Source organism: Pinus tabuliformis, chromosome 7, assembly GCF_031772625.1.
Source record: "Pinus tabuliformis cultivar Carrire ecotype Pingquan chromosome 7, CPIR1, whole genome shotgun sequence".
In the NCBI taxonomy this organism is placed as follows: Eukaryota; Viridiplantae; Streptophyta; class Pinopsida; order Pinales; family Pinaceae; genus Pinus; species Pinus tabuliformis.
Window position 1 is genome coordinate 2,059,719,412 of NC_142293.1, and position 144,179 is coordinate 2,059,863,590.

Genomic DNA, 144,179 nt, shown 5'->3' on the forward strand with positions numbered 1-144,179 from the left:
ACACACATGACATTTTTGGCTTTTTGTACTTATCATTTTTGCCGATCATAAGGTGTTTTTCAACCTATGATCGAGGACGATGTATATTTTTGACACACTCCTATCTATATATATATATCATTATTACTGGCTCATTTTGTTTAACATATGTGATGAAATGTTTTTTAAATTTACTTGCATGATTATCGTAAATGTCTGTCCAACATTCGAGAAGCAATTGCATCTGCTAATGTATTTAAAGACCTTGGAATATGCTGATATTCAATGTAATCAAATTCACGTTCCAAAAGACGCACTCTCAAAAAAAACCTTAATAACACAGGATTTCTAATGGCATATACTCTATTAAGCTGTAATACAACGAGTTTAGAATCTAACCTGACTATCAAACGTCGAATTCCAAATGAAATAGATTCAGACAATAATTCAACCACTGCACTGTATTCTGCAATGTTGTTCGTCGTTTGACCGAGGCTCACCCCATGCATAGAAACTAACTCGTCAGAGGGCGAATAGATAACCCAAGCTGCGGAAGAGATATTCCGTGTACTACGACAAGCACCATCGGCAAATCCAATGTACGTTTGGAGAGGCGTCGACATCTGCAATATCAAGAGTAAAACCAAGATAAGCCAGAATAACGACGAAAAACACACTTTCTAAGCTAAGCACACTATCTAAACTAACAAACATACTAGCTAGAACCTAACCTAACTAAAAATCTCCATACCGACCATTTAAGCATAATACTTCTTTAGGTAAAGTCCATTTCTGGGTTTACCCAAAGAGTCCCCATCAAAATCTACCAGCTCATAGGCCCCTTTTGCTAGCTTTTGCTTTACAATATAGGGTCCATGCCACATAGGAACGAATTTTCCAGCACCTAGCTTATCGTTAGCTTGATCATATAACAACACTAGGTTTCCCTCCGAAAAACTCCGAGGGGTCACATTTCTATCATACTGAGCTTTCATTCGCTTCGCGTGAGTCTCGATTGCCAATGCAGCGTCACGTCGAGTCTCATCTAATTGAGCTAAGTATAATAAACGTTTATCCTCTTCAGAAGTAGCTGGGAGTAATTCGACAACCATTTGAAGTGATGGGATTTTGCATTCAATGGGTAACACAGCTTCCAAGCCATAAACTAGCTGGAAAGGAGTGAACCCTGTTGAAGTTTTCACTGAAGTTCGGTATGCCCATAGCGTTGAAAATAACATGTTGTGCCAATTCGACCGATGAATACCAATGGTTCGTCGGATCATGATAACCAGAACTTTGTTGATAGACTCAACCAAACCGTTGGCTTGCGGATAATAAGGAGTAGAGCTATCGTGGCGCAAACCAAGCTGGCTTGTAAGCTCAGTCATCATGATGTTTCGAAAATGGCTCCCATGGTCAGTGATGATTGCTTGTGGGACACCAAACCTAGTTATAATGTGATTGAATACGAAAACTGCAGCTGTTTTGCCGCTTGCGTCGAATGTAGGCATCGCCTCGGCCCATTTAGTAAAATAATCAACCGCGAGGATGATATACGCATGCCCCTCGGCAGAGTGAGGGTTACAAGTAATAAAATCGATACCCCATTTGGCGAAAGGACCAACGGAAATTATAGGATGGAGAGGAGCAGGTGGTGCGCGCATCTTGCGATCAAACACTTGACAGGTGTGGCACTTTCGGACCGCAATGATACAATCTTTAAACATGGACGGCCAGAAATAGCCAGCGCGCAACACCTTCTAAGCCGTGGCATACCCAGACATATGACCGCCACATGCTCCAGAGTGACAATCATTCAAAATCCTCTTAGCCTCTTTGTGAGTTAAACAACGTCGAAAAACTGAGTCTGCCCCCGGCGATAAAGTGTATCTCCAATAATTCTGTATTGCTGGGATTGAAACCGAATTTTTTGACGTTCCGACTTTGAAGCTTCAGGCCGAAAGGTTTGGGTTTGGAGATAGATGATTATATCCCCGTACCACGGATCTAAAGTACTGATAAGAAACAAATATTCCTCCGCAATAGACTCCTCTGCCACAGTTTCTGTGTCAGCATGCGGGAAATCACACATCAATTCCGCAAAAACTAAGGATTTCTTAGACTTGGACTTCTCGAACTCCAAGTCGAACTCTTGCAGGATAACGATCCATTTAGAGTACTTGCCCCCTAGTAATTGTTTTGTCAAAATATAAATCATAGGGTTGCAATCCGAAATAACTGTAGTTTTACGGAGAAGAATGTATTGACGAAAACGCTGGACAACTTGAACAACTGCCAGGGCCAATTTCTCCACATGCGAATATTTTAGCTCAATGGGGTTTAATGTCCTACTAAGATAATATATCACATGTTCCGCTCCGAATTCATCTTCTTGAACTAACACCATTCCAATGGTGGAATGCGAAGCTGCGAGGTATAAGAAGTAGTCCTGGTTGTAATTGGGAGGATGCAACAACGGTGCATGGGTCAACGCGTGCTTAAGTGCATCAAAAGATTGTTGGGCAATCTCGTCCCAAAAGAATTGAGCGTTCTGTTTCAACAACCGTGTAAAACCTTTAGTGACCTCGGCGTAGTTAGGGATGAATCGGCGTAAAACGTTCGCTTTCCCTTGCAAACTTTGGAGTTGGCGCAAACTCGAAGGAGGAGGAAATTTGATGATAGCTTCGACCTTCGAGGGATTGACGCGAATGCCGGCTTTTGAAACAACAAATCCCAACAATCGACCTGTCTCTATACAGAATACACACTTGTGGGGATTCAACCGAATTCGATAATGCCTACACCTCATAAAGATTGCTTGTAAGTGGACAAGGTGATCAGCTCGATGTAAGGAATGAGCAGGCAAATCATCGAGGTACGGTTGCACAATGTGCTTGATGTCATGAAATGCGTAAGACATCGCCCGTTGAAAAGTGGCTCGGCATTCTTAAGCCCAAAAGGTAATTTGCAATAAGCAAATGTCCCCCATGGACAAATGAATGCCGTTTTTGGTTGATCGGCAGGTAGAATATTGATTTGATTATAGCCCGAAAAACCATCCATAAAGGAAAACATTTCACTTCTGGCACAATCATCAATAATTTGATCGATATAAGGCATAGGAAAGTTGTCTTTTGGACAAGCTTGATTTATATCCCTATAGTCGATACAGATTCTTATTGTTCCTTGTTTCTTGTTAACCGGAACAATATTCGAGACCCAATCTGTTAACGGGATTGGATAAATGAAACCTCCTTTCAACAGCTTCTCGACTTCTGCTTTAATCACAGCCGCTTTCCGAGGGTGAATCTGACGCAACCGTTGCCGGACGGGTTTAGCATCGGGTAGGTCTTTATTTCATGAACAACAATGGCAGGGTCGATTCCTGGCATTTTCTCGTAAGACCAGGCAAACACATCGCGGAATTCTTGGAATAGGGCCTTGTAAGTTTGAATTTCATCTTCTGTACATGAGGCACCTATATGAATGTTTTCCTCAATTCCGGGCTTCACTGAAATGTCAATGGGAATATTGCGAGAAATATTCCCTAAATTCAGCTCTGAATCAGAATGTTTCGTTGGAGTTTGAGCATCTTTGACATATTCAACGGTAAATATAGATCAAAAGTCATTTTCAAAAGAATCATGCTTAGGTAAAAACGAAGATCTATGATGGAGATCTTCCCATGGTAGATCGTCTACAGTTAGGATTTCGCGAAGTTGCTCGTCAGATGACACGACTTCGGGAAACGCTATCCGTTCTAAGGTTGATGTGAAAAGTGATTCTTCACTGACCACAATCATTTGGTCGATTTGGGTTGAACGCGAGTCGGTAAAAGACATGACGACTTCATAAGCAATTTCATATGGACTCAAAGGCATATCATCACCGAATGAGTCTATCTCAGATTCAGATGGGACAATCCAAGGATCGTCGTATATAATGGTGTCTGATGTAATCATATGAATTGATGCAAATGAAGGGTCTGCGTTGATTGGAGGGAAAGGAAAAGTTCCCAGTAAACCAGAATCTTTAACTAAACCTATGCCAACGTCCCTATAAGGGATTGTCGTCTTACCGACATGCTGGATAGTCTCTGAAGAGGCTGGGTCGGATGAAAAGTATGTCAGCTGATCAATGGTCACGATCTTACCGTTATGTGGAAACTTTATTACTCTGAAGACCGATGAAACGACCGCTGTCATAGCATATGACCAACTTCGACCCAAAAGAAGGTTGTAGTCTAGAGGGGCATCAACCACCTCCACATCCAGACTAACGGTTTTACCTTCTACCCCTATAGGCAATTCCTGTAGAATACCAAACGGACGGAACCCACGGCCATCAAAGGCCTTAAGGATGGTCGGGGATTGGTTCAGTGAAGGAGAACCAAGTGATCTCCAACATTGAATTGACATAATACACGTAGAAGCTCCCTCATCAATCACAGTTCAATGAATAGGCCTGTTTTTCACTATCACTGGAATTTGGAAAGCCATTTGATGGGGTAGACGCGGTGTACTATTTTCTAGATCGAATATTATCAGATTCGGGTCCTGAACATCAACAGCTCCGATAGCCGACAAAAGTAATTTTCGTTGTGCTGGGCATGATTGCAGCACTTCTAAAGCCGACATTGCTGAGGGTGAAACAACTAAGTCCTCAACAATGTTGTAATTCTGGGCCGCTCTCGCATGTGGATTGAAAGTAGACCTTCGAAGTACACCCTTGGTGGGCGGTTTGATTACTAAGTCCGGGTTAGGTTTTTCGATCTGTAGTGGATCGGAACCAGGAGCTGAGGTTGATGGATTAGAATGAGAAGATTCTACTTCCTTACCATCAACATGATTCTTACTACCATAATCTTGCGACCGAGTCGCAATCCTCACATGAGACATCATCAAAATGGGTTCTTCACTGGTAGTTGAGGAAGAACCTATCATCTTACTCTCCTGCTTTGGAAATGAATTTGTTAACACAGCAGGAGTGGGAGAACCTTTGACTATTTTCACAACCTCGGCCCGATGAGGGCAATCTCTTGTAAAATGATCCTCTTCACAAATAAGAAAAGGATATCGAGGTTTGCGCTTTTCGTCATTGGTTTCCGACTTTTCCGTTTTCTCCTTCGGAGCTTTGTCTGCTTTAGCCTTCTTCTTTCCTTTCTTATTTCCACCGTTTTTTGATTTGGCCGTAGATGACTCTACAGCATGAATATCGGCGGAAAGTTCAGGAGAAGACTCTCATGTCGGGGAATCAGGCAAGGTGATTATAGGAGTAGTAGAAGTCTTGGAAGATTTCTTCTTGCTCTTTGTATTCACGATGCCAATCATACCATCAGTGGCATGAGATCCCGAAGGAGCAGCAGCGATTTGATTCGATTTTGGAAGATTTGGAATCTTCTCGTGTAACGTACCTGAATGAGTATAAACTAAGTCAAGGTACTGCGCCTGAGCAATGACTTGCTCCTCAGTAACTACTCCGGCCTTAGTTACATCTTCAGTAATCTTCGGTAATAATTATTTAACAAACCATTCAGATAAGATTTGGTCCGGAATAAAAACTTTCACTAACCTTCTTCAACGTCTCCACTCATGAATGTGATCAGAAATATACGTGGACGTCGATTGTTTTAGTGAAGTTAATAACTCCGTGCCGTTATCGTATCTGACCGGCAAGTGAAAGTGAGTTAAGAACGAGGTAGCTAACTGGCTGAAATTGTAAAAAGAGGCCCGTGGTAACTCAATGTACCACTTGGCCGCGAGACCAATGAGTGTATGCTGGAAAAGACGTAAGCGGATCGAATCATCCGAGATATAATTCGAAGCACACCAGAGGTGGTAAGTCATCACATGATTGGACGGATCCTCTCCAGACTTACCTTCGAACTTGGGTATATCACTGGGCAACTTATTTGGCATTGGCGGCTAGAACGGAAGATATTGAATTGGATCGTTCGTTAGGCACGTCAAGTCTGGTAAATCCAAAGTTGCGATAAACAGTAATTGCCGGTTAGGATCTATAAAACTCTGGGTCACAAGACCCGTCCCAGGAGGACGATATCCAGGATAACTAGGAACAGGAATCGCATTAGGGATATTATATCCTCCTGGAAAACCAGGATTAACCGGACCGTACTGGGGTTGTTGAGGTTGTTGATAAGTGTACCCAGGATACGGTTGATACTGGTAAACCGGCTGTTGGACAACTTGCCCAGGTTGGTACTGTCCCTGGTATGGTTGATGAACAAATTGAGGTTGAGTAGTGACAACCTTACTTATACCAGGTTGACCTATAGGCATCTGGACCGTGGTTTGAATCGTAGATCCAGACAACGGTAAAGATGTCTGAGGAGTGGTTGCAGAGACAGTAGAAACCGGAGCTGTCGATACTCCAGAAGTAAGTGCGGCAGATGTAGCGGTAGTTGCAGCAGCCATTTGAGATGGAGTACTAGGTGCAATTGGTGGCTGAGTAACTACCGAAGTTACAGAAGTTTGAACATTTGACTGGACAGGTTGCGGTTGCTGGGGTGGACCAGAAACTACGGGTTGTCCAGCTTGAGGTACCAACTGTATACTTAGCTGCAACACCTGTTGACCCTGTGATGGATCCCACACCATCATTCCGGGGAATTGACTCGTAACAGGTTGAGAATACTGAGATCCATAACCGGATTGAGGATAGGATTGATAACTGAAAGGTACAGCTCCCATACCTGGAACATATGACTGACCTTGAGGTGGTTGATAACCTTGACTCGAGTATTGACCTTGAGGTTGATAACCTTGAGGTAAATACGGATACTGGGGTTGACCTTGACCTTGAGGTTGATACCCTTGGGGTTGATACCCTTGGGGTTGATACCCTTGAGGTAAATATTGATTCTGAGGTTGACCCTGGGGTACATATTGAGGCTGGGGTTGACCTTGAGGCATGTATTGCACCATAGGTACATACTGACCTTGAGGTTTCCCCCAGACACAATTTGTGTACCTTGAGGTTGCCCTCCAGGGGTTAATTGAGGCTGCCCCCCAGGTGGTAATTGGCCACCTTTAGGTTGAGAAACAGGAACTGAACCTGACATCATGTAAATGTCTCCTACTCCCAATGGTATGTTACCATTGTTTCCAGCTAATAACCCATGATCAATGGGTTGAGGAGATGCCCCCGCAAAGGTACCAGAAAGTGATTGATACCCGGTGGGAACAGAAGGACCGCCGTGTAAGAAAGATTCAGGAGTTTGAGTAAACACGGACGACTGACCAGACATATTAACAGGAGTATAAATACCTCCAGGTGGAAAAGGAGTACGAGGTGTAGAAAAACCTATCCCTGAGTTGTCTAAATAATTGGTTAACGAAAGGTACCAAGTAGTACTTCTAGGAGGACTGTAAAAGATAGATTCACGCTCCCTGAGCTCAATAGTAAGTTGATCTTCAAGGTTAGAGACGCCTATTTCTTCCTCTGGAGAAAGTTCTTCAATAGCAATCAGACCAGTAAGAAGATTTTCGGTGATAACTCGTTCTACTCTTGGTGAATCTAGAACACTAGAAGTCGAAGTAACAGGTTCAGATATTTCAGGTTCTTCGCCTGTATCACTAGTAGACGAAAAACTACCAGCAAGCTCAGAAACTGTAACAGCTTCGGGATTATAACCTGTCTCTAGACTTTGGTAATCTGGATGGAATACCAAGGAAGATTCTCCTTCTTCAGGTGAACCTACTTTACTGCCACTAGGAGGAGTTACAAGGACCTTCAATCCTTTGTACTGACCCGGGACGTTTTCAGGAGATCCACCCCGTGATCTACGGAGCTTCCTCAACAAATCAGTTCCAGTAACAATCTCAGGTGACTTGCCCCGAAGTCTACGGGACTGTCTCGGTAATTCCGCCACAGCTAAAAACTTTTAACTACCACACACGAAAACAAAGTAAAATCTCAAATCAAACCACCTAAAGTCGCTAAAGAACCAAACAAATTTGAATCACACGCCTAAAGAATCTAGGGCGTCAAACCAAGCACAAACAGTAGCCTTCCAGACCGAAAACGCTAGTTGGAGATGAAACCCAACATCGCCGGATTCAGTACAGAAGTGGCGGGTGGAACAGTTACCCCAAAAACCTGCTTAATGAATAGACCAGCACAAGTTCCTCCACTTTAACCGTCTCGAGTGAAGTGAACCCACCGGAAAATCCAAGTGAGTCTAGCTGACGTCTGCTCCAGGTACAGTGGGATCTTCCCTCCACCATCACCTCGGTAGAATCCTAAAGATAATGGTCACTAAGGTTACCAAACGCAACAAATGCAGCTGGGGGAAGAGTCTACACTCCGACAGCACGCAAGGGCAGAGTATCACGCTCAATCCCCTTGCCGGTTCCTTGACAATAATCCAAGGTTCACCGACAAGTGACCCCTGGCACCTCGACAATGGTTAATCCTAGGTTTACCGTTTGTAATACGTGCGTGTCTGGCGTCGTTATCAACGAGGGAGGATTGATCCCCTCACTGGTTCGGACACGAGCTCGTGCTTCTCCTTTAAGAGGAGCTTTCCCAGAGTACAAATGAGACAATCGGATTTATTCTATCACAAGATAAGCTACTTGTTTGGTTTTGTTGTCTTGGAGAGTTAATTACTCTCCTACTCCAAGACACTAGCCTGATCTAAATTGGTGTTTCAGAGCCCTAGTAAATAAAAGCTACTAAATTGATTTTACTTTAAGCGTTAATTTTATGGTTTTTCTTAAAGAAAAAAGGTAGCGGAAATGAAACCAATGGTGTGTAGACTCGACTCAAACCACTACAAAGATGAATCTAAGATGATTTATGCTACTTTTCTCTTTCAATGAAACTCCTAACTAAGAGAGTTGGAAAATGAAAATTTTATAGAAAACAACTTTCTTAGTAAAGACAATCAAAGAAACAATTCTCTTTATCTTTCCAAGCATACAAACATGACCACTCCTTATGTGCATGAAAAACTCTTTTTCTTTCAAAATCCCTCAAAGCTACTTGAAACAAAACTTTTCAAAGGAGATGTTTTTGTATTTTCTCTTATTTAATAAAGCATATAAATCTATTTTAACAAAAATCAATCTCAAAAGCTATAAAATCTATGAAAACTTGACTCACAAAAAAATTAAAAAAGAAATTTACTCTAAGCAAACCTAACGAGGAAAAAGCCTACAAAGATGATTCTAGGTTGTTTTACTTGACCACAATCAAGCCAAGGACCAGCTAATGCAGAATCAAAAGACCAGTCAAAACAAAACTCAAATCTTGTTGTTCTTTTTGTAAAATGGAATTCAATACTCAATCAACAAGCACTTCGAAATTTGCCAAAGAGACAACTCAAAGGTAAGTTGCTCTCACAGGTAGACTTTACGACAGGTCTGACTTCTAAGAAGGCTAACAAAACCAGAGAGATCTAAGGCTTGACAACTTCTACCGCCAAAGTCACTATAGGACCTACTCAAAAATCAAACCCTAGGGCTTAAACTTCTATGAAATCCACTAAAACACTCAATGCTATCGAAACAAGTTCAGGTGAAGATCTTTGACAAGAGACTAATGGATCTGGGCAGTAAAAACTAAGAAAAAGCAAAATCTAAGAGAAAAAATATAAAAAAGGGAAATTTCTTGATTTTTAACAGGGTACGTAGGAAACCTGTTAAGACAGGTGCGGGCCCGCTCTGTGCACACAACAACAGTGTGTACAGGTACGCACTGTGCAATACTCAGAGGGTGTGTACTACTCAAAAAGCCAAGAAAAACAAATTTCAATCTAACTCTAAGCTAACCCACCCAAATACAAAGTCACAGAGCCAAAAACCAGAAAATAAATGACTTTTCTCAGATCAAAGTTGCATACAAAGGAAAAAACTTTCACATCAATGGATTCCCCAGCGGAGTCGCCATTTTGTCAGGCGGAAAGAGTTGATAGTGCGGACACAACCAACCTCCCTAGGAGCCTAAGACTCTCTAGTGACAAACAAGACAAACAAGAGCAATCCTTCTCTAAACATGCATTTACTATACGAGAAATCAAGTGTTTAGATCCTACCTGTAGTCCAACGCCATTGTAGCAGTCCAGCCTCGCTGATCCGGATGAGCTCCTCCTTCACTTCGAAACGTGCATTCACTAACAATCAAACGATTAAATAACACTTGATAATCTCATAAAATAAAACATATTTAACACATAGACCAAGGAGTACATGAAACAACTCATAAATAACAAGTTATTGAGAAGAATGGACTCATTTGCATTAATAGGAAACAAAAGGAACAATTACAACCTGAGCCTTGGTGTTGTGCAAGTCCCTCCCAGGGTCCATCAAAATTTCCCCTTTACTTTGACAAAGCTCACCCACTTCCAAATAGAACAAGCAAAAATGGCAATCTCTCCTCACAAGCTTCTAAATGGGAGTCCTAATTCCTGCAACATCTACCCTTATAAATGTTTAGCTTTCAACCTCCCCTCCTTCTGGCCCAATGCCTGTATTTATAGTGCTCAAGAGGAAGTTAATCAGGTCCACCATCAATGGGATAATCCCCTCTTTGGATGGGATAGCTCCCTTATTGATAGGATAAGTTCCTCTTTGGTAAGGGTACATGAACCATCTGGAGGCGCTTCATACACGTCAAACATACTTCTAGAATGCTCTAGAAATGACCACAAGTAACTTTTTAAAGATGAAACTTGCGCATTTTGACCTTTACAGGGGTACGCACCCGCCCCTTTACATACAGAGCGTACAAGTATGCAGCTTTTGTGAACATTGGGTGCATACCCACAGGTAAGGTTGAGAGAACCTGCGTACTCAGAGATAAATACATTTATAAAGACTTTCTCTCTCTTTTGGAGTTTGACATGGAAAGCAGAGGCATAAGACTTGCCCAAGAGGATAGCATGACTGTTGATGGAGCCATACTAACTGTAAATAGCCATGGTGACATTTTTTAGTGTAACAGGAGAGTGTGCCACTTGAGTGGTTTTGCAGTTATGTAGCCAAGGCTACCAACAATGTTGACTCTGTGCCTACTATCTATGAGGAGGCTACCAACCAGGAGGTATGGAGAGAGGCTATGGTGGAGGAGTATGCCTCTATCATTAAGAACAATGTCTGGGAAGTGGTGCCTAGGGTTGAGAAGTTCAAGGTGAGGTTTGTGGCTAGAGGGTTTTCACAGATAGTGGGAGTTGACTATGATGAGACCTTCTTTCCCGTAGATCAATACACTTCTATCTGGTCCCTTATTTCTATTGCTGCAGAAATGGGTTGGCAGATCCATCAGATGGATGTGAAGACCACATTTCTCAATGAAGTTATCTAGGAGGAGGTGTATGTTGAGCAACCATAGGGCTTTGAGGTACTTGGGTGGGAGACCCATGTATGTTGATTGAGGAAAGCACTCTACAGACTTAAGCAAGCTCTAAGAGCTTGGTATTCGAGGATTGATACTTACTTGCAACAGATGGGTTTCACGAAGAGTGATGTAGATCTGAACCTATACTACATTGTTGTAGGGGATGATCCGCTCACTCTTGTGTTGTAAGTTGATGACTTGTTCATTATTGGGGCAAAGAAACTCATTAGTGGTTGCTAGGAGGATCTTTCTATGGATTTCGAGATGAAGGACATTGGGCTAATGCATTACTTTTTGCGGCTTGAGGCGTGGCAGGAGGAGGGGCATATCTTTCTGGGGAAGGGGAAGTATGTTGTGGATGTGTTGAGCAGATTTCACATGGTAGACTGTAGACCTATATCTACACCTATGATCAACAACTGGAAGAAGCTTCATGCTTCAGATTCTACTTTGGTGGTGTTGTGCCCTACAACAACCCCCCATTTCATATCATTTTTATTTTCAAAAAACTAACATATGGAATGGGTCCCTTTTAAAATTTTGGCATCAATGCTTGCATGTTCTAAAAAGGCCGCATAATCAAATGAGTTTTCATATATTTAAGCCTTTTTGGGACATTAATGTTTCAAATAATAATAATCTTTTATTATTGCGATAAAGCGATCGCAAGATCGCAAATCGCAACAACGTAAGAGATGCATCCAAATGGCATTTTGGTTTCCGCCGATGCGATATCCATATCGGCGATTGAAAATGATAAAAACACACCAATTTACGGCACATAACTTATGCCCCGACGCGACGCTATATCGGCGATAATCTATCGGCGATATCTCATGCGAAACCACTTTATGATTTAAATCCCTGACCCGATGCGATATCGCTATAGGCCGTCGGCAGAATTCCTTACATTTCGGTAAGACACCCGGTTCCTACCCCCGATGCGATGCGATATCGCAATCGGTAAGCCCCCAAACCATTTTATACGCCTACCTCTGTTCTCATGCGCTACCCCCGATGCGATATCGCTTATCGGTTGTCGGCAATCTAAAAAGCCATCACTTAAAGCTTCAATTTTATATTCATATCCGGTTGATAAAGCGCGAATCCCAAAATGCCGTTAATGCAAGGGATAAGGTAAGGCGTGTGTATTTAAAAGATTTTACCCCTTCGATTAATGAACACCTGCATTTAACCGTCAGAATATCTGTTGCACGCTTAAGTGAGTCATTCACCCGGATAACGGTGTAATCATCACATTTAATGGGTAGAAAGGCCTCAAATCACCATTAATTGCATCTGCAATATCCTCTCAGCAATTGGATCCGCAGCCACTTTTGGAAATCAATCTTGGCACGCTTCAAATGATATATCTATCCCACTGAGAAACTTCATTGTTATTATGTCGTTACGATTTCTCTTGCAATTGTGTAGAATTCGTCTTTTGAGAGAAGCTTAAGCATGATGGGTAAAAGATCCAAGAGGGCTACGGGCTCTACTGTTACACCTGTAGCAGGTCAAGCTACTGCAAATAGAAAGAAAGGCCTCGTTTCAGACACTACATGCACTGGTCTTAACAAGACTACATGGAAAGGCACATATAATTTACTAGAAGCTGAGCAACCACAAGTTTCAGGGACAGTGGCTACTGCGGACCCACTCAAAAAGTCCGATTCAACTCTTAAAGAGTTGGCCGATTCCTTTCTTCATAGAATTGCGGCCAGAGAGAAAGTCCTTCCCTACACTGATGTAGTGCGATGGGCAATTGAGGAAATTCCAATCATTGACAGAACGTTCCACACAAGATACGGACGAATTTTCGGGTCGTTCAAATCAGAGCACCTGAAGGAAATGTATCATTTGCCAGAGCCAGAGAAAATCTACAACAAAGACTTCGTGGAGAAGTTTGCAGCTGAAAATGAAGTACCATCCGAGCCCATTTGGGATTGGAGGCAGAACCCGGCCAAACACAAGCACGACAGCTCGGGTAAGTACTCCGTCGATTCCTTAGCTTCTCCCTATTGCTATGCAGGAATTATGATGTGTAGGCTATGGGGATTACATGATTCTGCCAATTTCGATATAGAAATGGTTCCCCTGATGGAGGCCGCTGTTAATGGTTTTATCATGGATTGGGCCACCATTCTTTCTGATAAATTGACTCTAGCTGTTCGGGATTTTAGAGCTAAATCTGTAGTCACCGAAAGGAAAATTACCCCATTTTATTATAGTTCCTACATTATGGACACATTGTGTTTTAACTCTGAGTTTCCCATCCTCGGTTGGAGATGGACCGCCCAAGACCCTTTGCCCATTCATTTGTATCATCGGAAATTGTGGAAGTCCTCTTACAAGGACCATTTGTATCAAATTTGTAATGGTTTTATGGTTCCCATTTATTATTCCATTTTTGATCGACCTATTCCCAAAATTTCCTATCTCGCTACCTTCGACTTACCAGCTGTAGCAGGTTGGTTTGGAGAAGAGCATTTTACCTATATTAGGGTTTATGGAAGCCAAGCCAAACCGCATGTTCTCCCTCTATATGTTCCAGACAAACTGTTAGCCCGAGAGATATCTTACCAAATTATGGCCGAGAGTGTAACCCAAACACTCAAGAAAGAGAAGAAGAGGGGCTGGCCCCCTTTTCCCTTGAGGATGGGTGTTTTTACTCTGCATAATATTCAGCATGCAGAAAAGGAGGCAACAAAGATGCAAGCCTTATCCCTTCCCACTATGCCAGCCAGACTCTATGATCCACATAAAAGTGCTTACAATGCCCTAGAATAGGCCAAATTGACCAAGATTGACCATCAAGAGGATGAGTTTGATGACCTGTTTGTAGCTACCGATTCAATAGGCCAAACCAAGCAGCTTGCCATGATGAGATACAATGATGTGAATTTGACTGAGTTCAATAAACTTAGAGAGCAGAGGTTGCAAACTCTGCCTCTAGATTTATCGTCATTAACCTCAGCGTCCTCCTCAAGCGAGCCCGGTCGGAAACAGACAAGCCAGCCTCCTGTTATAAATAAAGAACAAAAGAAACAACAGGAGGAAAGGCAAGAGAAGCAGCAGGCAGAAAAGCAGAGAAAGGAGCAAATGGATAAGCAACAGAAAGAACAAGAGCAGAGAAAGTAGAAGCAGATGGAGGAACAACGAAAGAAGGAAGAATTGGACCCCTCCGATGATCTAACCAAGCTATCGCAGTATGCGGGAGCTTATTCTGCAGCGACTATTGATAAAGCATTGGAGGTAAGTCTTTTGTTAAAGACCAAGGACCAGGAGATTTGTGCATTGCAAGCAGAAGTAGCCGAGGCACGAAACAAGGTAGCACAGGTGGAAGAGCAGTTGCTGGCACAACAGCAAGCAAACAATGTATTAACCCAGCAACTGCAGACTGAAAAACAGAAGGTTGACCAGAGCGCAATCCAGAAGCAAAAAGAAAGTCAAGGGCACCAAGGGCACCAAGAAAGTCGAGGATATCAAGGGCACAGCTCGAAGATATCACAGGGCACCAAGAAAGTCGAGGATTTCAGAGCAGAGGCAGTTCAAATAAATAATGCATTAATCTCTCATGTTAGACTCTTGTGCCAACAACTAACTAAGGCTGAGCCATTATGTGAAGCATCTACAGCAGTATGTCAGCGAATTGAAAAGTCCAGAACTGAGCTAGATCAGACCGAAGATACCATAGCCTCATATCTTGATTGGCAAGATACTGATGTGGGGAAAGAAGCAAACTTGCCTAGGATCTATGAGCCATTCAAAGACACACTCTTCACGGAATAGAACACTCAAATGATGAAAGTGGAAAGGGCAGCTTCAAGGTGCAAAACGATTGCCAACAATATGGTTGATTTGGTCAACAATACACTCTATTTGGCCAACATGATCTCTTAGTGCACACCTAGAAGCATAACCACGGCGAACATGATTGAACAAACAAGTTATCATGGACTGGAGGAAAAGAGAAAGTTAATCACTGGAATGAATACTTTAACCTTCGACGCCTATTGGCTCTTTCTAATCAAGCCGCACACTCAAAGGTTGGATCTTAAGTGTTTAACAGATGCTCTCAAGTGCCTGATCCCCGACTTTCAAGATGCCACATATGATGCCCAGCTCACGTCGCGCCTCAACACTCCACCGGAAGTAGAGCCAATGCTGGAAATATGTCAATTGAGGTTTAAAGACAAAGATCCCACCGAATGAAGCATTGCTGCCGACTGCCAGATCACCAAAAAAGATGGGAAATATTTATTGATGCCAATTTCATAGCTGTTCAGTTTTTTTTAGATATTTAGATTAGACTAGTATTTATAGACCCTTTCATTGTTTTGGAAAGGGTCGTAAAATTTTGTAATAGACTTAAAGGCTGAAGTTTGCACTATTGTGCTTCAGCCTATATTCTTTTGTGAAACTTGACCGATAGTCCTTAATTTGACGAGAAGGCTGTTTTATGCATTTGTGCACTATTGTCTCTTGTTTGGAATGCTTTCTGGTTTGGAGAAAGGACTGCGATGTAGCGATTTATAGAATGGATTTTTGAGCAGCTTACATGGTATTTTTATTTGCATCTGTCCTCTTTCTTTTCATATGAATTGCTGTGTTATTATTTTTCCTATTGTTGAATACATGTATGCGCTGTAACAACAAATCTTCATTTCATTCCACTATTGGATGCTTTGCGGTATGCCTTTCTTTTAATCATGCATGTAGCAATGATATGAATGACAATGTGTAGTAATTCGCTATTATCGCTCTGCATAACTAATTATGCAGAGCAATCTTAAATGGTTTAAATGTCTATGCTTTAGTGTTAGAGTCATCTATATGCCTACCTTAAAGCACAGATTATCAAACGCTACGCTTTGAAAGATTGATAAGTCCCGGGATTAGATTATAGTTATTATATATTTCACTGATAGTTTTAGTTATTCGCTTATCACAATCATACTTCACAAGTTATTCGTCCATCCCACTTTTATCCATTATTAGGAAACTGGTCCCATTATCCCCAGTCGGAGCCACTATTCCAAACGGAAAAGGAGCTGCTTTCAAGGTCTGGACCGGGTGGTTTTCCCCTTTGTTGTGGCAGCGATTTTCGAGGCCTCAACAAAATTGGCGCTAGAAGGAGGGCCTCAGCTGTGAATGGAACATAAGTCCAAACCTATAAGCCATTCCAAGATTACTTCGCCCTCCGAATCCCCTCGATCTTCCCATTTGTATGCTGGTTCGCCGGTACCTGAAAAAGAGGAAGAGGAATCAACTACCACTGCTCATACCCATCATACCACAGAACAATTAAGTCTTGAATCACCTGAAGTTTAGTCTCTAATCCACAAACTTCAGAGCTTCACGATTTCACCACAGAAATCTGAGGTATCAGAAAGCAGTGCGACTTCGCAGTTCAACCTCACTCACCCTCTCACCAGACTTCAGAGCGAAAAACTTGGTATTGAACCCATTGAGTTTCCTTTACCTAAAAGGAAAAGGGCAAAGAAAATTACTGAAGGATCCGATAGTGAAGGGCTTTCATCCACGTCCTCTATTTCATTTTCTCCACTGCGAGGTCAACCATCCACTCCCCCATTACAAATTGTTGTTCACCAGGGATCAGAAGCCTCAATATCCCAACACACTCACTCCTCACCTTTAATCCCTTCCCATACATCCGGAATCCCAACAGTGGTCTCAACCATTGTTGCTATCATAATGGCAGATCCATGGACCACGCTAGGAGCAGTCAATATGCCTGCACCCTTGCATAATCTACCCGACTATCCCGAAAAATGGATGCCTAAATTCAATCCAGATGATGGGACCCCGGCTGAAGAACACATCAACAACTTTATGTTAGCAGTTAACCTAAAAGGAGTGACAGAGCAAGATGTTGTTGTAAGACTTTTCCCTTACACTTTACAAGGATCAGCAGGATCCTGGTATTTTTCCTTACCTTCTGGTTCAATTACCAGTTGGAACATATTCCAAGATCCGTTTCTCACCAAATATGGAGATGATAGGTTCCTAGCAACTTTAATAAACGACCTCTCCAATTTGAGAATAGAGCACAGGGAACCAATAAAAGAGTTCAATGCTAGATTTAATAAATTACTGAATAAAATCCCCACCGCTTCTAAAACAAGTGAACAAATCCGAATCGAATGGTATATCACTGCCTTACCCGCCAACATAGCGATTTTTGTAGACAGGGCTGGCAAACCTACCTTAGCTGAAAATATGAGAGAGGCACTTGCTGTTGAAAAGCGCATCAATGCTCTAGAAAAGAAAGCTGCTTTGGAAGATAGAAAAGCTAAAAAAGTCTCATTTAAAGAAGATTCCAAGAAGAAAACCCCGAAGGACCCGTATGACATGGAAGGTTTACAAAAGGTCCTTAAAACAATGTCTAACGAAATGGTTGAAATAAAAAAGCAGGTGGCTGAAACTTCAAACAAAAGACCATTTAGAACTTTTAAGAAAACCGAATCAAAGCCGCCCAATGTTATATCTAACGCTGATTCAGACCAAGAAGAAGAGGAAGAGGAAACATCTTCACAGACCGATGATGAAGAAGAAGTAGCTGAATGCCATGGAATGTGGGATTTTATACTCCCAAACTCCGATATCGAAAATGAAGAAGAAGCCTTTCCGGTTACTACAAGAAGTAAAAGCACTCCTGAACCCGCCCAGGCAACTTCAAAAAAGAGGAGAGCAGGCACTGCTACGACGAGGGAAAAGGTTCCTCCAAAGAAGTCACCTGTAGTAGTTCCCCAAAACCAGCCTTCAACTTCTAGTTCTCCTACAACACCCAAGACTCTAGTGGTATCCGATTCAATGGAATATAACATTGTTGATGACATGAAGAAAACCAAGGCAAATATAACCATGTTTGAACTTAGCAAACTAAAGCATCAACAAAAGTTACTTCTCAAAGAATTAAATGCTGTTCCCTCTACTCCCCTTCCCAATGCAAGAGCTGCCAATGATTCAGGTCAGCCTCCTGCAGGTATGGTTGAAATTACCGATTCAGTCTTAATCGGAGATAAATCAAATTCTCATACTCCACCCTTCCTGCTGACTTATGAGATTTATAATAGAAACCTGCACAACTGTTTAATTTATTCAGGGGCCTCATCTAATATAATGCCAGCTTCAGTTTGCTCTAAGCTGAACATTGAACCCCAGAAGTCTGCCATTCATATTGTACAGTTGGATAGGACTAAGGTGCAGGTTGTGGGAGAAATTAATTCTGTAACCATCAGGTTGTCATCCGACCCCAGAATTGTCCAAAGGATTGACATCTTAATTGCTGACATACCTGAATTTTATGGTTTGATTTTAAGCAGAGATTGGTCCGAAAAACTGCACGGATATATTTCCACAGATTGGTCACATATGTGGCTTCCCTATAAGGGAAAGCCGAATCAAATAAGGATCGATCGGGAGAAGCATATGACCCACACAGTTACTGAATTTGAGCAAGAAAACCAACCTGTGGCATTCAACAACAATATTTTGGGGAACTATTCGTCTGAATCATTCTTTGGCAACTTTGTTGCCCAACCATCTCCTTTCTCAGTCAATCATTGTACATCTCAAATTGAAAATTTTTCACAAACAGATAAGTCCAGATGTTTTAATGATGCTGAAAAGCATATAGATATTTTTGATAATACTCCTTTATTTTGGTCTTTATATTTTGATGGCTCTAAGTCCAGCGAAGGCTCAGGAGCAGGTTGCATTTTGGTTAGCCCGCAAGGAGAAAAGACAATGTTGTCTTGTAGGTTAGAATTTGAGTGTACTAATAACACGGCCGAATATGAAGCTCTGGTCCAGGGTTTATATAAAGCGATCGGCCTTGAAGTGTGATACCTAAAAGTGTTCGGCGATTCGGAAATCATTGTTAAACAAGTTAGAAATGCAATTCATTGTCTTTCGACTCACCTCAAGCATTATCAATCACTATTGTAGGATCTTACCTCACACTTTTCAGCTTTCAACATTTCTTCTATTCCTAGGTCACAAAATTCAGCAGTCGACCTACTAGCCAATGTAGCCTCCAAACTTCTACCTTCCGATGACTACAACCTTGATAGATTTTCTATAGAATTACATTTTAGGCCTTCAATTCCTGACAATGTCACTAACTGGAGAGTATTTAACCATGATGAAGATATCTTGCAGTTTCTAACTTCGGAAAGATCCTATGACAATCAAGTCATTGAGGAAGATGATCATGATCTACAGATGAAACAAGCGCCTCAAGAAAATTCAATTCCCAAACCCGTGGTGAAGCTTGAAGACCTTTATGATATCAAAGACAGGTTTAAACCTGTGATTAATGCAAAACTTCAAAGTTCCACCCTTAGGTTTGAATTAATAAATCTAGGCACTGAAGATGCTCCTCAAAACATCAACTTAGGAATAGGACTTTCCCAAGAAGAAAAGGAAGCGTTTATTAAACTATTGAGAAAAAACAAACAGGTCTTTGCTTGGAAATATGATGGCTTAAAGACATATGATACATCTATTATCCAACATACCATCCCTATGCTTCCCGATCAGAATCCAATTCAGCAAAAGTTAAGGAAAATACATCCAAATTTGGAGACCCAGATAAAGTCAGAGCTTAATAAGCTTTTGAAAGCCAAAATTATCTTTTCGGTCCGACATTCCAATTGGGTCTCTAATATGGTGCCAGTCAGAAAGAAGAATGGCGGCATTCGAATCTGTATTGATTTCAGGAACCTGAATAAAGCAAGCTTGAAAGATAATTTCCCGTTACCTACTATGGAACAAATTCTTCAATCGATAACAGGTTCTGAATTGATGTCCTTTCTTGATGGATTCTCCGGATACAACCAAGCTTTGGTTCATCCTGATGACCAACTTAAAACCACATTCAGAACGAAATGGGGAACTTATGCATATCAGAAAATGCCTTTTGGACTCATAAATGCAGGAGCGACATTCCAGAGAGCCATGGATATAGCCTTCAAAGGGTTGATTAATCGATTGGTAGTCGTCTATCTAGATGATATTACTGTTTATTCAAAAAAGAGATATAATCATTTGCATGACTTAAATCAAATCTTTCAGCGATGCAAAAGATATGGCATTTCTCTAAACCCAAAGAAGTCTTTCTTTGCTCTTGACCAAGGAAAACTCTTAGGCTTTATAGTGTCCAAAGATGGCATCTACATTGATCCTGATCGGATTAAGGAAATTTATGAAATCCCTTTCCCACACAATAAAAAATCGATGCAGTCATTTTTAGGTCAGATTAATTTTGTCAAACGATTTGTTCCAGATTTCTCTCAAATTGTATTACCACTTCAGACGATGATCAAGAAGAATTCAGTCTTCAAGTGGGGACCAGAAGAAAAGCAAGCTTTTGATGTTATCAAGCAATCAATAATCAATGCCCCAGCCTTGAATACTCCCAATTTTTCTAATCATTTTACATTATATACCGTTGCATCCGATGTTTCCTATGCTGCAGTTCTCACGCAGCCAAATGCTCACAATTTGGAAGCACCCATTTCATTTTTTAGCTCAAATCTTCAGGGTGCCGAACTAAATTATTCCGATGTCGAGAAACAAGCCTTTGCTGTGTTCAAAGCAGTTAAACATTACAGGCCCTTTCTTTTGAAAACTCACACGAAAGTTATAGTCCCTTTCCCAGCGGTAAGGAAACTATTAATTCAAAAAGAACTAGGTGAAAGAAGAGCCAATTGGGTTACAGCACTTCAAGAATATGACCTAGAAATAAAGCCAGCAAAGATTGTTAGGGGCCAAGGTTTTTGCAGGATATTGGCAGGAGCATCAAGCATTCCTGAATCAAGCGACATGGATAAGAATCAATCAATCAATCAGATAAGTGTCACCGATTCTCAATCTCAATATGCAGATTTAATATTTTATTTGAAGAATGGTTATGCTCCTCCAAATTTATCTTACAAAAATAAAATGGCCATTAGATTAAAAGCGAAGAATTTCACTCTCGTTGATGATGTGCTTTTTAGACAAAATTATGATTCTATCCTGTTAAGATGTCTTGAGAAACCTGAAGCTCAAAAGGTTTTACAGGAGCTACATGATGGGCCAGCGGGAGGACATTTTGGAGCAGACACAACAGCCCACAAAGTTATTCATGCTGGATATTATTGGCCTACATTATTTAGAGATGCTCATGAATACGTAAGAAAATGCTTCAATTGCCAAACCACTACTGGAAGACAATGGAAATCAGCTTTCCCTCTGCAACCTGTCAACATTGAACAACCATTTGAACAATGGGGATTAGACATCATTGGAGAGATTACTCCACCATCTTCCAAACAACACAGGTATATCCTCACTGCTACTGATTATTTTACCAAATGGGTGGAGGCTATTCCTTTGAAGGCAGCCAATTCAGAGGCAATCATCGAGTTCATAGACCAATTCATCATTACCAGGTTTGGTATTCCAAACGCTCTCGTATTTGATAATGCTTCCTATTTCTCCGGAAATGCTATATATGCTTTTGCTATTAAGAGAGGATTTAAACTGAAGTATTCTGCTAATTATTATCCCCAAGGAAATGGTTTAGCCGAATCTACTAATAAGAATCTCATCAAAATCATTAAGCGAACTGTTGAACAGAATCATAGAAACTGGCATAAAGCTCTAGTGTTTGCATTATGGGCTGATAGGGTTACACAAAAGGCTTCTATAGGTTCCTCCCCATTTAATCTAGTATATGGAAAAGAAGCAATATTGCCTACCAATCTTGTTCTACCCTCTTTAGCCCTAGTACAGTACATCGAAGAGATTCCTTCTTCCTCTATCCAACTTAGACATGGCCAAATTCTTAAATTAGAAGAAGAAAGGGAGAAAGCCAGAATCACTCACGCCAAACATCAACAAATGATCAAAGCATCCTTTGACTTAACATCATCCGATTCCAAACACTTCCAAGTTGGTGACTTAGTTCTCAAATGGGACAAGGCCCATGAAGATAAAGGTAAGCATACCAAATTTCAGAAAATGTGGCTTGGACCATTTCAGATCTGTGAGAAGATAGGCCATTCAACCTTTGTATTGCAAGATTTATCAGGGTTGAGAGATTCTCTCCCTGTTAATGGCCTGAACCTCAAGAAATTCTTTAATTGAGAAGGTAATCCCTTCTCCTCTTTGTAGGTTTGCGTAGTTTGTAGTATCAATAGGAAATAAAATTGTAGAGTATTTCCATTGACCTTTGGCTTGGTATGAAAAAGCTGTCTCACAAAATAATACAAATATTTGTTTTTGGATAGTAGAAGCCTCAACCAAAAGGAATAATTTCTAAAGAACTAGATATCTGTTTGTTATGAAATCACCACCTAACGTTTTGAAGACTCTTCTCGAAAGGTAAAAGTTCTGTAAATCATTCTCGGGTTTTAAAAACTGGTCTCCAAAGGTTATCCATTTTAAGATGAAAACTAACCCATTTTCAGCATCTTCAACTCTTCACCTGTCATCCATTTGTTCTTAAGGAGAAAATTGTTCACCCTATTCACTAAAGTTTATGGTTACTCAGAGTGTAATTCTAAAATATAGAAGATTAAAGATAAGAGGTCTTATTGCAAGCCTGTTTACCATGTTCATAGGAAAGTAGTTTGACTGACATTACCAATACTGCCTATCATAACAGGGTAATGGCTTGAAATTTCAAGACAAGAGGTCTCATCACGAGCCGGCTTGTTCAGTTAAATTATTACCAGTGAATGGCATTGTCAATAGCTGGCCACCAAACCAGGACAATGGCTTTTTATCTTATCAATGACAAAGAAGAAAAAACAGATAAAAAATAAAATATGGGAACATATTTTAGTTTCATTCTGTTAACTACAATCTTATGTGAATGGAAAAGTGAATAATACTATGGTTAAAAGGTATCCCTGTCGAGACTATAAACGTTTGCTGGAAATAGAGGCTCTACCTATGACAGAGGGGTTATAAAAGCTGATTTGGGAAAGTTTTTGTTTTATCATTATCAACCAATAAAGACCTATTTTAAGACTTAGAATGTATTTATTTTTCTTGAAACCAAAAGGAGAGAAGTTAACAGAATTCACTTGGTTCAGAACGCGCGAATATCCAGTTAAATTAGAAGTTTTCCCTTCTGATTGAGTTTCTAGTTTTCAAAAGCTTAAGTGTTTGTTTTAGTTTCAGAGATAACTGGTTCTTCCAGCGAATCGCCAATTGTTGTGCCCTACAACAACCCCCCATTTCATATCTTTTTTATTTTCAAAAAACTAACATATGGAATGGGTCCGTTTTAAAATTTTGGCATCAATGCTTGCATGTTCTAAAAAGGCCGCATAATCGAATGAGTTTTCATATATTTAAGCCTTTTTGGGACATTAATGTTTCAAATAATAATAATCTTTTATTATTGCGATAAAGCGATCGCAAGATCGCATATCGCAACAACATAAGAGATGCATCCAAATGGCATTTTGGTTTCCGCCGATGCGATATCCATATCGGCGATCGGCAATGATAAAAACACACCAATTTACGGCACATAACTTATGCCCCGACGCGACGCTATATCGGCGATATCTCATGCGAAACCACTTTATGATTTAAATCCCCGACCCGATGCAATATCGCTATCGGCCGTCGGCAGAATTCCTTACATTTCGGTAAGACACCCGGTTCCTACTCCCGATGCGATGCGATATCGCAATCGGTAACCCCCCAAACCATTTTATACGCCTACCTCTGTTCTCATGTGCTACCCCTGATGCGATATCTCTTATCGGCTGTCGGCAGTCTAAAAAGCCATCACTTAAAGCTTCAATTTTATATTCATATCCGGTTGATAAAGCGCGAATCCCAAAATGCCGTTAATGCAAGGGATAAGGTAAGGCGTGTGTATTTAAAATATTTTACCCCTTCGATTAATGAACACCTGCATTTAACCGTCAGAATATCTGTTGCACGCTTAAGTGAGTCATTCACCCGGATAACGGTGTAATCATCACATTTAATGGGTAGAAAGGCCTCAAATCACCATTAATTGCATCTGCAATATCCTCTCAGCAATTGGATCCACAGCCACTTTTGGAAATCAATCTTGGCACGCTTCAAATGATATATCTATCCCACTGAGAAACTTCATTGTTATTATGTCGTTACGATTTCTCTTGCAATTGTGTAGAATTCGTCTTTTGAGAGAAGATTAAGCATGATGGGTAAAAGATCCAAGAGGGCTACGGGCTCTACTGTTACACCTGTAGTAGGTCAAGCTGCTGCAAATAGCAAGAAAGGCCTCGTTTCAGACACTACATGCACTGGTCTTAACAAGACTACATGGCAAGGCACATATAATTTACTAGAAGCTGAGCAACCAGAAGTTTCAGGGACAGTGGCTACTGCGGACCCACTCAAAAAGTCCGATGCAACTCTTAAAGAGTTGGCCGATTCCTTTCTTCACAGAATTGCGGCCAGAGAGCAAGTCCTTCCCTACACTGATGTAGTGCGATGGGCAATTGAGGAAATTCCAATCATTGACAGAACGTTCCACACAAGAGACGGACGAATTTTCGGGTCGTTCAAATCAGAGCACCTGAAGGAAATGTATCATTTGCCAGAGCCAGAGAAAATCTACAACAAAGACTTCGTGGAGAAGTTTGCAGCTGAAAATGAAGTACCATCCGAGCCCATTCGGGATTGGAGGCAGAACCCGGCCAAACACAAGCACGACAACTCGGGTAAGTACTACGTCGATTCCTTGGCTTCTCCCTATTGCTATGCAGGAATTATGATGTGTAGGCTATGGGGATTACATGATTCTGCCAATTTCGATATAGAAATGGTTCCCCTGATGGAGGCCGCTGTTAATGGTTTTATCATGGATTGGGCCACCATTCTTTCTGATAAATTGACTCTAGCTGTTCGGGATTTTAGAGCTAAATCTGTAGTCACCGAAAGGAAAATTCCCCCATTTTATTATAGTGCCTACATTATGGACACATTGTGTTTTAACTCTGAGTTTCCCATCCTCGGTTGGAGATGGACCGCCCAAGACCCTTTGCCCATTCATTTGTATCATCGGAAATTGTGGAAGTCCTCTTACAAGGACCATTTGTATCAAATTTGCAATGGTTTTATGGTTCCCATTTATTATTCCATTTTTGATCGACCTATTCCCAAAATTTCCTATCTCACTACCTTCGACTTACCAGCTGTAGCAGGTTGGTTTGGAGAAGAGAATTTTACCTATATTAGGGTTTATGGAAGCCAAGCCAAACCGCATGTTCTCCCTCTATATGTTCCAGACAAACTATTAGCCCGAGAGATATCTTACCAAATTATGGCCGAGAGTGTAACCCAAACACTCAAGAAAGAGAAGAAGAGGGGCTGGCCCCCTTTTCCCTTGAGGATGCGTGTTTTTACTCTGCATAATATTCAGCATGCAGAAAAGGAGGCAAAAAAGACGCAAGCTTTATCCCTGCCCACTATGCCAACCATACTCTGTGATCCACATAAAACTGCTTACAATGCCCTAGAACAGGCCAAATTGACCAAGATTGACCATCAAGAGGATGAGTTTGATGACCTGTTTGTAGCTGCCGATTCAATAGGCCAAACCAAGCAGCTTGCCATGATGAGATACAATGATGTGAATTTGACTGAGTTCAATAAACTTAGAGAGCAGAGGTTGCAAACTCTGCCTCTAGATTTATCGTCATTAACCTCAGCGTCCTCCTCAAGCGAGCCCAGTCGGAAACAGGCAAGCCAGCCTCCTGTTATAAATAAAGAACAAAAGAAACAACAGGAGGAAAGGCAAGAGAAGCAGCAGGCAGAAAAGCAGAGAAATGAGCAAATGGATAAGCAGCAGAAAGAGCAGAAAGAACAAGAGCAGAGAAAGCAGAAGCAGATGGAGGAACAACGAAAGAAGGAAGAATTGGACCCCTCCGATGATCTAACCAAGCTATCGCAGTATGCGGGAGCTTATTCTGCAGCGACTATTGATAAAGCATCGGAGGTAAGTCTTTTGTTAAAGACTAAGGACCAGGAGATTTGTGCATTGCAAGCAGAAGTAGCCGAGGCGTGAAACAAGGTAGCACAGGTGGAAGAGCAGTTGCTGGCACAACAACAAGCAAACAATGTATTAACCCAGCAACTGCAGACTGAAAAACAGAAGGTTGACCAGAGCGCAATCCAGAAGCAAAAAGAATTAACAGAGGCATTGGCACAATTGAGAGCAGCAAACGAGAAAATGATGAAGTCAATGGATGAGAAAATCGCTCAACTGTTAGCACAGCTCGAAGATATCAAGGGCACCGAGAACGTCGAGGATTTCAGAGCAGAGGCAGTTCAAATAAATAATGCATTAATCTCTCAGGTTAGACTCTTGTGCCAACAACTAACTAAGGCTGAGCCATTATGTGAAGCATCTACAACAGTATGTCAGCGAATTGAAAAGGCCAGAACTGAGCTAGATCAGACCGAAGATACCATAGCCTCATATCTTGATTGGCAAGATACTGATGTGGGGAAAGAAGCAAACTTGCCTAGGATCTATGAGCCATTCAAAGACATACTCTTCACGGAATGGAACACTCAAATGATGAAAGCAGAAAGGGCAGCTTCAAGGTGGAAAATGATTGCCAACAATATGGTTGATTTGGTCAACAATACACTCTATTTGGCCAACATGATCTCTTAGTGCACACCTAGAAGCATAACCACGGCGAACATGATTGAACAAACAAGTTATCATGGACTGGAGGAAAAGAGAAAGTTAATCACTGGAATAAATACTTTAACCTCCGACGCCTATTGGCTCTTTCTAATCAAGCCGCACACTCAAAGGTTGGCTCTTAAGTGTTTAACAGATGCTCTCAAGTGCCTGATCCCCGACTTTCAGGATGCCACATATGATGCCTAGCTCACGTCGCGCCTCAACACTCCACCGGAAGTAGAGCCAATGCTGGCGATATGTCAGTTGAGGTTTAAAGACAAAGAGCCCACCGAATGAAGCATTGCTGCCGACTGCCAGATCACCAAAAAAGATGGGAAATATTTATTGATGCCAATTTCATAGTTGTTAAGTTTTTTTTAGATATTTAGATTAGACTAGTATTTATAGACCCTTTCATTGTTTTGGAAAGGGTCGTAAAATTTTGTAATAGACTTAAAGGATGAAGTTTGCACTATTGTGCTTCAGCCTATATTCTTTTGTGAAACTCGACTGATAGTCCTTAATTTGACGAGAAGGCTGTTTTATGCATTTGTGCACTATTGTCTCTTGTTTGGAATGCTTTCTGGTTTGGAGAAAGGACTGCGACGTAGCGATTTATAGAATGGATTGTTGAGCAGCTTACATGGTATTTTTATCTGCATCTGTCCTCTTTCTTTTCATATGAATTGCTGTGTTATTATTTTTTCTATTGTTGAATACATGTATGCGCTGTAACAACAAATCTTCATTTCATTCTACTATTGGATGCTTTGCGGTATGCCTTTCTTTTAATCATGCATGTAGCAATGATATGAATGACAATGTGTAGTAATTCGCTATTATCGCTCTGCATAACTAATTATGCAGAGCAATCTTAAATGGTTTAAATGTCTATGCTTTAGTGTTAGAGTCATCTATATGCCTGCCTTAAAGCACAGATTATCAAACGCTACGCTTTGAAAGATTGATAAGTCCCGGGATTAGATTATAGTTATTATATATTTCGCTGATAGTTTTAGTTATTCGCTTATCACAATCATACTTCACAAGTTATTCGTCCATCCCACTTTTATCCATTATTGGGAAACTGGTCCCATTATCCCCAGTCGGAGCCACTATTCCAAACGAAAAAGGAGCTGCTTTCAAGGTCCAGACCGGGTGGTTTTCCCCTTTGTTGTGGCAGCGATTTTTGAGGCCTCAACAGGTGGATCCCACATTGTATAGGTAGCTTATTGGGTCCTTGATGTATCTGGTCAAAACTAGTCCAGATATATGCTTTGCAGTGAACACACTTAGCTAGTTCATGGTTGAGCCCAGGAAGTTGCATTGGGTAGCTGCAAAGCACATTGTTCACTATGTGCAGGGGACTGTTGATTATGGTCCGGACTATAGTCAGGGAGATGGAGTGAGGTTGGCAGGTTACACGGATTCAGATTGGGCAAGTTGTGCTTTTGATAGGAAAAGCACTTCAGGGTGTTGCTTCGGATTGGGTTTGGTAGTTGTGTCGTGGTTCAGTTGAAAGAAAAAGTTAGTTCCTTTGAGTTCTTCTGAGGCTTAGTATATGGATGCTATCCAGGCTAGTTGTGAAGCCATTTGGCTTCACAAGTTGTTGTATGGCCTATTTGATCAGGAGTTGAGACCGACGATTATTCACTATGATAATCAGAGTTGCATTAAACTCATGGAGAATGTTTCATGACAAGTCAAAACACATTGACTTCAGATATCATTTCATCAGGGACTATGTTCAGAAGGGGGCAGTGAAGCTAGAGTATATGTCAACAGATGAGAAAGTGGCCAATGTTCTCACGAAGTCCTTGCCAAGAGGTAAGCGTGTCCATTTTAGGGACAAAATGGGTGTGGTGAGAAACACTTTCCTCAGTAAGAGGGAGTGTTGATTTTTAATGTACCTTGGACAAGTGGTTTGCCATGGGTTAGTCTCTACCTAGGGAAAAGTGTCCAAAATAATTCTTTTCCTAAGTGTGATTTTATAAAGTGAAAGTGACTTTATAAGTGGTAAAGTCAATGTTAAATTATAAAGTGAAAAGTGAATTTAGACATAAAGTACAATGTGGGTACTTTATTTAATGGGTGAGTTAAAAAAAAGAAACTGATAATTAAATGCACATTTATTCTCATTCCTTGATCTAAATTAATCCGAGCCATTAGATCTTAGGGTTGCCCAAAAGCCATTTAGGGAAACAAAAGGGGGAAAAGAAAAGAGAGACTACATTCATTCTTCATGAGCAGATTTGGGAAAGGAGTCCGAGAGTTGGAGAAAACTTCTAAAGGAGAAATTTGTTGCAGCAAGCTGAACGAGTGATGTCTGGGCATGGAAATCAAGGTTTAGAAGATAACAGAAGGTACAATACGAACATCATTGAATGTTGTGAATTGCATGCCGTTCAAGAGAAGTTTTTGAAAAAAATTCGTACAACAGTATGGAAGTTTGTACAGTCGTATCTGTACAGTACATATTTTCAGCTTCAAGTGGGCATGAAAATTGAGGCAAAGTGGGCATGGTTTTCAAGGAGTTTTGGGCTGAAGAGATAAGTTGTATTTTGATGTTTTGTTTTTTCTGGAAATGTATTTTTCTTGAACCTGAAAGATAAATAAATTTGAATAACTCTCTAACAGGTCTTCCCCGGAGAAGATTGAAGGGGTTTTGCCTGGGTCTAAGTTGACCAAAAATCTGTGCATATTTTTATGTGTGTTGTTGGTCTGGTTATGTCCATATTTATTTTCAGCATGTGTTGATAGTCCCATGTGTTTTAATATGAAAATTTCATTTCTAGAATTCTATATGTTGAATGTATGTTTATGGGAAAGGGAATTTAACTAAATGGGAGTGATAAGGTGAAATTAAAACTCGATTGGGATTGTTGGAAACTTTTTTTTGTCATCAAATTTCAACATTAGTTATTGGCCGCCAAATTTAACAACTTCTACCAAATTTAGTTGGACTTTCGAGTTTAGCGAACCTCCAACTTTAGCTGGTGCTCTGCTAAATTTAGCCCGTGGGGCCAAGTTGACCAAAACGTTAACTGTAAATATCTTGAGCATATGAAGTTAGATTTGAGTGTTTGTTATGAATATAATTCATATAGAAATAATAATAAATATAAATATAAATATAATAATAAATAATAAGTAATTATCTAATGGTTAGTTAGTTAGTAATGCAAAGGCATGCCTTTGAGACATGACCATTCATGGAAGGGCACCTGCCTAGGGTATATAAGCAGGCCCTCATTCTCGTTTGTACTCATCCTATATCAATTCTTTTATATAATATACAATTTACAATTACTATCCTACGATGGATGTATTTGTCTTCGAATTAGTTTAAATATTTCCACTGCGTATACGACTTTTGGTCGTCACATTGGTATCAGAGAAATGACTGATCCGGCCCTTGGCCATCAACCTATCCTCAACCTTGTTGTCGTCGTGATTTAGGTGTTTCGCTACACCAGTCTTGGAGATTCTCCATTCCACTGGCTTCACCATTATGCCTTTGGTCATAAATAAAATAAACAATAGTAAAATAAAAATAAGAAACCTTACCTGAAGTTGTCGACGATTCTCCCGCTGCTTGTAGCCCACACAACGATGACACCAACCACTACTGCATGTTGCAATGGAATGCACATTGCAGCCCAACCCTATGCAACACCTCCGCCGCACCCACCATCTGCAACAATTTCATCCCAGTTTCAATGAGAACCCTCGTGCTACACAATCATACCCGTGTTCAGCTCTTCCGGTTCAACGTCAAATTAAGGCATCATCAATCTCAGACGATTTTAGGTTGCTCCACCCACCTGAAATCCAAGTTTCCGTTTCAATCTAGGGCAAGCTCAATTTTTTTTTTTTTTTTTTAATTTTTTTTTTTAATTTTAATTTATTTATTTTTATTTTAATTTATTTATTTATTTATTTTTTTTTAAATTTGCTCTAGCCATAGCTAGGTGTGGGACTGGGCACGCATTCCCTGTACATGCATGCAGAAGGCAAGGGTGAACCTTCGTTTTTACAATTTTGGGTAACCTAATACCACTATTATCGCATCCCTTTGTGTTCTCTATCCTCGATCCGCAAAACTATCGTTGTTCCTCGACCACTTGCGTCGTGGGAGATTCGTTGTCCACAACGTCTGCTACCACTACCGGCCACGATTTCTGTCAAACCACAGGATCCACAGTTGTTGTTCCAATTGCCATCCGCCACAGTCCAGTCATCGACTACCTGCCATAAAAAATCCACGTAAATCCCTACTGACAGGTCTTGTATGTCACGCTGTTTAAAGGAAAAGGATTCGTGGTGGTAAATACTTTATAATTACAATTAATCAATTTATATATATGTTAATTAATTTAATTATTTTGATTATATAAATTAATTAAGTTATATACATTAAGTTATATTATATAAATTAATTAAGTTATTATTATATATTATTAATAATAATAATAATAATAATAATGTTATTATTATTATTTAAATAAATAAATATATATGTATATTAAAAAAAAAGTTCATAATTAAAAAAGAGAAGGAAGGAAGAAACATATTAGTGTCGCTAACGAAAAATTATCGACAAGCAAAAATGGAGCCTAATTTGAAAATGATGAAGGAAGGATGGTTTTCCTATAAAGGTCTTTCAGTTATGGATTACAAATTAATTACATTGGCAGGAAGTATCTAAGAAAAAGAATTTAATATCACTATCATCACAAGCAACGAGGAGAATTATATCAATATTAATTTGGTCAATCAACTATTAATTCTAGAGCCAAACATTGGTGAAAGGACAAATATTTTTGGCCAAAAAGAGTATAAAATTAGTGATTTACAAGTGACAATAGATCATTATGAGTACATATCTACATTTCGTGTTGTAACTATGGATAATATAAAGATTGACATCATTCTCGGTCAACCTTGGTTTAAGGATTTGGGTGCATTCATGTTAAACATAGAGAAACAAATTTTGATGTTTCCTTATAAGGGAAAGATGATCACATTTTGGGACATGACAATGAAGTCAAAATAAATAAAGTCCTCATCAGGAGACTTACAAGATGTTACGAAATTAATACTTCAAAATAATGAAAACTCAATATCAGAGAAGCAAAAAGAGCTTGAAGAGGCCATATCCAATAAAAACGATGAAAATTCTCGTTTAAAAGATCATATTGAGAAAATACTTGCACAAGTCAGAAAGCGTAAAACTAAGAAGCAAAAGTTTGAACAAGAAAAAGAAAGTTTTGACAAGAAGCTCAAGGAAAGTTTATCAGAAAAGGAAGAGGAAAATTTACACTTAGAGAACCTTAATAAAAATTTATTAGAACAAGTCAAGTGTTTAAAAGATGAGAAGCTTGAATGCTAAAATAAAGTTGACTCAGAAAATGTGGAACTCTTACGACTCAAAAATCATAATCAGAGTTTACTCACTCAAATTAAGAAACTTAAAAATGATAAGAAATCATTACACAACAAATTAGAAGAATTTCTCACAAAGGAAGTATTGAAGTCGTCAGATGTAATAATTCAAGTTGAAAATAAAGGAACAAATAAAGATTCCATCAATATCATAACTCAAGAAGATGAGAAACCAAAGAAAGTTAAAACTTATGCAGATGTTGCAGTTCAAATAATGGGAATTCCAAAAATGATGACAACTCAACAATGGCAGGACCTGAAGAAAATCAGGAAGTTGCCAAAATGATAAAGGAAAGTCCAACCAGAAGAACTATTTATCGATATCTAAATCAAAAGAGCAGACTTTCCAATCAATCTACGTACCAGTATCATTCAGAACACAAACAAAAAATGTATGTTCCAAATAATACTAAAGTTTGCAGAATCCAGTCATAACTATTCACCACATATCTCCAAAGATCAGAAGATTTCCTAGAAGATTAATCTAGGATGGTCTGTTCTATTCTCAGTACGACAATTTTGTCTATCACTCAGAGTGTCATATTGTCTTGTATCAACGAAGATGAAAGTTCGGAGACGAGAAGATGTTCTTAGTATATAAGTAGGTCCTCATTCTCATTTGTACTCATCCTATACCAATTATTTTATAAAATATATAATTTACAATTACTATCCTACGATGGATGTCTTTCTCTTCGAAGTATTTTAAATATTTTCGTTGTGTATACGACTTTTGGTCATTACAGTGTCATTTGCACCTTTGGAATCAATATGATGAGCTCTATGTTCTCGCCTTGGCTTCGATGAAATACACAGGCATCGATTTTTCAACCTCTTCAGAGCCATCTGGAACAACCAAGTATCATATACGAAATCCAAAAAACTAAAGCAAAAGGATTGTATTTCTATTTCAAAGTATTTGAACCATTCCACAATGAAATCCTTGTACGAGATCTTGAATAAGAACAAGTTTTTTGGTACAATGATTGTTGAAAAGGTTGAGTTGATTGGTCGAAATAACCTTAGGCCTAGTTCAAGGGATCGAAAAGTCTCATAGGCCAAGAAGTCTCAAGTTCATAATGAAGCATGGATCTACGCTTTTACTCAAACTTATCAAACTAAAAAAAGATCTGATTGATGGCTTGTGTGGTGATCTATGTAATTATGAGAGGGATTTGAGTTAAGTATCATCTTCAATGTGGTACAATAAAATAAGAAGATATCAAATATTTGTATGTAGAACTAATCAATGTGACAACTTGTTACATGCCATTTTGTCACCATGACACTTGACTGTTAAAATGGATCTCTCGCCATCGATAAACATGTTCCATTACACTCCCTTATAATTCAAACAATAAAAAACCCTTGAAGAAGATGTGAATTTTGGGTAAAATGGATTTATAACTTGTTAAGTATGACTTGCGTGCTTTTCCTAGTCAGTTCCATGCATTTGCAGTTTATCTCCTTGAAACTTGTGCATAACTGCGCTCTGTCTTCCACTATTGACCGCGCACATAACTCAAAGAAAAGTAAAAATAAAAAGTGAATTCCAGAAGCCTTGTTGGGTGAATATATCCCAACTAAAAGATTCTGGGTCATATCTATTTGAGCCATACCCCTCATATCATGGAGCTAATTCCCTCTCATCAAGGAACCCTAATCCCCCAATTAGAGGATTTCATCCTTCTCTTTTGGATCTGAAACTTCTTCCTCTTGGCCTATAAATTGACTACAGGCTAGACAGATGAGGACATTCAGAAAAGATAGACTTATGTTGTTGGATTTAGATTGGAAGGCTTATTATCTAAGGAGAGGATTGGATGCATTTGGGAGGAACCTCATGACATTAAGGAAAAGGTTGCAAGGCTCTTCTTTATCCTTAAATTAATACAAATGAATCCATTTTTCCATTGTATTGTTTTATTGAAATGATGAATGATTTATGTCTCTTTTGATATTCGTTAAGATGATTTCAATTTCTAATCTCCTTGATCATTAGATTAAGATTGTTTGAATTGTTATATTTCATATGCCTTTGATCTTTCTTATGTCTATGATTGCAGGTCCTTTTGAGCATTGGGAAGTTGCATTAGGACGGTGCAAGGATCTGCATGAAGCATTTCAAAAATAGGAAAGAGGCTTATTCTCCTTCTCTCGTATTTACAATTCAAACGAAGTAAGCTTAGGAAGAGAGTTATTAAATTGTCTATTTATTTCTAGTTTCCTTTAGGATCTAGGGTGATCACTCTTGTCAGTAAGAGGGATTTATCCGCCTAACAAATTGGCGACTCCACTAGGGAATGTTACTGTTCTATTCTCCTTCCTTGGTTTTGCTTTCAGATCTTTTTTTTAGCTAGACCTGATTGTTAGCAAATTTATGATCTTTCAAATCTTCTGGTTTGGTTCCTTTATTTTTTATTTTTTCTTGGATTTCCCATATCTACACAATTTCTGTTCATCAACGGAGTGCAGATCTGTGCAGCTTTTGTTGGAAATACTTGGGGGGGGGGGGGGGGGTGAATCAGTATTCCTTTCAATTAGTATTATTTTTAATCTTTCAAAGCATTAGTTAATCTTGAATTATTATTAGTGTTTGTACAATGATAGCAGTAAACAAAAGGAACACAAATGCACATAGTTTTTAAGGTGGAAACCCCCTTCGGGACAAAAACCACCTGAACGCTTTTATAATAATTCTTTAATCTTCAACTCCAATTGAAAATAAAGCTCCAACTTCCTAGAATCTAGAAAAGCATTCTTCTCCAGCTCCCATTGGATGGACGCTCCAACGCCCGAGATTCTTCAGTAGTCAACTGAACAGATTCCCTAACACCCAATGAGCTACAATTAACCCTAGCACCATCCTACCACCCTAAATTTTTCATAGGCTTGAACCTGTTGGTGAATTCATGCACTAGCCTAGCACCACCCTACCACCCTATAGAAGAATAAAATAAGAATGGAGTCCCATACCAGGGAAAATGGTCCACTTTACAATGATATAGAATGATGTAGAAGAAGAAGACACACTAAAGCATAACCCCAACTATGACACAACCACCTAATGATGATCCTATACCTCCCGACATTGCCCCTTCAACTCTTGGCAGATAGACACTTGTACAACTTTTACAATGATGCTTTTACAATGACTCTGTACAATGATACTTTTACAATGATTGTATGCAGTGCTGCCCACTTGAAGACTTCATGTGGTGAACTTCTTGCTGCAGTTCTGCACCTTGATTGCTTCTCTTGTCATGCTACCCTTTCTCACTCTTCAGAACATTAGATTATGCATTGAGTCTTCTCTTGATGAATATATAATACCTGAAAAAAGTCTTCAAGGAAATACCCATGACATGATAATAGGAAAACTTACCTCATCCTGTAGAGCATATGTCAGTACTAAAAAAAAACAATAAATTAGAATACAAAGAACCTAATGCAATTAAGAGATGAAAATGCATATACAAAATATACTTACCTAGAGCTTAGCTTTGCTACATCATTTTGTTGCACCTTGCTCTTTGCTGCCCTAGAAAGTTTGGTCCTTTGCACCCCTTGACAACACTTGATCTAGTTTTTCTTTCCTTCTAGGAGCACGATATTGAATCTGATGTATCTCTGTGATTTTAGATCCCTAATATTTGATCTTTGGTCCTGTAGTATCCCTCAGAGTCTTCTTTCCAATGCCACAGGTCTGACCCGATTTGGATTCTTCAAGGAAAAGTTATGCCCAATCTCTCACAATGACCTAATTATGGACTAGTTCAATAGATCAAACTTGTACAGTGTGCCACGTGTCACTGTTTAATCCTTCAGCTATGAAATTGATACATAGAAAACTAAATTTTGTGCACTATCTACCACTTTTTACAGCATTCCAATCCGCTTCTCAGAGAGAGAGTTATGACGATTTTCCGAAGATCACCTCTTTGAGATGAAATTCGGGAGACTGCAAAAACCCTAACTTTCACAGATCATATCTCTGAAAATATAGTGAACCAAGATCTGAAATTCGGTCACAACGTTCATTAGGATTTATTCTCAAATGGGCTTTAATTTCATCATCTAGGACTTTGTAGAAATAAAGTTATAGCGAAAATTCCACGATCGCTACTTTTGGAGGATATATGAGATTTCTTTTTATAGAGTTGAGAGGGGCTTCTATAGAGAATGTTAGAGGGATTTTAGGAGCTTAAAATATAATTAATTATTGACTATTAAATGACAAAAATCAATGATAAATTCCATGCCACAACCCCATGGGGTTTTAGCCCACTAATTGGGGTTACTAACTTCAATCTTGAATAACTTACAAACCGTGAGGAATTACGAGGAGAGATACATACCGATAGAAAGATATTTTTGTGTAGAGTATTCCTATAATTGTTATGAGACGTGAAACAATGAATTATGACGCCCATAGTTCCATGGAAGTTTAGGGTCATCCTTGGTGATGCTTGGGTTGAGAAGGCACCTCTTCCTACTGCCTTCTCTCCCCCTTTAACATCAATGGAAAAGGGTAACTCCCCCTGACACACAACCATTCTACAGACCTTTACACACTTCCAGTCCCCCTTTATTTTCTGAATAAGGAAAATATAATGAGAACTTGGGAGAAGCCAAAGCTTCTGTCGAAGATATTCAAATGTTTCATGAGGTAAAGGTTTAGCGAAGATATCAACAATTTGTTCTTTTGTACCAACATATTCAAGTTTGATATTCTTTTCAGCAACTTGTTCTCTAACAAAATGATATTTGATCGGAATGTGTTTTGTTTTTGAATGCATGACAGGATTCTTGGAGATGCTGATGGCACTGGTGTTATCACAGAATATGGGAATAGGCTCATTGAATTGTACTTGAAGATCTTGCAAAGTTTGTTTCATCCAAAAGAATTGAGTACAACAAGCTGTCGTTGCAATGTATTCTTCTTCCGCTGTAGATAACGAGATTGAGGTTTTCTTTTTTCTCAACCATGATACGAGACAACCACCTAGATAGAATGCTACTCCACTAGTACTCTTATGATCATCAATGCTTCCTAACCAATTTGCATCTGTAAAGGCTTGAATACTGATATTGTTGCCTTTGGGATACCACAAGCCATATTCTGTTGTGCCCTTTAGATATCGAAGAATTATTTTGACGACAATAATATGTGATTCTTTTGGTGCTGCTTGGAATCTTGCTACTTGTCCAACTACTTGCATAACATCTGGTCGGGAGGTTGTTACATATAAAAGACTACTAGGTTGTTACATATAAAAGACTACCAATCATAGATCTACACAACCTTTGATCCACATCCTTAGATGAGTCATCTATGCTTAATTTGCAATCTGTTACCATCGGAGTAAGGACGGGTTTGCAATCTTCGATTTTGAATTTCTTGAGCATTTCCTTGATGTACTTGGCTTGACATATAAATATTCCTTTCTCTTGCTGAGATATTTGAAGCCCTAAGAAGTATGTCAACTCACCAAGTAAAGACATCTCGAAATCACTTTGCATCTTTGTCGCAAAGTTCTTACTTAGTCAATCATCATTGCTACCAAAGATTATATCATCCACATATACCACAACGATTGTTAAATTATCTTTATCTATTTGTACGTAAAGATTGCTATCAACAATACCTTTCTTGAACCCTTGTTGATGTAGATATCCATCAAGATGAGCATACCATGCTTTGGGAGCCTGCTTGAGACCATACAGAGCCTTCTTTAACCTGCAAACATAGTCTTATTTTTTTGATAGTATAAAACCTTCAGGTTGTTCGATGTAAACTTCTTTTTCTAATTTTCCATTCAGAAATGATGACTTAACAACCATTTGGTAGAATTTTATTTCTCTTGAACATGCATAGGCAAGAAATATCCGGATGGCTTCCATTCTAGCAACTGGTGCAAATGTTTCATCGAAATCAATTACTTCCACTTGTGCATAGCCTTTGCAAACCAATCTTTCTTTGTTTATGGTAACCTGTCCATCTTCATTCAATTTGTTCTTGAACACCCATTTATTCCCAATGACATTTTTATCTTTTGGTCACGGAACTAATTCCCAGGTGTTATTATTCTCGATTTGATCCAATTCTTCATTCATAGCTACTACCTAATGTTCATTCTAGTTGGCTTCCTCAAAACTACTAGGCTGAAAGGTTTCTATAAAAGCAATGTGAGATTTTTGTGATGAACAAAGCTGTCGACCTTTTCTTGTTCCAATTCCTTCATTTATGTCACCAATGATTTGATTTGATGGATGGTTCTTTTGAATCCATTCTTTTGTTCTCTTTGGAGGAGCTTCTTGTTGTTTTTCCTATATATCTTGTTGATCATTATTTACTTCTTCCTGGTTGACAGTTGCTTCTTGTTCTAGAATTTTCTCTGTATCTTTTTCAGCCTCTGTCTCAAGTTTCAAAGATTCTAGATCCTCATTATTATTCGTTAGAACATCATCTTCGTCAAATGTAACATTTGTGCTCTCCAATATCTATTTTCGTCTTACATTATAACATTTATAGGCCTTTCTTTTGCGTGAGTAACCAACAAATATACCTTCGTCAACACATGATTCAAACTTACCCAAATTTTGATCTTCTCTTTTGATATAACATTTGCTTCCGAAGATCATGAAATATTTTACATTAGTCGTTTTCCTTTCCATAATTCATATTGGGTCTTGTTGCAATTATTTTTGAGAAGACTTCTATTGATAATGAAGACTTCTATATCAATTGCTTGAACCCAAATTTTTTCGATCCAATTTTGAGTCCTTCAACATTATTCTAACCATTTCTTGTACGGTTCTGTTCTTTCTTTCAACAACTCCATTTTGCTAAGGTGTTCGTGCTGTTGAAAATTGTCTTTTTATTCCATTTTCATCACAGTACTACTGAAATAATTTGGAAGTGAATTCTCCACCATTATATGATATTAGACACTTTATTTTTCAAATCAGTTTCATTTTCGACCAACTCCTTGTAGATCTTAAAGCACTCAAATGCTTCAGATTTTTTCTTTAGGAAACTTACGACTGTCATCTATCATTAACATGAAATATAATTCTCCATCTAAGCTTTTTGTTATCATAGGACCACATAGATCAGTATGTATGAATTCCAATGGATGTGATGCAAAGTGTTCTTTTGTTTTAAATCCGAATTTTGTCTGCTTGCCGTGCTGACATGCCTATAATAGTGTGTTGGAAGGTTTTGATATTTTCAGCATTTCTCGTACTGCTTCCTTTTTTCTTATCTTGACAAGATTGTCAAAGTTTATGTGACCCATTCGTTTGTGCCATAACCAACTTTCATCTTCTGTAGCTAGTAGACATGCTTTAGTTGCTTCATCCAGAACATATATGTCGTTTGGAGCTCGACTTGCTATAGCCATAATTTTACCATACATGCCTTTCCTGATTTCACATTTTGTGGAGTTGAATAGCATTGTGTGTCCCTGATCACACATTTTTCCAACACTAAGTAGATTGCAATTCATGTTTTCAACCAATAGAACATTCTTGGCTAGGTCATCTTTGCTTCCGAGACTGACGGTACTGATCCTATAACATTTGAAGATTCACCATTTCCAAAGGATACGGTTCCATCCTTCTTCTCTTTCAGAGATACAAATTTCTTTCTATCTCTAGTCACATGCGTTGAGCAACGCTATCAACATACCACACATCTTTGTTGTTTTGAGCCTTGAGGGCGAGAGCACAATTATCAGTCTTCTTCTTCTTCCACGTTTGTTTGTTCTGTGGCTTCAAAGATTCTTTTGGAGGATTTTCAAGTCTACAGTCTCTGTCTATGTGTCCAAAGTTTCAACATTTGTAACATTCAATATTATTTCTTAAATGTTCAAATCTATTGATGTTTCGTTGAGCCCTCGGAGGTTCATATTTGACAAATCTCCTGGAATTGTATTGGCTCCTAGGGTACGTGCGACATTCTACAGCTTTATGACCAAATTTTCCACATGAATAACAATAGCCATGAAAAATATGTTGGTACCTGGATGGAAACCTTTGTCAGGGAATTTTCTTCCAAGGATATTCTTGCGAATCTTGTCCAATGAAGTCTACATGCCTGTAAGATCTCATAGGTTCATTGTATTTTGTTATAGAAGGTCATGCTTCTGCTTTGTAATCAAGGCCAGTTCTATCGTTGTAAGATCGTTGATTGTTGATGAGTTCTTCCAACGTCCTTGAGCTGTTGGCATAGTTTTGGACAATGTTTCCCTTCGTCACATCCTTACGCAACGAGACTACTTCGGCTTCTAATGCTTCCCTTTCTCGGTTGCTTTCTTCCAACTTCTTTTTAAGTGACTCTTAAATACATTTGTGTTCTTCAGCTTCAATTTTGAGACCTTGAACTTGTCCTTCAAGAGTAATTGAACGGATCTTCTCAACCTTGAGCTCTTTTATAAGATTGATTTCCTCCCTAGAAAATTCTTCTATGGTCAACCCTTATTCTTCGTTGTTTGATACCTCTTGTTTATTGTGCTTAGCCATAAACATTACTCTCTCATTGGCTTCTTCTTCACTGTCACTATCTTCATCAGATGATGAGCTATCTTCTTTAGAGAGAAAGTTCCTTTTGAATCCTTTCTTCTTGCCTTGCTTGTTGAATTTCTTAAAGCCTTTCTTTCCTTTTGAGTTTCCATCACTTCTGTTCAGACATTTTCTTGCGAAATACCCAACCTCACCACAACCGAAACATATCAATGGAAGTTTATCTTTGAATTTTCCCTTACCAATTTTTATTTTTCTCGTAAAGTAAGCATATTCTCCATTTGAAAAACCTTCTTCATCATCTTCCTTTTCTTCACACTTGCAGGTGCAGGTCTTTGCCTTTGAAGGTTGTTTATCCTTATTGGTTTTCTTAGATGCGAAGTACCCTCTTCTTCATCAATTCTCATTTCATATGCTATGAAAACTCCATGTAATTCCTCTTTGCTGAGTTTGGCCATATTTTCACTGTATTCTAAGACTGATACCTTTGGGTTGAATCTTCCTAGTAACATTCTAAGAATCTTTCGTATAATAGTCTTCTCATCAACAGACTCTCCCAATCCCGCTAGAGTGTTGTTTATTTCATCAACATGTTGGAAGTATGCAACAATGTTGTCATCTTCTTTCATTCTGAGTTGCTCAAATGTTGCTCTCTATATTTGAAGCTTTTCTTCTTTGAAATTTGAGTCACCTACATATATATTCTCAAGCTTGTCCCATACCATTTTCGCAGTTTTACAACCCAACACCTTATGATAAGCAGATTCAATAATTCCATTGATAACAATATTCTTTGCTTTTGCATCATTTACCAAATTCTTCTTACTTTGTTCATCCGTAGTTGGTGTAACGCTATTTTTAACAGTGTCCCATACTTCGTAACCTTGTGCCAAGAGATAGACCTCCATTCTTCCTTTCTAGAGTGCATATTATTTTGATTGAACAGAGGTACACCATTCTTGGTATGCTCCATGATCTCCTTCCAGTTGTTAAACTGCTATTGAAGGAACCAAGCTCTAATACCAATTGTTGGAAATACTGGGGGGGGGTGAATCAATATTACTTTCAATTAGTATTATTATTAATCTCTCAGAGCATTAGTTAATCTTCAATTATTATCAGTATTTCTACAATGATAGTAGTAAACAAAAGGAACACAAATGCACACAGTTTTTTAGGTGAAAACCCCCTCTGGGACAAAAACCACCTGAACGCTTTTCTAATAATTCTTTAATCTTCAATTCCAATTGAAAAGAAAGCTCCAACTTCCTAGAATCTAGAAAAGAATTCTTCTCTAGCTTCCACTAGATGGACGCTCCAACTCCTGAGATTCTTCAGTAGTCAACTGAATGGATGCCCCAACACCCAATGAGCTACAATTAACCCAAGCACCATCCTACCACCCTAAAGTTTTCAGAGGCTTGAACCTGTTGGTGACTTCATGCATTAGCCTAGCACCACCCTACCACCTTATAGAAGAATAAAAGAAGAATGCACTCTCGTACCAGGGAAAATGGTCCACTTTACAATGATATAGAATGATGTAGAAGAAGAAGACACACTAGACCATAACCCAAACTATGGAACAACCACCTATTGATGATCCTAGACCTTCCGACACTACCTCTTCAACTCTTGGTAGATAGACACTTGTAAAACTTTTACAATGACTCTGTACAATGATACTTTTACAATGACTGTATGCAATGCTGCCCACTTGAAGACTTCATGTGGTGAACTTCTTGCTACAGTTCTGCACCTTGATTGCTTCTCTTGTCATGCTGCCCTTTATCACTATTTAGAACATTAGATTATGCATTGAGTCTTCTCTTGATGAATGTATAATACCTGAAAAAGTCTTAAAGGAGATACCCATGACATGATAATAGCAAAACTTACCTCATCCTGTAGAGCATATGTCAGTGCTAAACAGAAACAATAAATTAGAATACAAAGAAACTAATGAAATTAAGAGATGAAAATGCATATACAGAATATAATTACCTGGAGCTTACCTTTGCTGCATCATTTTTTTGCACCTTTCTCTTTGCTGCCCTAGAAAGTTTGGTCCTTTGCACCCCTTGACAACACTGATCTAGTTTTTCTTTCCTTCTAGGAGCACGATATTGAATCTGATGTATCTCTGTGATTTTAGATCCCCAATATTTGATCTTTGGTCCTGTAGTATCCCTCAGAGTCTTCTTTCCAATGCCACAGGTCTGACCCAATTTGGATTCTTCAAGGCAAAGTTATGCCTAATCTCTCACAATGACCTAATTATGGACTAGTTCAGTAGAGTGAACTTGTACGACATGCCACAGGTCACTGTTTCCTCCTTCGGCTATGAAATTGTTACACAAAAAACTTCAGTCCGTGCATTATCTGCCACTTTTTACATAATTCTAATCTGGTTCTCAGAGAGAGAGTTATGACGATTTTCCCAAGGTCACCTCTTTGAGATGAAATTCGGGAGCCTGCAAAAATCCTAACTTCCACAGATCATATCTCCGAACATATAGCGAACCAAGATCTTAAATTCGGTCACAATGTTCATCAGGATTTTGTCTCAAATGGGTTTTAATTCCAACATCTAAGACATCGCAGAAATAAAGTTATAGTGAAAATGCCATGATCGCTACTTTTGGAGGATATATGAGGTTTCTTTTTATAGAGCTGAGAGGGGCTTCTATAGAGAATGTTGGAGGGATTTTAGGAGCTTAAAAAATGATTCATTATTGACTATTCAAAGACCAAAATCAATGATAAATTCCATGCCACGACCCCATGGGGTTTTAGCTCACTAATTGGGGTTACTAACTTCAGTATTGAACAACTTACAAACCATGAGGAATTACGAGGAGAACTATATACCGATAGAAATATATTTTTGAGTAGAGTATTCCTATAATGGCCATGAGACAAGAAACCATGAATGATGATGCCCAATGTGCCATGGAAGTGTAGAGTATTCCTATAATGGTTATGAGATGAGAAACCATGAATGATGATGCCCAATGTGCCATGGAAGTTCAGGGTCATCCTTGGTGCTACTTGGGTCGACATCAATGACAACCTCAGATCATCTTTAGATCAACAGTTTTGCCCTAGAAACTACACGTATGCGCACTGGACTATGTTTCTCGCTTGCGCAGTTCCTAGAAATTTTTGAAAATTTAGGTTTTCTCTTAGCCAAAGCCTAAATTTTGTTTTCTGAATGTGTCATCATATTTTTTTCTACTGTCAAATACCTTTTCTGAACTTTTTTGAGTGCTTTGGTGAAGTTTTTTTTGGGAATCAATCCCTTTTGTAAAATTGATTAAGGTTTTGTCTGGCTTGTTTGCTGATTGGTCAAAAAGAGATAGGTTGTTCTCAAGATCACTGTATTCCTGTCTTTTTCTGTGAATTACACCAGATCCATTATTAATCTTTCCTTTTTGTGATGAAATTCTTTGTTTAATCACAAATTAGGGTTTCTTAGAAATTGGTGTGTTTTGTGAAGAATTGCTTTCATTGCTGAATGGTAAAAAGGAAATCATTTCTTTTTAGTTTTGAAGTATTTCATAATTACACTTTTGACATTATTAAGCTAAAGCATTCATTAGGAAAATTTCATTTTTTCCAAACTCTTGATTGATTTTTGTGTGTTTTAAAATTTTGAGTGATTAATGATAAAGTACATTTTGAGTTTGTTTGATCTCTTAGGAAAATTTGAAATCTTAGTTTATTTCTGCATCTGGATTGCATCAAAGTGAAATTGGTTGTCTTGTGAAAAAGAATTTTAGTGAAGTTTCGAGTTTTGCATTTTATTTGAAGAAAATCAAGAAACTCTTACCTTCCCTTAATTATGATTTCATTGAACAATAGATTACAAATTGCATGTTCGATTTCATTACAATTTCAAGTTGATTCATAATATCACAAGTTTCACTCTCGACATTTAATGAGTAAATAACTTCCTAATCACACAACGTTAATTAAAATCAATGAGAATTTTATATATATTTAAGGGCTTTTACCACCTATAGTATGTTAACTTGTAGGGCTTTTTAATAGGAAAGTGAGTAAACTTTCCAAAGCTACAGAAAAAATAGAATCTTACGATAGAGAGATAGATCCAATTATTTCAGTTTTTTTCTAACACATGAGTTAAGCACGAGATCATGTCAGACTTGGTGAAGTGATGATATCCACTTCATTGGTTATGATAGAGCTATTTGCACATATTACAATGGTGCCAAAACATGCTTGGGGTCACTTGAAAGTAAACCTACAATTAACCATGTTGAGGAGCTTTGAAGGGGATTGAGATTTGTTACTCTGCCCTTGCGTGTACGTATGATTTATGAATGTCCCCCCAGGAAAAATTGTTGTAGTTGGTAACCTTAGTGACCATAATCCTAGTGCTATTACCCGAGGTGATGACAGAGGGAAGGTCTTGTTGTACTTGGAACAAATGTTGGCTAGACTCACTTGGAATTTTTGGAGTGTAATCTTCGCTCGAGATGGCATAAGTGAAGTTACTTGATCTATCCGATGTTGGATTTCTTCACCAACTAGGGATTTCACTATGAAAAGTCACTTTGCATGGATTGAATCCATAGATTTATTAGTGCATGTTACTTTGTTTGTTTTTTTTACATTTTAGAGACTTTAGGTGTGACTTTGATATTGTGTGAATTATTAATTTAAGAATTCATCGTGGCTGAATTACTGAGACAATCACGTAGAATGCTAGGTCAACACCATGAATATATGCCAAGTGAGCTAGAAAAGATTAAAAATTAAAAATCAAAATCAAAAGGATCCAAGAATACAAATGAACCTAAAACATCTACTATTTCAGAATTTGATATAACATGAATTGAATTAAATCAACCAGAAGCATCTACTATTCTAGGACCTAAAGTAACAAAATATGAATGTGATCAACCTCAAACAATAGAATCAGATTTAGAAGTAATTGATCCAATAATTACTGAACTTATTCAAACATAATCATATACTGGAGAGATTTCAGACTCACAATTGACCGAACCAGATATCGAAGAACTTGGATCTGATGTTTCTGAACCTCAGTCACCTTCAACTGCTTTAGCCCCTATTCCTAATCCACGTTCACCATGAGTAAAACTTCTTATTACCGATAGTCTACCTCCTCGTCTTATTAGCATTGAAGAAATTATCTTAGACGAAGAGGAAGAATTGCCACATACACCAGTTTCTGCTGGTGATTAGACAAATATTCCAAAAATTCTCTTTTATGCCTTTTGACCTGACCCTTGGTACTTTACGCCCTTGAATATTTTAGGTCAAGGAATTTCATGATACACTAATCCTTATTCTACTATACCAGACTTTGATTTGTCTAGAATGACTTCTAAAGGTATGTCATCAGATACTTCTATGTTGTTTACTTCTCCAAATTCAACTTTATATGGTGGCCTATCAGTCCCTCTTGGATATCAGTCTCTTTTTGGGACTTATTCAGGAGCTTCTCCTTCAATTCAACCTTCAACTATGTCAACTAGTTTAAATGATTCTACTGTCCAAGGCTTGACATCTGATCAATATGTAAATATGATTTCTGATAATGTAGGTAATCCTCAAGCTAACCCAACTTGAATTTATTACCTGCCTGGGGGGCAACCATCATATCCTCCTCCTGGAGGACAACCTTTAGTTGGATCTTATCCTACGGTTGGAGGGAAACCTCCTACCAGAAATTATCCAGGTTATGGTGAGATACCTCAAGTCAGTTTAGGTCAACCTGTCGTATCTCAACCCGTTATTGGTACTTTGTATCCTGGGATGAACATAATCTGGAATCCTTCATATAATCAGCAACCAATGCAAGTTTCTCCTCAAGTGCCAATTTATCAACCTATTAGATAACCTATTCAACATATGCATGTTCAAGTTATTCCTATACAAGTCCAACATCCTATCTAGAGTAACCCATCAACACCTATTCAACAACCACTCCAGTAGACTGTCCCAAGTACTCCACAAACCTCGGTTCAATCTGTTGTGAAAACGATTGTTCAAAATCTAGTTCCGATTTCACCACAAACTCCCATCCCAAGAGTATCACAAGTAACTTTTCCAATTACTCCTCAAGTAATGATGCAACTAACTACTCAGGCTATTCCTTAGGCATTTGCTTATCAAACTATTTGTACGATTCAGTCTATACCCCAAATCCCTGTGGTACAACCTAGTATACCATATATGCAGACGTCATTTTAGGCACAGGCTTTTCAAGATCAATGCCAAAGTCATTTTTTTCAAGGCCAGCCTTTTCAAAGTCAATTCTTCCAAGGTCAACCTTTGCAGAGTCAACCCTATCGGGGAAAGTATATCTAGGTTCAAATGGGTCAGGTTCCTCCTTTCCAGAATCAACCATACCCCAGTCATAATTTTCAAGTACCACTTCAAGCGCAATTTGGTATGGCTCATCCAAGATATTCTAGAGGTATGCAAATTCCAAATGCTCAGGCTATTCTAGGATATCCTGGGTATCACCCTCGAGGAAGAGGACTTGTCCCTCAAGATTATCAATACCCGCAGCATGATCCTAACCGTAATTTACCATTTATTGCAACTTTGGATTTACCAGATCTATCTCGGTTAACAAATGATCCCATTTTCTATCTACCGTTTCGGCCAACAATCCCTACGAAGTTGCCCAGTGACATTCAGAAATTTGAAGGTAAATCAAGAGAGGAACCATAAAATCACGTCATGACTTATCATCTTTGGTGTGCATTGAACTCATTAATCGATGATTCCATTAGGTTATGAATTTTCCAGTGGACCTTAACCGGTTCGACAACCAAGTGGTATGTTGAATTACCGTGAGCTTCATGCAGTACTTTCAATGCCAGTGCCACTTCTTTTTTGACGCATTTTCAGATACCCATCTGATATGATAATGGTATTGAACTTTTAACTTCTCTAAAACAATCGATGTCTACCAATATTTCATATCATATTCATGAATGGAGATGAAGACGTAGTTTAGGTGAACTTTATATCCCAGATCAGATTTTAGCCAAATGGTTTATAAAATCACTTTTGCTGGTAATTGCTGAAGATGTTTCCAAAGGTGGTGTTGTAACTGAAGAGAAAGTTATCGCTTGTACCTAGCACTTAGATTTTTTTAATACTCAATTTGGCACTTTGTATGAAAAAATTCCAGATTTGCCTAGTCTAGGTCAAAGCAACCCAACTCTTACAAACACGCTGTTGATGGTGTGATTGGTTTTGTTAGCCAACAATCTAAGACTAAAAAGAAAAATTCTAAAAAGACTCAAATTTTGGCCTTACTAGATTTTCCTGAAGAAAATACTTCTCTTGAAATTACTTCTAAAATAAATACCATAGATTCATTTATTGGAAAGAACAAGCAAACCAGAGGTAAAAAGAAAGGAAAAGGAAAAACAAAGAAAAACACCGCTCCCAAGAATGAACCATCTAAAGAAAAGAAGAAACCTCACTATCCTTTTTTTAATCTGTGATGATGATAATTACACCAAGGAATTCCCTCATCGTGCTGAAGTTTCTAAATTTGTTAAAGGTTCACCTACTCCCGTTGTTTTGAAGGATCCATTTCCTTCTCAAGATAGTAAGATGGTTTCCCATAACCCATCTTCTTCTTCTACATCGGCGGACATCATGCTGATGTATTCACAAGTTATGGTGGCTACGATGTCTAAAGACTATAGATGTAAAAGTCCTAATGTAGATGGAAACGATTTCAGTTCACCTGTCATTCTTCCATATCAGGTCCTCCTCTTTCTGAACCTTTAAAAATTAAAAAATCCTAATCTTGATATGGTAATTCGACCGCCTCCTAAGGGTGTTCTTTGAAAGTCAACTTTTAATCCTCATGCTAGAGATGCTTAGAATTACAACATTGTTGAAGATCTGGCTATGTCACCTTCATCGATGTTGGCTCTCGAAGTGCCGCAGACTTGTCTAACACAAAGGAAATTATTGTTATCATCCATAGGAGTAGTTGATCCCTAGGACTCTAATCTAATCATTTTTATCTCGAAAATCATGTACCTAGACTCCCACATCAACTGGACCTCCAAATACTAGTTTTTGTCAAGACAAAACGAGTTTTTCAAACAATAATTGATGAATGAGCGTCTACATGCATTATGTCTATTTCTTGTTGGAGAGCTTGAGGTTCTCCAACTATCAATGAGTCTCCTATGACTTTGAAAGGTTTTTATGGAAGAGGTTTTCGACCTTATGGAATTTTTAACAACCCGCTTATAGAATTAGAAGGTAAAACAATTGCAATTGAAGTTGAGGTTGTTGACACTCAGCTTGATTATAACTTATTACTGGGATGAAGTTGGACTTATGCCATGGCTGTAGTGGTCTAATCATTTTTTTGAATGATCATGTTTCCTCATAAAGAAAAAATTATGAAAGTAGGCCAACTATCCTATTATATTTCAGACCCTAACTCTACTGGTAGCATTCCTTTTGTTGGAAAATTGATTATTGCATATGAGGATGTTGGTGTTGGTCTTCTAAAAGACTCATCTCTTATGGGAACTTTCATGTTCCCTACACCAAATCTTCCTCATAATGTTTCCCAGGTCAATATGATTACATCAAGCACTTTTGAATCTTGTGATCCTTGGAAAGTGCCTTCAGAGTCAGAATTAGCGTCGTACGGCAATTAGATGCCTCTTAGCCCTTTTTAATTGGCTTACTAGGCAGTTCAATCCTTTTCCAACCCATCACCATCTGAAAATGATCGTGAATATGGTCATTGATGATTATTCTCATTTGTCATGTTTAGAACCAATATCAATACCTTATCCTTTTGATAAAAAAGTTTATAACTGATGAAGGCATCATGGAGGTAATGACTTTGAATGAAATGCCATGGGATGATTAGCATCATCGCTCATATTTCTTACCCTACCTTGAAAAAATCGAGAACATTTTTTGTCTATATTTTCACTTGAGATTGCGAATGATCCTGAATGCCCGATGTCTATCCTTCATTCTAAATCTGAAAAGAATTTAGGAAACATATCAACAACTGTGCCAATTAACATCTCAGTGAAACCAGGAATTACTGAAAATATTCATATAGGTGCTTCTTATTCTTTTGAAGAAATTCAAACATATAAAGCCCTATTCCAAGAATTCCGTGACATTTTTGCCTGGTCTTATGAAGAAATGCCAGGAATCGATCCTAGTATTGTAGTGCATGAAATTAAGACTTATTCAGATGCCAAACTTATTAGACAAAGATTGTGTCCATTGCATCCGCAAAAAGTCGCTGCTATAAAAATTGAAGTTGAAAAACTATTAAAAGTAGGATTTATTTACCCCATTCCTTTGACTGATTGGGTATCCAATATTCTACCAGTCAATAATAAACAATGAACCATTATACTATGCGTCAATTACCAAGAAATTAACAAAGATTGTCCAAAGGATAATTACCCAACCCCGTATATCAATCAAATTGTTGATGATTGTGCCAGAAACAAGATTTTCTCTTTAATGTAGAAGAGTGTTTTGCTCTGTTGTAAGCATGCTACACATAACACAAGTGTTCATCCCAAAGCTTAGGATGTTTGCTGCAATATCCTCTCAGTAACTGGATCACTATCCTTTTAACTACTTCTGTCTGGCCATCTGTTTGTGGATGAAACGTTGTGCTTTTCTTTAATTTGGTGTCCATCAGTTCCCACAGACTCGACCAAAACTTCCCCACAAATTGGGTGTCTCAATCAGGTATAATGGAGGTGGGTAATCCAAAATGAACCCATACATGTTCAAAGAACAATTTTGTAGTTTGTTCAGCTGTAATCTATTTACTACAAGGTATCAAAATACACATTTTGCTGAACCTATCCATAATAACATATAGATAATCATGACCTTTCCTAGATTTAGGCAGTCCTCCAACAAAATCCATGGAAACAATTTCCCAAGGGTGAGAAGGAACTGGCAATGGAGTGTACAAGGCTAGTTTTCTATTGCTGGGCTTGCTTTTGGCATACATGGCACACCCTCTTACATATCTAGAAACTGTCTCATTCATTTTCGGCCAATAATAGAACCTTTGCAGCTGTGCAACTGTTTTACCTACCCCAAAGTGACCTGATATCAAAGAAGTGTGTGCTTCCCTAATTATCTTTACCCTCTCAGTTTGTGGAATGTAGAGTTTCCCACAATGGTATAAGAGTCGGTCCTTCACATGATAGTCTAATTCTTCTACTCTTTTGCCTTGACTCAAAGTTGCATATACATCTTTAAAGTCCATATCTTAAGCATATTGTTATATGTAGCTTTCATGTAACACAGAATTATGCTTAAGTATGGTACATGCATTTATAATGGGTATAGATAACATGTCTGCAACCTTGTTATGTATGCCCTTTTTATATCTGATGACTAAATGAAACTGTTGTAGAAAACCCATCCATATGTAATACCTTGATTGCTGCAACTTAGTTTGGGAGTGTAGGTATTGAAGTGGTTGATGATCATTATGTATTACTGTCTCTTTTCCCATTAAGTAATGTTTCCACTTTTTCACACTCTAAACTAATGCATATAATTCTTTATCATATGTAGGATAGTTAACTACTGCAGGATTAAAAGTCTTAGAATGATAACATATGGGTTTACCGTGCTGTGTCAACATTGCTCTGATGGCATAGTCACCGACATCAGTTTGGATCTCAAATGGTCTTTGTAGATCTAGTAGTGCTAATACAGGTGCTGTACTAATCTTTTCTTTCAAGGTGTTGAAGGCTTTCTGATGTTTGCCTCCCCACTGAAACACCTTATTCAATCCTGTTAAAGCATGTAAGGGAGCTGCAATTGAGGAAAAGTTAGAAATGAACTTCCTCCAATATTGTGTTGGTCCTAAGAAGCTTCTCACTTCTGTAGCAGACTTGGGTTTAGGTCAGTTTACAATGACTGCCACTTTAGAGGGATCTATTTTCAATTCACCTCCCCCTACTATATGACCCAAGTAGTTTAGAGATGTTTTGCCAAATTCACATTTTGAGAGTTTAACATAAAGTTTTTCTCTTTTCAAAACATCTAATGTCTGCTTAACATGCTTTAAATGTTCTTCCCACATTTGACTAAAAATCAGAATGTCATCCAGATACACAATAACAAAATCATCAAGAAAAGGTCTGAGTACATCATTCATTAATCTCATGAAAGTAGAAGGAGCATTAGTTAAGCCAAAAGGCATAACCAACCATTCATACAATCCCTGCTTTGTTTTGAAAGCAGTCCTCCATGCATCTTGCTCTGAAACTCTGACCTGATGGTATCCACTGTGCAAATCTAGCTTGGTGAAATAAACAACTTCTTTTAGTTGATCTAAAAGATCATCTATGCGAGGAAGGGGATAACGATTTTTAATTGTTATCTTATTCAGTGCTCGATAGTCAATGCACATTCTCCATGAGCCATCTTTCTTTCTCACCAAAATGATTGGTGACCCACATGATGATGAGCTAGGCCTGATGAACCCTTTCTCGAGCAAATCCTGCACCTGCTTCTTGATTTCAGCATTCTCTAAAGCAGACAACCTATACATCCTAATGTTAGGAAATGGAACATCTTGCTGCAAAACAATATCATGTACTATTTCCTTTTTGGGTGGTAGACCTTTAGGACCTAGGTTCTTGAAACAAGACATCATACTCTGAAACAACCTTTTCTATATCAGCTTGCTGATCAACATTACAATCCTCAAATACATTGGTTTTATCAGGTTTCTTTTCCTTTACAACCATCAGTAAGAATTGTTTGCATGAATTTATCATTCTTTTCATCTGTCCTGAGTTTATGAGAGTATAATTATTCTTGAGCTTATGAGCTCTTACAAAGTATTCGATTCCATATTTAACAAGTAGATACTTGTTCTCAGCTCTATAGAAAATAGCCTTTCTATCATACAAGTAAGGGCTTCCTAAAACAATTCCACATATATCCAAAGGAATTATGTCTAACTCAACCTCATCTACAAATCCTGACCCAAAAGAAAACTTGAGTTTGCACTGTCTAGTCACTTGTAGTTGTGCTTTATCATTCAACCATCCTAATGGGTATGGTTTCTTATGAGGTGTAGTTGCTAATCCCAATTTCTTTACAATTGTTTCAGAAATTAGATTTACTTGTGAGCCACTATCAAGAAAAGTATCAATCTTTTGATTTTTGGAAATAACTTGAATATGGAAAAGCTCATGTCTTTTTCTCTCATTTTCTTCATCAATAACAGATTGAGAAGTTACTAGTAGATGATTCAGAATTCTTACCTTTTATACCTGTGGTTGCTATAGTTGTTTCATCTCCTGAGTCTGACCCCAAATCTTTCTGCTGCCCTCAGACTTCTTAGGTCTCAACTCTGGATACAGAATCCAACAGTGCTCATCATCATGCCCCTCCTTTTTACAGTGAGTGCATGAAGCTTTACCTTTTTGTGCAGTGTTAGCCTTCCTTGCTTTCTACTTCTGCTTTCTTTTCTCCTTGCTCTTGCTTGTAGTGGGTTAGGATGGTCCCCCAACTTCTGGATTTCCATTCTTTCCTCTAGCTTCTAGATGAGTAGCTTGTACAGATACCTCATCTATACTAGTGGGATTAAACATGAGGATGGTATACCTCATGTAGCTGTGTAGACCACCAATGTACTTCAAAAGAGTCTCTGGTGAGTCTAATGAGATACCCAACATCAATGCTCTCTTTCTGAACTCTTGAGTATACCCTTGCACACTTTGCCCTTTCAACTACCGAAGAGTTTGCCAACTCATCTTGGCTTGTTGCATGTAGGCCAATGGATAGAACTGCTTTTTGATTGTAGCAAAAAATTCACTCCAGACAGAGATGGTCTTACCATGTCTTTTCATATCAGCTTGGGTTCTGCCTTCCCACCAAACCAAGGCAATGCCTCCTAGGCATAGGCTTGCCAGCTGAATCTTACTCTTGTCTGAGTCTATGTTCTGTACCCTGCAATGCACATGAATTTGTCTAATCCAATTGTCCAACTTTTCAGCATTTAGCTCTCCATCATATATAGGCAAATCAAATTTAACATCTAGTTTAATCAAAGATGATTTCTTATTATGCACAGGGCTATTAGGAGGTGTGAGAAAGCTTTCCTCTTTCCCTTTTCCTTTTGAGTGGTCATGGGAATGAGACTCATTTTCTTCTTTATCTTGTTTAGAACTTGATGAATCTTCATCCTTGTGCTTTCTAAAGTCCCTATACATTTCTTCTACCATAGAATTTATATGCAGGAAACTCTTTCTGAATTGAGGGTCTGGCCCCATAGAACCTTCCTCTGACATTGTCTTCCGAGAATAGACTCTGCCAATTTCAGGATGAGTTTCCACCAAAACTCTCCTTCTCGTAATTTGAGCTTTGATCTAGTGAGCATTCACAGCTAAACCAACACAAGCTTGTCTAACCTTACAGCCTAAAGCTCTGATACCACTTGATATGATAATCACCCTATGAGTGACATCAGTTGAAGATTTATTAAACAAAGGTATTACAGACTCATGTGCTGGTGTGTGTTCTGTGTTATTTAAGCAACAGATCGATCAGATTGCCAACACATAGACATTTAAATGGAAAGACAACAGAGAAATACAGTAAGCAAATACAAAGACACAAGAATTTTAATAAGGAGTTCACCCTATTCTCCAGGGCTACATCTTCGGTCCAGCTTTCAGTGGTGGCCTTGTTTTATTGTGTCTTTAAGCAGAGAATTACAATGTAGGGACTCAATGTGAGTTCTCCTGAAGTAGTTTTGCTTGGCAGGGTGGTTCTTGGATTCCCCAAGCCACTTGAGTACACAGACTTCTTCTTCCTACCAGCTCTGTGACCTTATGGTCTACAGTGGAGAGCCAAATATGGTTATCAGCCCGGACAGATCCTCTATGGGATGGCTCAGATCTCTCAAGCCTCTGGTGCTCGATGTTGCCTTTGGTTAGCTCGGCCCTCTATCCTCTTTCTGCTCTTGCTTCACTGTCTTCTTTCTCTGTGTATTCCATCCTCCTCTCAGGATTCTGGTCTCTCTGTCTTCTTTCTTCGTCTCTCAGACTGTTCTCCGACTTGACTGTCTATTTTTTCCGCTGTTCATGGCTTTGAAGCCATTCGAACTCATGCCTGTTCGGTTCCTCTTCTGCCTCTGTCGATTCACCTTCTGCAGCTGCGCTTGGAGTTCCCTGTTTGACGTTATCATGAATGCTCAGGGAGTGGCCACATGTCCTCCTCTAAATGGCGCCACCCTGCTTCATCGATTCATTTCTTCAGTTACGTCATGGATACGTTCTTCCTCCACCGTGGCGGTCAAACGGATTCCAAATCCTTCTAAAAGGTGACGTGTTCCTTCGTCGATTTCGCTTCCTCCAACATGCACGATCTCAGCTGTCCGATCTAGGTCCCCCAGATCCAACATCATACGCACGTTCTGCACGGGTTACTTGCTCGACCGATAACGCGCGATCAACGACGGTTTTCTCTCACCTCCACTTGCCATGCGTCGATCGATGTATGGGATTGCTCCAACTTCTCCAGAGCCGTTTATCGTTTGAGGGCACCCCATCAATACCACCGATTTTTCAGAGCGTGGGTCCCGCCTTGTCATTTAGCGCTTTTTCGTTTTTCGCCCGCAGTTCTCCGGCTCCCGACGCGACCAAGTGCTCAGGCTTCCTCCATTTCGGCCCTACTCGCTCAGCAATGCATGATTAGCATCAAAGACCTCCTTATTTCCCCGATCTAGGGCTCCTAGGGGCTACTTTGACCTCTTGTGCAGTCTCCATGGGCCTCGGTTAGCGCGCTTTGACCAAGGTCCTCGTCGTTCCACGCTGGCTGCCACTGCCACTGGTTCAGGGGTGTTTTTGATCGCAGTTCTGAATTCTTTAGAGATTTGTCCTGACCTGATACAGTCATGGTTCTTTGACAGTCTTGTATGGATCCCATTCAGATCGTAGGGGTCCGCGCACTCAGCTGCGGACTACTAGGCCTCTGCGCACTCAGCTGCAGAGCCTTCTCCTACTCTATAACCCAAAGACACACTTTACACTTCGACTCAACCCCTTAAACTCGTCATGGTTCTATTCTATTAGCTATCTTCTACACTTAGAGCCTCACTTTATTTATACAATCCCATGGTCCATGGACCATGGGTAGGTCTATCAAGCCGACATTACATTACAAAAACAAGGGCAGACAACCCGATGACTCTATTATGACTTCGCGCTCCGTGCCCAGAAATCGGAGCATTTACAAAGGACTTGGTCAAAGCTTGAGCTTTAAGCCCCAAAACATGCCTTGTGGGTATTCCATGACCAATAGGCCCCCAACATAAACATCATGACTCACCCTCGAGTCACTCTATCAGTGTGGAGATCTTCACGTGGAGTCTCTCCAACTCTGCTCGAACAGTGGCATGGTTGGCAATGCACTTAGTAGCTTCCTGCTGGATCTCCTGTACTTGTTGTTCGAAGACCGCGGTGTGGGAGCTGCTTCCCTAGACCTGTTCTTGCGTCCCCTGCATGGTGAAGGCCTCGTCAATCCAAGGTTGAATGTGCGCCTTCAGGACTGCTTCTTTGTGTCGTGTTGCATCCACCTGCTCTTTCAACACTTTGGCCTATTGCATTCATGCAAGCCTCTAAGTGAGGGCCACCGTCTGCGTGGTCCCTTTGACGTTGTCGTACTGCTACTAGAGTTCATTCGCCTCTATCTCTAAGTGATGGATGTTGGGATCCTCCTGCAGATTCGTGAGGACCTTAAATGACTCCTCCAACATTCTGGTGCAATCCCTTACTGCGCTACCAATCTTGTCTAGCCCTGATGTAATAGTGCTGGTGCGCTGTTCTCTTACTTCCGAAGGGGTGGACAACTACACCTTCAACCGCAGCTCTGTTATCTGAAGGTTCAGCTCCAGCTGAACCTTGGTCATTTCTTCCCACGCCTCGTGCGCCCTTGCTGCTAGTCTATGGATGCACGCCTCTGTTGGTGCGTCTGCTGGGATGGCCAACTCAGGGATCATCTGACAGGCTTCTTCTAGTACCTGTACCATCTGCCTATTCTGTGACAACACTTCGTCGCACTGCAAGCTCAATTGCTCCATGTTGATCTTTTTCTCGCTTAGTACTTGCAGCGCGCAGCTCTCCCTAGCCCGCAGTTCTGCAGTAATCCCATCCTGCAGAACATATAGCGTCTCCCACGCGAGTGCAACCATGTTGATGCTGATACCCTTCAGTGCACTAATCGTAGGCCTGTCGGCCTCATTGGTTGCCACCAGTGCCCCTTCTGGCAGCACTAGTGTATTTTTTGTCCGAGCGCACATATGTTCTGCTACAGTTGGCCCTACTATGAGGCTAATCGAAAGGGTACCAGCCCAAGGAGTGCGCACTTGCAACTCCTGTAGCCACGCTCAGAGGGCCCCCAACACAATCTAGTTCTCTTGCGCAAAGTTCTGGAGGACCTCGGAGGTAACATCACGCACATTCTCGCCGATATCGTGCAGATCACCCTTAGTAAGGGTGATCAGGTCAATAGACAACTTTGATGCCTTGACCTTCTTGTGTGGCACCGTGTGCTCGGTTGGGTGTTGGTGCTTCAGTTGTGTTGACATAGTTTGTGGGTTTGTGCCGCCCTCCTCTTCCTCTACTTCTAGCCCATGAGAAGGTGACTTTTGGCCCTCGCGCGCCTCTCAGCTACCTCCTGTGTGGCTGCTACTGCTGCGGCCTTTTTCTACTCTGCTACTGTCTGTGCAATGTCCCGTGCCTCCTGCGCTTTTTCCGCTGCTGCCTCTTGCCTTCTCTTCTCTACCAACTACGTCATGTGCAGTTTGGCCTCCTCTTTCTTCTTTTGCGCCGCAGAATTCTCCATTGTCACGATGTCTGGGGCACACCACTCCAGTGACCATGTCTCCAGTACATCAAATATTACGTCGTCCGTGGCTACAAAGGGTAGTTCTCTCCATTTCTTGGTCAGATCCTTGCGCGCTCTGATATAGATACTGTGGATGTCCGCCTTCAATTCTGCAATCTTTGCAGGCTATTGTAGACAGTGGGTGATAACCGCGGCTTGCGGTTAATCCCCATTCTGATGTTCATTTCCATGAACACCCAGAATATCTTGTTGTCGCAGATCCAGTTTGCATCCTTTGTGGCCCAAAGCGAAGTGTACTTCGCGGCCTCCGATAGATCCCTGTTAAGTGTGGGGAACTGACTATCCCCCGGTAATTCCCTTGCCATGAGCGCTATGGACAACAGAAGCCATGCATAGTGGAATGTTTTTCCTTGTTCCTAAGCCTCGCGGCAATTTTCCAGGAACTCCTTGCAGAGGAACTCGGACCAGTTAAACTGGACCCCCTCTGTGCACTGCTCAGCAAGTGCCACCACCGGCGCAGGTACCTCGTCTGCGCGACACTTGCACATAACTTTACTTGCCAATATTTGGGTCACCACTTTAACTGCTTTGTTGTTGACGCTGGATATGACGTAGCCCCATTTTTTCTTCTCCAGCTTGTACTTCTTCTTCATGGCCTCCGTGATGGCCAAGTCACTGCTCTTCCCCTCCGATATGTCTGTGTGGTCCTCTCCTTTGCATGGGAGTTGGGTAATTCAGTGGATTAGGTGGTCCGTGATGGGGATGGGCTCCTCCAGCCACAAACACCCACCATGCACCAGGCAGACAAGCTACCTGATGCTGAAAATTGTTATTGGGATGCGATGGAAATGCGGTACCCAAAGTAGGTTTAGTAACCCAACCTTTTCCACTCTATGTAACCACTTTCGTGGCTCCAATTCGGTAACCCCCACCGCGGTGTTCTGTTTGGGCTTCATGAGCTGTGCGGTCTCTAGGTGAGGGAACTTCTCATGGTCAGCGAGATCCCAATCTTCAAATTTCAAGCTAGGCACCCATCCCAGGTGCATGCCCTAAAAAATGATGTCGTCCAGGAGGAGCGGGGTCTAGAGAGAGCTCTTTCTCTCATCGAGATCCTTGGGTACTTTTGCCTTCCCCTTCCATGGGGGGATATAGGCGGGCAGCTTTGTTGGAGGGTATGCAGGTTTAGTTTCTTCCTCCATGCCTTCGTCCTCATCTTCTTCGATGATAAGGTCCTCCAGATCTTCCTCCTCCTCGTCAGTTTCCACATTAACGACTTTCCCTTTCTCCTCCATCGTTAGCCTGGTATGCAACGGGTTTCGTGGGGACACATGTACGGGAACAATCGACTGTTTGTCTTTCTTTGGCCTTGGCGTGCACGGTGATTTAGGGATTTCTGCCATAATCTTGGCACCTGCAGGGGCATCCCTAATAGTCAGGGGCTGTGCAGCCTCTTCGGCGGTCATCTCTGCAATTTCCATAACTTCCTTAGATGATGCCATCGTGTCCGACCAAAAATCTATCACTCACATAATCAGGGGCTCAATCAACGCTCTGCACAGGTCAAACAGGGCTCCGCTCAAAATACGTGGGGTATAAAACAGCTCAATTCACAAATGACCAAGTGTTTTTTGCTGGGCAGTCTTTTGTAATTTATAGTGCCTTTTGACTTTGAATTTGACTGTTCCCCCCAAATCAAATTCAATAATGCTCCCTTGGCAGCAAATTTTCCCAAATCTTGCCCATAAATTGCATCTTAAATGCCTGCCGTCCACTCCATTTGGTATCAAGTAGAGTATCACATCGTGAATAATGACTTCAATGGTCACCTTCCAGCCAACCTGCGTGGCAGCGCAACCCCCCTTGTGTGGTCACTGACCTTGTGAATCTTTGCTTCTGCGCGCAGCTCCAACACCGCACAGCTCCTGGGTAGAGTAGTTTATAGTCATGTGCCTCCTTTCAACTGCCTAGATCGCTAAGACTATACTTCCCACGGTTAGTCAGGTGGATGCGTTTCCTGTATAGGGTTTCATCCAGTCATTCATCTGTTTTCTTGGAAAATATCCACCTTTTATTGTTATTGGCTGCATCGCGCACTTTATCATTGGCACCGCGCCACCATGGTTGATCCGTTTGGTAATATGTGGTCCAATCCAAGGCATCAGGCTGATCAATTCTCTATGATAGTCCCCAAATTCGTCGATGTGATTGTTCACACCTTGCTTTGTCATCCTAGGTTCTTTATCAAGAAAATCCTTCTTGATCCCATCCTCCAGCTTCTTGGCTTCTGCTTCCAGCAGAGCACTTTTCTCCCTTAACTGCACCCTATCGTTCACAAGTTCTTGGAGCCTAAGGTCACCCTGTCAGATTTCCTCGTCAGGTCCCAAGTGTTATTCTTCGTTTAGCTGCACGATCCCTTCTTCCAAGGCTTTGCGAATTGTCGTATCTACCGGGCCTGCCATGCGCGGACTAGGCGTTTTATGCTCTATGGAGATTACAACGCACTCCATACTCTAGCTGCAGAGGTGCCTGCACCATCAGTTTCTTGCACGTGGTCCTATAAGCCCATAGAACCACTGGTACACGCAGGTCCCAATTAGTCTGTCGTGCACTGTGTACCTTGTTCAACGCTTCGCATACTTCGTTAAAGGCTTCTATGCGGATAACCTTCGACGCACTTGGTCTTTCCATACTCCATGGTTCCAACCAGAGGGGCCGTTCGCGCCATTGCCTCGCCCGCACATGCTTACTGACCGTGTCTCCTAACACAAAGACTGTGTGCATCCATGCAGGTTTCGTACCATATTCCTGTATCCATCTGGACAGGTGGGCATGAGGACTGTTTTGTCTGGAAATATTGTATGTTAATCGCATCTACGGCTTCCCAAACCGCATGTGCATCATCCTCCTACATTCACACCAGTCCTCAAAGCTTCTTTGGTGCGTACCCCACCACCTCGCAGGTGTAGCGCGTAGTACCCATTTCAAAGCTTCGAAACATTGTTGTTCTGGCACTTCTCTTTCAAATTTGTTCAGGAAGTCATCCACCTCACTTAACCCATCATACATAGGCAGATCCCTTACCTCCATTGATATGCAACACAACGATCTTGTCATCATGTTATAGTTCAACGTGGTTACCTCGTGTAACCGGTTCTGCCATCATTCTATCTCCTCGTCAGAATCCGATGTGCAAGAGCTTTCGTGCTCCCATGAGATTCATCCATCCACAGTTGGGTTTACCTAGTCTTGCTCTCACGCAGTTATCTTGTAGATGCAGTCCAAATCATTGTTGTTGTCATAGTCACGCACTGGCTCCGTGTAGCGTGATCCTTCTGTAGGGTCCAAAGGTACAACTACATGTAGAGACTTTTTCTCAAAGATCATCTTGTGCTTCTTTAGATTTATCACCCCATTCATGTGAGTGGCCCAATCTATTCCTAATAGCGTGGGGTAGGGATTGTTGTCATCAATAATCTCTATCACTTTGAAATCTTCTAGCACGCTTGCTCCTTCGATATCCACTGTGATTCCCTGCAATCTTCCCATAGGTAGGATCTTTTGTTGGTTCACCATTCGCAGTTGGATAGGAGACCATTGTAGTGTAGGCCTTCCCATGCACTCCCATGTTTTCTTCGGTAGAACGTTCGCGTCTGATTCTAGGTCCAGAATCACATGGTCCATCTCATATTCTCCAATCTACGTGGTCAATCTCATATCCCTTCCTGTCCTCGTTGTGTGCTTTTCGAGCTTCCGGACTACGCATGGTTCTCCTCGCATGGTCCCAGTGCATTTATTTATGAGTTCCTGCAGCCCCTTTACAACCTTGCTGTCACGCAGTAGCTTCATGCATGTTTTTAAGAACATCGTAAGCATTGATGGGTCCATTTCTGGCTCCAGTTTGTCTTTGATTCTTGAAGTGGAGGCATCAGTGAAGCTCTTCCGGGTTTCCATGAAGGTTTCCTTAGCGCGCTCCAAATCAAACTCTGGTTCTTTTGTCAGAGCCTTGTGAACCCAAGTACTCTCTTCAGGTTGCTTTCCTTTGTCATCCCCTATCGTAATTCCACTTCGGAGCACAATATTCACATGAGGGTCTTCCTTGTGCAGCTCAGACCTCATCATTTGCAGGTTCTGAGTCGGGGGAGGTTAGAGTGCTCCTTTATCACGCAACCTCGCTATCAGTGTGGAACAATCCTCCGTCTCAAGATCAAACAATGTACAATACAAACATGATGGCCGCATTGGATTCGTACAATCGCGGGCATAATGTCCTGGCCCTCCACAATTGTAACATATCAGTTTTCTGCGACCTCTTCCAGGTCCTCCTCCACCTCGGCCTCATTCGCACCCCTGAAATTCGGTTCACGCCATCCCTACGATCTGGTCAAGGGGCCACGTTTCGGCCTGAACTCTGTAGGTAGGAGTCTGATCCATCATCAGCTCATAACTTTTACAGGTGCACTCATCATGTCCCACTGATCTACAGAAATTACAGAACAACTTCTGTGAATTCTGCATGTACTTCTGCAATAAATGGCAGTTATCTGTAGCATGCTTTCCTCCTATTTGACAAATCACGCACCATAATGCAGGCATCGTGCTCGGTCTTGCTTGTGCCTCTGGTCTCAATGGAATTGGTCCTCCTCTTGCGAGGTAATTCGTGAACACCGGGCAGTGGTCCTTGTTGTGTCCCTGACCCTTGCACTTTATGCACCATACCTTGTCGCACACTTCTGGGTGAGCCGTCCTTTCTTGCTTCAGACTCTGCAGCTCAAGGCACAAGTTTTTCAACTGTGCGTGAATCTGCTGAACTCCTAGGTTGGGATCCTGTATCGGGGTCTTGTGCAATCTCATTATGACCTCCAAGGCCTTGGCTTGAGTTGTTAGCCTCTGTTGTGACACTGTTTTCCTTAGATTTGGCGTTAACAATGCTACAAACCATTCGCGGTGTTATCCATCTGTCAACATCATGTTAGCTTCATGAATTGTGCACTTCAGTCTCTGATCCAACTCCCAAGGGGTCTTGCCTGGTAGCATTGTGATTTCCTTAAACCTAATGATTGACTGCGCCTCTGACTTTGGCCTGCTAAATTCTTTGTTTAATGCAGTTTGGATATCCACGATCCCCGCATTTGGATTGTCATTGGAATGCTTAATGTACTAGGTCTGATTTGAAAATCACCCTTTGAGTGATCTCAGTTAAAGATTTTTTGAATGAAGGTATTACAGACTCATGTGCTGGTGTGTGTCTATGTTATTTTAGGCAATGGATCGATCAGATTGCAAAATACACAAACATTGGAAAATGGAAAACAACAAAGAAACACAGTAAGAAAATACAAGAACACAACAAGTTAATAAGAAGTTCACCCTATCCTCCAGGGCTACATCTCCGGTCCAGATTTTATTGGTGGCCTTCTTTTATTGTGTCTTAAAGCAGAGAATTACAATGAAGGAGCTCAATATGAGTCTCATGAAACACAATTTGCTTGGCAGGGTGGTTTTTGGATTCCCCACGCCACTAGAGTGCACAGACTCTTTTCCTTACCAGCTCTTGACCTTTCTGGTCTTTAATGGAAGGATCCCAATGTGGTGCTTAGTCCTGATAGATCCTCTCAGGGATGGCTTGAACCTCTCAAGCTCTCTGGTGCTCGAAATTTCCTGTGGTTAGCTTGGTCCTCTGTCTTTCTGCTTTTGCTTCACTGTCTCTTCTTTTCTCTGTGTTGTCTTCTTCTCTCTGATTCTTCCTCTCGGCGTCCTCTCTCGGTGTGTTTTTCATTCTCTATTCATGGCTTTAAAGCCAATCAATCTCATGACTATTTGATTCCCCTTCTTCCTCTGTCGGATCACCTGCTGCTGTTTGCTTGGAATTCCCTATCTCTGCGTCATGGTCATCGGCTTACAGGGAGTGGCCACTTGTCCTCTTGCGAACTGTACCAACTCATCCTCGTCAGTTCAGTTCTTTGGTTACATCACGGAATGAGTCATCCGCCACCTCGATGGTCAAATTGGATCTCAAATCCTCATAGATCTTGGCTTAATCCCTTGTCAAATCCGGTTCTTTCATCGGGCATGTTTTCAACCGTTAGATCTGGAGCCCCCAGATCCAATGTCATTCGCACATTTCGTGCGGTTGACTTACTCGATCATTGGCATGCGATGAGTGGTGGTTTTCTCTATCCTCCGCTTGCCACGCATTGGGTGCTGAATGGAATCGCTAGGTTTAAGCCAAATCTGCTTACCGCCCAAGGGTGCCGCTGATAAATATCGCCAGTTTCTGGAGCGTGGGTCCTGCCTTTAGCCTTTTGCGCTTTTTCCCATGGTTTCCCTGGCTTCCATGTGACCGAGCACTTCGGGGCCTTTCCATTTTGAGGGGTTTTGCCTAGTGATGCACGATTAGTGCTAAGTGCTAATCGCACATCAGAATCTGCCTCCTTTTCCCGATCCGGGTTTCCAAGGTGCTAGTTTCGCCTCGTGCGCAATCTCCATGGGCCTCGATAAATGCACTTTGACCGAGGTCCTCGTCGTTCCACGCTGGCTGCCAACTACGACCATCTAGAGTTTTTTTTGATCGCTCTGTGCTCTTGAATTTGAGGTTTGTCCTGATCTGATACAGTCATGGTACTTTATTATTCTTCATGGATCCAATTCGGATCATGGCCTTCCCACTGAAAAAGCTTTTGGACCACCAAAAGTTGGTTTTCAAGCATCGACTAAGTGAGGGTATTGTTGTCTCACATGTCCAATCTCAATCTTCTTTGGACTACTCGGCTTTGAACCCTTGAGCCCTACTCTGAGGTACTCAACATCTCCTCTGTGCGTCATCCTCACCTTCCTGTTGAGAACTATATCTTCCTACAATTCATTAAGATATTCAGGTAGCAGGTCATCAATAGAAGGCAATTGAATTTGCTCTTCGGGATCCTCAATTAGAGAGGGTTCAAACAATCTCAAGAAATCTGCATTTACAACTGAGTAGATGTGCATGTAAGTTGGTATATCAAGGTGAAAAGCAGTTTCACCAATCTTCTCAAGTATTTTAAAAGGTCCATACCTGATGGGCTTTAGCTTTTTACCTTCACCTTGCATCCTGTCCTTGCTGATATACAGCCAGATTTGGTCACCAACTTGGAAACTATGCTCCATCTGATACTTGTCATGCCTAGCCTTGTATTTGGCTTGGCTCTTTTCCAGCTATTCCTGTACTGCCTGGTGGATCTCCTGGATTTGTTCAATGAACCTCATTGCCCTGTCCACATCACTGTGTCCTTCAACTGTGGTATCTTTACCAAAGACAAAATCCAAAGGAGTCCTTGGGGTGAAACCAAAACAGGTCTCAAAAGGAGATCTCTGTGTAGAAGAATGTTTTGCTCTGTTGTAAGCATGCTGCACATAAAACAAATGTTCATCCCAAAGCTTAGGATGTTTGTTGCAATATACTCTGAGTAACTGGATCACTATCCTATTAACTATTTCTGTCTGGCCATCAGTTTGTGGATGAAAAGCGGTGCTTTTCTTCAGTTTGGTTTCCATCAGTTCCCACAGAATTGACCAAAACTTCCCGAAAAATCGAGTGTCTCGATCAGATACAATGGAAGTGGGTAATCCAAAATGAACCCATACATGTTCAAAGAACAATTTTGCAGTTTGTTCAGCTGTAATCTATTTATTACATGGTATCAAGATACACATTTTGCTGAACCTATCCACGACAACATATAGATAATCATGACCTTTCCTAGATTTAGGTAGTCCTTTAACAAAATCCATGGAAACACTTTCCCAAGGGTGAGAAGGTACTGGTAATGGAGTGTACAAGCCTAGTTTTTTGTTGCTGGGCTTGCTTTTAGCACACATAGTACACCCTCTTACATATCTAGAAACTGTCTCATTCATTTTTGGCCAATAACAAAATCTTTGTAGCTGTGCAATTGTTTTACTTACCCCAAAGTGACCTGATATCAGAGAAGTGTGTGCTTCTCTAATTATCTTTACTCTCTCAGTTTGTGGAATGCAGAGTTTCCCACAATGGTATAAGAGTCGGTCCTTTACATGATAATCCAATTCTTCTACCCGTTTGCCTTGACTCAAAGTTGCATATACATCTTTGAAATCTATATCTTGAGCATATTGTTCAATGTAGCTTTCATGTAGCACAGAATTATGCTTAAGTATAGTAGATGCATTTATAATGGGTCTAGATGACATATATGCAACTTTATTGCGTATGCCCTTTTTATATCTGATGACTAAATGAAACTGTTGTAGAAAACCCATCCATCTATAGTGTCTTGATTGCTGCAACTTAGTTTGGGAGTGTAGGTATTGAAGTGGTTGATGATCAGTATGTATTACTGTCTCTTTGCCCATTAAGTAATGTTTCCACTTTTTCACACTCTGAACTAATGCATCCAATTCTTTATCATATGTAGGATAGTTAACTACTGCAGGATTAAAAGTCTCAGAATGATAACATATGGGTTTATCGTGCTGTGTCAACACTACACCCATGGCATAGTCACTTGGCATCTGTTTGGATCTCAAATGGTCTTTGCAGATTAGGCAGTGCTAGTACAGGTGTTGTACTGATCTTTTCTTTCAAGGTGTTGAAGGCTTTTTGATGTTTGCCTCCCCACTGAAACACCTTGTTCAATCTTGTTAAAGCATGTAAGGGAGCTGCAATTGAGGAAAAGTTAGAAATGAACTTCCTCCAATATTGTGGTGCCCCTAAGAAGCTTCTCACTTTTGTAGCAGACCTGGGTTTATGCCAGTTGACAATGACTACCACTTTAGAGGGATCTATCTTCAATTCACCACCCCCTACTATATGACCCAAATAATTCAGAGATGTTTTGCCAAATTCACATTTTGAGAGTTTAACATGAAGTTTTTATCTTTTCAAAACATATAATGTCTGCTTAACATTCTTTAAGTGTTCTTCCCACGTTTTACTAAAAATCAGAATGTTATCCAGATACACAATAACAAAATCATCAAGAAAAGGTCTGAGTACATCATTCATTAATCTCATTAAAGTAGCAGGAGCATTAGTTAAGCCAAAAGGCATAACCAGCCACTCATACAATCCCTGCTTTGTTTTGAAAGCAGTATTCCATGCATCTTGTTCTGCAACTCTGACCTGATGGTATCCACTGTGCAAGTTTAGCTTGGTGAAATAAACAACTTCTTTCAATTGATCTAAAATATCATCTATGCGAGGAAGGGGATAACGATTTTTGATTGTTATCTTATTCAGTGCTCGGTAGTCAATGCACATTCTCCACAAGCCATCTTTCTTTCTCACCAAGACGATTGGTGACCCACATGGTGATGTGCTAGGCCTGATGAACCCTTTCTCGAGCAACTCCTGCACCTGCTTCTTGATTTCAGCATTCTCTAAATCAGACAACCTTTTATACCTGTGGCTGCAATGGTTGTTTCGTCTCCTGAGTCTGACCCCAAATATTTTTGAATAGCTGCAGCAATCTTCTTCTTCTCGCCCTCGAATTTCTTAGGTCTTAGCTCTGGATGCAAAATCCAACAATGCTCATCATCATGCCCATCCTTTTTTATAGTGAGTGCATGAAGCCTTGCTTTTCTGTGCAGTGTTAGCCTTCCTTGCTTTCCACTTCTGCTTTCTTTTCTCCTTGATCTTGCTTGCAGTGGGTTGGGATGGTCCCCCAATGTTTGGATTTCCATTATTTCCTCTAGCTTCTAGATGAGTAGCTTGTACAAATACCTCATCTATACTAGTGGGATTGAACATGAGGATGGTATGCCTCATGTAGCTGTGTAGAACACCAATGTAATTCAACAGATTCTCTAGTGAGTCTAATGAGATTCCTAGAATCAATGCTCTCTTTCTAAATTCTTGAGTGTACCCTTGCACACTTTGCCCTTTCAACTGCCGAAGAGTTTTCCAACTCATCATGGCTTGTTGCATGTAGGCCAATGGATAGAACTGCTTTTTGATTGCAGAAACAAATTCACTCCAGACATAGATAGTCTTACCATGTCTTTTCAGGTCAGCTTGGGTTCTACCTTCCCACCAAACTAAGGCAGTGCCTCCTAGGTGTAGGCTTGCCAGCTGAATCTTGCTCTTATCTGAGTCAATGTTCTGTACTTTGCAATAAACATCAATTTGTCTAATCCAATTGTCCAACTTTTCTGCATTTAGCTCTCCATCATATATAGGCAAATCAAATTTAACATCTAGCTTGATCAAAGATGCTTTCTTGTTATGTACAGGGCTATTAGGAGGTGTGAGAAAGCTTTCCTCTTTCCTTTTCCTTTTGAGTGGTCATGGAAATGTGATTCATCTTCTTCTTTGTCTTGTTTAAAGCCTGATGAATCTTCATCCTTATGTTTTCTAAAGTCCTTATACATTTCTTCTACCATGGACTTTATGGCTAGGAAACTTTCTATGAATTGAGGGTCTGGACCCATAGTACCTTCCTCTGGCATTGTCTTCCAAGGATAGACTCTCCCAATTTCAGGATTAGTTTCAACTAACTCTCCTTCTCCTAATTTGAGCTTTGATCTAGTGAGCATTCACAGCTAAACCAACACAAGCTTGTCTAACCTTACAACCTAAAGCTCTGATACGACTTGATCTAAAAATCACCCTTTGAGTGATCTCAGTTAAATATTTATTGAATGAAGGTATTACAGACTCATGTGCTGGTGTGTGTCTATGTTATTTTAGGCAACAGATCGATCAGATTGCAAAATACATAGACACTGGAAAATGGAAAACAACAAAGAAACACAGTAAGAAAATACAAGAACACAACAAGTTAATAAGGAGTTCACCGTATCCTCCAGGACTATGTCTCTGGTCTAACTTTCAATGGTGGCCTTCTTTTATTGTGTCTTAAAGCAGATAATTACAATGAAGTAGTTCAATATGAGTCTCCCGAAACATAATTTGCTTTAAAGCCAATCGATCTCACAACTGTTTGATTCCCCTTCTTCCTCCGTCGAATCGCCTGCTGCTATTCGCTTGGTATTCCCTGTCTCTGCGTTATGGTCATCGGCTCACAGGGAGTGGCCACTTGTCCTCTTGCGAACTGCGCCAGCTCTTCCTCGTCAGTTCGGTTCTTCAATTACATCGTGGAATGAGTCATCCGCCACCTCGGCGGTCAAATCAGATCTCAAATCCTCGTAGATCTCGGCTTAATCCCCTGTCAAATCTGGTTCTTTCATCGGGCGTGTTTTCAGCCGTTAGATCTGGAGCCCCCAGATCCAACATCATTCACACATTTCACGCGGTTGACTTGCTCGACCGTTAGCATGTGATGAGCAACGATTTTCTCTTTCCTCCGCTTGCCATGCGTTGGGCGCTGAATGGAATCGCTAGGTTTTAGCCAAATCCTCTTACCGCCCAAAGGTTCCCCTGATAAATACCGCCAGTTTCTGGAGCGCAGGTCCCGCCTTTAGCCTTTTGCGCTTTTTCCCACGGTTTCCCTGGCTTCCATGTGACTGAGCGCTTCGGGGCCTTTCCATTTCGAGGGGTTTTTCCCAACGATTAGAAACTGCCTCCTTTTCCCGATCTGGGCTTCCTAGGTGCTAGTTTCACCTCCTGCGCAGTCTCCATGGGCCTCGTTCATCGCGCTTTGACTAAGGTCCTCATCATTCCACGCTGGCTGCCAACTACCACCGTTCAGAGGTTTTTCTGATCGCTTTGTGCTCTTGAATTCGAGGTTTGTCCTGATTTGATACAGTCATGGTACTTTGATTATTCTTCATGGATCCAATTCAGATCAAGGTCAGTGCGAGATCCTGCAGAGCACTAACCAACATTACTTTCTTTATATTGTCATCCGTAACTCCCTACACTTCCCATACAACTTTTATCACGAACCAAAATTGGTCTAGATCTTCATTCCCTACACCCTTGAATACTGGAAACTTTGTCGCGCTCGCCATATTGACTTGCATTGGTGGTGGAGGTGGTATTCGCAAAGATGGGGGTTGTTACACAATAATTTGTCATTGTCTTCACTCCAGTCCTCCTACTGTGTCATGTGTCCAAGTCAAACATGCTCACATTAGACAAATGCTGTCTGATTTTGCCAAATGACCCACTTTTCCTAAGTTATCTGCTTCATCGCGTCTGTTGGCTAAATAAACGCGCTGAAGGGCGCTCATAAACGGTCGAAAAGTGATGCCATCGCAAAAGTACACCTGATTCCCACGATGGTCCGATTTTATGTCCCAGCGCGAGGTTACTTGTAATCTTCGACAATGACCTGACTAACTACGTTATTCAATAGTGATGTCAGCACTCTAGATAAGTTATGCCCCTGCGATGATCCAGATTGGGCAAATTTGTTCCAACATTCGACCTTCCAGATGACTCCAGACCTGGTTGTTGGCATAGTTTGTATCACCGGCGTGGTTGTTTCGTCATTTGTGCTACCTTCCTTGGAGATAAGCTCACCCTTACACCTTTCATGGAGACTCCTTCTCCTATTTAAACTCTCACCATTGCTATGCATTGCTGGTTTTGGATAGTTTCTGATAGTTGGCTAGTTGAGCAGTGTTATTAGTGTTTGTGAGTTTGCTAGATAGCTGGTGTGAGTGTGACAACAGTGGGATTGTTGATAGCTTGTGGAAGGTTGTGAAGTTCCCTTAATCTTGTGTAAAAATTGTGAGTGAGAGAGACTCGTGTGTTGGGAGACCCATCTTCAAAGAGTGAATGCTTGAGGAACATGCTGGCTGGATCCCTCTGAGAAGGCTTGTGACGTCAAGACTTTGGTTGTAAGCTTACTCTTATTTCATTATTAATACAATCAATGATGTTTTCCTATGTCTTGTATGTAATTTACTTGATAGCTCATGACTTCTTGATTTTGTGAGTAAATAGATCATTGTTGTTTTCTGGTTACGTGCTTTGTTGTATTTCCTTTGCATTGTTTCAGGTTGATCATTCGTTAGGAGAAGGAAGCGGAAGCTGGAGCAGCGCAATGGAACTCCATCGACCATCGGTTAAGGTAGGCCTCCAACTATGACTGTTTAAGGAAAGCTATTGTTGATCTGTCCTTGTTTGTGACTAGACCCACTCTAGGGCTAGAGGGGTTGCCTCTGTCCGTAAAGGGAACACTTTCCTGCATCACAAATTGGCGACTCCACTGGGGATATTTGGCCTTTTTTCTTTTCTTGTTTACTCTTGTCTTGATTATTTTTTTATTTGGTCTCTTTTGAAGTTTTGGGGATTAGTTATCGGTCTTCTGAGTTTCCTGGGTTGATCTGGGAATACCCCTATTTGATTGAAGGATTGACTGTTTTTGATTTGGGAGTTTTGGTTCGCCTGTTATTGTTTTGAACATCATCGCGGCTTTAAATTTAACAGTCGCGCTGTCATCGCGTCCACCCTTTTGTAATATCCTGTTCATCGCATAATTACGCCTCACAGTCGTGACGGTTCTGAAAATCAGACCATCGCGGAAAAGTCATGTACTTCCGTGCTGACATCGCTCTGTTGCTGCGGCGTGTCCTTTATCAACGCTTGTTGCTTGTGTATTACCCATGCTGATTGCTGTAGAATTGATTTTCTCAATTCTGCCTCCTGAGTCCATCAGTCCTGCTGGTCCCTTGCTGTTCTCACTTGTTTGATGACTTGTTTTTCACTGTTTATGTTTGAGGCACTCTCTTGTGAGCTTTGTTGAATGAATCTTGCTTTTTTGCTTATGTGACCTAGTTCATTGTTTCAAGTCTCTTGGATCAGTTTGGCTTGGTTGCTTGATTGCTCAAGGTTCGTTTGCAGCTTCTTGTTGGTTTGATTGAGCCTTCCCCTTCGCTTGTTTTTGGTTGATTGTTTAGTGACTGTTATCGAACCAATATTTGGCATTGATTCGATTTCTCTTCACTATCGAACATAGATTACAATTGTTTGGATCAACCGTTTTTCCACACTTGCTTGTTGCTTAGTTGTTTCTTCTATATTTAAAAGAAATCAAAATTAAAAGAATTGCATTCATTTAGTATACGAAAGTGAAAGTGAATTTGCATTTCAACTTTGCACATTGGAAAGCGAATGTTTAAATCTCTCATTAGTAGTATCCGTGCACTTTAGAAATTGATGTCTATATGCATTGAGTGACTGTCTTTTTTGTCTTGGTTTTCTTGGTTTGGGAATGATCTCTCTACCCTCCCGTAGGTAGGTCTTCATCGAAATGAAAGATGTTTTACTCATTCTAGCTACATCCTAGGTTTCTGATATACATACAGTAGGGCCTGGAAACTGAAACATAATTCAAGATCAACTCTAAAATGAACTGAAGAATCTAACAACGCATTGGAACATAACGAACACTATTTAGAGGTCTAGGCTAGAGACGTGCTTCGGCGTCGTTAAACCTAGTCACTATTGTTTGCACTCAAGGTTGGGTGATTCCTCCTTTTGTGACTCAATAGCGGTCTAGTACGGAATTATGCTCCCATGTACCATCGAGTATATGTTGGGAGACCCCACTAGGTTATCATCCTTTATCCTTAGGAAGCCATGTCTGCCGCCTTGCAAACCGTAACGCACCGAACACAGCATTCGGGAAGATTGACTGTCGTACAGAAAGTCCTTGGTTTTCATATGATCACCAAGGTGTATATGCAGTTTTACGGGTTGTTTGGTAAACCTTTTGCCTAGTTTCTCCGGAGTAGTCACTTTCATTCCTTTTCAGACTCCTTAAAAGAAAAGGTCCATCTGAGAACTTGTCCTTTCAGGCTCATTAAACCTCGAAAGAGATAGAGTCACCTTTTTTTCCTTTTCTCGACTCTTGAAACATGAAAAGATTAAGTTTTGTTCCTGTGTCATAAAATTTATTTGCCCACGAAATATTCCTGGTAACAGTTAGAGTTCTTCATTACAGTTCGAGTGTTTTCAGGCTCGTTCCTGATGGCAACATTCCCCGAGTCTACCGGCCAAGGTCTTTCCCCAGGTGGGAATCCTAGTCCATTTCGTTCTTTTGGAAATGCCGGTGCTTCGTATATGGCAACACTGTCCTTGCCTGGGTTAACCACTGGTTTACCCATTTGGTTATTTTCAACCTCGGTGCTCCCAAGTGTCATGAGTCCTGTTCCACCGTCTTCTTCATCTGAACCACGACACGATGATTCCAAGGTTGAGCCTATGCCTTCTTCCCCTGTTTCTTCCTCCTCCTCTCCTCCTTCGCCTGGTGAAAGTTTCACATCTAGTAACTAGGAGACTAAGAAGAAGAAGAAGAAGATGATGAAGAAGAAGAAGTCCAATAAACGCGAGGCCACCTGTGCAGCTATTGCTCCGAGTACATCTCAGGTCGGACCACCTTCTGCTCCTCCGCAGAAGGTTAAGTTTCCTTGTAAATTGTCCAAGAGTGACCATCTTCTTCGTGATTGTTTGGGTATTCCTAGGATCTTAGAAGTATGGTCTCATGATTCGCCTCTGAAGCTCATGGTGATGCTACCCTATCAACTGGCAATGGTAAGATGAAAGGGAAGATTCGATTCCCTTGTAGGCTATGTGAAGGCAACCATCCCCTTCACCTTTGTCCGCTCATGGATAAAGCTTCTGCTGTTTTGGAAAGTCTTATAGCTTCTTCACCTCAACTTCCCGTTGGTTATCAGAGGCTCTCTTTAGAACCTCTCCCCATTGGCAAAGAGATTGACTTAGATTCTTCTCTTGTCCGTCCTCCTCCTTTCGAGCCTAGCTGTGCTCAGCCTGTTCTGGACCAACCATTGGTCGGAGAGAGTGTCCACTTGGGTTCACCACCTGATCACTTTGTTTCGGAAGAGCATCATGCTTATGTTCTTCTTGTCTCATCAGATTCTCCTGAGTCCAAGAACGACCCTCCTATCCCCGCTGATCAAGGGGGTCCTCCTTCGGTTCCTGTAGAGCAGGGGGGCAATCATACGATTCCCCCACCAAGTAGTTCAGTCATTTCCTTCGACTAGAGTCATTTGACTACATTCCGCCTTCCATCCCATGTGCCTTTCCAGATTACAGTACATGCCTATGATAAGGCAGTACCTGGCACTGTCTTGGATGAGGGTGCGTCTGTCAGTCTTATGCCTTCCACTACTTGGCAATCTTTTGGCTCCCCATAGCTTGTGCCAGTCATGCAGAATCTGTTGGCGTTTGACAGAGGAACCAGTCAACCTTTAGGGATCCTCTCAAAGCTTCCTGTTACTTTGGGAGGCAAAACCGTCTATATAAACGTACTGGTTGTACAAGGTGCTTTAGATTTAAGTCTTCTCCTCGGCCGTGACTATGTTTATGCCATGGGGGCCCTCGTCTCTTCACTTTTCTATGTGGTTTGTTTTCCACACGACGCAAGAGTGGTGAACATAGATCAATTATCGTTCTTTAGTCCCCCGGTGCCTCCTGCGCAGCTGTCATCCCATCTCGATTCTTGCTCGCAAGAAGTACCTTCCTTACCACAGGTCAATTATGTGGCTACTTGTTCCGTCTCCGCATCTGCTGCTAATCATGCAGATGGTCTCGTACATCATGTACTGGGGGCATTGGAACCCGATCTGTCATTGGTGCATCATGACATGTATTCCTCCCAGAGTGCGTTTCTTCCATCTCGCGAAGACCTCTTGGGAGCCATGTTTTCGTGTGGCCCATGAACAGGAGTTACGAGGATAGTTTGTTCCTGTCTCAACCTCGTTAAAAAATGAAACAGGGAGTGTCGAGGATAGTTTCTTGATCTTATGTCAACCTCGTTAAAAAATGAAACAAGTGTTATGAGGACAGTTCTTTTACTGTGTCAACCTCATTAAAAAATGAAAGAACTCCCTTTCCAAATCGAGTCTTTGATTAAGATCTCATAAAATCCAAAGTTAAGTCTTTCCAAGATCTCAAAAGTGAACCTTCATTCCATCCACCTCGTTGAATGCAATGAAGCTTGGGGGGCATGTACCTCAATTTACGTCATTATGCTGGGGGCATGCGAACTTATAACAAGCATAGTTTTTCATTTCAAGCTTGTGTAAAGATGAAACCGAATCCAAGAAGAGTTCTCCATGGTTCAAGCTTGTGTAAAAATGAACCCATACTTGATTTACACCTCGTGACTGTCATTTTTTATCCGCTAACTCTGCTAGATGAGCCTTGGTTGTTTCATTCCATCGCCACCATCTCTTTGGCCGATCATATGCTTTCACTTGGTTGTTTTTCCTTTCCTGAGGAACTGCAGCGATGAGTGGTTTTATTATTCAGCCTCTAGACCATTACATGTTTTGAGCAGTTCCACCATTGCTAGTACCAGTTGCTACCCTTTATACCACTCGTTCCTCTAGGATGAGCCACATTTAAGCCCTTTTTTGACTCGTAAAAGATGAAAATATTGCCGAGTTATCCCTTTTGACTCGTTAAATGAAATAAGAGGTGGTCGACTTTAAGCTCTTTTCCGACCGTGTAAACACGAAAAGATTGATGTGCCCTTGTCGTTTCGGGTTCGTTACTGGTTACGAAACGACGTGATTTCGATCGCTTTTTCTACTTTTTCGGGTCAAGATCACTAATCACGAAAAGTACTCGATTGTAATGGTCGGGCAGTTCTTTCGAGTATCGTTTTATACTTTTTTCAGGCTCAAGAGACACAAATCTACAAAAAAGGGCCCCCCTGGAGTTTTCTTTTCCGTGTCTTTTTCAAACTCTCTAAACATGAAAAAGACTCCGAGTTTTACCTATGTCGGACTCGTTAAACCCTGACAACATTGGACTCGTCACCATGACAAGACTCAAGCTTCTCCTCCCTAGGGCTCGTTAAACTATTACTAGGTTGGATTCGACCCAAGGTCGAGCTTATATTACAAGCATATGCTATCCCCTTCAAGCTTGTTTTAAAAAATAATAGGGGTACTCGCTAGCAATGGTGGGGAAAATTTGGAAATCATCATTGGCAGCTAGTCACTCTTGAACATTGACACTTTTGCTTCTTGTCGGGTTGGGATATCCATACATCGTCATTTGGCCTTCCGCGGGTTTGGGTTGCCATTTAGCCTCATTCCATCTGATTCACGTCGTCTCCATTTAGCCTCTGATCCCTTGGTACTTGAATGCTGCCACCCTCCGGAGATGTGTTCCCGACATGTTCAAGAGTATAATCCTTCTGCAGTTTACACCCTCGCTTTCTCCTCTGATACTCTGTTTCACCATCTACCACTTGTTCCTTAGCTCGTGTCATTGATGGGGGAAACATTATGGCCCTCCTACGATGGGTCGTCTCCTGTCGACGTCAACTCATTATCTAGGATATTGATCTATAGATCCCCTGTGGTACCTTAGAGCTTGCATGCCTCAATGGCAAGTTCTTCGCACCTGACGGTTGACTTTCATCATTGGTCATGGTCTTATTAGCTGGATGGCTGCGTCCATACCACAAACCTAGCTCATATGTCTTTTGGATGGCTGCACCCATGCCTATACTACATGTACTTCATTATCAGAGATATCAGTTGTACTTGCGTGCAGGTTCTTCCAGATGGTGTTCCAGCTCAGTCAACTTCGTAAAGAATTTCACCCCTCCCACTCTCTCAGGCTTCATACTTTAGGGGGCATCTGTTACACAATAATTTGTCACTGTCTTCACTCCAGTCCTCCTACTGTGTCATGTGTCCAAGTCAAACATGCTCACATTAGACAAATGCTCTCTGATGTTGCCAAATGACCCACTTTTCCTAAGTTATATTCCTCATCACGTCTGTTGGCTAAATAATTGCGCTGAAGGGTGCTCATAAATGGTCCAGAAGCACTGCCATTGCGGAAGTACACCTGATTCCCGCGATGGTCCGATTTTATGTCCCAGCGCGAGGTTACTTGTAATCTTCGGCGATGACCTGACTAGCTACGTTATTCAATAGCGATGTCAGCGCTATAGATAAGTTATGCCCCCGCGATGATCCAGATTGGGTGAATTTGTTCCAACAGTCGGCCTTCCAGATGACTCCAGACCTGGTTGTTGGCATAGTTTGTATCACCCTCCTTTCGCTGGTGTGGTTGTTCCATCATTTGTGCTACCTTCCTTGGAGATAAGCTCACCCTTCCACCTTTCATGGAGACTCCTTCTCCTATTTAAACTCTCACCATTGCTATGCATTGCTAGTTTTGGATAGTTTCTGATAGTTGGCTAGTTGAGCAGTGTTATTAGTGTTTGTGAGTTTGCTAGGTAGCTGGTGTGAGTGTGACAAGTGTGGGATTGTTGATAGCTTGTGAAAGGTTATGAAGTGCCCTTAATCTTGTGTAAAAATTGTGAGTGAGAGAGACTTGTGTGTTGGGAGATCCATCTTCAAAGAGTGAATGCTTGAGGAACATGCTGGCTGGATCCCTCTGAGAAGGCTTGTGGCGTCAAGACTTTGGTTGTAAGCTTACTCTTATTTCATTATTAATACAATCAATGATGTTTTCCTATGTCTTGTATGTAATTTACTTGATAGCTCATGACTTCTTGACTTTGTGAGTAAATAGATCATTGTTGTTTTCCGGTCACGTGCTTTGTTGTATTTCCTTTGCATTGTTTCAGGTTGATCATTCGTTAGGAGAAGGAAGCGGCAGCTGGAGCAGTGCAACGGAACTCCATCGACCACCGATTGAGGTAGGCCTCCAACTACGACTGTTTAAGGAAAGCTATTGTTGATCTGTCCTTTTTTGTGACTAGACCCACTCTAGGGCTAGAGGGGTTGCCTCTGTCCACAGAGGGAACACTTTCCTGCATCACAAGGGTGAATATGGTGAAACTGGTAGTGGTGTGGGTGGGGGTGGTATGCGCGGAATCCTTTGCCTTATCAAATTTATCGCACTTCTTGGTGAGACCTTCGTAAGCTCTTCATCGTCCCCTCGCGGAGGTGAAATCAAGGGGCTAGTTTCTAGTTCTGTACTACCTTTGTTTATGTAGATTCTCCCACTTCGTGTAGCCCCAAACATCAATTTATTCACATAAATCTTTTCACACAGTAGCATTTTAATCCAAGTGTTCAAACACTTAATGTACTTACCTTGCAGTCCTTTGAGGAAGCATCGTTTTGCCTCGCTATAGTTGACTGAAGTATCTACCGCGAACTTGGTGATGAATCCTCCTATAATTCAATCGAGCCAGTGATCAACAGCGCGCTTGATTTTATCCTCCGATGCTTCCAATCTGCGCACTAATTCTGGAGTCCACACAATAGGTCTATCGAGCTTGCACCTTGGCTAACTGCTAGCTTCGCGATCCACTCGTATAGCTCGGTAGGGAAATATGTGAAGAAAATTTTGTGGATCTCTATGTATAAGTAACATTCTAACCACTCTTCTTTTGATAGTCACGGATTCTTGTTCTCCTGCGCCGTGAACTCGTGAATCTTCCTATCCAACCAATCTTTAATTCCTTTCTTTGTTGGATTCTAGTGATATGACATTAGACATCTCTATGCAGATCCCGGTTCTGGCAATGGAACCATTTGTTGGCTTGTTGGGGCCTGACCCAGGTTCAGAGTTAATTAGCCAAAAAAATCCCTGTACTACTAGCCCTTTTGGCAACAGTTCGCAGAGCGCAGACTGAGGTCTCACCCGAAGTAGTATGGGGGGGTGCTGGAACCAGGCTTCTGCACCCTTGATATGTTTGAGGGGTTGAATTGGTCCAACTATTAGTTACTTCGCGTCCTTCCTTGCCCTAATATACTTGCCTTCGCGCAGCCCTACCCAAGGGCTATGGGGCTTCCGCATTGCTGGAGTAGCACTCTGTGCTATTTCCTTAAGTCACACCTGAGATCTTACTTATCTTCCTACACCAGTTAGTTATCTTCGCGTAAATGGATTTCTTACGTTATATTTATTTATACAACACATTCATATGAGTTCGCGTAGCAAATAAACACTGTTACTTGCAATTTATACCCAATAATACATTAAACAAGAAAAGATACACAAAAATATAATAAAACTTCTCTTTATTAATGCTTCCAATGGTTACAGACTTGACCTGCCCTACGCACTCAGCTACAGGGGTCCGCGCACTGAGCTACAGACTACTAGGCCTCTGCGCACTCAACTGCAGAGCCTTCTCCTACTCTATGACCCAAAGACACACTTTACACTTCGACTCAATCCCTTAAACTCATCATGCTTCTATTCTATTAGCTATCTTCTACACTTAGAGCCTCACTCTATTTATACAATCCCATGGTCCGTGAACCATGGGTAGGTCTATCAAGCTGACATTACATTACAAAAACAAGGGTGGACAACCCTGTGACTCTATTATGACTTCGCGCTCTGTGCCCACAAATCGTGGAGATTTTACAAAGGACTTGGTCAAAACTTGGGCTTTAAGCCCCAAAACATGCCTTGGGGGGATTCCATGCCCAACAGTACCCAATCCCGTGGATGTGTGGAGGACTGCCTTCAAATCCAAGGAGGGCCTTTTCGAATGGTTGGTCATGCCATTTGAATTGACGAATGCCCATGCAACCTTCATGAGACTGATGGACGACATCTTGCAACCCTTCACCAATGCATTCATGGTGGTGTATTTAGATGAAATCTTGAGCTTCAACCAAAGTTTGGACGAGCACCTCCATCATATTCGACAAGTCCTTCAAACCCTGCGAAAACACAAGCTATGTGCTAACTTGGACAAGTGCACCTTTGGGTTGACCCAAGTTCAATATCTGGGTACATAATTGATGAGAAGGGTGTACATGTGGACCCATCAAATATACAAGTCATTCAAGATTGGCCAGCCCCAACCACTCTAATAGAGCTCCACAACTTTTTGGATCTTGCCAACTTCTACCGTAGGTTTGTGTTGGGGTTCTCTCATATCACTTGGCCTTTAAGTCAAGTCACCAAGGGCGGAGAAAAAGAAATAAAAAATTGGTCTAAAACACAATAGAAAGCATTCTCCGAGTTGAATAATTACCTATTTTTTGCACCAGTGCTCACATTACCATACCTGCAACAACCATTTGAGATTGAGGTAGATGCCTCCGACTATGCTATTGGTGCGGTTCTTACTCAGCATGGACATGCAGTGTCTTACCACAGTGAGACACTTTCATACACAGTCCGAAAGAACCCCACTTACGACAAAGAAATGTATTCCATTGTTCAGGCCTGCCGTCAATGGAAGAATTATATTATGGGGAAGGAAATCATCATCCACACAGACCACTGACCTCTACAGTTCATACAGACACAAGGGAAGTTGCAGAATGATCGCCATCAGAAATGGTCCACTTACCTGCAATAATTCCATTTTAACATTAAGTATAAGAAGGGCAGCACCAATAATGTTGTTGATTGCCTCAGTCGACCACCAGTCATGGTGCTGATCACTGTGCTCAACTCTTGTGGGCACGAGACATCGAAGTGGCCACATCTTTACAAGAGTGATCCCGAATTAGGCAAGACATACCAGACACTCCTGGAAGAGAAGCAAATTCCAAATTTGCACCTTTAGGATGTAGTGTTATGCAGCCTGGGACACATCTGTGTTCCTTCAAGCAAGTGTGCCAAAATGATTTGGGAGGCGCACTACAGTCAGGTAGCTGGACATTTCGGAGTAGAGAAAATAGTGGCGGTATTGCAGAAGTATTTTTATTAGCTGAAACTTCGTCATGATGTTGGGAAGTACATTAGATCTTGCAGCGCTTACGTCATTGCCAAACCAAACATCAAGAAGAAAGGCCTATATACTCCTCTACCTACTCCTAGTCATCCCTGGGAATCTATCTCCATGGATTACATGTCAAGCCTTCCTTCTACTAAGCACAACAATGATTATGTTTTCATGGTCATTGACAGATTCTCTAAGATGGCCATCATGGTGGCATGCAAGAAGAGTATCACAGTAGAGGCCACTACTAAGCTCTTCATTGAGTGAGTGTAGCTACACTTTGGGATCTCACATCCATTGCCTTAGATCGGGACAACAGATTCCTAAGTGCATTTTGGTCAAGTCTCTGGTCGATGTTGGATACAAAACTTACTAAGTCCATGACTTTCCTTCCCCAAACTGATGGCCAAACAAAGGTTGTGAACATGATGATCGTACACATTCTATGCATGTACAACTCAAATCATCCACACATGGATTAAAGCCTACCCTATGTCCAACACAACTACAACAGAGCTCTCCACAGCTCAATGGGCCACAACCCCTTTCACGTAGGGCTGGGATTGTTACACAGTAATTTGTCATGGTCTTCACTCCAGTCTTCCTACTATGTCATGTGTCCAAAGTCATACATGCTCATGTTAGACAAATGCTCTCTAATGTTGCCAAATGACCCACTTTTCCAAAGGTTTCTGCCTCATCGTGTCTGTTGGCTAAATAAACGTGCTGATGGGCGCTCCAAAATAGTCCAGAAGCACTGCCATCGCGGAAGTACACGTGATTCCCGCGATGGTCGAATTTCATGTGCCAACGCAATTGTCACTTGTAGTTTCCCGCGATGACCTGACTAGCTCCGTTATGAAATAGCGATGTCAGTGCGGTAGACTAGTTATGTGCCCGCGATGATCCAGTTTGGGCGAATTTGTTCCAACAGTCGGCCTTCCAGATGACTCCAGACCTGGTTGTTGGCCTAGTTTATGTCGCCCTCCTTTCTCTGGCATGGTTGTTCCGTCATTTGTGCTACCTTCCTTGGAGATAAGCTCATCCTCCCACCTTTCATGGAGACTCCTTCTCCTATTTAAGCTCTCACCATTGCTATGTGCTGCTAGTTTTGGAATTCTTAGTCTTTGGAGTGGTTGCTGATAGTGCTGTTAGTACTTGTGAGCTTGTTAGATAGCTAGTGTGAGTGTGACAAGTGTGGGATTGTTGAGAGCTTGAGGAAGGTTGTGAAGTGCCTTTGATCTTGTGTAAAACTTGTGAGTGAGAGAGACTTGTATGTTGGGAGATCCATCTTCATAGAGTGAATGCTTGAGGAACATGCTGGCTGGATCCCTCTGAGAAGGCTTGTGACGTCAAGACTTTGGTTGTAAGCTTACTCTTATTTCATTATTAATGCAATAAATGATGTTTTCCTATGTCTTGTATGTAATGTACTAGATAGCTCATGACTTCTTGACTTTGTGAGTAAATAGATCATTGTTGTTTTCCGGTTACGTGCTTTGTTGTATTTCCTTTGCATTGTTTCAGGTTGATCACTCATTAGGAGAAGGAAGCAGAAGCTGGAGCAGCGCAACGGAACTCCATCAACCACCGGTTGAGGTAGGCCTCCAACTATGACTGTTTAAGGAAAGCTATTGTTGATCTGTCCTTGTTTGTGACTAGACCCACTCTAGGGCTAGAGGGGTTGCCTCTGTCTGCAGAGGGAACACTTTCCTGCATCACAAATTGGCGACTCCACTTGGGAGCTGGCCTTTGTTCTTTTCTTGTTTACTCTTGTCTTGGTTTTTGTTTTGCTCTCTTTTGAAGTTTTGGGAACTAGTTATATGTCTTTTGAATTTCCTGGCCTGATCTGGGAAATGCCCTTATTTGACTAAAGATTGATTGCCTTTGATTTGGGAGTTTTTTGGTTTGCCTGTTACTATTTTGAACATCATTGCGACTTTTAATTTAACAGTCATGCTATCATCGCGTCACCTCTTTTGTAGTATCTTGTTCATCGCGTAATTATGCTTAACAGTCGCGACGGTTCTGTTAATCGGACCATCGTGGAATAGGCGTGTACTTCCGCGCTGATATCGCTTTGTTGCTGCGTATTGTTCTTTATCAGCGCTTTATTGCTAGTGTATTGCCTGCGCTGATTGCTGTAGAATTGAATTTTTCAATTCTGCCTCCTGAATCTATTAGTCTTGCTAGTCCCTTACTGTTCTCACTTATTTGATGACTTGTTTTTAACTATTTAGAGGTTGAGGCACTCTCTTGTGAGCTTTGTTGAACGATTCTTGTCTTCTTGCTTTGTGACCTAGTTTTATTGTTTCAAGTCCTTTGGATGAGTTTCACTTGGTTGCTTGTTTACAAGGTTTTGTTTGCTGCTTGCTGTTGGTTTGATTGAGCCTTCCCCTTTGCTTACTTTTGGTTGATTGTTTATTGATTGTTATTGGACCAATCTCGGCATTGATTCGATTTCTCTTCACTACCCGAACATAGATTACAATTGTTTGGATCAACCATTTTTCCACATTTGTTTGTTGCTTATTCGTTTCTTTTAGATTAGAGACATTGAAATAAAAAAGATTGCATTTCATTTAGCATGCGATAGTGAAAGTGAATTTTCATTTCAAGTTGCATATTGAAAAGCGAATGATTAAATCTCTCATTAGTAGTATTTGTGCACTTTAGCGATTGGTGTCTATTTGCATTGAGTGACTGTTTGTTGCCTTGGTTTTCTTGGTTTGGGAATGATCTCTCTACCCTCCCGTGGGTAGGTGTTCATCGAAGAAAAAGGATATTTCATTCATTCTAGCTGCATCCTAGATTCTGTTATATACATACGGTAAGGCCTGAAAACTGAAACATAATCCAAGATAAACTTTAAAATGAATTGAATAAATCTAACAACGCATTGGAACATAACGCACACATTTAGAGGTCTAGGCTAGAGACATGCTCCGGCATCGTTAAACCTAGTCACTTCTGTTTCCACTCAAGGTTGGGTGATTCCTCCTTTTGTGACTCAATAGTGGTCTAGCACGGAATTTGGCTCCCACGTACTGTCGCGTATATGGGGAGACCCCACTAGGTTATCATCCTTTATCCATAGGAAGCCGTGTCTGCCGCCTTACAAGCCGTAACGCACCGAACACAACATTCAGGAAGATTGACTGCCGTACGGAAAGTCCTTGGTTTTCATATGACTGCCAGCATGTATATGCAGTTTTACGGATTTGTCTGGTAAACCTTTTGCCTAGTTCTCCAGAGTAGTCACTTTCGTTCCTTTTCGGACTCCCTAAAATAAAAGGTCCATCTGAGCACTTGTCACTTTAGGCTCATTAAATATTCGAAGGCGACTAGAGTCATCTTTTGTCCTTTTCTCGACTCTTTAAAAATGAAAAGGTCAAGTTTTGTTCCTATGTCTTAAAATTTATTTGGCCACGATTCACATTTACCCGGTTAGATCTTGTTTGCGTTAGCTTGAGTAGGGTTCTTTCTCATTCTCGATGGCAACATTCCCCGAGTCTACCAGCCAAGTTTTTCCCCCAGATGGAAACCCTGGTCCGTTTCCTTCATTTGGAAATGCCGGTGCTTCGTATATGGCAACATTGTCGTTGCCTGGGTTAACCATCGGTTTGCCCATATGGTTGTTTTCAACCTCGGTGGTCCCGAGTGTCATGACTCCTGTTCCACCATCTCCTTCGTCTGAACCAAGACATGTTGAATCCAAGGTGGAGCCTGCACCTTCTTTCCCTATTTCTTCCTTCTCCTCTTCTCCTTCGCCTGGTGAAAGTTTCACATTAAGTAACTAGGAGCCTAAGAAGAAGAAGTTCGATAAATCCAAGGCCACCTATGCAGTTACTGCTCCGAGTCCATCCCAGAACAAACCACCTTCTGCTCCTCCATGGAAGACTAAGTTTCCTTGTAAATTATGCAAGGGTGACCATCTTCTTCGTAATTGTCCTGGCATTCCAAGGATCCTAGAAGTATGGTCTCACAATCCGGTTCGTCCCTCATCATCCTCTAAAGCTCAAGGCAATGCTATCCTAGCAATTGACAATGGTAAGAAGGACGAGAAGATTCGATTCCCTTGCAGACTATGTGAAGGCATCCATCCCCTTCACCTTTGTCCGCTCATGGATAAAGCTTCCGCCGTTTTGGAAATTCTGACAGATTCTTCGCCCCAACTCCCCGTTGGTTATCAATGGCTCTCTTTAGACCCTCCCTCCATTGACAAAGAGATTGACTCAGATTATTCTCTTCTCCGTCCTCCTCCTTCTGAGCCTGGTTGTGCTAAGCCTGTTCCATACCAACCCTGGCTGGGAAGAGTGTCGACTTGGGTTCACCCCCTGTTGATCACTCTGTCTCGGAAGAGCATCATGCTCATGTTCTTCTCGTCTCATCAGATTCTCCAGCATCCAAAAACGACTCTCCTATCCCAGCTGATTTAGGGAGTCCTTCTCCGGTTCCTGGGGGGCAGGGGGGCAATCATACAATTCCCCCACCAAGTAGTTTGGCCGTCACCTTCGACTGGAGTCACTTGACTACTTTCCACCTTCCATCCTATGTGCCTTTCGAGATTACAGTACACGCCTATGATAAGGCAGTACCTGGCACTGTCCTGGATGAGGGTGCGTCTGTCAGTCTTATGCCCTCCACTACTTGGCAAGCTTTGGGTTCCCCACAGCTTGTGCCGGTCACACAGAATCTATTGGCATTTGACAAAGAACCCTGTCAACCTGTAGGGATCCTCCCAAAGTTGCCTGTTACTTTGGGGGGAAAAACTGTCTATATAGACGTCATGGTTGTCCAAGGTGCGAATTTCAGTCTTCTCCTTGGCCGTGACTATATTTATGCCATGGGGGCCCTCGTTTCTTCCCTTTTCCGCGTGGTTTGTTTTCCACACGAAGGAAGAATAGTGACTATAGATCAATTATCGTTCTCTCGTCCCCCGGCACCTCCTGCACAGCAGTCATCCCCTCTCGGTTCTTGCTCGCAAGCGGTGCCTTCCTTGCCATAGGTTAATTATGTGGCTACCTGTTCTGTCTTCGCCTCTGCTGATGACCATGCAGCTGGTCTAGTACAAGATGTACTTGGGGCATTGGAACCTGATCTGTCATTGGTGCATCCTGACCTGGATTCCTCCCAGAGTGCGTTTCTTCCGTCCCGTGAAGGCCTCTTGGGAGCCACGTTTTTGGATGGCCCATGAACAAGGTTACGAGCATAGTTCATGACCTTGTGTCAAGCTTGTTACCAAATGAAACAAGGTGTACGAGCATAGTTCCTGATCTTGTGTCAAGCTCGCTTAAAAATGAAACAAGGGTTACGAGCATAGTTCTTGATCTTGTGTCAAGCTCGCTTAAAAATGAAGTGAGAGTTATGAGGATGGTTCCTTTGTCGTGTCGACCTCATTAAAAAATGAAATAAGGGTTATGAGGATGGTTCTGTTACCGTGTCAACCTCATTAAAAAATGAAACAATCTCCCTCTCCAAATCGAGTCTTTGCTTAAGATCTCGTAAAATCCAAGTCGAGTCTTTCCAAAATCTCGCAAGTGAACCTTCATTCCATCCACTTCGTTGAATGCAATGAAGCTTGGGGGGCATGCACCTCGATTTGCGTTGTTATGCTGGGGGCATGCGAACTTATAACAAGCATAGTTTTTTGTTTCAAGCTTGTGAAAACATGAAATCGAATCCAAGCAGAGTTCTTCACGGTTCAAGCTTGTGTAAAAATGAATCCGCACCTCATCTACACCTCGAAATTTTCGTGTGTGTGAGTGTTTTCATGTTTTTGGCTTGGTGTGAAGGCGTGATTGCCGCTTATTGTGTCTTTTGCTTCTTGTGCAGATGTTTGGTGCACCTTACGTTGGGTTTGCCGATGGTGCCTGCTGCAGTACCCGCAACTTATCCTCTGCGGCGTGGGTGATCTATGATCCTCATGGTGAGTTGATAAATCTTCAAGGTGTGTGTTTAGGTTGTACCACAAACAATGTCGCTGAATATAGTGCTGTGATTGAGTTACTGGCCGAGGCGATTAATCTCGGTATTCATGCATTGGTTGTGAACCTGGACTCTCAACTTGTTGTCCACCAGCTCAATGGGCGATATTCCATCAGAGACCATCGCATTTTAAGGTTGTATTTACGTGTTAAATTGTTAAAGAGGAATTTTGATTTCATTACATATCAACATATTCCATGACGATTAAACACGTTAACTGATGCATTAGCTAATCATGTATTAGACAGACATTTGCGTAACATGTAATCAAAACATCATACAAGAAAGCATGTAAAGCACAATAATATACCATAGGAATATGTATATATATATCGTGTGGCGCACTGAGGCGCTCAAAAATAAGTGTACATGTCCAAATAGAGTCTGTGTTCTCTGTACATCTGAGACACATGTCTCTCAAAAATCACCAGCAGGAAATAAAAACCTAGGTGTCTACTGCGGTGGGTTGTGCTCCCTATAGTACACCGCCGCTTGTGTCACCCGCCTCAACAGGCGGTGCATCCTGGGTTCCACTCCTACTGTGTGGATCTGGGACGCTCTGGGGACCTCCTCGATCCCCATGTAATCTAGAATCCCTACTAGCAGGCCCTCAAGGTTCTGGATCACTGTCTCCATCATATCATCTTCCGGAGGAGCTAGGGCTAGTGCTGCAATGCCTTGCGTGTCCCTCCGCGCCTCTGGAGCCAGCCCGAGGGGTCTTACTGGTCCTACATACCATAGCATTCGTCATTAGGACATGTACATGAAAAAATAAAAAACATCATCAAAATAAAAATGCAAAAAATGTGATCAAGTGTCTTACCACCGTTATCCTACTGCTCTCTAGCAGGCAGCTGCATGTCAGGATCTCCGCGGAAGTCCATGCCGGCATATGTCCAATCCTCCATGAAGATCGTCTGTCGCTCCAGCCACTCTCGGAAAAATGTCCCCCACGCCACTGGTCATCCACCACCTCCTCGTGGCATGACGTGAGCCCATCGCGTGGCCCTCGTCTCACGTGGCCTGGGTAAGTCCAAATCCATGTCTTGTAACTGCAGTGCTGGCACCTGCTCCAACATAAGCGGGACTAAGATGGATCCATAACCAAACTGATTTGTCTCTCTGCAACGGCAGTTGGTGAGTTGCATTTTTATGTTCACCGTCACCGTCTCTGCCCAGTTAAACATGGTGGGATTGAGACACTCGAGAGCCAGCTGGAGTCGGGTCTTCGAAGCCTCATGTTGGGCTTGGGAGCCCGTTGCTCGTGTCACCATGAAAAGCATAGCACAGAGGACTACGTCGTCCACTGTTGGGATTGCCAATTTCCCACTCCTTGTCTTGCGTGCCCGTGGGCACACTTGAGCTATTAGCATGTCTAAGGAATCACCCCCGAGTCGCTGCCCTTCCAGAATGGGCCTCTCACCTCGACGGGACAACCCGGTCAAAAAATATATGTTTGTAGAGTCAAACTCAATATCCCGACCTTAGATGATGAATTTCCCATCTGTGGGATTCCAGGCCCTGATCAGTAGCTCCAGCAAGTCAGGTTGTGACCACAGGTGTGGAGTTAGGAAGAGTTTGAGAAATCCGCATGCCCGTAATGCGTTTCGGCACCCCTTATCGGCAAAAGCTTCTATATCATTGTTATCATGCGCGCGTTCTTGCCAGACGAATACCATTATAGCCTGCAGGACGAGAAAAGTTGGATTAACATTGCAGCAGGAGGTCGCTAGTTCAAGTTTTTCGCGATCATCGCGGAAGTACACCACTTTTCCACGATGATCGGAGCGCGCCTTGTGTAAAATTTTCTCGGCCATCGCGGACCCGATAGGGTAAACCCGTGATGACCGAGCGACGGAACTCGGTTTGAAAATCCGCCTAAACTAGCACTTGGAACATTCAAAACGCATGAAAAAAGTATTAAAATGAAGCGCAGGGCAACGTGTGTCTACCTAGAACTAGTTTCGGGACGAATGATGCACGGACAGGGCCGAATTTCGCTCGCCAACTTCAGTGCTCCAAGTTGCTCCACGGTAAATTGAATAGTGCTATGGTAAAAATGAATGGGTTAATCCTTTTTTATAGTGATTTTTGCAAATTTAAAAATTACATTTTATAAATGTGGGTTTTTCTCATTGTTTTACCATATGGATAGTCAAAATATGGTTTTTAACTATGTTTTTATATGTATTGTTCATATTATCTCGAACGGGTTTACGTGTGACATGTTTTGTGCAGAGCTTCAGGTAGTGGAATTATGACAGTCTTATATACACTTGATCCCGGAAAGTCATCTTTAAGCTCTTTTCCGACTTGAAAAATGAAAATATGGCCGAGTTTTCCTCTTGACTCGTTAAAAGAAACGAGAGGCGGTCGCCTTTAAGCTCTTTTTTCGACCGTTTAAACGCAAAAAGATTGCCGGGTTTTTGTCGTTTCAGGCTCGTTATTGGTTACAAAACGATGTGCCTCCAACTTCTACTTTTTCGGGTCGAAGTCACTATGTACGAAAAGTACTCCTCAATCATAATGGTCGGCTGTTCTTTCGAGTATCGTTTTATACTTTTTCGGGCTCGAGAGACACAACTTTACGAAAAAGGACAGTTTTATTTTTCGTGTCCTTTTCAAACTCTCTAAACATGAAGAAGACTCTGAGTTTTACCTATGTAGGACTCGTTAAACCCTGACGACATTGGACTCGTCACCATGATGAGACTCGAGCTTCTTCTTCCTAGGGCTCATTAAACTATTACTGGGTTGGACTCAACAACATGTTTATCATTGATTGTCTATGGCAGCTAGTCACTCTTGAACATCGACTCCTTCTGTCTAAAAGCGTGGGATCAATGGTAAAAGTATCCTATCAATGTGCCAGGAGGAGTGTAACCACAAGATGCTCGGCAAGCACTGTACCCAGCGCCCAGTTCATAAGGTAACTAGCAGAATAATCGTAAAGAGTAGCTTCATCTTAATCATATGGGTTTCAGGGTGGGACCATGTTAATGATGAGCAGAAGATGTGGGTAAATAATTGGGGACTTCAGCACTGTAGTTCAGGAGTTTCAGATTCTGTCTGTCTGAAGGTAGCACTTGGCAATTATGAGGTCTGAGGTAGTACGACATATCTAAGCACCGAGTATGAGGGCCTAACTAAAGTGGTTCCGGTCTCCCGAAGAATCAGGGTGTAAATGTGTGGGACCATAGCTTAAACAACTAACTAACAGGGACTGCTTCAACCGACTAAAATCAACTAGGTAAGGTGGCTCATATGCAGCTTAAGGTGTATTTGGTGGTGGATAGGTTGGATCTACTAAAACTTCCTCGACAGGTTCAACTGCACATCGACAAAATGGTGGTTAAGCACGCCTGACTCTTCCTTCTGAATATCTGGGGCTGAAGCTCTTCAACTGGTGAAACAAATGGCTTTGGATTAGGCCCGTACGAAAAAGACGTCCACGAATTCCCTCACCATATGAATGGTGAGCGTTAACACCCTTATTTCCCGTTCCCATTCGTAGAAGAATGTTACAGCAATAAATTCATTCACCTACCTAAGTTCAAAGTTGAAATAGTCGTAGTAGTATAAGATTTGAAGTGAGTTATTCTCCAGCCTTAGAAGCAGTTGAAGTATCAGATTATACATCCTACTAAGTTTGAAGTTGAAGTAGTCGATTCTAAACCTTCCTAAGTGATAGTTTAGTAAGCTGAAGTCTGAGCCATAGAAGCAGCCAGCGAGAAATGTTCCCACCAGTACATTGACCAAACTCATCACCGAGTAGACAACTGTGTTGGGGGAGATCCGAGTGCAGTTGCAGGAACTACAAGTGCGCACCCCTGGTAGGGTCTCCCTACAGCCAGTAGAAGACACAACCACTGCCAAGCGAACACAGAACACCCTACCGTTGCCAGCAGATGCTATCCTCGCCGAAGCTGCAGGCGAAGAACGTAGCTAGGGATTAAATCTGGCCGCCTTGTCCAGAGAAATACTATACCAACTGCAAGAGCGGGTAACTAATGAGCTTTGTGACAGGGAATGTCATACCTTACACACCTTGATAGAGCAACAAGAAAAGTTAGAACAAGTCACTCTTCAGCACGATGACTTGGCCGCATGATACCGGGAAGTAGAACAAGCTATGAAGGAGGTGTGTAGTGCGGTACTAGAGCTAGCCATCCCTGAAGACCTCCCAACGGCTACCAAGATTCAGCACATGGTAGCCGAATTTCACATGGCCCAAGAGGAAGCCGCAAGAGCCTAGGAGGAACTAACATTACAAATTGCAGAGCTCTGCCTCAAGGCACGACCACCCACACCTCCGGCCGAATGGGAATAGTGCCGCGACGAAATTCTAGCCGGATTGGAAACAATGAGGAGCGTTGTTCGCGAATGCTCGGGACTACTAGGTCAGTCTCTCGGTATACTCACATCCCTCCAGGAGGACCCAACCATACAACAAGTGGAAACCGAGGCACGCGAGTTACAACAGGCCTATGACACCACTTGCAGGGCTGCACAGACGGTCGTTATCACGCAGCGGTTGGCCAAAATGAAGGAGACCCAGGCTCTCAAGGCCCAAGTTGACACGGTGTGGCAACAGGAGGCAGTACTTAAAGAACTAATCCAACCCTGGCTCGATGAAGCGTTTAGTGTTTCTATAACTATTGAAGGCAAGTTAGCGCATATGTAGGCAGTGTGTGATACTGCACAAGCAACTGCAGGTGATAGGGATGCATCATCGGCTCACTTGGAGAAGGGACAGGTGATATGCAGAAGTTGCTGACTGACCCCCGTGCGAAGATTCCTGCACCAGCCGAGTGACTCAAGACAAGTCACGATGATTGTGTTGGGGGACTGTTGGGTAGCAGAAGCCCCGCGCAACGGTCATGGGGCACAAAGCTCGAAATTTTGGGTAAAGATAGGGTAAAGACTCTGTGGGATGCGCGGAGCGCGATTTGTAATAAGTTGAGTCAAAGGGTAGTCCACCCAAAAATAATGTAAATAAATATAAGTTGAGTCAGCCCGCCCATGGATCGCGGTCCATGGAAAGGTATAAATAGAGCAAGGCTCTATGGGTAGAGGTAGCTAGTTTTTGGTATGATCTTGGATCTGAAATGTAATGGGTTTTTGAGGAGAAAAGTATTGAAGTGTCTGTAAGTCTGAGTCAAGGGATTGGGTAGTAGATAGAGGCTTTGTAGCTATGTGCGTAGAGGCACGAAAGAGTCCGCAGTTGTGTGCGCGGACCGCTGCAGCTGAGTGTACAGGGCACATTTGGATGTATTGGTGAAGAAATTGAATAAAGATAAGTTGCTTCTGAAATTCTGTGTTAAACTTGAATTATCATAGATCTGGCTTTTGTATGGTTAATATAACTGTTTGATCTATGTGCATATGCTTATGTCATGAATATATGTGAATCTGTGTTTATTCTGAGTGCGCGAACTGGTTAACTCTGATAAATGTTTGCTTAAAGACCATAAAAAGTAGATTGAATCTATAAACAATGCATTAATAAGTAGTAAGGATTATTCTGGGCCTAGATTTGCATGAAGCAGAGTAATGCAAAGCTGCGGAATAGTGCGTGAAACCTCCAGACCACATCTAGACATCCCAAGGGTGCGAAAACCTGGTTCCAACACCCTCCCTTGCTACCTCGGGTGAGACCTCAGTCCGCGCTCCACAGGCTGTTGCCGAAAGGGCCGGTAGCTGCGGGATTTGTTTGGCTAAATAACTCTTCCAAACCTGGGTCAAGCCCCTATAAGCCAACAAATATCCCAATGATTTCCATTCCAATGGGTGGTGTTGATGTTGTACTAGGAGTCCAATGGCTACAATCTTTAGGTACAATAACTTTTAATTTTCAAGAACTGTTCATGAAATTTTTTTCAGAAGGAAAGGAAGTTGAATTAAGGGGTATCGCAGGGAGATCAGGAAAGATAAACATATCTAATGGAATGATAAAGCTTCTAAAGAAAGAACAACGAGGTGTAATTGCACAATTATGTTCGCTACAGGTTCCATCATCAAAATCATCTATTTCTCCAGATCTCCAAAAAGTATTGGACACTCATTCCAATGTATTTGAGACTCCCAAAGGCCTCCCACCTATTCGTGATCATGATCATGGTATTCATTGATTCCAGGAAGTGTTCCTCGAAACATTAGGTGTTATAGAGATACCTATGCGCAAAAGAGTGAAATTGAACGTATGGTTGTAGAAATGCTAGAGGTTGGTATAATTCAACCTAGTCAAAGTTCTTTCTCTGCTCCAGTAGTATTGGTGCACAAGAAGGATGGATCATGGCACATGTGTCCGAATTATAGGGAGCTCAACAAGCTCACTATTAAAGATAAATTTCCCATCCTTATCATTGATGAATTATTGGATGAATTGCATGGACCAATTTACTTCACCAAGTTGGATCTTCCTTCAAGATATCATCAAATCAGAATGAAGACTGAAGACATTCCGAAAACAACATTTAGAACTCATGAGGGTCATTATGAATTTTTGGTCATGCCTTTTGGTCTTACCAATACACCTTCTACATTTCAAGGTTTGATGAATTCCATTTTCAAACCCTTAGAAAATTTTTGTTAGTATTTTTTGATGATATACTAATCTACAACAAGTCTTGGAAGGATTGTGTTCAACATGTTGACAGGGTGCTCAAACTATTGGAGGAGAAACAATTATATGAAAAAAACTCCAAATGTTTCTTTGGAGTACAAGAGGTGGAATATCTGGGTCATATTATATCTCATGAAGGTGTTAAGGTAGACCCTAGAAAAATAAAATCCATTAAGGAATGGAAAATCCTCACATCCATAAAGCATCTGTGAGGATTTCTTGGGTTGACAGGGTATCATTGCAAGTTTGTTAAGAATTATGGGAAAATAGAAGCACCTCTAACAATATTATTAAAGAAAGATGCACTTTCATGGACTCGAGAAGCAACGAAGGCCTTTGAACATCTTAAAGAGGAAATGTGCCAAGCACCAGTCTTATCTATGCCAGATTTCACAAAAACCTTTATTATGGACTATGATGCCTCAGGAAATGGAATTGGTGTTGTTTTAATGCAAGAAGAAAGATCTATTTATTTCAAAAGTCATCCAATCAAAGGAAATTATTTACACAAAGCTATTTATGAGAAGGAAATGTTGGCAATACTACATGCACTTAAGAAATGGCGACCCTACCTAATGGGAAGACACTTCAAGCTAAAAACGAATCATGATAGTCTTAAATACTTTTTAGAAAAAATATTATCCTCATAAGAGAAACAAAAATGGGTCACAAATATGTTGGGTTATGACTTTGAAATCATCTACAAAAAATGGAAGCAAAATGTTGTGGCAGATGCATTCTCAAGAAAGGATGAAGACATGGAAGCATTGCTTTGCTCCATTTCTATTATCCAATTAGATTGGATAAACGAAGCAAGGGATGAATGGAAGAATGACGAAGAAGTGTGGGCACTCATTCAAAAGCTACAACAAGATCCCAATACATCTGATACATTTAGCTGGAAAAATGATTCGTTATGGTACAAACATCACTTATACCTATGTAAGAATTCCCAACTCAAACAAAATATTATTATGGAATTGCACACCTCTCCCTTAGGAGGGCACTCAGGATTTTTAAAAAATTACCACATGGTTAAGAAGGAATTTTTTTGGGATGGTATTAAATTAGATATTCAAAAGTTTGTGGCAGAATGTTTGGTTTGCCAACAAAATAAAGTTGTAACAATTAAGACCCGAGGTCTGTTACAACCTTTATCTATTCCAAGCCAACATTGGGAGGAGGTTTCAATGGATTTTATCACAGGTTTACCCAAGTCCAAAGGAAAGAGTGTCATCATGGTGGTAGTTGAAAGACTTACCAAGTATGCACACTTTTGTGTATTATCTCATCCATTTAAAGCCAATACATTTTCTACTACATTTATGGAAACAATTCAAAATCTACATGGAAACCCAAATATTATTGTAAGCGACAGAGCTCCCATTTTCACTAGAAAATGGGTCAAATGGTTGCCTCTGGTTGAATGGTGGTATAACACGTCCTTCCATACTGCAACAAAAATGACCCCATTTATGGAACTTTATGGATATCATCCATCGTCTATCACATCATATTTATGAGAAACTTCTAAGGTTAAAGCAGTGGAAGATCACATCGAGCATCAACAACAAGTTCTCCAACCCTTAAAGGATAACCTCACTTTGGCGCAGAATATAATGAATCAACAAGCAGATCAACATCACATCGAAAGAAGTTTTGATGTAGGTGACTGTGTATTTCTACGGCTACAACCATATAAACAAATATCCCTCAAGCAAGCTAAGAAGGATAATAAAATATCACCAAAGTATTATGGTGCATACAAGGCGTTGCAAAACATTGGTACTATGGCATACAAATTGGAGCTTCATGCAGCTTCCCAAGTGCACCAAGTTTTCCATGTTTCATGCTTAACGAAGTTTATAGGTGACAAGCTCCCAGTTCAAACAATATTTCCAGAACTTGACGAGGAAGGAAAAATAATATTGGAACCTGAAGCAGTCACAGAAACAAGAACTCGACAGCTTTGAAATCGATCAATTTCAGAGTATCTCATCAAGTGGAAGAACTTATCCGTTGAAGATTCCACATGGGAGGATGAGAATTTTATACAGAAGCATCTAGAACTACTCAACTGTTGAGGACAACACTTTTTTGAAGGAGAGGGGCATGTTAGGTCACTATACTAGTGATTCCCCCATTACTATAATCATTTTAGCCCTTATTGTTATTGTTGTGCCCCTATTGTCCCCATATTGTTATTATTGTGCCCCATAAAATCCCACTATTGTTATTTTTGTGCCCTTATATTATTATTGTTATTTCATCTTGATTATATTGTGACCCCTTAGACTCCTATATATAGAAAAGAGATTTTGTCATTTGTATCATCCAAGAATTTTTCATTTGTGTAATGTAAAGGAGGTTGCCCCCTCGAAGAGGCTGATTTCAAAGTCATTGATCTATCTTTTCTTCTACTTTGTGAGTTGGTTGCATAATAGTTTGAATATGCACTAAATTTATCTTCTTCTTTTCATTTTCATGAGTGGCTCATTGATTCTAAAGCTTCTTATCACATGGCCAAAAACAAAGCCATGTTTTCTTCTTTAAATGATTGTAGCACCAAAAATATATATGTTCGTGATGATAGATCTATTAGTGTTGTAGGGATTGGAACTATTCATCTAGATAATGGTCAATTTAATGATGTATTATGTGTTCCTACCTTATCCTGCAACCTTTTATCTGTATATCAGATAACTCATTCAGGTGAAGGTAAAACCATTGAATTTTCACCTCATGATGTTGTAATTAAGGACCTAAGAGATCATAGAAATATTTTAGCTACTGGCATTGCTGATGATTCTACAAGGTTGTATAAGTTTAACAACTTTGGGTCATCAAATATTCCTACGGTATTTGTTGATCATAATGATGAAGTGAGCAAACTTTGGCATGAGTGATTTGGTCACTTAAACTATTGCTCCCTTCAAAATCTATGTAAAGAAAATATGGTGACAGGTCTTCCTATGGCATCTTGCAGAGATGGTGCTTGTTCCAGATGTGTACTCGGAAAACATCATCATGATAGTTTTGAAAAGTGTGCCTCTTGGCACATCTTAGCCCCTTTACATCTTGTGCATAGTGATTTATGTGGTCCAATTCCAGTTGTTGCATTATCTGGCTACACTTATTTCTTAACTTTCATTAATGATTTCTCCATACACACTTGGGTATACTTCTTAAAACTCAAGAGTGAAGTCTTTAACATGTTCTTGGCCTTTAAGGCCTTTACTGAGAAACAATTTGGAAATCAAATTCTTAAGCTAAGATATGATAATGGCAGAGAATATGTTAACAACAAATTCATCAACTTTTTCACTGAGCACGGAATTTAGTTGCAACATACTCTTCCATATACTCCACAGCAAAATGGTGTAGTTGAAAGGAAGAATCGCACCTTAAAGGAAATGGGTAATTGTATGCTTCAATATAAAGGACTTGGTCTTAATTTTTGGGCAGAAGCAATTAATTGTGCAAATTACATAGTAAATCGCACTCCTACTAAGGTTTTAAAGAATATCACTCCAGAAGAAGCATGCAACTCAATTAAACCAGATGTAAGTCACTTTCGTGTTTTTGGAAGTGAAGCATGGGCTCATATTCTAGATGAGAAACATAAAGCCTTACAACCTAAGAGTGAAAAATGTATTTTTGTTGGATATTCTGAAGATGTCAAAAGATATAGGCTTCTTCAACCTAAATCCAAAAATGTTATGATTAGAAGAGATGTAAAGTTTGCTGAAAATATATTGGCCTACGAGCCTAGTTTGGCGGATGTGCCACCTCTCTCTATCCCTTCTACTTCTAAAAATATTCCTTATTCAGATGATGACAGTGAGGATGAAAATCCTACCCCACCTTCTCGGGATCCTCCTTCAACTCCTCAGCTTCCAAAATGGGTCTGTGCTACTCGGGATGCAGCAGGTGCTCTTGCAGGTGATCCTACAGATCAACATTGTACATGTTCTCGGTTCGATAGAGCCTCTTCTTTACTCGCTCAAGATTCAACGAATTATGATCTTGACACCTTTGCATAAGCTTCAGGCCATCCAAATTGGGATGCAGCTATGAATGAAGAATATCGTTCACTATTCGCAAATAATACATGGGACCTTGTTCCTCTTCCAAAGGGATGAAAACTTGTTAGATGCAAATGGGTTTATAGAACCAAGTTTGGATCAGATGGAAAAGTTGATAAACATAAATCTCGTCCTATTGCTAAGGATTTTTCACGAGTTGAAGGCATTAACTATACTAAAAACTTCTCCCTTGTTGTCAAAATGAACTCTATTTGCCTTGTTCTTTCCTTTGCTACCTCTTTTAAATGGGAAGTCCATCAGATGGATATTAAATCCGTCTTCTTGCATGGGAAATTGCATGAAGAAATCTACATGTAACAACCTCCTGGATTTATACAAAAAAGACTCCAGCCAAGTATGTTAGCTTAATAAATCTATTTATGGACTCAAGCAATCCCCTCATGCTTGGTATGCCAAAATGGATAGCTTTCTTTTAGATACGGGTTTTCTAGGTGTCATTCTAACAATACTGTCTACACCAAGAGAGTGGGCAAGTCTCTTATTATTCTTGTTCTTTATGTTGATGATCTTATCCTTACTGGTAGTGATCCCAACCTTATAAATCATGTGAAGTCCAGCCTTAAAAAGCAGTTTGAAAGGACAAACTTAGGACACTTGCATTATTTTCTTGGTCTTCAAGTCTTGCAATCCAAAGAAGGTATTTCCCCTTCCCAGTCCAAGTATGCCTGTGATATTCTATGCCACTTTCACATGGAACACTGTAAGCCAACCCCTTCTCCCTTTCAATCTGGAGCTAAACTTTCAGTCACTTGCACTTCACCTGAAGTTGATGCAACCTTATACTGTAAGCTTGTTGGAAAACTTTTGTATTTGACCCATACCCATCCTGACCTGTCCTTTGTTGTTGGCCTTGTTTCTTGGTTTAAGAAAAACCCGCATGAAAGTAATTGGAAAGAAACTAAGAGAATACTTCATTATATTTGAGGTACAGTTCAGTTTGGGATTCATTACAGTGTAGATGCATCTCCTCTATTGGTTGGTTTCACTGATTTTGATTGGGCTAGTTTTACCTTGATGATCAGAAGTCTACTGCAGATTATGTCCTCACTCTTGGTTCTTGTTGCACTAAAAATTGTCACCTTGACATTCTGAAATCTGTGTGAGTCCATTACCACTCATACTTTCCTCCTTTGCAAGTCTTAAAGCCTCAGTTCTTCATATCAAGCCTTGAAAATAAGAAAAAGCCCTCGAAAGTCTCTAAAACTCTGGTTCCGCACTTTCTCTTAGCATTACCTGCGGTCCTACACCTAAAGGTCATATCCCCTGCGCACCTGACCGCTCTGTCTCTGTGTTATGGGTGCAAACCCCTGTAAAAGTCAAAAAGGTGCAAGTATATTCTTAAAAACTCACTTTGAGTCATTTCTAGAAGCTTCTGGAAGGAATCTTGAGGTGGCAAGTTCGCTCCTTTAAGGTTCATGCATCCCATACCTTAAGGAGCTAACCCCTTGATGGGAGGAGCTTATCCCTTCATAGGTGGACCTGTAACCTCCTTCCTTTGCACTATAAAATGAAGCATTGGTCTGGTTACTTGGGAGGTTCAAAGATGAATATTTTTGAGGTGAAATGCTGCTAGAACTTAGTCTTCCTAATTGAGCTTTGTGAGGAGAGATTACATACCTTTTTGATCTCATTGGGAAGAGTGTGAGGCTTGTCAAAGTAAAGGAGATTCCTGTTTCGGACCCTGGGAAGAGCGTGTACAACATCAAGGCACAAAGGTTGTAAGGTTCTTCTATTTCAAAGTTAATACAAATAAGTTTATTTTTCTCAATAAGCTATGTTTTATAGTTTATTTTGTGGATTCCTTGATCACTACAATGAACATGATTTATGATATTAGCTATGTAGGTGTTATTTGATGTGTGCTTGTTTGTGTTTGTAGGTTCTCAAAAGGAAACTCTTTCAGACGGTTGAAGGTTGGCTGCTACAAACTAGCGTTGGACTTAATGTAGGGTCTAACACCTCTATAGTTTTTATTAATGAATCGCAATATGTTTAGAGAAAAGTAGATTTGATTGTCCTGCTTGTTGCTAGATATATTTTGATACTAGGGAGATTGGCCTTGTCCACAAGATCGATTTATCTGGCCAACAAATTGGCGACTCCGCTAGGGATCTGAATTTGATTTTTGGTTTTTCTTTGTCTTTGACTTGAGAAACTTGTTCTCGTTTCTGGTTTTTGCTTGATGTGTGTGGGATTGGGTAGTTTTTAGGATCTGGAATATTTTTTGTTTTTTCAAAGTTTTCAGGGAACCACACTTTCTTTTTACAGATAGTGCGGTCATCTCCGCATCTTTCCTTTAGTACAGAGAGCGGTACCGCATCTGGTTCTTCTGGAAGCCTGTGGACCCTGTCAAAATTTTTGAAAAACATAAAATGTTTTCTTCCAGTTAAGTTTAGGTTTTGTTTACGGCTTTTAGTGTCGACCCAGATCTGCATGTGTTCTGTCAAAAATCTCTTGTGAATAAGTTCCATTGTTATTTTTGTTTTCAGTGATTTTCTAGAAGTTTTGCATGCTTGGATTGGTTTTTACCTGGTCTCTGTAGTGACTCAAAGATTATAAGCCTAAGAAGCCTTAGATCACTGGTGTCATTTTGTCTTCTTGATGAGTCTGACTGGTTTATGAAACCTGTCCCTAGTGAGAAATAAATTTACTTTTCTCTTTGCAAATATTTGAATGAGCTTGCTTATAAGTTTTGAATTTCATTTTTATAAAAGAAAACATAGCTAGGTGTTTTTTGATTGATTTGTTATTTTGAACAAATTAATCCTTAGTTTACTGAATAACTAAGTAAAACGTCCTCAAAAAGATTTGAAGCTTTTATTTTGATTAGGTTTTTAGAAGTTTTTAGATCTCAAGATTAGTTTTTATAGTTTTGAGTGTTTTCTAGAAATTGTAGAATCTCTTTTGAAAGAATCGTTTTTTGTAGTTTTTGAGTGTTGAAAAAGAAAGGGATTTATTGTGAGCATAATTAGTAGTCTCATTTTGAGTTCTTATTGAAAATTACAAAAAGATTTTCTTTTCATTTGCATGTTGAAAGAAAGATTTGCTTCTCAAAGATTGCATTCTCAAACTCTTTCTTTTAGCTAGAAATTCATTGAAGGAAAAACGAATTGTTTATCATTTTAGGTGCATTTTTAGTGTTTTTGGAGTCGAGTCTTCACACCATCAAAGTTTCATTTCCAGACCTATTGAATTAAGAAACAACCCATAAAAGTAACGCTTAATTAAAATTGATCTAGCAATCTTTTTATTTCTAGGGCTCTTATCATCAATATAGCTTAGGCTAGTATCTTGGAGTAGGGAGTAATTAACTCTCCAAGATAGTTAAAACAAACAAGTAGCTATCTTGCGGTAGGAGATAAATCCAACTGTAATTGATATAATCTAGGAAGCTTCTCTTAAGGGAGTCAATCACGAGATCATGCCTGAACCTTTTAGACAATTAGGTCTGTCTCATTGGGAAAGATAGAAGATTTGCGTGTATTATGATGGTAAACCTCAGATTAACCATTGTCGAGGAGGTTGGGGTCACTTTTTGGTAAACCTTGGATTGATCATGTCGAGGAGCCTTCAAGGGGATTGAGCTTTGTTAGTCTACCCTTGCGCGTAGATCGGATCGTAGACTGTTCCCCCAGTTGTATTTGTTGCTGTTGGTAACCTTAGTGTCTATAAACTTAAGGTTATTTCCTAAGGTGATGGTGAAGGACAGGTCTCACTGTACCTAGAGCAGGTGTCAACTAGACTCACTTGGACTCTTTGGGGGGTTATCTTCACTTGAGACGGTTTTGTGAAGAAACTTGTGCCAGTCTGTTTCATTAAGCAGGTTGTCGGGGTAACTATTCCAAACGCCCTTTCTCTATTGAATTCTACGACGTTGGATTTCATCACCAACTAGTGTTTTTGGTACGGAAAGTTACTATTTGTGTGTGGTTTGAAATCTTAGATTTTTTAGGCGTGTGATTCAATTGTTTGGTTCTTTAGAGACTTTAGGTGGTTTTATTGAGATTTTCTTTGTTTGCGTGTGAGTAATTAAATATTTAATCGTGGCTGAATTACCGAGACAATCCCGTAGACTTTGGGGGCAACCTCCCAAGTATACACCAAGCCAACTTGAAGGGCTACGAGCTCTTGTATCACCTAGTGACAGTAGAGTTGGGTCACTGGAAGCTGGAGAGTCATCTTTAATTGTTCATCCTGATTATCAAGTTCAAGCAACATAGTATATTTCTGAACCAATTTCATTTTCCGAAGTTACTGGTAGTATTTCTCCTACTAGTGAATTAGCTGAAGAACCTGAAATTTCTGAGCCTAAAACCGAACCTACTGCTACTCCATCTTCAGGATTTGCTTCTCCAACATCTAGTGGTCCTGGTTCACCCAGGTTAGGAAATATCATTACCCAAAATCTTCCTTTTGGACTCGTTTCTATTGAAGAACTTGTTAGTCTGGACAAAGATATAAATCTCCCTGAAAATCAACCAACTTTAGAACTTAGGGAGCATGAATCAATTTTCTACAGTCCTTTTAGGAGTGACGCTTGATACATATCATTGACAAACTTTTTAGAAAACCCGGGTCTTAGTTTTTCACCACCTCGAATTCCTTTTCATCCAACACCCAGAGGTTATTATCCTCCATTGAATACGTCAAGACAGTCATCTATGTTTTCCCAATCACCGGAAAATTTTTTATATGGCGGTCCTTCTGTTCCTTTGGGATACTAGTCACTCACTGGTACTTGTTCAGGAGCATCTTCTCAACCAATTGAACATGAGATATCAACTGGTAATAACGGAACTCAAGCGTTGAGTGTAGAACAAATTCTTATGATGTCTAGTACTATTCCAAATCCGCAACCTCAAGGTAGTCAGTTACCGCCTGGGGGGCAACCTCAAGGTAGTCAGTTACTGCCTGGGGGGAAACCTCAAGGTAGTCAATTCTCACCTGGGGGGCAACCTCAAGGTAGTCAGTTACCGCCTGGGGGAAACCTCAAGGACAATACATACCGTCAGGATAGTACATACCTCAAGGTCAACCTCAGACTTAGTACATACCTCAAGGTCAAACCCAGTATCAATATGTACCTCCTGGTCAACCCCAGTTTCAGTACATGCCTCAAGGTTATCTACCTCAAGATTAGTACCCACCTCAAGGTTTCCAACCACATTCTGGTCAACCATTTGCACAAGGACCTGGAAATGTACCTCTCAATTATCAGCCCTACGCTCAACCCGGTTATGGTCCTCAATATGCTCAACCTTTTATGGGTCCATACCCTGGAATTAATATGGCGTGGGATCCATTTCAAACTCAACAGACAATGCAACCGAATGTGCAGTTATCAAGTCAACCTGGACAACCTTTGGTTTCTGGTCCAACCCAGCAACCTGTCCAGCCTACTGTTCAAACTTCTGCACCGGGTTCAGTTCAGCAGTCTGGGCCTAGTTCGCCTTGAACTCCGCCTCAAACTGCTGCTACAACTACTGCGTCTTCTGTTCAACCTACCACACCTGTTTCTGGAGTATCAGTAGCTCCGGTTTCTACTATTCCTGTGTCAGTGCAAACTCCTCAAGCCTCTTTACCACAGTCAGGACCCACAGTTCAGACTTCGGTCCAGATGCTTGCAGGACAAGCTGGTCCAAGTACAGTTGTCACAAGTCAACCGCAATTTACTTATCAACCGTACCAGGGACAATACCAATTTGGTCCTACTGTACATAACCAAGTTTATCAGTATCAACCGTACCCTGGATATACTTATAAACAACCCTAGTTTCGTCCCGTTAATCCTGGTTTTCTGGGAGGTTATAATATTCCTAATGCAAATCCAATTCCAAGTTATCCTAGATATCCTCCTCCTGCGGCTGGTCTTGTTACCCAAGGTTTTCGAGACCCGAACCGTCAGTTACCTTTTATTGCAACTTTGGATTTCCCTGATTTGTCGCGCCTTACGAACGATCCAATTTACTATCTTCCGTATTGGCCGCCAATGCCTAATAAGTTGCCCAGTTATATCACGAAGTTCGAGGGTAAGTCAGGAGAAGATCCATCAAATCATGTGATGACTTATCACCTCTGGTGTGCATCTAATTCCATTATTGATGATTCAATTCAATTACGTCTTTTTCAACGAACTCTGATTGGTCTTGCTGCCAAATGGTACATTGAGTTACCATGAGGCTCTTTTTATAATTTTAGTCAGTTAGCTACTTCTTTCTTAACTCATTTTCAGTTGCCTGTCAAATATGACAATGGCAATAATTGTTGACTTCACTAGAACAATCCATGTCCACATATATTTCTGATCATATTCATGAATGGCGACGTAGATGGCGTTTAGTGAAAGTTTTTATTCCAGATCAAATTTTAGCTGAATGGTTTGTTAAATCATTGTTACCTAAAATTACTGAATATGTAGCTAAGGCAGGAGTTATTACTGAAGAGCAAGTCATTGCTTAGGCTCAGTACCTTGACCTCGTTTATACACAGTCAGGTACTTTACATGAAAAAATCCCTGACCTTCTGAAACACAATCAAATAACTGCAACTCCTTCAGGGTCTCATGCCGCTGATGGTATGATTGGATCAGTTAGTACCAAAAGCAAGAAGAAATCTTCAAAGAATTCTTCTCCTATTATAACTTTACCAGATTCCCCGACAGGAGACTCTTTCACTGAAATTCCTGCTGATATCCATGTCGTAGAATCATCTGCGGCCAACTCAAAATACGGTGGTAAAAATAAGGGGAAGAAGAAAAATAAACAAAACTCAAAATAGAAATAAGATAAAAATGAATCTACTGATGAGAAACGTAAACCTCGCTATCCTTGTCTCATTTGTGACGAGGAGAATTTTACAAGAGACTGCCCACATTGAGTAAAGGTTTCGAAAATCGTCAAGGGTTCTCAAACGCCTGCTGTCTTGAAGGATCCTTTTCCTAATCAAGATAGTAAGATGATCGATTCTTCCTCAAATGCCTCAGAAGAACCCATTATGATGATGTCCCATGTCAGGATTGCGACACAATCGCAAGATTATGGTAGTAAAAATCCTGTTGGTGGTAAGGAAGTAGAATCTTCTAATTCAAACCCATCAACTTCAACTCCTTCTGGTTCTGATCCGCTACAGATAGAGAAACCTAACCCTGATTTAGTAATCAAACCACCTGCAAAAGGTATACTTCGGAAGTCACCTTTCAATCCACATGCAAGAGTTGCTCAGAATTATAACGTTGTTGAAGACTTAGCTATTTCCGCTTCAGCAATTTCAACTTTGGAGGTGTTGCAATCATGTCCAACACATCGTAAATTACTATTGTTGGCGATAGGAGCTGTTGATATTCAGGATTTGAACCTAATAATCTTCGATTTAGAGAATAGTACACCTCGCCTACCTCATCAAATGGCTTTCCAAATTCCAGTGTTAGTCAAAAACTGACCTTGCTTTCAGACTGTGATTGATGAGGGAGCTTCTACGTGTATTATGTCGATCCAGTGTTGGAGATCGGTTGGTTCTCCTACACTCAATCAGTCTCCGACGATTCTAAAGGCTTTTGATGGCCGAGGGTTCCATCCTTATGGCATTTTGCAAGATTTACCTATAGGGGTTGAAGCCAAAACTGTAAATCTAGATGTGGAAGTGGTTGATGCCCCTTTATATTACAACCTTCTCTTGGGTCACAGTTGGTCTTACGCTATGACTGCTGTTGTTTCATCGGTCTTTCGGATTATCAAGTTTCCTCATAACGGAAAGATTGTTACAATAGATCAGCTGACATATTTTTCATCCGACCTAGACTCTTCAGAAAGTATTCAGCATGTCGGTAAAACAATTATCCCTTACAAGGATGTTGGGGCAGGTTTGATTAAAGATTCTGGTTTACTAGGAACTTTTTCCTTCCCTCCTCCTAACGTATTGCCTTCTATTTCAACTATTCATATGATTTCATCGAACACTTTTTCATTTGATGATCCTTGGATCATACCTTCCAATTCTGAGGTGGATTGATTTGGAAGCGCGATGCCTTTGAGTCCCTTTGAAATTGCATATCAGGCCGTACGATCGTTTTCTGACTCTTGTTCAATCGAAACTAATCCAATGAATGTGGTCTATGGGGAATCACTTTCAATATCAACCTCAGCTTCAACAAAATTTTCTGATCCTGTTCATACTGATGAGCAGATTCATGAATTTTTGTCTGTTGATGATTTACCATGGGAAGATCTTCATCATCGATCTTCATTTTTACCTGAGCTTGATCATTTTGAAAATGATTTTTATCTATTTTTATCGCTGATTATGTTAAAGAACCAAAAAATCCATTACAAAATCCAGATTCTGAGTTAAATTTGGGAAATATCTCTTGAACGGTTCCTATTGAGACATTTTAGTTAAACCTGGAATTATTGAAAACATTCATATAGGTGCTTCCTATACGGACGATGAAATCCAAACTTATAAAGCCCTATTTCAAGATTTCTGTGACGTGTTTGCCTGGTCATATGAAGAAATGCAAGGAATTGATCCATCAATTGTTGTCCATGAAATTAAAACTTACCCGGATGCTAAACCTGTCTGGCAACGTTTGTGTCAGATACATCCAAGAAAGCTTGCTACTATTAAAGCTGAAGTTGATAATTTACTTCGAGCAGGTTTCATTTATCCAATTCCTTTAACGGATTAGGTATCGAATATTGTTCCTGTTAATAAAAAGCAAGGAACGATAAGAATATGTATCGATTATAGGGATATTAATCGAGCTTGTCCTAAAGACAATTATCCAACCCCCTATATCGATCAAATTATTGATGATTGTGCCGGCAGTGAAATGTTCTCTTTTATGGATGGTTTTTCCGATTACAATCAAATCAACATACTCCCTGCTGATCAACCTAAAACAAATTTCATTTGTCCTTGGGGGACCTTTGCTTATTGCAAATTACCTTTTGGATTGAAGAACGCTGGAGCAACTTTTCAAAGGGCTATGTCTTACGCATTTCATGACATCAAGCACATTGTGCAACCTTATCTCGATGATTTACCTGCTCATTCATTACGTAGAGCCGATCATCTCACTCATTTACGAGCTATCTTTATGAGATGTAGGCATTATCGAATTAGGTTGAATCCACACAAATGTGTATTCTATGTAGAAACGGGTCATTTACTGGGATTTGTCGTTTCAAAAACTGGCATTCTGTCGATCCCTAGAAGGTTGAAGCTATCGTCAAATTATCTACTCCTTCGACTCTTCGCCAACTTCAAAGTTTGCAAGGGAAAGCAAAATTTTTACGTCGTTTCATTCCTAACTACGCCGAGATAACGAAAGGTTTTACCAGGTTGTTGAAACAGAATACTCCCTTCTTTTGGGATGAGATAGCTGAAAAATCTTTTGATGCACTTAAACACGCGTTGACCCATGCACCGTTATTGCATCCTCCCAATTACAACCAGGATTAATTTTTTTACCTCACCGCTTCTCATTCCACCATTGGGATGATTTTAGTTCAAGAAGATGAATTCAATAGTGAACATGTGATTTACTATCTTAGTCAAACTCTGAATCCGACTGAGCTTAAATATTTGCATGTGGAGAAATTGGCCTTGGCGGCTGTTCAAGCTGTCCAAAGATTTCGTCACTACATCTTATTACGCAAAACCACGGCTATTTCTGACTGTAACCCTATGATCTATATCTTGAACAAACAATTCCTAGGGGCAATTATTCCAAATGGATAGTTATCCTGCAGGAATTTGACTTGGAATTTGAAAAATCCAAGCAAAATAAATCTTTGGTTTTTGCGGAACTGATGTGTGATTTCCCGCGTACTGATACTGAAACTATGGCGGAAGAACCCATTGTGGACGAATCCTTGTTTCTTATCAGTACTCTTGATACATGGTATGGAGATATTATTGTTTATCTCCAAACGAAATCTTTTCGGCTTGAAATCTCACGATCTCAGCGGCGGAAAATACGTTTCCAATACTCTATCGTCATGGGGCAGATTCTGTTTTCCGACATTGTCTAACTCATGAAGAAGCTGAAAAGGTTCTGAATGACTGTCACTCTGGAGCATGTGGCGGTCATATGTCTGGGTATGCCACAGCCCAAAAGATATTGCGCGCTGGTTATTTCTGGCCATCCTTATTCAAAGATTGTATCTATGCAGTCTGGAAATGCCACAATTGTCAATTTTTTGATTGTAAGATGCGTGCTCCACCCGCTCCTCTCCACCCTATAATTTCCGTCGGTCCTTTCGAAAAGTGGGGTATTGACTTTATTACATGTAGCCCTCACTCGACTGGGGGGCATGTGTATATCATCCTTGCGGTAGATTATTTTACTAAGTGGGCCGAGGCGATGCCTACATTTTCGGCAGACGGCAAAATTGCTGCAACTTTCGTATTCAATCATATAATTTCTAGATTCGTTGTTCCTCAAGCTATTATTATTGATCATGGTAGTCATTTTCGAAACATCATGATGACTGAACTGACAGATCAACTTGGCCTGCGTCACGATAGTTCTACTCCATATTACCCACAGGCTAATGGTCTAGTTGAAGCTATCAATAAGGTTCTAGTCACTATGATCTGACGAATCATTGGTATTCATAGGTCGAATTGGCACAACATGTTATTTTCAGCACTTTGGGCATGTCGAACCTCAGTAAAAACATCAACTGGTTTCACTCCTTTTCAACTGGTTTACGGTTTGGAAGCAGTGTTACCCATTGAATGCGAAATTCCGTCATTACAAATAGCCATAGAATTACTCCCAGCCACTTCTGAAGAGGAAAAACGTTTTTTGTACTTAGCTCAGCTAGATGAGAATTGACGCAATGCTGCATTAGCAATCGAAACTCATGCGAAACGAATAAAAGCTCAGTACGACCGAAATGTTACACCTCGTACTTTTTCGGAAGGAGACCTAGTTTTACTATACGATCAAGCAAACGATAAGCTAGGGGCTGGAAAATTTGTACCTATGTGGCATGGTCCTTATATTGTTAAGAAAAAGCTGGCAAAAGGGGCCTATGAATTGGTAGATTTTGACGGTGTCTCTTTGGGTAAACCCAAAAATGGGCTTTATCTAAAGAGATATTATGCTTAAACCTTGGTGTGGAGATTTTTGTTAGATTAGTTTCTTTCTAGCTGGTGTGTTTTAGATTAGAAATGTGTGCCTAGTTTAGAGAGTGCTTTTATCATTATTCATGCTTATCTTGATATTACTCTTGATATTGCAGATGTCAACGTCTCCTCAAACATACATTGGTTTTGCTGATGGTGCTTATCATAGTACACAAAACATTTCTTCCACAGCTTGGGTTATCTATTCACCCTCTAATGAGTTAGTATCTATGCATGGGGTAAGCCTCTGTCAAACAACGAATAACATTGCAGAGTATAGTGCAATGATTGAGTTATTATCTGAATCCATCTTATTTGGGATTCGGAGTTTGATTGTTAGGTTAGATTCTGAACTCGTTGTATTACAGCTTAACAAGGTGTATGCCATTAGAAATCCAGTGTTATTAAGATTATTCTTGAGAGTTCGTCTCTTGGAACGTGAATTTGATTACATTGAATATCAACATATTCCAAGATATTTAAATACATTAGCAGATGCAGTCGCTTCTTGTATAATAAATAGACATTTGCAATAATCAAAACAGTAAATTTAAAAACATTCCATAACATGTTATACAAGATATCTAGTAATATTGATATATCATAGCATAAAAGTGTGTCAAATATACATTGTCTTTGATCATAGGTTGAAAAACACCTTATGATCAGCAAAAATGATAGTACAAAAAGACATAAAATGTCGTATGAGTCTACAAAAGTGGTCATCCTATCCCTGGTGATGATCACGATAAGAAACCACTGCTCGGGCCACCCTACAAAGGAACCTCCTAAAAGGTCCTGGGACCCTAATCAAATATTGCTATAACCTAAGTGGAATATCATCTATGCCAGTCTCTGGAATATTTGCTGTCAAACGCTCTAGATGATTCTCCAATTCGGTCAGGGTCTCTGTAGATTGGTCCTGTGGGGCTGGTACTACTACAGCTGGGTGTCTCCTCTCATAAGGCTAGAGAGCAGCTGGTCGTCGTGGACCCACATCTACATTTAAAAAATTTTATTATCAGTTTTGGACGATTTAAAAAAAAAACAAAAAATTGGAAAACTTAGAAAATGTTGAGAATGATTTTACCTGAAGCATCCCACTGCTCTCCTGGTGGAAGAGTCATGTCTGGGTCACCACGATAATCCATCCCAGCATTTGGAAAATCCTGAATCACAAAAAGTTGGTTCCTCAACCAACGAAAATACTCAGGCGGAAATCGAACAACCTCTGAACCCTCCTCAAGATGACGGGCCATCACTGCAACCCAACGCATTATCCTAGGCTCTCGAGGAAGTCCAGCCTCAACGGAAAGATACTTTGGGACCAACATAGGGACCCTCTCTAGGCCAAAGCTCACGACTAGGAAACCATATCCAAAGTTTTTTAGTTGTCCATTTTTTGTTCTAGTTAGTTGGCCTTTTACATTCGCCAACACAGCCTCGCACTAGTTGAAGATGGTACCTCGATAACAGTCTACTTCCATTCGCATCTGGGAGCCGGTAGCTACATGAAATGCTGCACTCTCGCACAGTCCGATGACAGTAAATGAAATAACCTTAAGTTCAGGACGGGTGAGTTTTAATATCGATCTGTTTGTCCTGTGTTTGATCATTGCAAAACTCCAATCGGAGACTAGCAACAGACTGGCCACCTGGCCTAGTCCCGGAAACAGATAATTGTTCACCTCTCTTGGGAAAACCAGTCAAAAAATATATGTCCTCTAGCTCAATTTCGAGCCGGTGGCCAGCAATCATGAAACACTGGTCCTGTATGTTCCACCTATCTACCAGCCATTGCAAGAAGTCTACTTGGGCCCTCATGCGGGGTATGGCCCAGAATTTAAACAGTTCGTATGCCCTCAATGCATCCAATGTGGGTTAATCATTTATTGGGGCAAGGTCCACATCCTCATGCTCGCCTTCCTGCGAAATAAGCATTTTGTATGTTCTACATTGCAAAAAGGACGTATTAGAACAATTTAGTTCGAAAATTTTTGGGCAGAAATGGAGAAATTTGAAATTTTAAAATCCATTTCGCGGGGTCCGCACCCGCTGGTTACAGACAGTGTGTAGGTCCGCACGTGTCGTAAGTAACCGGTGCGGACCCATGACTTTTTCCTTTGTAGAAGAAGTCGGGGTTCGCATGTTGCACCTACGGACCTCCGCGAGCGGATTTCTAAACTAATTTTTCCCTTAAAAATCAAAATGGAAGCCTAAAAATGAAATATAAATGGTTGAAATGCAAGATAAGGATGATGTGGATTACCTGGAGTTGACGATTTTCGATTCCAACGGACGGATTTTCCACAATCTTCACAGGAAGTTTCTTACCCAAAAGCTCTCACTTCTCACTCTGAAGTCAAATGGTAAAAATGAATTTACAAAAGCCCTTTTTATAATATTTTTTGAATAAATGAATTTTTAATTTATTTATTTTTCACTTTAAAAAGGTAAATTTTTTATGCATTTTTATTTATCTTAAACAGGTATGAGTAATGTTTTGAGTTTTTGTGCACAATATTGGATTTTTCAGGGAAAATTGATCATTTTCAACAAAAAACATGGAGTCCTCTTTAAGCTCTTTTCTGACTCGTAAAATATGAAAAGATTGCTGAGTTTTTTCCTTTTTAACTCGTTAAACAGAATTAAAAAGGCGGTCCACTTACAACTCTTTTCTGACCGTATAAACATGAAAAGATCGCCAAACTTTTGTTGTTTCAAGTTCGATATTGGTTATAAAACAACGTGTCTTCGATCACTTTTTTACTTTTTCAAATCGGAGCCACTAATTATGAAAAGTACTCCTTGATCATAATGGTCAAGCAGTTCTCTCAAGTATTATTTTATACTTTTTCGGGCTTGAGGGACACAAATTTATGAAAAAGGACACCCATGGAGTTTCCTTAAGTTTTTCTTCTGACTCCCTAAAATTGAAAAACACCGAGTTTTTCCTATACTGGACTCGTTAAAATTTAACAGTAAAGGACCTGTTCAATTTTAAACAGGAACGAACCACTCCTTCTTAGGGTTCGAATTTTAAACTAAGTTGGACTCATCCGAAGGATGAGCTTATAACCAAGAAAATGTTATCCTCCTCAAGCTTGTCAAAAATAAAGAGGTACTTTTCAAAAATGGTGGGGGAAAAGAGAGAAAAATGAACCTGTTTGTTACACTTTATGTTTTAGAAAAGTAGTTAACCACTCTTGAACACGACACTTTTTGTTCACCTGGGTTGGGAAATCCTTTGCCTAATAGTTAATCAAACCATATTGAAAGTCTTCAGCCAGTTTCTGGGTATTAGATTTGGGTCAATTGTCACCAAACCATCTGTAGTGTCGTTATGTGTTCAAGAGGTCAGTTCAAATAAACCATTCATTTGCAAAATATCTATCATCCATTTTAACCATCCTTGAGTTAATCCTTGCCAAATATATTTCTTCAAAACTTGATCTATGATTTCGTGTTGTGGGCTTGCCTACGACAGATCGCTTTCTATCGACTTCAGCTCATTATCTAGAAAGATGATCTAGAAATCATCAGTACCTTGGAATCTGCATGCCCTAATGGCAGGTTTCTCGCCTTCAATGACAGGTTGCATCATTGACCTTCGATCAAAGGATTCTATGACATGTTCGACATCAGCTCATTTATTCGCATTTCATGGATTGTAATGAGTACTTTGAGAGCCATTGACATTACTGGTGGTTTCTCTCACACTTGTTAACAGTTCACATCATTGACTGGTAATCAAGTGGTTTCTACCGTGTTCAACTTCGACACATTCATTCACATGGATAGAATCATACTAGTTCGGGAAGTAGAAATCAAGACCTTGGATCTAGTTTCCACCATCCAGGCTGCGAGGAATTTTGTTATTCATTATACAGTGGACTATTCATAAACAGATGGTTGCACCCATACTGTGTCTCCATATGTCTATACTCGTGATGTATTATAAAATCATTCTTGTATCAGAGCAGTTTAGTTAGTTTTCTAGTTAGTTTTGATCTGAGTATGGGAATGCCTACCTCAGCGATGATATGTTCACATATATATATTTTGCATTGAATGTTTTTACAGGTTCTGACTGGGGTGTCCACAGGATGATCCTTGAAATGATAAAGTACTTCACTCTTCTTAGATGACAAATTCTATCTTCATCTATTACAGACTTCGCACTTTAGGGGGAAATCTGTTGCACTAAAAATTGTCACCTTGACATTCTGCAATCTGTGTGAGTCCATTAGCACTCATACTTTCCTCCTTTGCAAGTCTTAAAACCTCAGTTCTTCATATCAAGCCTTGAAAATAAGAGAAAGCCCTCAAAAGTCTCTAAAACTCTGGTTCCACACTTTCTCTTAGCATTACCTGTGGTCCCGCACCTAAAGGTCATGTCCCCTATGCACCTGACCGCTCTATCTCTGTGTTATGGGTGTGGACCCCGGTAAAGTAAAAAAGGCACAAGTATATTTTTAAAAACTCACTTTGAGTAATTTCTAGAAGCTTCTGGAAGGAATCGTGAGGTGGCAAGTTCGCTCCTTTAAGGTTCATGCATCCCATACCTTAAGGAGCTAACCCCTTGATGTGAGGAGCTTATCCCTTCATAGGTGGACCTGTAACCTCCTTCCTTTGCACTATAAAATGAAGCATTGGGCTGGTTACTTGGGAGGTTCAAAGCTGAATATTTTTGAGGTGAAATGCTGCTGGAACTTAGTATTCCTGATTGAGCTTTGTGAGGAGAGATTACATACCTTTTTGATCTCATTGGGAAGAGTGTGAGGATTGTCAAAGTAAAGGATATTCCTGTTTCGAACCCTGGGAAGAGCTTGTACAACATCAAGGCACCAAGGTTGTAAGGTTCTTCTATTTCAAAGTTAATACAAATAAGTTTATTTTTCTCAATAAGCTGTGTTTTATAGTTTATTTTGTGGATTCCTTGATCACTACAATGAACATGATTTATTATATTAGCTATGTAGGTGTTATTTGATGTGTGCTTGTTTGTGTTTGCAGGTTCTCAAAAGGAAACTCTTTCAGACGGTTGAAGGTTGGCTGCTACAAACTAGCGTTGGACTTAAGGTAGGGTCTAACACCTCTATAGTTTTTATTAATGAATCGCTATATGTTTAGAGACAAGTAGATTTGTTTGTCCTGCTTGTTGCTAGATATCTTTTGATACTAGGGAGATCGGCCTTGTCCGCAAGATCGATTTATCTGGCCAACAGTTCTGGACCTATTACATGGGTTTGCAAGAAACAAAGTGCCATTTCTACTTCTTCAACAGAAGCAGAGTATCATGGTGTTGAATAATCTAGGGCAATTAGGTGTGGTGTGATTATTCTTGACTTGGTAACAATTTGTGGAGTCTTTTTAATTTTCTTGTTAGCCTAATCTTCTTCTTCTTATTAATGCATGTGTGTGTACTTCATCAAAATTCTACCAAAACATAAGAACAAGAACACAAGATGTTGGCTCTCTGTTAGGGCCAAAACCTCTCTTCTCTTGAGAGGAAAACCCTTTAGTAAGTTTCTCTTATTGAAGCTTCTTATTGATCAATGAAAAACCATAGACCCTTGACTAGGATGTCCTCCAAGCACAATTCAAGTCCTTCCTCTATTATGCACTTTGGTCCCAAAACATTGACTTCCTCCTTCCTACACTTTTCTCCCCAGCACTTCGTCCTTTTCTTCACTGCTTTGTCTAGAGATAGACCTTGGCTAGTTAGCTTCTTGATGAGATATTCTTCTTCCTCCCTTCAAGATGTTCTTCACTTAATGAGACACCCTTCTCTTGATCCAACGAGGTTCTTCTTGAGGTAGGTCTGCAAACTTGATGCGACTGAACAACAACCCTAATTTTCCCACGTGTGGAAGGTACCCTTGGAGAGTTAGGGTCCCTTTTGCCTTCACTAGGGAGAGGGATTTCTTCGCTTGACTTGGGAGGCCTTATAGGCCTAATATTTGGCCCAAACACTAGCACATTATGAACTGTGATATTACTACAATTATACCCACAAACTATCCTATTTTACTTTGCACGTGTGACTGTTTCTTACCCTAGAAATAGTCCCATAAATTCACTTTTTCTTCTCCTTCCTTCGCTGCACTAGGAGACCCTTAAACTTGTCTTTTTGTCACTTCTTCTTGGCTTGTATACTTCACTGATTTCAAATGAGAGTTGCTTGACGTTATAGTGGTGTGGACAACCTCTCTATATAGAGGATTGTCCCTCCTTTTAGGCTAACTAGAAGGAAGACATGCTATATTTAGGCCAACATGAATTTATTTCATTATTTCGCTTCATTTGGAGGATGTCGCTGCATGCAAAGGACTTGGGACTTTTCTTGGAGGTATCCTTTGACCTTTATACTATTTTATACATAGTGTAACATGCCCTCAAAGGGTATTACATAAATACATTGAATCTTGACTTCCTAGAAGCACTTAAACATGTGCTTGACCTAATTCAATGAGCAAGAAACTCATTGACAAATATCACAAAAATAATCTCTCTTTTCTTGAATAAATACAAAAGTCAAACTTACATTTATGAAGAATGAACCTAGTTACACTTCCTTCAACGCTCCCTCTTAACTAGGGAGGTATCCATACAACATTACAAGGTGTTTGTCTATGTTTCAATCTTGAAGAATTCACATAAGAGAAACCGAATTTGTAATCCATCTGTTATAGCATCATATCAATCAGCATTGTCATAGTGTAAGGCCTTGACTTACAACTCCATCTCTTCATGAGATCGTGAGCTACAATGTTGGCAAGACCAATAATTTATAGACACCTTCGTCATTGTCTCTCAAGGTACATACCCACCCGGGTGTTCTCTAAGTATAACCTTCTAGGAATATTCTTATCTTGGGTTTCCAGCCCTAGTCAAAGAATATCGGTCCTCTTACCTACTCTTGTCTTGGATTCCCTACACATCCTCAAAGAGTATCAAATGGCAGATGATTACCTAATTCTCCCATTCTTTCTTCCCAAGTGAAGACAAGAATGTTGTGTCTATCTTGTGTCTACATTTCCATTCATGGCCTTCATGTAGACTTACGATTGTTAGTCCTGGTCTAGTGCATGAACCATGAAATGGAAAAACAAAATTATCACTACTTTGTGTTTAGGGCTAATCCAAAACACCCTCTTGATTAGGGACTTGTTAGAGCTCCCTCTTAACTAGGGACTCTTTCATTCATCAACAACTTCTTCTTCATTGGTCCTTCAGCTGCTTGATCTCCTTTCTTGCTTGAAGTAATGAAGTCTTTGTTCGAACTTCTTCTAGGTAGGGCACCATCCATTGATCGTTTTCCTTCCTGGTTTTTCATGTCATTGCCTCCTTCGTGGAAAGTGTATTTATTGTCATACATAAGGTTTTCTTGTCATCTGGCTACTCCTTTTTCATATGTCCATGCTTTGGAATACTCGCTTGTTTACATGCTTCGACCTAGTAGCCCATCATGACTTCATCCTGATATTGATTCAACATTTTTTTTCGTTTGTTGGATGGCTTCTTCATCACGACATCTTTGTAGAGTAGAATCAGTTATCTGCATATTTCATATCTCCAAGGCCTTCATAGGTGTCAAGGGTCCTTCTTTCCTTTTTTAGAGTTGTCCTTCCTTATTTCAGGAGATATCTTCAGAGTATCTTGTTAGATAGTGATTCTCGGTGATTCTTGGTGATCATGGTGTTCTTCACATGCTTGTTCTCTTTCTTAATTTGATTCTTCTTAGATAGCTAGATCAACCATCTTATGCTTCTTGTGAGAGAATTTATTCATTGCTTTCTTCTTGTACTATTCAACATTTCTTCTTGCTTCATAGTCAGAAATATTATACTTCTTATGTGAGCATATTATTTTGTTGACCTTCATTGCATTGTAGTACATGCCTTCAAGCATTTTCTTGGTGAAAGAGATTCTTTCATACTTGACCATGTTATATAACTATTCCCATTACTCAATAATATACAAATGATAACATGACTAAAATTTAATGCATACATACGTCATCTTGATTCTCCTTTTATCATATTAGCTTCTTGGTGTTGCCCTTATTGCTTTATCTTATCTTGCCTACATATCATCATTTTCTTGAATCCCATGAATGGGATTCCCAATGAGACATCTGTGTTGGTTTATGAACCTTATTTTGAAGATTCCATCATTGGATCTTAAAGACCCTTGCCTTGAAAATGTTCCTTTTATTTTGATGATGGAGGTCTTATAAGATTCTTCATCATTATCAATTTTAATTTCATCATGGATGAGGTCCTATACTAGGTATGCTCCTTCTACATGAATATCTTGATTATATCTACCATGCTTCTATATTCTAGAAGATATTTCTACCCATGCATTTTTATTCTCATTATAAATTCTACATCTTCATGAGTATCTAGAACTCTATGTACTTCATGCTTCTAGATTCTAGAATATGTTTCTAGCTATGCAAATTAATTTTATTCCTACATGCACCTATCCTACTCAAAACCTTGAAATAATACTTGAAGTAAAGAATTTGACCTAGTCATAGTAGAGATCCGGAGGATCTTCCTTCTTTTGCTTCGTTTCTTCTTGTTTCACCTCTTAAGTCATGTGATCTTCTTCCCTCTTTCTTTTGTTGTTTTTGTCCTTCTTAAGCTTAGGAAAATTCCTTTTGTAGTGTCCATATTCTTAGCATCCAAAAATTTGGATTTTGGACATGTCTTTGTTGTTTGTTCTTCGTGGACCAAATTTGCCAATTTTCCCTTTCTCTTGGCCATGGTAGCAAATGCTTGTTCCTTTGATCCCACATCTTGCTTTTCTTTAAATCTAGTTTTCTCTGTCTTGCATATAGACCACATTTCACTAAGTGTGGTTGCCTCCTTCTTGGCATATATGCTTGATGTGAAGTTGCCCCAATCCTCAGGTAGAGCATTGAGTACTACAATTGTCATCTCTCTTTCAGACATGATTTCCCCAAGCTCTTGAAGTTGATCTCTCATATAAGAGATTTTCATGAAGTAGGGAGCTATTCCCTCCTTTGTTATATTTATCTTGTACAATTCATTCCTTATAGATATTACTTCTCTGGTTGTGGATACCGAGAATAGCTCTACTAGCTTATCATAAATTTCTTTTGATGTTTCAAATTTGGAGACATAAGGAATGAGAAAGTATTTGATTGATTCTATTAGAATACTTTGTGCTATTGTCTCATCCTTATTGTACTTACCTAAGGCTTGAGTTTGTTCCTTAGCAGGGATAGTGATATTCCCTTTGATATGTTCTAGAATTTCATTCTCCTTGAGAAGTGGATTAGTCCTCTTCTTCCATGCAAGAAAGTTATTGGTACCTACCAATTTGTTACTTTCCTTGAAAAAAGACATTGATGTATATTCATAAGGGGACATATACTTACTTGATAGATTTTTGAGATGTAATGGATTTTATTCCTCCTTGAAGACTTGATGGCTTTCCTTCCTTGGATATTGATGTGCTTTAAGTTTCCTTCTCCAAGTGGACTTGCTTGATGATGAAATTTGCTTGATGACTTGTAGCTTGATGTAGGTCCTGATTCGATTTGATATTCTTTGTAGGTGCCTTTATGTAAGGCTCTTCTTCTTTCTATGTAGACTTCCTTGATGAATGATGGATTGGAGACCTTCGTTTCCTTGAAGTGATTGAGACTTCTAGGTTTGATGCTTCAACCTTTTAGATGTCCTTCCTTGATCAGTGTTCTTGAGTTGCCCTTTCCTTTATGTTTCACCTTAGCTCTGATCCCATGTTGAATAATTTGTTGAGATTGCAACAAGATGATGGAGCTTAGTGAAAAGAGTCGCCTTCACTAAGTGGGCCCGCAGGCAAATTATGGGGCAAGTTCTATTTTTGATCACAGTGTGGATGATCACAGTGTGGGTGACCACAGTGTGAGTGATCAAAGTGTGAGTGATCACAAAATGTGGGTGACCACAGTGTGGGTGATCAAAGTCTATTTTTAGACTGGTTGTCAAAAATAGAAAAGTCAAATATTATTGTCTCATAATAATATTTGGACTATAAACCTGATATTATTCTCTTGGAGCACTTCAGTTTGAGCTACAGATGTGGCCCATGCAGCTGTCAGGAGGAAGTACGCTTTTCTTATGAGTCAGTTGAGTTGTTGCATGCATGACTTCAGTTAGAACTCAATCAGTTGAGTTTGGTGGAGTTGATTGTGGAGTTGATGGAGTTGTGTTCAGTTTGACTTGGTTAAATTAGTTGTAGTTAGTCTAACTGCAGATAGACTAATGATGAGTTTTTAAACTAATTATTAACTCATAATACAACTATAGAATACATCAGTTAACTTAGTTGCATGTCAGTGCATGTTCAATTCAGCAGGGACAAGTGTTAGAGAATCAAATTGCTATCAGTTGTGACTATAGTTGTGCATCAGATCTTGCACAATCAAGGGATTGAGTATGCCAATGAGTTTGCTCATGTATTTGCCCAGTTTGTAGCTTCTGCTCACGTCTTACGCCTTGTGAGTGATTCTTTGGAGGTGAAATATGAGTTTGGTAAACCATTCTCATTCATTCTTGAGCAGGTATTGAGCAGTGGAGGCAGGCAAGCTGTGGAATAGATTTGGAGATCAGATCTTAGCTGTATTGTGTGTAACAGGTGGAGCTGGTACTGGATTGCTTGTTATAAGCATTGTACTTTGTAATGTTACATGGTCTCAATCATTAATATACAGATAGTGTGGGGTTTTTAGCGAGATGCTTTCCCCGAGTTACATACTGTGTTAATGTGTGAATGCTCTTGATGTTTTATTGTTATTGATGCTGCTATATTGATGATCAACATAGAGGAGCTTATGTATTGTGTATGTATTCCGCAATAGTACATGATCAGGATAATCTCTGTTGAATATGTGTTAAATTATTCAAAATTTCTACATGGTATCAGAGCGAGCTAGATAATTGTAGAAAAAGTTTCTACATGGTATCAGAGCTGCTTGATTTGTAGAAGAGATTTTTACAGGATATCAAGCGAGGATTGATCATCAGATCTACTATTCAGGAAGTGTTTACATTCTATTTCTTCAGGCAGAGTCTGTAATCGGGCCAGGTAGCCTCTGGATTCATCCTTCCTTTGGAAGGTGAGATATCTGGTGAATGCCCATACAGTCAATCTCTGTACGAGAAATATTGTGTTCTCACGAATCTTAGATTGGAAGCGGTTGAGTTGGTAGCTAGTGGAATTCGAATTTGCAGCAGTGTTGTTGAAATGTCTTTCAACGGATTGCAAATTTTATTCCAAAGCAAGAGCGACCTGGCGCTCAAGGATAAACTGAGTAACAATAAAGGTGAGAATGGATCTTCATCAAAGGTATCTGATGAAAAGAATTGTGCTTTGGCTGCCAAAGCGAAGAAGGGGAAGAACAAGAAAGCTTCTCATTCCGGTGTGAAAGGCAAGAAGCAGGACATGTCCAAGGTGAAGTGTTTTCACTCTCACCAGCACGGACACTATGCCACTAATTGTCCACAGAAGAAGAAGAACAAGCAGGCTGCTGGATCTTCAGCAGGAGAGGCTCTAGCCTCACAGTTTGAGCTTGATTTTTCATTGATCGCATGCTTGGTTTCAAGTGTGATGGGATCAGTGTGGTTCTTGGACAGTGGTGCGTCTTTTCACATGACGGGAGATAAAGATTTGTTCTCTGATCTGGAGGATAAAGATCTTGGAGTGCACATCAAGATGGGCGATGATGGTAGATACAGTGCGACCGGTATCGGTACCATTTCCTTTGAGAGGGAGTCTGGTAAACCCTTCGTATTGAAGGAAGTCATGCATGTTCCAGGATTGAAGAAGAATCTTATCTCAGTGGCGATGTTAGAAGACAAGGGGTATGATGTTGTTTTCAGCGAGGGAAAGGCTTTCCTGCGCAGCAAGACAACTGGTGAGACCCAGAAGATAGGGGTTCGAGTGAGGAACCTTTATCAGTTGCATGTAGATGGATGCGCAACAATGGCAGGAAAGGCAGAAGGATTGGTGAGCCGGGATGATGGTGAGTTGTGGCACAGGAGATTGGGTCACCTTCACCATGGAGCCTTGAAGATACTGTAGCAGATCACTATAGGGCTTCCTAAAGGCACACTTTCACAGTTAGATCAGTGCAAGGGGTGTACTTTTGGGAAGTTTGTGAAAGCCACCTTTCACGAGAAGGATAGTCACGCCATGACGATCCTTGAGAGAATTCACACAGACGTGTGTGGACCTTTCTCAGTTGCTTCGACAGCAAAACACAGGTATTATGTGATTTTTGTTGATGATTTCTCTCGTAAGTGCTGGATCTTCTTCATGCAGAAGAAGAGCGAGACATATTCAAAGTTCTGTGAATTCAAACCATTGGTCGAGAAGGAGTCAGGGAAGAAGGTGAAGGCTCTTAGGAGCGATAATGGTGGTGAATACATCTCGGACGAGTTCAAGGATTTCTGCAAGGCAGAAGGGATTCGTAGAGAGCTCATAACTCCCCATAACCCACAACAGAACGGGGTAGCTGAGCGGAAGAACATAACGATTGTGGGTGTTGCACGAGCAATGTTGCATGATTAGGGCCTACCCCTTCACTTGTGGGCGGAAGCATGCAATACAACAGTTTATGTGCAGAACCGTTGTCCTAATAGGATACTTGGCATGAGTACACCCGAGGAGGTTTATTCTGGTAAGAAGCCTAATCTTTCTCATTTGAGGATTTTTGGTGCTAATGTTTACATGCATGTGACGAAGGATGCCAGAAATAAGTTGGAGCCGACCGCAGAGGTTGGGATATTTATGGGGTACACTGATATGCCCCACAACTATCATGTGTATTTCCCAGACAGTGGTAAAACTGTTGTGCGACGGGATATAAAATTTCAGGAGGAGAAAGCCATGAAGTGTTCGCTTGAGAGGGAGCTACACTTGCATGCAGATGAGGAGCTATTAGTTCCTAAGGATGAGCTTCAAGATGTGGATCAGCCACAGGATGAGGTTCATGGAGTGGACGAGTCCACTCATGCAGTGCCAACCATCAGAGGGTGAAAGCACTTGACAGAAGCTGCGCGACTGGCTCAAGATGCAGAGAAAGTTGTAGGACCACCTACAGCCCAACGCAGGCAGAGACAGTCACCTGATCAGTACACTAGATACATGGCTCTTATGAGCAAGTGTGTTGTGACTGAGCCATCCTCTTTCGAGGAAGCTGTGGAGGATCCCGCATGGGTAGACGCCATGGTGGAAGAGTATGATTCTATTGTCAGAAACAGTGCATGGGAGATTGTTCCTAGACCGAAAGGGAAATCAGTGGTGGGTTCAAGATGGATCTACAAAGTTAAGCAGGCAGCTGACGGGAGTGTGGAGAAGTACAAGGCAAGATTTGTTGCCCGAGGCTTTTCACAGATAGAGGGGATCGATTATGAGGAGACCTTTGCACCTGTCGTAAGGTATTCTTCCATACGGACGATTCTTGCTCTCTCAGCACAGATGGGATGGCACATTCATCAGATGGATGTGAAGACTATGTTCCTCAATGGAGTCATTGAGGAGGAGGTGTGCATTGAGCAGCCCGAAGGCTTTGAGGTCTTCAGCAGCGAGTCACATGTGTGCAGGCTCAAGAGAGCGTTGTATGGGTTGAAGCAAGAACCACGTGCTTGGTACACACGGATAGACAGCTATTTCACAGGACTTGGATTCTCCAAGAGCGAGGTGGATCCTAACCTATACCAGATTGTGGTGGAGGGTAAGTTGCTTATCATTGTACTGTATGTTGATGATTTGATTCTAACAGGTGATGAGCTGTTGATACTGTCATGCAAGAAGGATCTTGCCACAGAGTTTGAGATGAAGGACTTGGGCCTCCTTCACTATTTCCTAGGATTGGATATATGGCAACGCTGTGGTGGATTGTTTGCTTCTCAGGGAAAGTATGCTCGGGAGATACTGGAGAAGTTCAACATGCATGGCTGCAAGCCTGTTGATACTCCTCTTCCTAGAGGTTGGAGGAAGGAGGATGCCACTTCGGGAGAAGAAGTGGATGCCACTGTTTATCGACAGTTGGTGGGGTCGCTGATGTATTTGGTCAATACACGACCTGATATATGCTATGCAGTTAACCAGCTTTCACAAGCTATGGTTAAGCCTACCAAGCTCTTCTGGAAGGCGGGCAAGCATGTATTGCGCTACTTGAGAGGCACATCGGGATATGGTTTGTGGTACAGACAGGAGGATGAGGTGAAGCTATGTGGCTTCACGGATGCAAACTGGGCAGGGATCCCAACGGACAGAAAGAGCACATCAGGAGGGGTCTTCAGTATTGGATCGACAGCAATTTCTTGGTACAGTAGGAAGCAGAGATCTGTGGCACTCAGTTCAGCGGAGGCCGAGTATATGGCAGCAAGTTTGGCTGCATGCGAGGCTATATGGATGAGGAAGATCCTGGTTGGTTTGTTCGGTTCTCATTTGGATCCTACTGTGATTTACTGTGATAACCAGAGTTGCATTAAACTCTCGACTAATCCTGTATTTCATGATAGATCTAAGCATATTGACATCAGGTACCATCATATCAGAGATTGTGTGCAACAGAGGATCATGTTGCTTTCATACATTCCAACGGAGGATCAGGATGCTGATATTCTGATGAAGGCTCTCACCAGGAGAAAATTCGAGTACCACCGAGGCAGGATAGGGGTTGCTGATAATCCATATCTTATCGAGAGGGAGTGTTGAGATTGCAACAAGATGATGGAGCTTAGTGAAAAGAGTCGCCTTCACTAAGTGGGCCCACAAGAAAATTATGGGGCAAGTTCTATTTTTGATCACAGTGTGGATGATCACAGTGTGGGTTACCACAGTGTGAGTGATCAAAGTGTGAGTGATCACAAAATGTGGGTGACCACAGTGTGGGTGATCAAAGTCTATTTTTAGACTGGTTGTCAAAAATAGAAAAGTCAAATATTATTATCTCATAATAGTATTTGGACTATAAACTTGATCTTATTCTCTTGGAGCACTTCAGTTTGAGCTACAAATGTGGCCCATGCAGCTGTCAGAAGGAAGTACTCTTTTATTATGAGTCAGTTGAGTTGTTTCATGCATGACTTCAGTTAGAACTCAATCAGTTGAGTTTGGGGGAGTTGATTGTGGAGTTGATGGAGTTGTGTTCAGTTTGACTTGGTTAAACTAGTTGTAGTTAGTCTAACTGCAGATAGACTAATGATGAGTTGTTAAACTAATTATTAACTCATAATACAACTATAGAATACATCAGTTAACTCAGTTGCATGTCAGTTCATGTTCAGTTCAGCAGGGAAAAGTGTTAGAGAATCAGATTGCTATCAGTTGTGACTATAGTTGTGCATCAGATCTTGCACAATCAAGGGATTGAGTATGCCAATGAGTTTGCTCATGTATTTTCCCAGTTTGTATCTTCTTCTCACGTCTTACACCTTGTGAGTGATTCTTTGGAGGTGAAATACGAGTTTGGTAAACCATTCTCATTCATTCTTGAGCAGGTATTGAGCAGTGGAGGCAGGCAAGCAGTGGAATAGATTTGGAGATCAGATCTTAGCTGTATTGTGTGTAACAGGTGGAGCTGGTACTGGATTGCTTATGATAAGCATTGTACTTTGTAATGTTACACGGTCTCAATCATTAATATACAAATAGTGTGGGGTTTTTAGCGAGATGCTTTCCCTGAGTTACATACTGTATTAATGTGTGAATGCTCTTGATGTTTTATTGTTATTGATGCTGCTATATTGATGATCAACGTAAAGGAGCTTATGTATTGTGTATGTATTCCGCAATAGTACATGATCAGGATAATCTCTGTTGAATATGTGTTAAATTATTCAAAATTTCTACATAATCTAGGGCAATTAGGTGTGGTGTGATTCTTCTTGACTTGGTAAAAATTTGTGGAGTCTTTTTAATTTTCTTGTTAGCTTAATCTTCTTCTTCTTATTAATGCATGTGTGTGTACTTCATCAAATTGCTACCAAAACATAAGAACAAGAACGCAAGATGTTGGCTCTCTGCCAGGGCCAAAACCTCTCTTCTCTTGAGAGGAAAACCCTTTAGTAAGTTTCTCTTATTGAAGATTCTTATTTATCAATGCCAAACCCTAGACCCTTAAATAATATGTTCTCCAAGCACAATTCAAGTCCTTCCTCTATTTTTCACTTTGTTCACAACACATTGACTTCCTCCTTATGACACTTTTCTCCCCAACGCTTTGTCCTTTTCTTCAATGCTTTGTCTAGAGATAGACCTTGGTTAGTTATCTTCTTGATGAGATATTATTATTCATCCCTTCAAGATGTTCTTCACTTAATGAGATTCCCTTCTCTTGATCCAATGAGGTTATTCTTGAGGTAGGTCTGCAAACTTGATGTGACTGAACAACAACCCTAATTTTCCCACGTGTGGAAGGTACCCTTGGAGAGTTAGGGTCCTTTCTGCCTTCGCTAGAGAGAGGGAATTCTTTGCTTGACTTGGGAGGCCTTGTAGGCCTCATATTTAGCCCAAACACTAACAAATTATAAGCTGTGATATTAATGTTTTTATACCCACAAACTGTCCTCTTTTACTTCGAACTTGTGACTGTTTCTTGCCCTAGAAACAATCCCAGAACTTTTCTTTTTCTTCTCCTTCCTTTGTTGCATTAGGAGACCCTTAAAATTGCCTTTTTGTCACTTATTCTCAGCTTATATACTTTGTTGATTTCATATGAGATTTTCTTGACGTTATAGTGGAGTGGACAACCTCTATATATAGAGGATTGTCCCTCCTTTTAGACCGACTAGAAGGCCGACATGCTATCTTTCGGCTGACATGAATTTATTTCATTGTTTTGCTTCATTTGGAGGACGTTGCTGCATGGAGAGGACTTGGGACTTTTCTTGGAGGTATCCTTTGACATTTATATTATTTTATACATAGTGTAACATGCCCTCAAAGGGTCTTACATAAATACATTGACTCTTGACTTCCTAGAAGCACTTAAACATGTGCTTGACCTAATTCAATGAGCAAGAAACTCATTGACAAATATCATAAAAATAATTTCTCTTTTTTTGAATAAATACAAAAGTCAAACTTACATTTATGAAGACCGAACCTAGTTACACTTCCTTCAACACGTGGTGTTGTTGAAGCTAGTAAGGAAGCCATGTGGCTTTGTCAGATCTTGTCATATTTTGGTTTTCAGCAGCAGCATCCGACTACACTTTGGTGTGATAATCAAAGCTCCATTCAACTATGCAAAGATCCAGTCAAACATCAACGCAAAAAACACTTTAAACTACACATGAACTTCATCAGAAAGCTCATTCATGACCATGTTCTTGAGGTGAAATATTTTTCAATCGATGATTAAGTTGCAAACATCTTTAAAAGGCTCTCACAGAGGCGAATTTTACTAAACTTCGATTTATGGTTGGAGTTCAGAAAGTTGTCACTAGCGCGGGTGGGGTAGGCTCTAATGCCTCCTTCCTTCGTCTATTGTGTCATATTTTTACATCCTTTAATCCTATCCCAAGTTGTTCTTAAGGGGGGATGTTAGGATATTCCGACACATAGGAAATAATTAAGTACAACTTGGTCTAGTGTATAGTTAGGTAAAGTGTGTTTCTTCAGCATGTACTTTTTGTAACTTACAATCTGATGGTCATGATATGTTCTAGACATGAAGCGATCTGACGGTTCATCCTCTCCTCGGTATTACCGACACTTGACCTGTGGCTTAACACCCAATTGGTCCATGGTATCTATTTAAAGAGCATGGAGGGTCATTTTTTAGGTGACCGTTCATGAGAGAAGCTTATGTAAATTTTCTTTCTTTTACATTAATAAATCGTGTAAAGTGGTCATGTTGGCTCAAGTCATAGATTGTTTCCCTCTTTGAGGGTTTTAACCACATCAAGAATACTGGTGTAGTAATCTGTGATCTATTGGTGAGCGATGTCCTTTGGTGTTTTATCTAAGGAACTTACCCTGTAAATTCCTACATATTTCACATTTGATCTTGGATCTCTGACATTCCCAAGATATCTAGGAACCTTCGGCATGGTCGGCGAAACTTTTCCAAGTAAGTTTTGCTTTTCATGACTTCTTTTTATTTTTCTATTGCATTTTAGTTTTTGGATTACGTGAGTGTTGTTTCCTCGATTTTACTGAACGACCGCTAGCGTTTCAATGCATTTTAGCTTGTAGAAGTGTTGTTTCAAGTTTTACATTACCTTTCCTTATTGTCGCATGCATAACATTGTTTCTGCACTCACAATCGCCATTTTGGTGACTTGCTTCTTGAGCTTCTTGGTTTTCTCGATTGATTTATTTCTACACTCACTTGAATCACATGCATGCTTATTTCACTCAAATCTACACCATATTTGCACATGCATTCAGTCCTTAGTGATTTTCACTTGCCCGTCAACAGGTCTGAGTTGCCTTGGCCCGGACCTTGCCTTGCCCAGCTTGCACTGCGTATTTCTGGGATGGAAGGCTTTGCCTTGCTCCTAGGAATTTCATAGAGCTTGCATCCCGTTGGCTTCCTAGGTTGTTCTCTATTCAAGTTTGGGATACAGTGCCCTAGTTAGCCCCCGAGATTGCACAATTCATTTTTCCCGAGCAGTAGTCATGTTGACTGAAACTTCGCATTACGTAGTTCCAGTCCTCAGCAGGCCAAGACAGAATATTCTCTACATATTTTCAGCAGAAATTCAGCTCTCTAGTAGCTTGGACTAAGCTCTGTGCAGTTTCAATTGTCTATCTCCCAGCCTCTTCGAGACAAAACTGCGCAATTTTCCCAAGAAGTCAACTAGGTGTGTTGCATGTCAGCCCTCAAGTTGCTTTTGGTTTTAAACTGACTTTTTCTTGCCATGAGTGTTTCTCTGTCTCTAGGTACCACAGGTATTCATCAGTTTCTCAGTAGTATAGGTACAATGGATTCCAAGAAAGAAGGATCAAATGACAATTATGAGCAGTAGCAGGGATGTGGTTGAACAGGGGTCAATGAGCTTGCCCGTGTACACAAACATGCACCTGCTCATCGAGAAGGATATCAATATAACATGGAAAGACATCAATACCATATTTTCAGGTAGCTTTGAGGAGAATCTGGAGGATATGTAGGTCTATGTGTACATCCATAAGTCAGGACTATACAAGGTTAAATGCAGGTTTCTAGTGTTCCCTTGCGTAGATGTGATCCACTGGATTGGCTCACATACTGATCCCGAGAAAATGAAAATGAGCAGTGTTAGTGGAATAAGGATTTCTTCCTTTAGGACAGAGGATTATCAGGAGATATATCATTTTCCATTCCTAGTGAGCAGCATGGATGCACCATTTTACTCTTCCAACGACAGCACAAACACACGATATATTTTGAAGTGTTGGGTAAAAGAGATAGAAAAGTGCAAGATGTCACCCAACCAGATATATAAGATGAAGACACTAAGGAAGGCATATTAGTTCTTTGTCATCTTCGCATGCCTATTGTATGGCCAAGGGAGTACAAAGACGTTCTCACAGAGTTGGGTTGTTATGTTGGATCAACTAGAAAATGAAGGAAAACCATTCAACTGGTCTGTTGGATCTCCAATCGAAAGTGCATCTATCTAATGCTAGGAGTCCACCCAAGTATCAACAATCAAAGTTCTTCATGTCTACATACTTGCTTGATGAAATCTTTGCCCGTCAATAGTTTCCTGGCATGGGTTGGGCATGGACACCTTCAGAAAGTTCTATGAACATATATTGCAAGTTTCTCTTAGATTGCAGCTACCGAGAGAGTCATGGCTAGAATATGTGACCATTTCATCGCCCCTCTATACACGATGATATTTGAATAGGATCCACTCTACATGTCCTAGGAAACAATGGAGGTGTTCTTGAACATTTTAGATTGGTATGCCTCACCCGAGGAAACCTTCATCAGGATGTACAACATGGAGAAAGCTTTGCCTATGTTGTCGAGGTTCACCACAGAAAAGCTGGTCATGCAGGAGGTTTCATACCACATCTCGACAGGATTTTCAGCTAGATTGTAGAGGAAGAAGATGGCACCATGGCCCATGCTTCCTGTGCGAATTGGGTTGTACACGGTTGGGAGTTTGAAAGAAACAGATTCTGAAGTGGAAGACTTCAAGAAGTTTAAGTTCGACACTAGGAGTTTCAACCCATACAATGCACATGGTTTATGTAGGGACCACTATGCGAGAGTGTACTATCCTTGGATCCACGGGGCATGTCATTGGCCAGAGGAAGACTCATGGAGGTATTGTTACAACTCCTCTAGGCCAAATGAACCGGTCAACATTGTAGTGGAGTGGCTAGCATCACTCAAGGTAGCAGCGCTACAGGTAGTAGCAACAAGCATCAAACCTGTGCAAGACAAAGGAAAAAGGAAGATTGTCAAAGGCACAGAGACAAAGAAAAGCTACAAGTTTAAGGAAGACCCACTTGTGCAAAAGGTAGCTTTGAAGATAGACACGAAGAGGTGACAGTGCGACAACAGGATTGCACAAAGAAAGAGAGAAAAGAAAAGGCTGGAAGATACTGAGAGGATGTTGCAGGAAGTCTAGTAGAAGCTCGGGGAAGAACAAGATATGTGTAGAAGAGAGAAGGAAGTGCAACATGAGCATGAACAAGAATAGGAACAGGAATAGGAGGAAGTGCAAGGTGAATAGACAACACAAACTACACCAATATAGGTTGAGGACTCTGAACCAGCAGTAGATGAGGAATCGAGTGAGCAGTCGTAGGAACAGGAACTTTCTATGCAAGATTAACAGATAATAAAATAGATGGAAATTGAGGTGGAGTAGCTGGAACAAGATCAAGATACCAACCTCATGCCAATAGTAGCCGAGGTCACTCCACAGGATTCACCAACTCCAACAATAGAGAAAGTCCCAAGTGAACAAGGGGATACCATTCTCCTTGGGGACCATCCGGGAATAGAGATGTAAAACATAACCGTTGATGAGTCATAGCACCGAGTTGTACAAGAATGTAGAGAACACACCCCAGATGAGCATGCATAACCTACACACTTGGAAGAATGGGGAATTGTGTCACATGTATAGAGACATTTTCTGGCTTGGTCGATGCTACCAAGGCTTATGTTGAAGCCACCAGCTCGAGTGTTAGGTTCTTGATAGCAAAACTTGAGCACATGGCTAAGGAATTGCAAGAAACCAAGTAGAAAGAGGAAAAATCAATAGGATCCACCAGAGCAGAGATGAAGATGGCCAGAATTACTAAAGTATCAGCTCTTGAGACAGTCACGTAGAGACTATATGACAGGTTCGTCATCGTGCACAAGGTCGTTTTCCACCTACATGGTTATCACATCCTCCACTTGAATCACATGATCCCATCGCTCATGCATTGGAGGATTCATACACAATGAGCACTCTTTCTAAGCATAAGTTGTCCTTCTTGCTTATGTTTTCTCGTTTGTCACGATCAAAAGAGTGTACATGTTTGTCATCTACATGCAGTGTGAATCATGGCCACGATACATATGAAGAATGCTTGTCTTGTGATTTTATTCTCTTCTTTTATGTAGATATTTTTAAACTCGGAGCATGTTGGTATTTACTATTATATATTTCATGTTTGCTGGTTTACATGTTTATCGTTCTTGTAGACCACGCCTTCACTAAAATGGGTCAAGCAATACGGCGATGCCTGCATTGGAAATATCACTTCACGTGATTCGGTCCATGCACTGTTTAGCTTAGGAGTAGGAGTAGTGTTTGATTTATTGTTTTTCTTCAGTTGCATGCTTGCTTTGTTTATTTTGTTTGCATTTCTTGTTTGCTTACTTTGTTTTTTTACTTTTCTTTCATTTACTTATGTCCTTTTCTTTCTGTTTGTTTGCATGTTTTCACCCATAGTTTAGTTTCACATGAAACCGTGTGTGGCTTTTGAGACAAGTAAGGTAAAGTACAAGAGGACTAATACTGCTATCAATACTTGGTTATCTGTTGTCCTCTCTCTTTATGAAAGAACTTGTTGCCTTCAGTCGATGATACCCTGATGGAAAATATGTTATGTTCAAGTGAGTCTTAGTGAAAACACAACGCTTGCACTTCAACTAAGTACCACCTACTCTAAGCGGTTATTTTGGGTTAACCCTTGTCAACTCAGTCAAGTAGAGATAGGTGAGGGGGAAAACCTTAACAAGTAGTGGCAAAGGTATACATAAAACACTTCTCTGAAGGGACAACCTCTTCCGCTCTCAATAAGTCGGGATCCCTCTTTTGCCTCTGAAATAAATAAGTGCCTATGCATAGTTCTTTGAAAAAAAAATGAAAATGAAAAAAACGAATAAGGCGAAACAAGAGAAAGGATTCCTGCACAGAGAGGTGATGCAAGTAACTTCATCGGGGTACTGACCAGGCTCGCCGGCATCAGATCAATGCTTGTGTCCTTGCGTGAATCCGTCGGGGTAGTGTCTAGGCATGTTGGCAGCAAAGCAACATTAGAGATGAAACTATGAATCTGACATCTTTATTACTTGTGTACCAATATACCCCTCATCCCCAGTTGAAACAATTGACTTGAATTGGCTTGGAATGTGTGCTTACCGATCCAGTGAATGGTAAGGGACTATATCTTTAACCCAATCTTAGTGTTGAAGCCCTAACGATCGAAGAATCGAACAATACCTATGGAGGAATTAGACTCGCTTTTCATGAAAAAGGTCCATACAGAGAGTTGGAATTCTACTAGTGTGTTGCCAATGTTGTAGCTTCTACAACCACCTGTTTAGTCAATTTAGTGTTTCTAAATTGATGTCATTAATTTTCAACCCGGGGCTCATAAGCTGATGAAGTGAAGGTGTACTATATGTACTTAAGCAACCTCTTAGAGCTTTTGTCGTTTGGGGTGTTGTTTGTGGTTAATTTATATTCCTAGGATGGAGTGATGTTTTTATGAACAGATGAGTGATAGTGTGTGTAAGGTGAATTCTAGATGAGTGAGAGTGTGTGTAAGTGGTTTCTAACTACTTGCTGAAAAGGAAAAGCTTGAATGAAATAAATAACTTGAAATGACTTGAAAGCAAAGAACCACTTTCTAATGGCATTAGACACCATTCATGCTGCTGCAAATAAAAGGTAAGAAAATCACTTAAAAGACCAATGATAATGTTTATCTCTTCCTAACTCTCTGCCTCTAACACATAGTACTGTGTAAGACACGATTAGGAAGTAGCTAAAGATAAGTCTAAGAAATGATAAAAAAATGAGAAAAATCTACTTTAAAGACTAGTTATGATGTTCAACTCACTCTAACTCTCTGCCTCTACCACATAGTACTGTGTAAGACACGATTAGAAAGTAGTTAAAGATTAGTCTAAAAAGCACTCAAAGCCAGCTGCAATGTATTAGTATTCTGATCTCTATAAGATAGACAATTTATGATAAAGAGACCATTCATATGTTAGCAGACAACTGTGAGAAAAAAATACTAAAAAAAATCAGCTATGAAAAATAAGTAAAGGCAGCAACTTGAATCTGTCAACTGAAACTACCACTAGATATTAAGCAAATACACAAACACAAAATCAATCCCGGGCTTAAAAACCTGCAAAAGAACAATGCTGATCAGCGTAAAATAAAGGCTGGAAATGAAATAACAAGAAAGTAAATCAAGCTGTACATGTTTCAAATAAAAGAAATGCTGAATGGAAATAAGGAAATGCTGAACATAAAATACATAAAATACTATACAAGGCTAACATGAACAGGGGCCCTCCATTCATATCATCCAAAAGAGACTCAAGGAATTGTAAACTTCAAAACAACACTGTTTCTATTACTCCATGTGCAGAAAAATACAGTCCAGAGTGCTAGAACAACACTATAAAAACAGAGTCTTCGAATGCTCTAAAATAACAACAAGTTTATAAAATGCAGCAACTAAAAAGTAACATTAAGCGTATGCAAACGCTATTTTTTATAGGCATCTGAAGGACGGCCTAATGCGTACAGCTAAAACTGGAAAACTAACTAACTGTCATGCGTAATTAAGGATCAAAACACGTCATAAGTCTACGTGGATGAGCTGGAGGTTCTGGTCGTTATGGGCATTGAATCCAGAGTTGTATTATGTCCCCCACGGCCTACATAAGACGGACAAGTCACCTTTTGAACTGACATGACCCAACAGCTTACGTATCACCGTTAAGCTGCCTTTGTTGACCGTAACTTGACCCTCGTTGACCGGAGGTACAAATGACGTGGATGGCTGAACAGATAGCACAGGAACCTCGAGCACCTTGATTCCTAAGTGCCCATGTGGCTCATTTGGAAAAATGACACGTGGAACCTTGAGATTAACAAAAAGGTTGCGGGATCATCAGATGGCTGCGGAATCAGCAGATGGCTGCGGAATGCCTGTAAATATATCAAAATCTAAACAAAACAGTCACACATTAGCAAAATTCCTTAATCATGCTTAATGCCATCACATGTAATGATCTGGGTGAGTTTATGCAGCAAAATAGAGCAAAAGGGAGAGATGAGTGAGGGAAAACTGTAGGAAATGATGGATAATCAAGTGTAAAGTAGAGACTCTACATACCCCCACTGCGAGGGTATTGCATGTCCTCAGGCAATCAAAAACATGGTTCAGTCCACCTGCTGGGATGCCTCTGCTAGGACATCCAGCCTTCTCTTCTTTCTCTGTGTGGCCACATTGACCCTTGGTCTTTTCATCAAACACCTGAATTTCAGATTGATTAAAGCTCTGTTTAATTTTCTGCATCTCTTCTTGAGATTTTTGTTTTCCTTCTGCCATAGGCCCATAGGAAGCATGGTGTTATCTTGAACCATCTTGTCCACATTGCTCTGTATCTTCAGTTTTTCATTTTCTTGTTTGATGTGGCGATTTAGTATCTCTAGCTCAAATATTTCCTGCTTCAGTGATTGGACTTGCTGCTCCAAGGGTTGAGCAGTGCTTGGCCCAGCAACTGCTTGTTCCAGCGTCTCCAGGTAATTATAAACTTTTTGTTGATCAGGGTCAACCTCAGGTGACCGCCTTGGGCTATGCTCATACTGAAATTCAGGTTCATGTTCAAATTCGGGCTCATGCTCAAAAGGACTTTCCTCACGTGGAGGACTGGTCTCAACATACTCAGCTTGTGGAGAACTTTTCTCAAAGTCAAGTTTTGTGGCACCTTTTTGAGGTGTGCTCAAATCAATGAAGACTGACTTTTTGTTCTCTGTGGCCCCCTTTTTGTTTTGTAATCTGCTGCTCCTTCTCACGGAGGTGGTACTCTGTTTTTCTTTTTGTACTTTTTGCTTTTGTTTTTCCACTTTCTTGGAAAGGGCAGTTTCATGGAGTTGAACCAATCTTTGTGCTAAGGGCTGAGTGTCTTCCTCACTAGAATTCTCAGGAGTGAGGTAAGTTTCTTGAGCTATGGATTTCCCTTTATATTTCTTTTGTTTCTTCTTACTCTGTTTTCTCTTTTGAGCAACTTCTTGGGCAAGTTCTGAAAGGGTTTCTGTGATAATTCCTTGGGCTATTTGACCAACGTCCACAGCAGGCTCAGGGTCAATCTCATGTTCAGAATGATGTACATCAGTTTCTTCTACAATCTGTTCTTGGACAGTTTCCTCTTGGACAACAGTTTCAGGGGTAGCCTCTTTTCTTTTTCTTCTACTCTTTCTAGGCACAGAGGTTTCTCCTGCTTCTTCAAAATGGTTTCTCACAAGAAATTTCTCCCAGGTATCTCTTTTTGCTTTCAACTGTTCCTCAACTAGCATCTTAACAAGACCATGATGGTACATATGTGGTTCAATGTTATTTGGGTTCCTTTGGGCAATTGAACACATTTTTCTAAGACTTCAGAGTAGAAAATATGGAAGGTTGATATCATCTCCTAAGAAATGCATCATGACTTTGGCATGGTAAACATATAAAACTCCAAACCTTCCCTCACAAGTAAAGAATTTTTTCACTAATAACAGTAAAGTTGTCCATTCTTCCTTGACATAAGTAACAGGAATCCCTTTTGTAAAAATGTTGGTATCCATACCTGGGTTCTTCAAGATTCGCTTCCACTGTTGGTCTTGTACTGATCGGTTTTTAAACCATCTTTCTCCAGTTTGTGGGAGTGAAGTGGCTTGTGCTATACTGCTCTCAGTGATTGTAAACTTCAGGTCCCCTATCTCCACTTGATTGTCTTTATCTCTGAAGGAACGTGCAAAGGCCTTCGTAACCTCTCTGTGGTAACCTCTGAATTTCTGGATGCATTGGAGCCAGTTTGCTTTCTGCAAAGTGTCTTTAACTTGAGGATATCCCTCCAGAAATTTTGAACCCTCGGGTTCTGCCCTTAAGAGTTTACCCATTGGCTCTACGGCTCTGTTCTTAAAACTTTTGAAAAAGGAAGGTTACACGGCTTCAACAGTGGCCTTAACACAGTGAATTTGCGGCTCTGTTCTAAATCAAAAGGCTACACGGCTTCAACAGTGGACACCGTAAATTTACGGCTCTTAATGTAACAGCTGTAACACTGATAACCTAAATTAGCAGAGAGGAAGACGTAAAACAGAGTATGGTTGAGGTAGCAGCGTAGTGAGCACAGCGGAATAAGGGAAATGAGGAAATGAAACAACGTGAATGGAATGGAGTGATAAGAGCGTATGAGGGATACGAAATGATGGGTATAAACGGTTAGGTCCTTAGGCTTCGGTCATAGGTCTACACTTGGCTGCGGGATTATGACTTAGAGAGACGTAGTACAACAGTCTACGTCACTTAGGTACGAAAACCTTAATGGAAGAGCAACTGCAATCCAGTTTCAAAATAGTGATGAATCATGACCGATGAGTGGGGAGATACGTGGATTTTTGGTCGCATGATGGATAAAAACTGGTAATCATTACATTAAATTGCAAGAAACATAACCCCGGAAACTTTGCAAAATGAGATAACCGTAAGTTTAGAATTTTAGATCATACCTCAGGTCCGCGCTTGGATTTCCTTTGATTATTTCCCACTAACCCTTCATTGTTTTATTGTTGTTGCATGACTCTTTTCCACTTATTGTTGATGACTTTTGAACTGTAAATTTCTTTTCAAACAGACTGTGTTTTTTTTTTTATGCAGGTGCAGAGAGCTGCAGAATCGTTAGATGGCTGCAGAATCTCCAGATGGCTGCGGAATCTGCAGTGGTACCCTCCGGCTGCACAAAATAACTTTAGTTATCTAAAAAAAAAAACTTTATTGATGGAATGAAATGTAATGAATGGATGGATGGATGGAAAGAAATGAGGTGAAGTGAAAGTGATGAGATGGTGAATGAGGTGGATGAAATGGCGAAATGAGATGGAAGAGAGAGAGAGATTTTTTTTGGAAAACATGAGGTGTCAAGTGACCCTGATTTTCACCTCAGGTTTTCTGCATAAGACTGCCAATCAGAGATTGGTTTTCAGGCTTATACATTTTTTTTTTTTTTCAAAAACCAAAGATTAGGCTGATGGAGGAGAAGAATCCTTCTCCACCAACCTGATTGCAGAATCTTCTTTGAATAATTTGACAAACTCTTCTTTTGAGAATGGCTTTTGATAGATTTTCAAGCGATGGCCATTCACAATAAGAGGAGTATGAAATTCATCGATAGTTTTTACTCGAACTGCTCCATTGCTAAAGACTTCATCAATCTCATATGGCCCAAGCCAATGAGTTTGAAACTTTCCTTTGAAGTCTTTGAACTTTGAATCAAACAATAGAGCCCAATCTCCTTTCTGAAACTTTCTTTCTTTGATATGACGATCATGCCATTTAGATCTTTGGTGCTGAACTAGATCGGTCCTTAGAATTGCATCTTGTCTTATTTCATCTAGCTCATTTAGCTGGTCCATTCTGTGTATTTGGGCTTCTGAGAGGCTCATTCCCAATTGGACTGCCATCTTGAAGGTCTTGATTTGGAACTCAATGGGGAGCAGGACTTCCTTCCCATAAACAATTTCATAGGGAGAATGCCCTGTTATATTCCTCCATGTGGTTCGATAGGCCCATAAGGCTTCAGGAAGCCTTTCCGCCCAATCTCTTCTATGAAGATGAACAGTCTTGGTGATAATGCCTTCAAGAACTTTATTGGTAGATTCCACTTGGCCATTGGACTGCGGATGGTAGGGAGTGGATGTTCTGTGCTTGATCTTATATTCCTCCATCAGCTTCTCCATCAATCTAGATGTAAACTGGCTGCCCTGATCTGTCACAATTTCCCTTGGGACACCAAAACGAGTGAAAATATCCTCAAAAATAAATTGAACAACTGAATTTTCAGTGGCAGAAGACAATGCTTTCGCTTCTACCCACTTAGTAACATAATCAGTACAAACCAGTATATACTTCTTTTGCTTTGATGGAGGATTAATTGGTCCAACGAAATCTAGAGCCCATTTCTCAATGGGTTTGATGCATACCTGAGGCTGTAGTGGCATTTCATTTGAAGGAGTTGGTCTCCCAACTCTTTGGCAGCTGTCACACCTTTTAACATACTGCTTTGCATCTTTAAAGAGAGAAGGCCAATAATATCCTAAAGAAAGGATTTTATAAGCTGTCTTCTTGTCCGCAAAGTGCCCGCCGCATGGTTCATCATGACATGCCTTAAGGATGTCAGGCATTTCATCTTCCCGAACACACCTTCTGATTATACAATCTGGCCCTGTTCTGAACAATTCATTAGAAATCCAAGAATAATGTGAACTCTCCTGAATGATTTTCCTTTTTTCATTAGGAAATAAGTGTAGAGGAAGCTTCCCTGTAACTAGATAATTAGCCATATCTGCATACCAAGGAGTCTTGGTAGTTACTGCAAACAAGCATTCATCTGGAAACTTATCTTCTATTGGAGAATCCTCATTAGTGTTTTGGATTCTAGACAAGAAATCAGCTACTGTGTTTTGTTTTCCAGGTCTATCTAACACAATAATGTTGAATTCTTGTAAGAGTAAAAGCCATCTTGTAACTCTACCATTAGTGACAGGTTTGTTCATTAAATTTCTTATGGCAGAGTGATCGGTATGGACAAAGGTTTCATAGCCGGTTATGTAGTGTCTAAACTTATTGATCGCATGTACCACAGCTAAGAACTCTTTTTCTGTAACAGTATACTTTAGCTCAGTGGGAGTCAAATTCTTACTTGTGTAATAAATGGCACAAGGGATCAAATCCTTTTGTCCCAAAACAGCTCCTAGAGATGTATCTGAAGCATCGGTAGAGATGTGGAAAGGGAGTTTCCAATTTGCCCCCCTTAAGATGGGTGCTTCAGATATTCTAGTCTTTAAAGCTTCAAAGGCAGATTGACACTCAGGATCCCATTTAAACTCACAGTCTTTGGTAAGCAATTTAAAAAGAGGAGATGCTATCCTAGTGAAGTTTTCAATAAATCTTCTGTAATATCCAGTAAACCCAAGAAAACTTCTAACATCTTTCTGGCAATTTGGAATAGGTAACTTAGAGATGACTTCCACTTTGGATTTATCAACCTTAATTCCATCTCCTGAAATATGATGTCCTAAAACAATCCCTTCAGTAAACGTCATAAAACACTTTTCATGACTTAAAGAAATATTTTTTTCCTTACATCTTACCAGTACTTTTTCCAAATTTTCCAAAGCTTCTTCAAATGTATTACCATAAACTGTGAAATCGTCCATGTATACCTCTACACAATCATGAATCAGATCTGAAAAGATTCCTAGTACAGCCCTTTGAAATGTAGCAGGTGCATTGCACAATCCAAAAGGGAGTACTCGGTAGGCAAAAGTTCCCCAAGGACAAGTGAATGTGGTTTTGTCTTGATCTTCAGGTGCTACCTGAATTTGATTGTACCCACTAAAACCATCCAAGAATGAGAAATACTTTTTACCTGCTAAAGTGTCTAGGACCTGATCAATAAAAGGTAGAGGAAAATGATCCTTTAAGGTTGCCTTGTTCAATTCTCGATAATCAATGCAAAATCTCCATTTACCATTCTTTTTGGGCACTATAACCAAGGGAGAAACCCATTGGCTGTCTGAAATGGGGTAAATGAAGTTTACCTTGAGCAATTTCTGAAGTTCTTCTTTCACGATTTCCCTAAGGTTTGGATTCATCCTTCTTTGTGGTTGCCTAATAGGTCTGCTGTTTTCTTCAATATAAATGTGATGAATACAAGTCTTAGGATCGATTCCTTTCATGTCAGTGTATTCCCATGCAAAGGCAGTGGAATGTTTTTGCAACAGTTTAGTTAATTCTTCTTGTTGTGACCTTTCCAGGTTTTTGTTAATGTTTAATGGTTTACCTGGAAGGATTTCAACTGTAGAACTACCAAACTCTTCCATTGAGAAGAGAGACATCTGTCTAGAGGAGAGATATTCAATGTCTGCATCTATCTGAAAATGTGTAGAGTCATATTCTAAAGATACTTCAAAATTTTCTAATGTATTTAGAATTTGACTGTCTTCACTAATCTCAGAGATGGTTAGAACAGGTTGAATAGTATCTTCATCCTCTACCCATTCATCTTCTCCTATTTCTGTTATAGCTTTTGCTGGGGGATACAAGTTGAATTTCTTGGTGGAATTACCATCTGATATATACATGTCTCCAGACCTACAGCTTATGAAAGCATCAGCTGTGGCCAGCCAAGGTCTTCCTAAAATAAGAGGATGTCCTCCTAGATTATTCTTGGGAGTTAAAATCATAAAATCAACTGGATATTCCCAAGAATCTAGAGAGACTAGAATATCTTCCAATACACCATCAGGTTTAATGATTGATCTATCTACAAGCTGCAGCAAAGTAGGTGTAAAGAGAAGGTTAGGAAGTTTTAACTGATCCATGGTCTGTCTACTCATGATGTTGATCGCGGCTCCTAAGTCAATCAGAGTATTTGGGATTTCAACCCCATTAATATGAGTTTTGACAATAGGGCTACGGGGATCCACATATTTTTGCATGGTAATCTTACCCATCATAATGTCTGCGATTTTTCCAACTAGATGTATCCTTTTGGTATCTCTGGTTCTTTTTCCTGTTTTCTTCAAACTCAACTCCTTTATTGTCTTCACTAGAATGGGAATTTCCTTAATGGCTTGTAACAAGGGGATCTTGATACATACATTCTTCAATTCATCTAGGAAGCTATAGTCAGGCACCCATATCTGCTTTTCCACTCCTTTGTCGATTTGTAGTCTTTCAGGGAAAGGAGGTGTAGCTACAGGTGTAGGTTGCTCAACTATGGGAGTTGTAGAGGTTGATTCTTTTTCTTTTTCTTTTTGGATATTTTGGTTTTGAAGTGATACTTCAGAACCTTTATTGACTTTGAGAGATTCCTCCTCAGAAATGCTTGGTTGTTGAACACCTGTAGAAGATTGATCTAAGATTCTACCTGATCTGAGTTGTACTTCATTGAGAGGAACAACCATATAGGTAGGGAATGGTTGACCTTCCATCATGTAAGCATTTTGAGGGTTCCTATTATTTGGATTTGGTAATGGCTGAGAGGGAAGTTGATTTGATTTCTGCTGGGATTGGAGTGAGAGTTGAGAATTTTGATTTTGTGGAGGAGGTTGTTGTTGTTGAGGGTATGGCAATGATAGTTGTTGACCTTGGTTTGGAAGTTGTGGAGCTTGCTGATTCTGAAATGATGGAGGATATTGATAGAATTGAGCAAATCTCCCATAAGGATTTTGCATGCTTTGCATCCATGCTTGGAAAGCATTTTGAGGTTGAGGCCAAGGTTGTTGCCAAGGATTCCAATTTGGTTGGGATTGAGAATTCATAGAGTTGTTAAACCCTTGATTCTGTTGCCCTTGCCAAGGTCTCCTTGCAATGAAACAGAGAGATTCAAGTGTACTTGGATCCTCTTGAAAGACTGCTTTGAGGCCAGGTATTGAAGGACAATCCTTAGTCTCATGAGTTTCTGAGCAAATTACACATGTTGCTACAACGTGTGCATCTAAGGGACATTCCCTTAAAGCATGTTTTTTTCTACATTTCGGGCAAAAGATAGCCAAAGCCTCAGCTTCTGCTTGTTGTTTATTGTGAATCTTAAGGGTATCAAGTTGTTCACTAAGACTCCCTAAGATGTCAGTTTTAAATTCATCAAGCATATTGCCGATTTCAGCCCTACTCATTGATCCTGTTGCAGATTTATTTGCCCTAAGGAGAGAAGGATCTCTAGGCCCTTTTTGAGTTTTTGATTTGCCTCTCGAGAGATGGATACAGAGTTCTGCTATATCATTGAGTGAAAGTTGAGAAATATCCCCTTTCCCCATCATGTTTAGGATATCTATCCATTCATCCCTAATGGCTTTTAATAAGAGGGCTTTTAAGGTCTCTTCATCCAAGGTATTCATTTTTGCTCTTTTTAAGTTATACTGAAATCTTTCAAGTAAATCTTCTAAGCTCTCATCTTCTCTTTGCATCATTTTAAAAACCTCGTCCTTGTGATTAGTAGGCATACAATAGTCCAAATACCTATCCAAAAATGTCTGTTTCATTTCATCCCAAGTCCTAATGGATTGAGTGAGTAACCCCATGAACCATTTCAAGGCTTGATCCTTCAGTGTTGAGGGGAACAATTTTAATTTCTGGGAGTCATCCAGGTAGTCATAAGTTCGACACACCACTTCGAACTCAAACAAAAATGTTTCAGGGTCCTCAGTCCTTAACCCATGGAAATTTGGGAGGACAGATGGTGATATGTTCTTCATAGTAGCTCGGGAATCCTCATTAACAATGGGAAACCCAAATGAATTATCCCCATCTCTATTTCCTCCTCCAAGGGGACCTCTACCTCCATTATTATTGTTGTTGTTTCCTCCTCCTCCTCTACCTCTACCTCTACCACCTCCTTCTTCCTCGGCCATGATGGTTCTCCTAGGGATTTCAAAATCTTCAGGTTCCTCTACAAAAGGTGAATGAGAAGAGATTTCTCCTTCTTCTTCAGATGATTCTAGTTCCTCAATGACAATTGGTCTTCCTGTAGGAGAAAGAGAAGAGTCTCTTCCTAGTTCAAACTCAATAGAAGGTGTAGGAGAGTCAACTCTTGGCTCTTGAATTCCAGGAGAGCTGGTTGGAGATAAGGGAGGTGTCTCTTGTCTATCCCTTGAAGCAGATGGACTTGTAAAAATTGAACTTCGAGCTCTAGCTAAAAACCTTCCTCTAGAATCTCTAGCTCTATGCATGTCATTTTTTTTATTTTTTCTTCAAGTCAAGTTAATAGTTCTTTTTCTGATCTTCCAGTTCACTCTAGGTGCAAGAAGAGAGCATACTCAAGAAACTATCAAATCAATAACTTTCTCTTTTCTGATCCTCCAGATCACCTTGCAGTGCAAGAGGAGAGCATACTTCGATAGGTTATCAACTTCTTTCCTTAAAAAAGTTTTTTTTTTTTTTTTTTTTCTAAGAATATGGCTACTTAATTTCACTTCCCCGGCAACGGCGCCAAAATGTTTAGTCAATTTAGTGTTTCTAAATTGATGTCATTAATTGTCAACCCGGGGCTCGTAAGCTGATGAAGTGATGGTGTACTATATGTACTTAAGCAACCTCTTAGAGCTTTTGTCGTTTGGGGTGTTGTTTGTGGTTAATTTATATTCCTAGGATGGAGTGATGTTTTTATGAACAGATGAGTGATAGTGTGTGTAAGGTGAATTCTAGATGAGTGAGAGTGTGTGTAAGTGGTTTCTAACTACTTGCTGAAAAGGAAAAGCTTGAATGAAATAAATAACTTGAAATGACTTGAAAGCAAAGAACCACTTTCTAATGGCATTAGACACCATTCATGCTGCTGCAAATAAAAGGTAAGAAAATCACTTAAAAGACCAATGATAATGTTTATCTCTTCCTAACTCTCTGCCTCTAACACATAGTACTGTGTAAGACACGATTAGGAAGTAGCTAAAGATAAGTCTAAGAAATGATAAAAAAATGAGAAAAATCTACTTTAAAGACTAGTTATGATGTTCAGCTCTCTCTAACTCTCCGCCTCTACCACATAGTACTGTGTAAGACACGATTAGAAAGTAGTTAAAGATTAGTCTAAAAATGTTAGGATATTCCGACACATAGGATATAGTTAAGTTCAACTTGGTCTAGTATAGAGTTAGGTTAGAGTTAGGTAAAGTGTGTTTCTTTACCGTTGTACATTTTGTAACTTACAATCCGACGGTCACGATATGTAGTGATCCGACGGTTCACTCTCACCTCGGTATTACCGACACTTGATCCGTGGCTTGACACCTGATTGGTCCATGAGTTCTATTTAAAGCGCATGGAGGGTCATTGTTCGGGTAATCCGTGCATGAGAGAAGCTTATGTAAATTTTCATTCTTTGATTAATAAATTGTCTGTACCCACGTTGGGACAGGCCGTGGACTGTTTCCCTCCTTGCACTCTGAGGGTTTTAACCACGTCAAAAATACTGGTGTATTGATTTGAGATCTGGTTGTGAGCGGTGTCCTCTTGGTATTCTTTCTGAGGAACTTACCCTGTAAATTCCTACATGGTATCAGAGCTATTTGAGGGCCGCGTCCGTTGGTGATCCAAATCTGAAGCCGGTAGAACTGCATGCGGCTGTCGTTTCCTAGATCTGCTGTTTCTGACTGCTTTCGGGCCGAGAGGACTGCTCTGTTGCATTCGGAGCATCTGTTTCAGTGAGGAACCCCTTTCGTTTCACGCGAAAAGGTTTCCGGTAGCCCTAGCTGCGTCATTTTTCAGATCGGGAGGTATACAGTGTTTTTTTTTGCAGTTTACTGTCATTTTCTCTCTGCTTATTTCGGTTTCGGTTTATTTAGCTTTTTTTCCCCGGATCTATACCTTTCATTTCTGCGTATGCTCTTTGCCCTGCGACTCTGTGCGATCTGGGCAAATCAGAAACAGAAAGAAAGGATTTTTCTCATGCGTATGCTCTTTTCCCTGCACCTTAGTGTGATCTCGGAAAATCAGAAACATTGAGGAAAATATTTAGTTTTTCGGCTAAAAGCTAACTTTGAGATTTTTTTTAAAATTTCTAGTTTTTTGGCTAAAGCTAACTTCGAGCCGTAAGGTTCGTTTTTCTTTGGATATTCGTGTTGGGTTTTGTGTTTTGTGTTTTGTAGGGGAAAGGAGTCTTCCCAAGGCAAGCACGCAAATCGAGGCCCCCCCCCCCCCCCTCTCTCTCTCTCTCTCTCTCTCTCTCTCTCTCTCTCTCTCTCAAATATTTTGTATAGATCAATTGGTTCAAAGACCTTTTAAGAGAGTAGAGGTCTTGGGTTCAAGTCTCCATTTTGTGGGGGCGGATTTTTTCATTCCCGCACATTCGCGCACTTTGCCGGCAACGTCAACAATTTTTTTTCAAAAAGCCATAACTTCTTCATCCGGAAGCCTTTTTCAGAGCCGTTTTTTTTAAAACCGCCTATTTTTTCGAGATCTATCCATTGGACCACTTACTTTCAGCATCTTCAGCTTCAGTTGTTTTTCAAAAATGGAAAGTCCATGCCAAGTCATTCTTGACAGCACTAACTACTTCCAATGGGTAGCCTACATGGGAGATTTACTTAGAAGTAAAGGTCTCTTCAGAATAGCCACAGACCAAGAGAAGAAACCCAAAGATGAAGACAAGGCCGAAAAATGGGAAAATCGACAAGATCAAGCACGTGGCTTGATAGGAATGTCTGTTTCTCCTGATCTTAGATTCCACATTGCAGAAATTGAAACTCCTCATGAAGCATTAGAAAAACTTGCTAAAGTTTTTGGGATTAAAAATGAAATTAGATCCCATCAACTTGAAA